Source organism: Mixophyes fleayi, chromosome 5 (assembly GCF_038048845.1).
Source record: "Mixophyes fleayi isolate aMixFle1 chromosome 5, aMixFle1.hap1, whole genome shotgun sequence".
NCBI lineage: Eukaryota > Metazoa > Chordata > Amphibia > Anura > Limnodynastidae > Mixophyes > Mixophyes fleayi.
In genome coordinates this window covers 145,190,441-145,334,619 of record NC_134406.1, presented here as the reverse complement: position 1 = coordinate 145,334,619, position 144,179 = coordinate 145,190,441, and the positions used below count along the sequence as shown (strand labels likewise).

Genomic DNA, 144,179 nt, shown 5'->3' with positions numbered 1-144,179 from the left:
AGCCACTAATACTGCTGTGTTCACTGCAAAGAAAATTGTACAAGACTTTGTGTGTAGGTTCGGTATCCCTAGAATCATTGAAAGTGATAGGGGTACCCATTTTACTGGTGATATCTTCCAAAATATGTGTAAACTCATGGGAATCAGTAGCAGACTTCACACCCCTTACCGACCACAAGCCAGTGGTAAGGTGGAGAGAGTAAACGGTACTATAAAGAACAAGCTGGGTAAGGTAATGGCTGAAACTGGGTTGGCATGGCCTGAGGCTTTGTCGTTGGTCCTCCATAGCATTCGAACCACTCCTAGACCTCCTCTTAATCTGTCCCCCTTTGAGATACTCTTCGGACGACAACCTCATTTGATCGTGAGTCCACAAGACGGCTTGAAGTGTAATAATGAAGTGACTGTACAATATCTTATAAGAATGAGTAGACAGCTAAAACAACAACAACAAAAACTAAAAATGCTGTCACCTGGTATGCCAGAAACGAACTGTCATGATGTTGAACCTGGAGACTATGTTATGATCCGCAATTTCTTACGTTCAGGTTGTTTAACAGACCATTGGGAAGGCCCGTACCAAGTGCTGCTGACCAGTACTACATCACTGAAGGTTGCAGAGAGAGACACTTGGGTCCATTCCACCCACTGCAGGAGAGTCCATAATCCGGAGAAAGTGCAAGATAAAACTAAGACCGACGACACAGAGCTGTCACTTGTGAGCCTGTTCCGGGAGACCTAAAGCCTGCAGTCGAGACACCTGAACCAGAGACGTTGCCTCAGAATTATCTTTCCAGCGATGGAGTGGCGGTTTTTGTCTTTCTTTTGTTCCAGGATTTTCCTTGTTTTTACTCTTTCTAGGACATTCTATTTTTGTGAAGGAGGATGGAGGACGGAGGAGAGTTCTGGGAGTGATATGGATGAAATGGAGGCCGAAGAAAAGTTAATAGGATACTCAGAGCAGCCCATTATCAAACTTGGTCCAGGGGTTATGAAAAGGTCTGCTAGCTCAGGAACTCGGAGGCAGTGTGAGGGGCTATTGTCTGATGAGTATTGTATCTGCAAGTTCTGCGACTCCCTAGTTGAAGAGAGATGCATCCAACGATGCCAGTCCCCCAGTACTCTGAATATAGGCGGGCATCCTTTGGAGGATTATCACTCCCTGGTGGGTAAGTTGCTAAACCAAACCGAGTGTTGGGTGTGCTCTCACGTGCCTCAAGGGCAGCATAATATAGGACTAGGGCCATTCCCTCTAAACATATCTGAAGTACTCGAATTGAGGGGTGGGAGGCCCATAGACGGGAGGTACAATAACACTATGTCCCCTAGTCTGACGCTTTGACAATACTCCATAGGCAGATCTTTGCTGTGCCTAAACATATCTCATGCAAAGCGCCTGGAGAATTGGGAGGCTGACCTATCAGATCAGACAATGGCTCGTCACAACCATTTTAGAGGGAGACTCACAAGGTCACTACTAGGCAGGAATGTTGATGGAGGTCACAAATTAGGGCGTATAACCAAACATAAGAAGATATTCATCGGAAAAGTTTTTACAGATAAATGTAAAAATTTCATTAATGCCGACACGTGTCTAGAACAAATGGAGACACTGGGCATGGGTAATTTTATCAAAACTCTGTGTGATTTAATTCATGGGCATACTGCTCCTTATGTTCTCCCTGATGATGTGTATTTTGTTTGTGGGAGGAAAGCTTATTCCTGGGTGACTCCGAGTTCCAAGGGCTTGTGTTTCTTAGGTAAACTGGTTCCGGAAATCATGACTATTACTCATGAAGAAATGGTTGGTATTCACAAGACTACATCACCACCATACATACACACACAGTATAAACACCGTGGCAAGAGAAATATGATTCCTGGTGAGGAACCCATAGCTACAAAATTGTTTAGTGAAACTGCTGGTTTTCAAGTTATGGTTGCTCTAGACCTCACTAGGACCGCTCGGGGAACATTAAACTTTAAATATATCCAAGAACTAGCTAAATTAATAGATAATATCACCGAGATGTATGATGACACTTTCAGATATACTGGAAGGGAGCTACAAGCGTACAAGAAGGAGTTGGTGCAACATAGACTGGTACTAAATTATCTCACCTCTATTACTGGTGGGTACTGTGTGACACTGGCCACCCAGTTCGGTGTCAAATGTTGCACGTACATTACTAATAATACGGATGACCCTAAAGAGGTTATAGACCGGAGATGGACGAAATTTTGCAGCTGAAATGGGAATTTCGAAAGAGTCACAATTCTTCGTTATATGAGGTCGGGGAAAAGGTGGCGGGTTGGTTCTCGTGGTTGAACCCTGTGAAATGGTTCTCCGGTCTGGGGGAGTGGGTACAGGAAATGGTTGCTAGTGTAGGTAAGCTCCTTCTCCTTATACTGGGTGTCATCTTAGCAATTGGTTTAGTTGTCGAATGTGTTCCTACTGTGTTGAAGTGTGGAAAATGGTCTCATAGGAGTAACACTGAGAAAGAGACTGAAAGAGTGGTACCAGATACCGAGATCATGGTCTGTGAAGAAGTATTGTATAATCCTGAACTTGAAACGGTGATTGGGTGATAGTTTATTACACTATCAAAGGGTGGAGCTGTCGAAGTCAGCAAATTGGATAAAGTCATTTCAATTAAAGTCGAGCAAACTTGGTTGTCTTTGTCTGAAAAGATGAGTACGGTACGCTACGACGTACATGGGCACGCTACGACGTGAAAGGGCATACGCATCCACTACACGTGGCAGCAACAGTAATTGGTCTTTTACCATACATTCGCACAAACACGCATACTTAGAAAATAGTACACATTAATGGTAGTTGCAACACATAGTCAGTTATGTCGAAATATAGTAGTATTTATATGTTATATTAGAGTTACATGCATATTAGTGAAATACACGGAACAGGTTGAAGGAATCATATCATGAGTGGTATCATAATAAACCTCTTTACATATCCTACTGTTTGGTTCACTCTGCGAGGGAATCGCAGAGTGCATACACAAGTTATGAATGATAGGGAATTATGAACTACTTAAGACTAAGGAATCTTGGCGGGAAGAGCTGAGCATACCCCCTGGAGAGGTGACCCCCTCCTTTGGATTCCTTAGGATAACCTAGCCAATGATTGACAACCCCTTGGACCTTCCTGAGACCTGGACTAATAGATGCAAGCTATACCATCTTCATTGTATTACTGTATTTCATTGTGTATATAAGCAGCAGCTTCACATCCAGTGTTCAGACATCTTGTCCCCAGACTTCAGGATTGAATGACTGCACTGGATCCAGAGCGCCTGCGATAAGTAACGGTTGTATTTATTATTACTTCGCTTGAGCATATTATTCTACTTATTGCGAATAAATCTTTGTGCGTTGGAAACACAAATCGAGGTTCGACAATCGTTATTGGTTAGCGACAATACGCACATAACAGGTCCAGCATCCGATATCCGACACGTTGGAGAATTTGATGCAACTCGTTATAAAAATTGATCGTCGGATCAGAATGAGGAAGGCTGAACGGGAGTCCTCTTCTCCTATGGACGTTTTCGCTAAACTTGATAACACTTTGCCCGATTCCTCTGAACCCATGCAGTTGGGCCCTTATCGTTTGCCTCCGGAGGAACGTTTCAGAAGACGCTCACTAGGCTTGTGTATGTATTGTGGTCAACCAGGCCACTTAGTTCGTTCATGTCCCAGCAAGCCGGGAAACTCCAAAGCCTAAGTGCAGGTGAAGAGGTGCGCTTGGGTCTTCAGATTACCTCTTCAGACAATTCTTTATCAGTCCCTGGACGTCTAACTTTCCGTGAGAGATCCATGGACCTGAAAGCTTTTCTTGACAGTGGTGCGACTGGTAATTTTCTGGATATACATTTGGCTCAGACACTTGATATTCCACATATCAGGTTAGGATCAAGCATCACCACATGTGGTTTGGATGGTAACCCCTTGCCTGGAGGAAGGATTCTCGCCAGGACTCCAATGGTTCGGTTGTCTGTAGGAGTCCTTCATACGGAGGAGCTCTCCTTCTATCTTATCTCTTGTCCCTCTGCTCCTTTGATATTGGGGTATCCCTGGCTTCCCAGTCATAACCCCCTTATTGATTGGAAAACAGGGGAAATTGTACGTTGGAGTCCCGGGTGCTCTACGTCCTGCTTGACCCTGCCTGTTAGAGTTATACAGCCTAGTCCAGAATTGTTGCCGGTACCCTACCAAGACTTCAGTGATGTCTTTTGCAAGAAGAAAGCTGATTCACTTCCACCACACCGGGAATACGACTGCGCAATTGAATTGGTAACTGGTTCTAAGTTGCCCAAAGGGCGTTTATATTCACTATCCCTTCCTGAAACACAGGCCATGGAATTATACGTAAAATAAAACCTGGAGAAAGGGTTCATCAGCCCTTCTAAGTCTCCGGTAGGCGCAGGTTGTTTTATCGTTTCTAAAAAAGATGGCAGCCTGAGGCCTTGCATCGATTTCCGTGGACTAAATAGCATCACGATTAAGAACATGTATCCTTTACCCTTGATCTCTGTTCTGTTCGATCAATTAAAAACAGCTACTGTATTCTCTAAGATTGACCTCCGAGGGGCCTACAATCTTATCTGAATCAAGAAAGGGGATAAGTGGAAGACTGCCTTTAATACCCAGTCGGGACATTACGAATATCTTGTAATGCCATTTGGTTTGTGCAACGCTCCGGCAGTCTTTCAGGACCTGATTAACGATGTATTACGTGAGTTCTTGGGAAAAACAGTTGTTGGTTATTTGGATGACATCTTAATTTATTCCGAATCCTTATCTCAGCATCGTCAGCACATCCGCCAGGTTTTATTGAGATTATGAGAACATCATCTGTACGCAAAACGGAAGAAATGCGAATTTGAGGTGTCCACAGTGGCATTCCTGGGTTATATCATCTCCTCATCAGGATTCGCTATGGATCCCGCCAAGGTGCAGGCAATTCAAGATTGGGTCCTACCTACTAACTTGAAGGCGATCCAAAGATTCCTTGGCTTCGCCAATTATTACCGAAGGTTTATTGGCTCATTCTCCTCGTTAGTGGCTCCTAACACTGCCCTCACTCGTAAAGGAGCTAACCCAGTGGAGTGGTCCGCAGAAGCACTGGCAAGTTTCTCAGCTCTCAAAGCTGCCTTCATTTCCGCTCCAGTCCTTAGACACCCTGACCCAGGACTTCCGTTTATTGTGGAATTGGACGCTTCGGATGTCGGTGCTGGTGTCATTCTCTCTCAGAAAGACCCACAGAGTAAAAAGTTACATCCTTGTGCATTTTTCTCGAGAAAGTTTCTGCCTGCGGAATCCGTGAATTATTGGCCATTAAGTTGGCATTGGAGGAATGGCGACATTGGTTGGAGGGAGCTGCACATACCATTACCATCTTCACAGACCATAAAAACCTCCAATATATTCAGACCGCAAAAACTCTGAATCCCAGGCAGGCTCGCTGGGCCCTATTCTTCACCAGATTTAGGTTCATCATCACATTTCGTCCAGGTTCCAAAAATTCTAAAGCCGATTCGTTGTCCCAAAGTTTTTTGGCCCATCATCCTCAGTCACCTGACCCGTTGCCTATTGTTCCTTCAACCACGATTCATCTCGGACTCACCCAGGATTTAGGAGCCACTATCCGTCACTTCCAGAAAATCGCTCCGGTGCAGACACCTGCCAACAAATTATTTGTTCCGGTGCACCTTAGGAAATCAGTTCTCATAGAAGGTCACAATAACCGCTCTGCTGGTCATCTAGGAATTCGTAGGACTATCGAAATTCTTTCTCGCTGGCTGGCACTCACCGGACCGTGAGTGCCTCTTCCCGGACATTTAGGAACCGTGGCCGTCCACCATCCTGAGGGTCTGCGCATGCGCAGCCCTTTTCTATACTTCAGTGTATACCCCTTTAACTTAATTGGCAGATCAGGCAACCTCCCTATATTAAGCACCTGTGGTCACCACCACGTTGCCTGATCTTGGAGTCTCATTCCTCATGAGTCTCTGAAGGTGTTCCTGTATTACTTGTGTATTCAGTGCTGCTGATTCCTGTGGTTTCCAAACCACTTCTACTACTGTGGTTCCATACCACTTCTACCATCAACTGTATCATCATGACTGTTTGCTGATTCCTATCCGCTGCCTCCGTGCACTACAGTCTTCTACACCACTTCAACGTTATTTTATATCAATGTGACTGTTTGCTCATTGCTATCCGCTGCCTCCGTGCACTCCAGCTTTTACCTCACTCACCTGCTTCTCATCAAGTCTGTTTGCTGATTTCTATCCGCTGCCTCCGTGCACTACAGTCTCCTGCTTGCAACTCGCCTGTGTTCAACATCGTGACTGCCAGCTGACTACTATCCGCTGCCTCTGTGCACTACAGTCTCCTGCTTGCAACTCGCCTGTGTTCAACATCGTGACTGCCAGCTGACTACTATCCGCTGCCTCTGTGCACTACAGTCTCCTGCTTGCAACTCGCCTGTGTTCAACATCGTGACTGCCAGCTGACTACTATCCGCTGCCTCTGTGCACTACAGTCTCCTGCTTGCAACTCGCCTGTGTTCAACATCGTGACTGCCAGCTGATTACTATCCGCTGCCTCCGTGCACTACACTCTCATCTCATCTTTGCTGTGACTTCCTCGAGACTGCCGCTTTTCATTACCATCTGCTACACTTCGTGATCTACAGCTCCTGCCCTGCGCTGCACTCCTGTTTCCCATCGCTGTTGGTTCCTGTGGTTGCTACTGGTTACCTCCGTGTGCCGCTGAGTCCTGCCGCTGTGGTCAGCGCTATCGTCCATCTCCTGCTGATCCACTCTCCACGCCTTCACGTGTTCCACTGGCCTCTACCCTCCTGTCAGCATTGGATTTGTATCTCTTCTACTACCCTCTGCTGGATCATCTCCATTCTCCTGGGTTTCCTATGAGTCCAGTTCCACGTGTTGCTGACTCCTGTGGATTCGTGTCCCTGTCGGTCTACTCACCTGTGCGCTGCACCTGCTAGACCGCTGCTTCTCCTATCCAGGGACTTCCTATCCAGTCGGTCTCCAGCCGCTCAGGTACCGCTGCAATCCCATCTGACTGCTACTGCTGAACCACGGTATGCATACTTCTCATTGACTGTGCTGTGTATTGCATATCTTGCTGGACTGTGTTTGGTTCTCTCTGGAGTCTGCTATCCGCTGAGTCTATTGCCATCATTGACTGTGTTATCATCGTGCTGGACTACTTCAAGAGACTTTCTAGATTGCAGACCTGATCAGTCATTTACATATATATATACCTATATTGTGCATATTACTGTGGATCGTGTATAAGGTGCCTGTGTATATCCTGTGTTGCAGTCTTCCCCCGTGCACCTCCTCACATATATATGCAGTGGTACAACTTGCTGATGTCAGACCACTGATCCCTGTTTCCGGTATCACCTGTTCCATTATCCTCTCACATAGCAGTGGTACAACTTGCTACCGCAGACCACTGACTACCTGGATACCTCCACTTGGATTCCATTCCTTCACTCAGACAGCGGTACAACTTGCTACCCGCAGACCGCTGACTCTCATCACCTCCTTGTTTCTGTTGGACATTCCTCCTCACTATAGCAGTGGTACAACTTGCTATCGCAGACCACTGACTACCTTCACGTGTCCTTGTCCATACAGTTCCTTGTGTATCATTACCTCATTATTACCAGTGTTGCTAGTCATAGACTTTCCTGAGCATCTCATCGGCCATCAATTCATGTTCCGTGATCACCCAGCTACCAGAGTACCCTATTACCATCTACATTGCTCTGGTAAGCCTACCATCTGGTGATCCCTGGGTAAAGACTCCTAGTGCCCGTGACAGTAAGATCAGGCCATGACAGACCCAGATGTGGAACCTACCGCCAAAGAGATGCTGCAACATCTGGTTAGCCGTGTGGAGCAACAGGATGCCCGCCAACAGCTGTTACTTCAGTGTTATCAGTCATTAACCTCCCAAGGAACATCTGGACAGACTGTGACAGCTACTACTGAAGCTCCTGTGCTTTCCTCCGTTTCCCCATTGCCATCCCAGGTGTCTATAGCTTCCACGCTTCACCTGCCTACTCCGTCAAAGTACGATGGAGACCCCAAAACTTGTAGGGGTTTCCTTAACCAATGTTCAGTCCATTTTGAGCTCCAACCTCAAAATTTTTCTACCCATCGTTCCAGAGTGGCCTATCTTATCTCTTTGTTTTCAGGACAAGCCCTGGCTTGGGCCTCCCCTCTGTGGGAGAGGAACGATCCAATATTACAAGATAGTGCCAAATTCATTTCTACATTCCGAAGTGTGTTCGATGAACCAGGTCGTGTGACCTCCGCTGCTTCCAGCATCCTCCGTCTGCGACAAGGATCTCATACTGTAGGCCAGTACGTCATTCAATTTAGGATCTTAGCCTCTGAACTTCAGTGGAACACTGAAGCCCTAGTTGCCGCCTTCTGGCAGGGGCTTTCCGATAAAATTAAAGATGCACTGACTACCCAAGAGCTTCCTTCGTCACTTGAAGATTTGATCTCTCTATGCCATCGTGTTGATATGAGATTTCGTGAAAGAGAGGCTGAGAAAACGACTTCTGCTAAAGCACCTTTTCGCTCTAACCCTCAATTTCGTCCAGTGTCACCCGCTGTGATTCCCATGGAGATTGGACGTTCCAAGTTATCTTCTGAGGAGAGGAAACGAAGAGTCAAGAATAGACTCTGTATCTATTGTGCTGATTCCACTCATGTCCTCAGCTCCTGCCCTAAGAGATCGGGAAATGCCAGGCCCTAACTAGTTCTGGAGAGGTGAAGTTAGGGTCCCTGGAGTCCTCTCCATCGTCTATGAAATCTAAAGTCTGCGCTTTTGATGTGACTATTTCCTTTGCTACCAAGACCTTTGAGTCACAGGCATTGATTGATTCCGGAGCAGCAGGAAATTTTATTTCCAAATTGTTAGTTAATCAATGGTCTCTACCAATGATTACCTTAAAAACTCCCATTACTGTGACGGCTATCGATGGATCACGTCTCATCAACGGTCTCATCACCCAGAGTACGTCTCCAGTAACCCTTCAGATTGGTGCGCTGCATCATGAAGAGATATCGTTTTTAATTCTTCCTGTTACGACAAGTCCGATTGTCCTAGGCCTTCCATGGCTTCAGTGTCACTCTCCCCAGATTGACTGGCGCACCCCTCAAGTCACGTCTTGGGGGCCTGAATGTCACCATCATTGCCTTTCCCAAGTCATTCCTCTCAAGGTACAGCAAGCTTCCATTTCAGCTATTTCTCCTCAATATGCTTCATTTACCGATGTTTTTGATAAAGCTCAGTCTGAACGTCTTCCTCCTCATCGTTCTTGGGATTGTCCGATTGATCTTCTTCCTGGCAAGACTCCTCCCAGAGGCCGGGTCTATCCACTCTCGTTACCTGAAACTCAAGCTACATCTGAATATATACGGGAGAACCTCCAGCGTGGGTTCATTCGACCTTCCACCTCGCCCGCTGGAGCTGGGTTCTTCTTTGTCAAAAAGAAGGATGGATCATTACGCCCTTGTATAGATTTTCGTGGACTCAATGCCATTACTATCAAGAACCGGTATCCCATTCCGTTGATCACTGAGCTATTTGACCGCATCAAGGGAGCCCGTATTTTTACTAAGTTGGATCTTCGTGGTGCTTACAATTTAATCAGAATCCGTTCCGGTGACGAATGGAAGACGGCGTTTAACACCAGAGACGGGCATTACGAATATCTGGTAATGCCTTTCGGGCTATGTAATGCCCCCGCTGTTTTTCAGGGCTTCATTAATGAGATTTTTCGGGACTTATTATATGTATGTGTCGTCGTCTACCTGGACGACATATTGATTTTTTCACAGGACCTGCCTTCTCACCACCAACATGTGGCAGAAGTCCTCTCCAGGCTACGGAAAAATTCATTGTTCTGTAAATTAGAAAAATGTTCATTCGAATTACCCCAGATTCCATTCTTGGGGTATATTGTTTCCGGAGTAAGTCTGAAGATGGATCCTGACAAAGTAAATGCTGTACTACATTGGCCCCAGCCAACTACTCTTCGTGCCATCCAGCGTTTTTTAGGTTTTGCCAATTACTATAGACGCTTCATTCAAGACTTTTCTTCCATTGCATCTCCTATTGTGGCCCTGACTCGTAAAGGGGCTAATCCTAAGCAATGGTCTACTGAGGCTATTCAAGCCTTTCAAACATTAAAAGAGTCCTTCTCTTCGGCTCCAATCCTTCGTCAGCCTGATGTGACACTCCCTTTTTTCCTAGAAGTAGATGCCTCTAATGTGGGCTTAGGAGCTATTCTCTCCCAACGCTCGGAACAGCAAAAATTCCACCCTTGTGCCTTCTATTCTCGGGGTCTCCTACCCGCAGAGAGGAATTATACCATCGGAGACAAGGAATTACTGGCTATCAAAGCCGCATTAGAGGAATGGAGATACTTGTTGGAGGGAGCTCGCCATCCGGTGACGATCTTCACGGATCATAAGAACTTGTCATATCTCCAGTCTGCCCAATGCTTGAACCCTCGTCAAGCAAGATGGTCTCTTTTCTTTTCCCGTTTTGAATTAATAATTACCTTCAAACCAGCTGCCAAGAACAAAAAAGCTGATGCCTTATCTAGAGCCTTTGCTACGTCCTCTGATGTAGAAGAGGTTTCCAACCATACCATTCTAGACCCCAAATGTATCTCACTGGCTGCTTCATCCACCAAAACGCTACCATTTGGGAAGACCCTCGTGCCTTCTACTCTAAGGAGGAAAATCCTTTCGTGGTTCCATGCCTCTCGTTTTTCTGGACACGCCGGTGAACACAAGACTTTTGAGATCCTTTCTCGAAGTTACTGGTGGCCTTCAATGAGGAGAGACGTCAAAGAGTTCATTGCTTCCTGTGAATTATGTTCGCAATTCAAATCCTCCCGCAGAACCCCAGCAGGGTTGCTGCGACCACTACCCATTCCGTCCAAACCATGGACCCATATTAGTATGGATTTCGTTACTGACTTACCACCTAGTAAGAACCATAACACTATTTGGGTGGTAGTGGACAGATTTTCGAAGATGGCTCATTTCATCCCTCTGTCTGGTTTGCCTTCCTCGTCTATCCTGGCTGAACATTTCATTAAAGAGATCTTCCGTATCCATGGATGTCCATCTGAGATTGTGTCTGATAGAGGAGTACAATTCGTGTCCAGATTCTGGCGAGCCCTTTGTAAAACCTTGGGCATACGATTAGCACTCTCATCTTCTTACCATCCACAATCCAATGGACAAACCGAACGTGTCAATCAAGATCTTGAGACTTTTATAAGGATATTTTCATCAGCCAATCAAGACAACTGGGTAGAGTTACTCCCTTGGGCTGAGTTCGCCCATAACAACATGTACCATGAGTCATCATCCAAAACTCCATTCTTTGTGGTCTACGGTCACCATCCGTCTTTTCCGGAATTTCCTGCCCTCCCGCCCACCCAAGTTCCTGCGGTGGAGACTGTTTGTCAGACCTTTAAAAATATCTGGTCTCAGGTTAGAACCTGTTTAAAGAAGACATCTGTCAAATATAAATCTTTCGCTGATAAGAAGAGGCGGGCTATTCCACCACTAAAAATTGGAGATCGTGTCTGGTTATCCACAAAAAATATTCGTTTGAAGGTTCCATCCATGAAATTCGCCCCTCGTTTTATTGGTCCATATAGGATCATTCAAGTTATCAATCCAGTATGTGTGAAACTCCTTCTTCCTAAGAGTCTTCGGATTTCTAATGCCTTCCATGTATCTTTGCTCAAACCTCTTATTATCAACCGTTTTTCAACTCCTCCCTCAGCTCCGCAGCCAGTTCAAGTCCATCAGGAGGAGGATTTTGAGATTACCGAGGTACTAGATGCAAAAATTTCGCGAGGAGTCCTCCACTTCCTCGTTCATTGGAAGGGCTTTGGTCCTGAGGAGCGCTCTTGGATCAAAGCTGAAGATCTTAATGCTCCTGCCCTTTTGAAGAAGTTTTACTCCAAAAGTCCGGACAAGCCCGGTTCCAGGCGTTCTGTGCCCACCTTTAAAAGGGGGGGTACTGTCACTCACCGGACCGTGAGTGCCTCTTCCCGGACATTTAGGAACCGTGGCCGTCCACCATCCTGAGGGTCTGCGCATGCGCAGCCCTTTTCTATACTTCAGTGTATACCCCTTTAACTTAATTGGCAGATCAGGCAACCTCCCTATATTAAGCACCTGTGGTCACCACCACGTTGCCTGATCTTGGAGTCTCATTCCTCATGAGTCTCTGAAGGTGTTCCTGTATTACTTGTGTATTCAGTGCTGCTGATTCCTGTGGTTTCCAAACCACTTCTACTACTGTGGTTCCATACCACTTCTACCATCAACTGTATCATCATGACTGTTTGCTGATTCCTATCCGCTGCCTCCGTGCACTACAGTCTTCTACACCACTTCAACGTTATTTTATATCAATGTGACTGTTTGCTCATTGCTATCCGCTGCCTCCGTGCACTCCAGCTTTTACCTCACTCACCTGCTTCTCATCAAGTCTGTTTGCTGATTTCTATCCGCTGCCTCCGTGCACTACAGTCTCCTGCTTGCAACTCGCCTGTGTTCAACATCGTGACTGCCAGCTGACTACTATCCGCTGCCTCTGTGCACTACAGTCTCCTGCTTGCAACTCGCCTGTGTTCAACATCGTGACTGCCAGCTGACTACTATCCGCTGCCTCTGTGCACTACAGTCTCCTGCTTGCAACTCGCCTGTGTTCAACATCGTGACTGCCAGCTGACTACTATCCGCTGCCTCTGTGCACTACAGTCTCCTGCTTGCAACTCGCCTGTGTTCAACATCGTGACTGCCAGCTGATTACTATCCGCTGCCTCCGTGCACTACACTCTCATCTCATCTTTGCTGTGACTTCCTCGAGACTGCCGCTTTTCATTACCATCTGCTACACTTCGTGATCTACAGCTCCTGCCCTGCGCTGCACTCCTGTTTCCCATCGCTGTTGGTTCCTGTGGTTGCTACTGGTTACCTCCGTGTGCCGCTGAGTCCTGCCGCTGTGGTCAGCGCTATCGTCCATCTCCTGCTGATCCACTCTCCACGCCTTCACGTGTTCCACTGGCCTCTACCCTCCTGTCAGCATTGGATTTGTATCTCTTCTACTACCCTCTGCTGGATCATCTCCATTCTCCTGGGTTTCCTATGAGTCCAGTTCCACGTGTTGCTGACTCCTGTGGATTCGTGTCCCTGTCGGTCTACTCACCTGTGCGCTGCACCTGCTAGACCGCTGCTTCTCCTATCCAGGGACTTCCTATCCAGTCGGTCTCCAGCCGCTCAGGTACCGCTGCAATCCCATCTGACTGCTACTGCTGAACCACGGTATGCATACTTCTCATTGACTGTGCTGTGTATTGCATATCTTGCTGGACTGTGTTTGGTTCTCTCTGGAGTCTGCTATCCGCTGAGTCTATTGCCATCATTGACTGTGTTATCATCGTGCTGGACTACTTCAAGAGACTTTCTAGATTGCAGACCTGATCAGTCATTTACATATATATATACCTATATTGTGCATATTACTGTGGATCGTGTATAAGGTGCCTGTGTATATCCTGTGTTGCAGTCTTCCCCCGTGCACCTCCTCACATATATATGCAGTGGTACAACTTGCTGATGTCAGACCACTGATCCCTGTTTCCGGTATCACCTGTTCCATTATCCTCTCACATAGCAGTGGTACAACTTGCTACCGCAGACCACTGACTACCTGGATACCTCCACTTGGATTCCATTCCTTCACTCAGACAGCGGTACAACTTGCTACCCGCAGACCGCTGACTCTCATCACCTCCTTGTTTCTGTTGGACATTCCTCCTCACTATAGCAGTGGTACAACTTGCTATCGCAGACCACTGACTACCTTCACGTGTCCTTGTCCATACAGTTCCTTGTGTATCATTACCTCATTATTACCAGTGTTGCTAGTCATAGACTTTCCTGAGCATCTCATCGGCCATCAATTCATGTTCCGTGATCACCCAGCTACCAGAGTACCCTATTACCATCTACATTGCTCTGGTAAGCCTACCATCTGGTGATCCCTGGGTAAAGACTCCTAGTGCCCGTGACACTGGCTTTGGTGGCCTACCTTATCGGATGATGTGGAGACTTATGTCCGTGCCTGCCCTGAATGTGCCAGAAATAAATCTGCTAGAAATCGTCCTTCTGGTCTACTGTTACCCTTACCTGCTCCAACCAGGCCTTGGACTCATCTTTCGATGGATTTTATTGTTGACCTGCCAGTATCTACAGGTCATAACACCATTTGGGTAGTGGTGGAATGATTCAGTAAAATGGCACATTTTATATCCTTACCCAAATTACCTGATGCCAGGACCTTAGCCACCTTGTTTCTCACACATATCTTTCGTCTCCATGGGCTCCCCGAAGACATTGTATCGGACCGAGGATCCCAGTTTATTGCACACTTTTGGAGATCTTTTTGTAAATCCATTGGGATCACTATCAGTCTGTCCTCGGCATATCACCCTCAGTCGAATGGTCAGACAGAAAGAACCAAACAGGCCTTGGAACAGTTCTTACGCATGTATGTGTCTAAATTCCACGATAACTGGTCCTCTCTCTTACCCTGGGCGGAATTCACGTATAATAATTCTTGCCATTCCACTATACACACATCCCCGTTCTTCTGCATTGTTCTCTTCTAAAGAAAGCTGCGGCTCCCAGCAAATTCAGTCAGCCTTCCTCTAACAGGCCCCGGCCTTTGATTGTGAATGGAGACCAGGAATACATCATCGAAAGGATCCTCGACTCTAGGACGGTTCAAGGCCAAGTTCAATTCCTAGTCCATTGGAAGGGTTACGGCCCAGAAGAGAGATGTTGGATACCACAAAGGCGTCTCCATGCTGAAAGGCTCATTAAAGAGTTTTTTAATAAGTTTACCACAAAACCTGGATGTCGGGGTACCTTGACCCCTCTTCAAGGGGGGGTACTGTTAGCAGTCGCTGCGGCCGCGGGCACCGCTGCGACTCTCACCTAGTTCCTGCAGGCGTCCCGGTCGTCGCTATGGCAACCGGGATGTCACTTCCTGCCTTTACCCGACCGTTGCCAGGGCAACGGTCGGACGCTAATTACAGGGGCGCTGCGTCCCGGCAGCTGGGAACAGCCGGGCGCATGCGCAGAAGCGCCCACAAGCCTGTGGGCTGAAATATGGCAATTCTAGAGCAATATATTATTGCAGTCCTGAAATATTAGTACTGCAATACCTACATTCACTGTTTCTGGAGTCCAAAAAATAGGAACTGCAATCTATATTACATTTAATACGTTCAATTTTTAAGCAGTGCAAGAGAATAGGTACTGCAATCTATATTACATTTAATACGTTCAATTTTTAAGCAGTGCAAGAGAATAGGTACTGCAATCTATATTACATTTAATACGTTAAATTTTTAAGCAGTGCAAGAGAATAGGTACTGCAATCTATATTACATTTAATACGTTAAATTTTTAAGCAGTGCAAGAGAATAGGTACTGCAATCTATATTACATTACTACGTTCATTCTTTAAGCAGTTCCAGAGAATAGGTACTGCAATCTATATTACAAGAGAAAGTGAGGGAGGAGCTGGTAAACCATTGCGATTCCACCAAGCATGTAGCTCTTGTGGATGAAGCCCTTCGTACACTTTGCCAGGATCCGAGGGTGGTCACTCTTTTAAAGTCAGAGGAATACATTCTGGCCACCGTGCTCGATCCTCGGTTTAAAGCGTATGTTGTGTCTCTGTTTCCGGCGGACACAAGTCTACAGAGGTGCAAAGACCTGCTGGTCAGGAAATTGTCCTCTGAAGAGGACCGTGACATGCCAACAGCTCCACCTTCATTTTCTTCCACACCTAAGGCTGCAAGGAAAAAGCTCAGTTTTGCTAAAAGACCTACTAGCGGGGATGCAGACAATATCTGGTCCGGACTGAAGGACCTGCCAACCATTGCAGACATGTCTACTGTCGCTGCATTGGATGCTGTATATAGAAAAAATGGTGGAGGATTATTTTTCTGACACCATCCAAATAGACATGTCAGACAGTCCATATTGTTACTGGCAGGAAAAAAAGGCAGTTTGGAAGCCCCTGTACAAACTGGCTCTCATTTACCTGAGTTGTCCCCCCCTTCAGTGTGTACTCGAAAAGAGTTTTTAGTGCAGCGGGGAACCTGGTCAGTGAGCGGCGAAGGAGGTTGCTTCCTCAGAACGTTGAAAAAATGATGTTTATAAAAATGAATTATCAATTCCTCAATCAAGTACAGCACTGCCCTCCAGATAATACAGAGGGACCTGTGGTTGTGGAGTCTAGCGGGGACGAATTGATAATGTGTGAGGATGAGGAAGTACACACTGAAGGGGGCCAGGAATCAGAGGATGAGGATGAGGACGACATCTTGCCTCAGTAGAGACAGTTTAGTTTGTACAGGGAGAGATGAACAGCTTTTTTTGTGTGGGGGCCCAAACAAACCAATCATTTCAGCCACAGTAGTTTGGTAGGCCCTGTCGCTGAAATGATTGGTTTGTTAAAGTGTGCATGTCCTATTTCAGCAACATCAGGGTGGGTGGGAGGACCCAAGGACAATTCCATCTTGCAACTCTTTTTTTGGCATTATGTGCTCTTTGGGGCCTAGTTCTATCTCCATCAGAGATATTCCTGCAGGCCATGTCACCGGCACAGCTATGTTGGTGTTAGACGTGTGCTGCATACTCTGTCTGATTTAGCAGAAGCTAGGCATTGCCCTTGATAAGCAAATAGGCTTTCCATGATATTACATTGTCAGGGATTAGGCTAAACAGAGTGTCATGGTATTTGAGATCCCTACCTTACCTACACACAGCGTATACAGCGCTGCAATTTGTTCTATCATATTAATGTTTAAATAGGGTCTCTCCATATTAACACACTCCGCTTGTTCACATCACCCAGTGAAGCAAGCGCTATATAAGTGCCAACTTTTAGACACGTTAGGAAGCGTCTTTAATGAGAATACAGTCTCTATATAATTGTGAGTGCTTTAAGATCTTACATGACCTTTAATCAGGCCACTTTAATCGCTGCTGTATTACAGATCTCTGTTCAGTGATCATCATGCATATTTTTGCAGAACCAAGTTAAATATATAAACAGGGTCTCCTAGAATACGTACTATTTTATTTAAAGGAGTTTTAAGGGGCATTACACTCTAATAGAGAGACTCATCATTTCTGAATAAACAAAATTATATAATTCTTGTTAAGTTCCAAAAAAGAGGAACTGCCATTTCTATTACTACGTTCTTTGTTTTTGTAGTTCCAAAAAGGAGTAACTGCCGATTCTATTAATACTTTCGTTATTTCAGTAGTTCCAAAAAATAGTAACTTCCATTTATATTACTACGTTCTTTGTTTTTGTAGTTACAAAAAAGAGGAACTGCCATTTTTATTACTACGTTCTTTCTTTCTGTAGTTCCAAAAAAGAGTAACTGCCATTTTTATTACTACGTTCTTTCTTTCTGTAGTTCAAAAAAGGAGTAACTGCCGATTCTATTAATACTTTCTTTATTTCAGTAGTTCCAAAAAATAGTAACTTCCATTTATATTACTACGTTCTTTGTTTTTGTAGTTACAAAAAAGAGGAACTGCCATTTTTATTACTACGTTCTTTCTTTCTGTAGTTCCAAAAAAGAGTAGCTGCCATTTTTATTACTACGTTCTTTCTTTCTGTAGTTCAAAAAAATAGTAACTTCCATTTATATTACTATGTTAATTGTTTGTACAGTCCCAAAAAAGAGGAACTGCGGTCTTAACATCTATGTTGGTTTTAGACGTCCATCCGGTGTCCGCCATCTGTGCAGTGGAATTCAGACCTGTTGAGTGTGATATATTGTGGCCCCGGTACCAAATTGGGTACCAGGGCCACTCCACTACGCAGTCCAGATAGATGCATATCAGATATTAAACTACATTCAGTGTTGGCGGCAAATCCAAAAATAATTAAAATGCACTGTCATGATCGAAAACAAGAGGTATTGACACGCTAGAACTCCACCCTCTATATGCTGCAGAGGATGGAGGAGCAGCCATATGTGCAGTGGAATTGAGACCAGTTGGAGGAGGTATTGTGGCCCCGGTACCAAATTGGGTACCGGGGCCACTCCACTACGCAGTCCAGAAAGCTACCGCGGTGCAACGTTTTGGACTAAAAAGAATGGTGTGAGGTGTTCAGAATAGACTGGAAATTAGTGGAAATGATTGTTATTGAATGTTATTGAGGTTAATAATAGCGTAGGAGTGTAAAAAACCCAAAATAATGTATTTTAGCGTTTTTTATGCTTTTTTAAAAATAAATCAGAACCCAAAACCCTAAATCAGAACCAAAACCTTTTGTCAGGTGTTTTGGCAAAACAAATCAGAACCCAAAACCTCAAGCTAATCAAAACCCAAAACACTAAAAGTGCCCGGTGCACACCCCTACTTTTAATGCGATTTATGACTGTTAATACGGGGGATTCATATTAAGAGGACTCAGCATCCTTTTGACTCATAAAGAGGAGTTATTGTGAAAATTTTCAGATTTATTGACCTCCTAGTGTTGAGCGCCATTCCTGTATATATTTGTTTTGGTATGTCATCTATTTGATCTGCTCTGGTGGATTGAAACAATTTATATAGGAAGCTGCTGTACATCTATCTGCGCTGTATATCACTGTATATTATTGTATTCCAAAGAAAAAAATATGAATGCTCCGTTCTTGCTTAGGAACATACTCATGAATATTAATAGGGCACCAGGAACATTGAGTAAAACAAGATTTTTATTTGACATGACATTTCATTTAAAATGACAGTATTTTATTACTTTACATTTTAACAATATTAAATTTATTTGAACATACATATATGAATTCAATTTGTAAATGTATGCATACATATCACTTTTAGGAAGATAAATTATAAAATGTCACCTTTTAATATGCAGATAAGCTGATTCGTCTACATTTTGGTCTAATTCATTGTACATTTTATTTTGAATGGATTAGTGGTAGCTTCTTCACTGATTTTTCAAAATGAAGATACACACATTTACCAAATTCAAATATACTTCACTTTGCTTATATCAAACAGTGAATGGTAAGTATTACCTTGATGTCTTCCATTCATATTGTGATTACCAGCAGGCCACAACTACAAGTCTACTAGTTATGGCAAGTGGAATCACTAGAATTATAATGTACTGCAAAATGTTTGCTGTTAACCGTCATTTTTCTTATTGGCTTGTTGACTGGAAGTACCTAGGATCCAATGGAGAGCCTTATTGTGCCATTTAACAAATCTAATACATGCAAACATGAAGAAACTGAATTCAGTGCATCAATTATATAACCCAATTATATATATATTAGTCTAACACATATAACTCCGTCCGAAACCTGTAGCTTCACAAAACTATACTGTCCAGATGACAAATTGCAGTAAGTCTTGTTTTATTATGGTTCATCCGCAGATATCCTTTATAGGAACTGAGCTTTGCCACATATTAAAAAGGACATACATGTTATCCATACATACATCACTATATCAAATATAGACAAATGCATTAATTGATCACATAACATTACATTTGCACAGATAAGTAAAGAACACAACAGAACATTAAGCTTACATTTTATATATTTATTCACAAAAATGTTAACAGTCAGCTATGCAACAGTTTAAAATGAACGTATGTTTTCAGACTCTGCAGTGTGAAACAGCATGTTCAACGTCAGCTTACACTTCAGCAGCTCTTATACCCTTCATATAATTGTTGCATTGTATTGTATTTTTTACTTTCTTAAATTCGGCCTTATACACTTTTATTATTTTATATAATATAATATATAAAGATAGACCTTTTATGTAATATATACAAACATTCCAGGTGTTCGTAACAAATATGTATGGTGCAATATTTTTGACTTCTGCTAATGGCATTTCTTTCTCCCTAGCACTGTGTCTGTTCCTCCCAACGTTTAAAAACTAAAAAAGGGACAAAATGAGACCTACCCATGCTCCACCAAAGACCTAATATGCCAAATCCACAACTGGATCCATTCAAGCAAGTCTACATTATTATGAAACTTTGCCTATTTTCTGACAGATCACACAAAAAATTAAGACTACTGGGAGATATGGTGTTACTGCCATCAGTCAAGCCTTAAATACCCTTCTTATGTAGGTTGTTCATGCATTCACATAAGTACTATATTGTACTTTTGTTATTCTCAGCAGAGCTGTGTTTGGGGGGGGGGGGTGATTGTATAACAAACTTAAAATCTTTTCTTGTTCTAATGATCATAAACATGCATATTTCTTTATATGACAGGGTCATGTGCATCTACATACCAAAGGACTTAATAGGACATAATATTAAGATTTCTTCATGGAAATGTAGTATGGTAATTAGATTAAAAAAAATGGGAATTTGGGGAGTTTTACCTACCATCAGAAATTTCACTCGTTTGGACAAACTTCACCTTAAATATTCACAAATCTCTACAAAGTAAAATGAGCAACAGAGTACCAAAATACCTCAACCATTTCACCATATAACCCTGAAAACAACATCTTCAGTCACTTTTTGTGGATATTTGTGCATTTAATAATTCAAGCATCCCAACAACAATTTTCGATTCTGGTCCACCTAATGAGCCACCTGAAAATTACAGATTATCTCAGACTACCCTTAAATAACACAACTTAAGTTTTATTTTTAAATCAATTGATTGTAAACTTGTTTATGTTCGAAATTAATGTGTGAGTGATAATCAGGAGCATTTTTCCAGAGACTGTAAGGGTTGAAGAGTGAGGTGTATGGGAGAAAGCGAGATGGAAGCGGTGTCACCTGATGTGTGAGATGAGCGGAGCACTCACAGAACCTGACGAGGGATGTGAGCAACCAATAGGCAAGTATAATAAATGAATAGCATTCATTATATCGTTTGAGAGCAGAAGGGACTGGGGGAGAGGTGGGTGGACGCAACCCCAACCTCAAAGCTTCTAATACCTGGAACCTGGGCAAGACTGTAGCAAAATAGCCTGCAGCTTCACTGCTAAAACAAAGAGTATAGGTAATAATACTCTCCTGAAGAATGTGAAGAATGTATAGAGTGCCTTCAAGATATACATATGTATATTACCACCCTCTAATGTACTAGATGCCTTATTAAGGTCTAAGAATAATAACATGGCCTATCTAGTGGTCCCCCTGTCCCAGGTTATAGATCTTTAATTTTCCTGGTGTGGTCTAAAGCCTGATACAGAACTAAGCTGACTTAATCTTCCGTGAATATACTTATTCAAGAAGATATTCATTAATAATATTAATGATTATATTAATTATAATAGCTGTTATCAAAGTTTAAGATAATTATTTATGAATGTGGGCCTGGCGTCTTGGATGATTTTGTTTCCTTTATGGTGTTGTTTTATTTTTACTTTAAGTTGGATAATATCATGATACTTAATAGTATATATTGTATAAATTCAGAAAATACTACTTGAAATATCAGCCATACCTATTGTCAGGAGCAAAACTGGAGAAGGGGAAGGACAGAAGATACAATGTCTTGGGGATGATACTCATTTCCTTTGGCCACAGGTCTCCCAGTCTTAACCATGCACAGTGAAGCTTAGATCCATAAAGCATTGTGCCTGCTGCCCAGATATAGGTCTCTAGTATTTTACCATGTCCAAAATTCCATTTGTTTATTTACCAATTTGGCCTCTTACTTAATTCTGGTTGTCTAACATCCATCCTGACCTACTGCCTGTACCTTTACACAGTCTTTACCTAACAAATTTGTGTTGTATGCCCTTGATTATTTTGACCTGCCTGGTTTGACTATGTTATTCTACAGCCTTTTATTTCCCCCTTGGCAGCCAACAGCCTCATAATCTCCTTGCTACTGCCCTATTATTATCACTGTTTCCATGGTTGGCTGCAAAGTACCTAAAGGTTTCTCTAGCAGGAAAAATGGGCATTATAGGAACAATACCACCTTAAAGTGGATTTTACTGATTATATGCAGTTAGAAGAAGAGAAAAATAAAGTTGATTTCTTCCGTTAAGAAAATACACATATTTCTTCATTCTCAAAACTATTGGGCATCCTGTTTTGAAGCGAGTTGGCCATTTCAAATAAAATATATAAAATATGTTGCTTAAATATATCTAGCATGGCAAGAACAATGCAATAATGAAATAATAGGCAAGCCGCTGGTGACTGATACTTAGAAATTCAGTAACGATATACAAATATGTTTTTGATAGAGCTGATTATGCGGCATTGGTCCAATAGGATTGTTTCTTTGCCATAATTAAAAAACAAAGCTAAAATAAAAGCAACAATCACTGGAGGAGGACTCTTAGCTGGTAATTTAGAGCATATGCATTAGAGAAGGGTAGGAGGCACTCAATATTCTTTTTCACCTTTAAAAAACAAAAGTCCACAACATTTCCTTGAGAAATGTAATACTTACCACTATTTATATATTTCTTTTATACTTCTATAACTATAAAATAGTTTATATAATTACAACATTTAAATAACATATACAATAGAACTGTAAACCTTCATTTCAAATTGTTTCTGTAACATTACAAGTACTTATAACCTCAAGTTTATATCAGAAAAAATATTTAAGTAAACATTATGTTTCAGCACTTAGCCTTACTAGAGCCACATTTACTTATTTCAGTTTTATCTGAGAAAAAAATAGATTTCACAAAAATATAGTTAGGAAGAAATCTTAGCTGAGATGAATTTGATGGCTGCATGTCTCACTGTTATCACTTAATGGTTATGTATTGCGAAATGTATCTCTTTGTGTTGTGTTATACCGCACCCTACATAAACATATAAGCCTGAATACTTGGATTAACAATTTTATACTTAAAAGAAAACATAGCAAAGGATGATTACCAAAAACATGACAGTCATAATACTGATATGTTTCCCCACATACACTGTGCAAATATTCTGAAGAGGGAAACCTTTCTGGGCAAGAAAAATAATACCACTCATCAGATATTGTATAATAATGGTTATTTTTCTTTTCACTGGACTTGTGAATCTTTTGTTAGACCTCCTTTGCCAGACATCCTTTATTTTGTTTCTTATACGCTTAGCCAATGATGAAGCTGGAATAAAAAATATAGAGATAATTTAAAATAATTTAAAAATAAAATAGCAACAAAAAGATCTGCAGTGCACATGCTATGTATATAATATTTTACTATCATGTGGTTTTTTTTGTGGGTTTCCTTTAATGTGTGCTTACAGGCTAAATTACGGAATGTGGAATATATTGCTCACACAGACAAAAATATGATTTTGTGTCGCTGGATGTGATATTTAAATGAGCTTCAGAGGGTGGGAGGGTTTTTTCCTGGTTGATTTAGCGACTACACAGGCTCCCCACACTCTCAACAAAACAACTTAATTTTCAGAGAGATAGAGTTTGGGTATTGCTCTATACTTTCAGTGGGCACATTAAAAGCTCAGTTCTACAAATGTAATAAAAAAAAGCATTAAAAATTGTAACCCAATGGTGCATTTTGTTTCAGTCATTTGTTGGGTACAAAATGTTGTTTTCGCATAGTGCTTTAGTACGAATATGTAATTAATAATGCTATAGTATAGGAAAGAAAATTGTGTGGTCAATAGGAAAAAAGAAAATGGATAGGTAAATACTGCATGTAATACGTGGAGGACAGCTGGAGCAAGGTAACATGTTGCATATCTATAGATACATTAAAAGTACTAAGTTGCAAAGTAGCATATAATAAGTGGCAAAAAGAACATAACAAAACCTGGGGATAAATGTATTAAATAGCGATTTTTGCAAATCAACGATATCCAGTGACTTTGCATGGTAAATTTAAAACGATAATGGATTTAAAGGCAAAACTGTAAATCTCTTAAAAGTAAACCATATGAAGTTTGTGGGCTAACATGCAAACGCCAAAATGCATCTGTACACTTATATTTCTATGCTGTGTTTTAAGCTGCATGTATATTTATAACAGACTTTAATGTCTTTTACTGTAAGGTACTGGTAAGAAAGTACCAGGGTAAGCATGGATAAGTGTATTTTTAATTATTACTCATAAGTAATATGTGCCAAGATTACACATGTCTGCATTGTTGCTTCTAATTGATAGAAAATAGAATTATCTGTTCCACCCTCTACACTGTTTGTTAATCACTTTTGGATTGCAGCCATTAATATTACAGTATTCACTGGTTATCTTTTGATGCACACATTTGCATTCAATCTCATGACATTTTTGGTGCTACTTTATTTGCAGTGGACACTAAACACATATAAAGTAATACAGTGTTTATTCTCTATAGCTGGAAGAGATACTGCAAGCATCTATTTATCTCTTATATTGAGGTTAACAAATATACTTTACATATGCTGAGTAGCTCTGCATGTGACATTATTTAAGCTATCAAATGTGGCATTAAAATAAAGGCAATGATAGGGTGAATGTCCAGATTAAGCATGTGGCCGGCAGTAGCATACTTTCCTAATTATATTGTTAAACCTATCATTAGCATGCTCCACTGCATCACTAAATAGCACAGCAGTAATGACAGAACAAACAAAAGTGACTCTTATTTTGCCATTTCCTCTTCAATAAACATAGTGTAATATTAATTTGTACCAGGTAAAACATTGCATAATGTTAAAATGAACACATCATAAATGTGTTAGTAATTACAGTTTTATTAGAGCTCAGCTGTAATGCCATTTTGGCTAAGCTATATTTTATTGTCAATTTATGGGGGAAAATATACCAGTAAGTATAAATAATTAGTTTTCTTCTCTATATATGTGACTGAGCAGATTATGTTAAATGTTGCTTCTGCCTGAAGATACATTTAAAGCATATGATGCACATTAAGTATATTATGATGCGGTAGAGACACCCAGTCAGTTCCAGCTCGTTCTGTCCTGAGTTTCCTTGATAGTGGGTTCCAGTCCCGTGTGCCGGGATTGTGTTCCCACGAACAGATCCAGAGTGTTATTACAGCGGATTCCAGTTCCATACTCTGGTACAGACTCTGGCTCTAGACTCCCATACTGCAAGTGCTACTCAGAGTACTCTAGAAGAACAGAGAGCTCTTCAAGGCCTCCAGGTCATGTTTCACTCCTGCTTCATCCAGAAACAAGGGTGACACCTTGGATGTGAGAAAAGTGTTACAATATCAACATCTATCTGAGGGCTCTGAAGAATGCTGGAGTGAGATCCAGCAATGTACTAACTAGACTGTAGGATATATGTGAACTGTAATATTACTTTAAGAATTGTGTTGGTGGAGGCAAAGAGCTGAACAAATTTGTTTTAGTATTATTTGTAACCATTTAAGAATGTGCTGGAATGAAGACAGAGTGTAAATAAAGATGTTCTATTTTGTGATAGAGATGGTCTAGAGCCCAGCTTATTGTGACCTTTAGTGCACTGCCCACACAAAGTTACATCACCTGTGTCCCACCACCTTCAAAGAGACTTTGTTCAACAAAAAAACTGCATAATTTACACCTATGGCCATGAGCTAGCTAGCTAGAGCTAGAGAAGCTGGTGCACTGCTTAATGGGCTGGTTACCGCTACTGGGGGGCACAAACAGTATGGGCACCTCCTGCAAAAGCTGCAACCAGCATCAGGCTATGCTAGGTTGGGCTGCTAACATCATGACACCGGCCGCATGTGGTCCCTCTGTCAACATGTGACACAGGCTCAGCTTGTTCAGCCTGGGTCTATATTCACTAGGGGAATTAGGCCAGAAAAATACACTCAGCCTTCCTCTAGGAAAAAACAGCACCATGCTTAAAGCACAGGGACCACTCCAAAAAACCCTAGCCGGTGGGTCTTGGGATAACAGTGTTAATTAGAAAAATTAATTACAGGTTGGATGGATTGGCATGCTTTAGATTATATAATAATAATTAGCTGAAGTACCCGGCATTGCCTGGGTTTACGTTATTAAAGTTATCAATGAGTTGGATGTAACTGTCAACATTTTAAAAATAATTAGCAGCTTTTCCAACACACCCATGAGGTGACTGCCCAGAGTCATTTTTATTTTTATATTAAATGTCATCCAAATCCAACCAGTGGAAGGCCCAGGACAGGCTCCCCGGGTCAAAGTTCTGGACAGCATAAACCCACATTAGGACTGACCAGGACCTCAACCCCCAGTATGTCTTCTGGGATCCAATGTTACCAGTCTGTGAATTTTTCGTCCAAATACATTAATTGTAATGCTCAGAACAGGCTCCCTCAGTCAAAGTTCTGGGCCACTTTGCGTTGGTTTCATTACAATAGGTGCAGGGGTGTCTGAATGAATAACCGAAAAGACAAACAATCCCAATCCATTCAGTGGAAGGTCCATGCTCCCCAGATCAAAGTCCTGTCCAGCATACACCAACGGGATGTTCGCCCGGGACCCTAACCCTCCTAAAACCTGGCCAGAATCCAACTGGACAACCTCCCATTGGGTTCATCCAGGGCCGGATTTACCACTATGCAACCTAGGCACCTGCCTAGGGCCTAGCGGCTCTCGGGGGGCACAGCTGGGGGGGACAGGAGCAATTTTTTAAAAAATGAAAAAAAATAAAAAAAATTGGCCCCTCCCCCGACTCGCGGCACCGAGGGGGGGGGGTCGGGTGCCGTGAATCGGGGGAGGGGGGTCGGGTGCTGCGAATCGGGTCCCGGCAGCCTCTTCTCCTCTCAGTGTCTCAGTGATAGAGAGAGGAGGAGAGGCTGCCGGGACCAGACGAGCGATCACGTGACTCTTTCTTTTCTTTTTCTTTTTTTTTACATCTGGACTGACGGAGGAGGAGCAGCGCGCAATAGAAAGGTAAGTAAAACAAGGGACAGAAGTGGTGATGGTGAAGGGGCACAGAAGTGGTGATGGTGAAGGGGCACAGAAGTGGTGATGGTGATGGGCACAGAGGTGGTGAAGGGCACAGAGATGGTGATTGGCACAGAAGTGGTGATGGTGATTGGCACAGAAGTGGTGATGGTGAAGGGCACAGAGGTGGTGATGGTGAAGGGCACAGAGGTGGTGATGATGAAGGGCACAGAGATGGTGATTGGCACAGAAGTGGTGATGGTGATTGGCACAGAAGTGGTGATGGGCACAGAGGTGGTGATGGTGAAGGGGCACAGAATTGGTGATGGTGATTGGCACAGAGGTGGTGATGGTGATTGGCACAGAGGTGGTGATGGTGAAGGGCACAGAGGTGGTGATGGTGATTGGCACAGAGGTGGTGATGGTGAAGGGCACAGAGGTGGTGATGGTGAAGAGGCACAGAGGTGGTGATGGGCACAGAGGTGGTGATGGTGAAGAGGCACAGAGGTGGTGATGGTGATTGGCACAGAAGTGGTGATGGTGAAGGGCACAGAGGTGGTGATGGTGAAGAGGCACAGAGGTGGTGATGGTGAAGGGCACAGAGGTGGTAATGGGCACAGAGGTGGTGATGGTGATTGTCACAGTGGTGGTGATGGTGATTGGCACAGAGGTGGTTATGGTGATGGGCACAGAGGTGATGGTAAAAGGGCACATGTGATATTGTGAAGGGGCAAAAGTGACAAAGAAGGGGCACAGTGTGATGATAGAGGGACAAAAGTGACAAGAGCACATACTTGGATTTATGCGTATTATTTTTGCAAACAACTTAAGTAAGTATTTCTGCTCTGACTTCAATATTTATTATGTTGTTTTGACCCAACTACTTAAAAAAACGGGACTGCTTGGTAATTATTTAGGGGTGCCTTTTTCTGCAGCAGGGTGGCCTTGCTCTTTTCACATGTTAGGTACGCCCCCAAAGATGCAAGCCACGCCCTCACCTCCTTTGGTGGCGTGCCGCCGCTGCGCGCCGGCACATGCTTTCATACTTTCATATCTACTTAACTATAGGGGTATATGGTAGGCATGCGGCGGCACATGCTTTCATATCTACTTAACTATAAGGGTATATGGTAGGCATGCGGCGGCACATGCTTTTACTTCTACGTAACTATAGGGGTATATGGTAGGCTGCAAAAATATAGTGCTATGGATTGTTTCAGGGAGGGGGCCCAAAAACAGTATACTGCCTAGGACCCTATGAGGTCTAAATCCGGCTCTGGGTTCATCCCAATCGGTGTAGAGGTATCAAACATATTTGCCAGCAAACAAACTTCTTATTTTATATACATATAGATAATAACTCTACAAGAGCCTGCATTTTCAAGCAGTTTATGGCTGCCAGGGACCAATAGTACCACATACAGAAATGCTATTATTCTAATACTATTATCTCAACATACACCAGCTAAGGTGTTGGGAGAGAAGCACAATTTCCCTAGGGAATTCAGCTCCTTGCTGGACTGGGGCAATGTCACAGTATGATAGGGGGGTGCCATGCTGCAATTTTAATGTGGCCAGCCAAGCCTATCAAAGCCTGGTGCTGTTTTTGACTCTTGCAGGGGAACTCCCGCTTTTCATACATCTGCAATTGCCACAACCAACCCAAGCTATGAGCGCTAATGATTAGATCACTTTTGGTGCACACTGTTTTATTAAAAAAACGTTTCCATATTTTCTCTTTATTTTTTAACACTGCAAAGGAGCGTGTTGATGATCATCATCAGCATGAATCCTGCACAAGGGGTTGAGCAGCTGCAACTAATACGCCTCCTAACAGACCTATCTGCTGCTACTACCACCTCTGATTGTGCCGCAATTAAGTGAACATGCCATATTTGTACTTGCCATATGCTTGCCCATCAAATCCCTCCTCCTTTCTGCCTGTCTAATTGTAAGGACTTGTAAGTGTAAAATGAATCTGCATACATATGCAAATGTTTTTCTTACCTCAAAAAACAGGTATGTACAATTCTACAGGAGCCCCCATGTGACTATGAAACAGGCATCTGTTGCTCACATAGGTAGATTGGACAGGATCTGTCTAGGTATGGAGTATTTAAAGAGGCTGTCAAATGTTTTTTTCTTCATATACCCCACTTGATCATTATAAGACTTGTCTGAGCTAGTGAAGAAGCAGGTAGTTAAACAAGATGAGATAATCCATTTTTCTGTCTACCCATATAATGTGCTCCAGGATTCACTAGCCACAAGCATTGCAGTTTCCATCACTACTTCACTTCTTTCAACTGTCATTCCTATGCTTGTACAGTCCAGGGCTTAATTTGTGCTGGAATCCACAGGAATGCAGTTCTGGCACTTATTTCTGTCCCTTAGTCTTTAATGTTAAAAGTTGATTTTTATTACCCCCTTTATTTTATCCAGTTCCAGAAGTTTTACTCCAGTTCCAGAAGTTCCACTTCTTTTTATTTATTTACTTTGATAACAGGGGTCTTAATTTATTTAATTAGAGGGTGAACCTTTGAAGAACACATTTACCAGCTATATATTGCAGAAAAATACTCCCTTTGCAAGCCACATACTGCAGTCTATGACTAGTAATTGGTGTGTACCTTCACAAAATATATCAGGTAGCTGGCATATAGCCTACAACTTATAGCTGGTAATGGAGATATTTCTCTGCAATGTATGGTATATCTCTGCAACATGTGGTTTACAATAGGTTGTATTTCTCTGCAGTATGTGGCTTGCAAAGGGAGTATTTTTCTGCAATATATAGCTGGTAAATGTGTTCTTCAAAGGTATCCCCCATTTTATATGTTGTACCAAAAGCCATCTTATCAACCAGTATCCACAAAAAATGGGATACTTGAAGGCCTAGATGATTCAGGAGAGACCATCATAGGCAACATTAAAAGCTCTACATTCTAAAAGATTCTTCTATAATGACAATTCCTGCCCAGATCTTGTACGTCGATTGTTTTTTTAGGAAACTCTTTGAATCTTACAGAGTTCAATTAGCGTGTGACTCCGGATGAGTCTACCATTTTAGCACAAATTTTCTTCTTTATCATCTTAAAAAGCCTTAAAGCCTGTTAGCATGTTTTTCTTGAGCTTCAACAACTCCCCATCATTGACTAGAAGTCCAGACAAATTCCTTCTTAAACTCCACACTGCTAAAGTCAAGTCAGACCTTTTTTTCCATTCGTTTAGCAGCCTCAGAACTACAACCTTCCCTATCTCTAATGTATTCTCAATTTGCTTATGTGGTCTCTGTGTAAATCCAAGGCAGAAAGCTCGCCATCACATAGACCTTATGTTGATATTTTGCAATAGAAGTAAAAGATTTTCAACATTTTTTTAAATCACATTTTCTGGGACCATCCTTATCAATTCATTATCATCTACTTAGACATTATTCTAATTTATTTTCCATATGTAGTCTCTCATCACACCCATATGAATGGACTATATGCCAAGCTTGATTAATATATATTTGAATAGCCTAAAGTCCCATTGCTCGAATACATTATCTCACCATCTGGTTTCAAAAAGGGCCTTCAGAAGGTGTCCTCAGAATTTGTCTGACCACAACACATAGTTCTAAAAGGCTCACAAAGATTTTAGGAATTCAAAAAATATTATCACTAATTCATTAAAAAATATTATCCATTATGGTTCGTCCTAAAATCTCTTCTGCCAAAAAATAAATATATATGCTGGCCAAGAGCATTTGACAGTGAAGCTTTCTTTGCAGAAAAGAGCCATCTTTTGCAAGAAGTTCTTCAGTTTACTATTTACCAGAATTACACATATACTTACAGAATCTCCAAATGGCTCATAGGTTGAATATTCAACAAGCCTGCTGAAAACTTCTTCTATATTCTGTTTTAGTTTATCCTCACCTCTAGCCCTGGTTCTCTCTCCTTCCATCTCCTGTTAAACTAGACAGTACCTTCCTATTTCTTTGATCCTTACCGAATTGTAACTGTTACATCAATTTCTTCCTCTAAAATAATTTCAGAATTGTTTTTGTAGCTGATGTTCTTTGTCCTAGGCTACCTTCATGGGCTCATTTTACTAAGATAATAGGACAGTCTTGTGTCAAGAAAACCCTCGAGTGTATTAAATGAAGTTAATAGTGGCTTGACTTAAATTAAGATGTGATGTTTCCATCTTCCCTGTATGTGCTTCAATTAAAGTTTCTAATCAGTCACCCGCTGATCATTTCATTCCACTTATTTCAGAAAAACCATGGACCCAAATTTTTATGGGTGTATTACTGATCCCCAACCATCAAGAAGTTCCATTGTCCTATGGGTCATTGTAGAGCAGTTCATAAAAATGTCCCACTTTGTCCCACTTCATCTACATTTTTCTTGTGAACTATTAAATCAAGGAACTATCTCATCTTTAAAGTCCGCCCCTCCATATACACTGATCAGCCACAACACTAAAACCACTGACCAGTGAAATGAATATAATTGATTATCTTGTTGTAATGTCACCTGATAAGGGGTGGGATATATTAGGCATCAAGTGAACAGTCAGTTCTTGAATTTTATGTGCTGGACCAGGAAAAATGGAAAAGCGTATAAATCTGAACGACATTATCAAGGTCCAAATTGTGAGGGCTATACGAATGGGTCAAAGCATCTCCAAAACAGCAGGTCTTTTGAGGTGTTCCCGGTATGCAGTGGTTAATAACTACCAAAAATGGTCCAAAGATAGGACAACTGGTGAACCTGCGACAGGGCCATGGGGGTCCAATCCTCATTGATGTGCTTGGGGAGTAAAGGCTAACCTATATGTTCTGATCCCATAGAAGACCTCCTGTAGCACAAATTGCTGAGAAATGTAATGCTGGCTATGATAAAAAGCAGTTAGAACATGCAGAGCTGCATAGCCGCAGACTGGTCAGAGTGCCCATGCTGACCCCTGTCCACCACCGAAAGTGCCTAAAAGCACCAGAACTGAACCATGGAACAATAGAAAAAGGTGAATCCCGTTTTCTTTTACAACATGTGGATGGATGGGTGCATGTGCGTAATTTACCTGATGAAGAGATGGTACCAGGTTGCACTATGAGAAGAAGGGAAGCCAGGGGAGGCAGTGTAATACTCTGGGCAATGTTCTACTGGCAGGCCTTAGGTCCTGGTATTCATGTGGATGTTACTTTCACATGTTTCACCTATCTAAACATTTCTGCAGACCAGTACATACCTTCATGGCAACGGTACTGCCTGATGGTAGTAGCCAATTTCAGCAGGATAATGCGCCCTGCCACACTGCAAACATTGTTCAGGAATGGTATGAGGAATTCCCCAGATCTCAATCTGATTGAGCATCTGTGAGATGTAGACTTAGAAAGGTAGAGCACTCTCCATAGGTACAAAATGCTCCTCCTAATAAGATAGAGTAACACATTGTGACAGGACAGGGCCACACCACCAAGATAACATTTCCAATTGGTCCATCAATTCGCAGGCTTAAATGGACTGTCACCTCAAGACCAGTTCTTAAAGTTTGCTCGGAGGATAGGGGGAGGGCTTATTGCAGACACATTGGGGACTAAGAAGGAAGCGACAGGAGGTGAGGTACAGCCAGAAGCCCTGGTATTTGCCAAAAGCATGGAAGTAGTTAATTGCAGGAGGGACTGGGTGCTATCTAATATCTGGAGGTGGAGAAAGCCAAGGATTACCCATTGTCTTCCACAGGACTGACTCAGACATTGTGGTAGGGACACAGCAGGGGAGCCACTGTGTAAGGCTGACTCATCTCCAATCCCACTCCAACCTCCTGGTCCAATACCCTCCAATGTTTAAGAAGGAGAGACCCAGGGGTTTGCCTGGGGAAGGGAAAAACACATGAGAATTTGACCATGGATATAAGGAGCCCTGTTGTCAGACAGCGTGATCATCGCTGTCCTGTATTTTGTGTAGGAGACTGTTGCTCCATCTGGGTACTTGTCACCCCTCCATCGGGAAATACTCATCAGATTCTGGGTAAATTGGTGTGCCCTTAGAAGTGGGGAGAAAAAAGAAGCCAGGAACAGCCAGATACTAGGCCTTCCTGAACCGTCTGTTGACAGACTCTTTTGCCTGTGGAACTGCTGCATGACTAAGGTGGGTGGGGAACTTTGCTGGGACTCCTATTGACACTGTTGATCCACTAACCTATTGTTTAATGTGTGCAGTCTAAAGTGTGTACATAGGGCAGGGGGATGGTAGCCATATTGAACTTTTTATGAATGAAACGCATTAGAGCACACCACAAACAATCAAGAATTTTGACCCCATACAGCTGCCATCCCCCTGCTGTCCGTACGCACTTCAGCATTCCACGTGGCTGCTAATATGGTCAAATGCGGGTACTATAACTACAACGGACGCTGCCAGGAGTGAAAAGGACCAGCGTTCAGACTGAGAAACAACTATTAACTGGAACGTAACTCTTAGGGCTGTTAAGATCCATTCCTAAAGGTATTTTTCACGTTCTCCTGTTGCTCAATATGCCATTCATTCAGAATCAGAGCTATAAACATTATCTGTGGAATGTGCTGGAAAAAGAAGTCAGAGCCATGGAGGCCCCACTTCACAACTTACAAGACTTAATGGATCTACTGTTAACGTCTTGGTGTCAGATACCATAGGACACCTTCAGAGGTCTTGTGGAGTCCATGACTTGACAAGTCAGAGCTGTTTTGTTGGCATAAGCAGGGGCAGGCTGGGAAAGACAGTAAAATTGTATTTTGGGCCACCTGGTGGTCCAGTGATAATGCGATGGAGACAGCCTTTGCGGTCTGTGCAGGGGCTGTCACATCTCATAGTACTCACTGCAGCCGCATCATTCATTCATAGAATATTGTACTACAAGCTGTAGTACAATAATCTGTGAATGGATACCCCCATAGTGAGTACTATGCGATGTGACAGCCCCTGCACAGACCGCAAAGGCTGTCTCCATCGTATCTCGGTAGAGGCTAAATCCCCTTTGGCTTTACATCACCGAGTCATGTGACTGCAGTGGTCACATGGTACACAGTGTAGGCGGGCTGATGGAGTTCTGTGGTAGTCAGTGCAGGAGCTGCAGCATTTCTTTTTGTTCCTGGAGTCACTCCTGTAGAAAAAGGTAAGAGGAAGGGGAACTGTGATGGGAGAGCTAGCGTGTGTGAAGGGAGGGGCATGTGCGATTGAAGCTGCAGGGTATAGAGGGACATGTATGGCTAAAGGTGCTGAGGGCAGAGGGGGAGCATAAGTGGGTAAATGTGCTGGGGGCAGAGGGGGGGCATGTTGGCTAAAGGTGCTGGGTAGAGTGGAGGCATGTGTGGCTAAAGGTGCTGGGCAAAGGGGGGGCATGTGTGACTAAAGCATGTGGGCAGAAGGGAAAGGCATGTGTGTCTAAAGCATGTGGGCATAAGGGGGGCCTAATTATAAAATGTGGGTGATATATTGATGTAATGCCGGGGATTGCTGAAGTTTTCTAAATTTCATGTACCCATTTTTTTTTTTAACAAATAGGGCCTCCAAAGATCCAGACAAGCAGCAACTGAACTAAAGACACCAGCAGCCACAGGTGGTGAAAGTGACAAGAACAGGTAGGCGAGAGCAGGACATTCTGCCAACTGTCCCAAATCTGGTGGGGCAGACCAGAATTTTGATGACTATCTCGCTTAGTAAGGATTTGGTCTGAATTGAAGGACAGTTGGGAGATATGTCCCGCTTCACACTGTGCTGCTTGTGAAGGCAGATCTGCGTGCATCTAACAGTAGTACACACAGTATTGCCTGTGTACTTGTCTAAAATGATAGCCATCTTACATCATAGGAGCCCCCCTGATTATAATCCCCAGGGCCCCCAAGAGCTTTAATCCAAATCTGGGCCAGGATGTCAGATTGAAACCTAGTGCTCTGCTCCTCCTACCAGTTGCACTGCTCATATTATTTGTTTTAGGTTACCCTAAGACAAATAATAACCTTATTAGTATATAGGGCGAAGCAAAAACAAGCCTTTTGCTGGCAATAACTTCTGTTTTTTAAAGTAAAAGGCCTTTTTGCATTTTGATAAATCAGCTCATGTGTTCAATACTGTAATAGAACATTATTATATAATCTATTGATATAATATTATATATACACCATTCTGCCAGGTATGAAAAATAATAAGTGCGGTAGGAAGAATTAATATATAAAATAAAATGTAATATAAAGTGAGGTTTGTTTTTCGTTGCATTATTTGTTTGCATTATTTAAGATTTATCATTTAAATGAATAAAGTATCGTTGGTTTAAGCACCACTAAAATAGCCTATTGTTGTATTGATAAATATATATTGTACCAAAAATCACCCTTTAAGGACCGGTCGCTACTTATGGGCCACTGCTGTGGGTTTGCCCCCCGGACTAAAGTCTGCCAGCCAGCCCCTGGGCATGAAATGAATCTACACAATATTAGGTGGGTGGTTTTAATGCTGTGGTCGATCTGTGTAGTTTATGATTAAGGATTTCAATTTTATTTTACATTTGGTGGGCCTTTAATTAGAAATTGGATATTAAACTGGACTTGTCTTCTATGTACCACCACCAATATAACAGACAAACAGAGAGGGTTTACCGTTTCTTCAAGACAATTGAAGCTTTACAAGATGATTGAATCAATTTGCTCTCCTGTGCAAAGTTATCACATAATGACAATGTTCAAAATATATAAATAAAGTAAATTTTTTGTTGTCTTTTGTCACTTAATAAAAAAATCAAAAAATTTAAATGAAACAAGAACTGGATTCACAAATCAATTATAATTTTTAGATAATCGGAAAAGCTACATGGCTAAAGAAAGATCTTAGATCTGTAACAAATTTATATTCACCTAATTTTGAGGGTATCGTATGCAAAATCACACTGCGCATGCCCAGAACCGGAACATACGGGAGTAAACAAAGCCCTGTCCACTTTCATGTTCGAGTGCAAAGGATTCTTACTACAGCCTACAATTTTGGGGGCGGTTTGCCGCAGTAAATTTACAGTAAGTGTCAAACTCAAGCGCACAAAGCCACATTGAAATCAAGCTTTGGGCATCGCAAAGTTATTTGTTTTTCTGCCCTATCTCTTGCTCCAGCAACAGGGCTAGTCTAAGTCCTGAGTACTAGTGATGACAGACCTGTATGTATACTATAACATGTGTTTTCAGTAGACATTAAGAACATCCTAGTAAATGTATTTTCATGGGAAAAAAATATTTTTATTTTTTTCTATTTTATGAGTAATGTCTTTATTACTAACTGGCTAATGATTAATTATATATACATATTATATTTATTATATATATATATATATATATATATATATATATATATATATATATATATATATATATATATTTTATTATTTTTCTTCTGTGCATTTTTTTGCAAATTTATAGTCCACATAGGTATTGGATGTAGCCTGCAGTGTCTTGTGTAGTAGAGCTCAGCAGACCTATGCGTGCCCTGATGAGTGCTTTATTGACAGTAGATGCTTGCTTTATTGTTGCTCCCAATTAGTCACATCACTTGTCATCTGTGTTCAGTCCTCTGTGTCTGTAAAAGTCACTACTATTGAGTACTCGTTACTTACTTCAGCTGTGTTTCATGTTCTGAACATTTACCCTGAGTTTGTTTTGTGTCCTGATTTTACTATCACCTTGCCCTCTTGTCAGCTGCTGTGCAGTGAAAGTTTCCCTCAGAAATTCCCATCAATTTCTTGCGGGGGTCCCTAGTGAATACCAGGGCACTCGCTAGACTTTTTGGGCACAGGTAAGCAGATGACGGCACTAGGGGTAAATACAATTACAAAAACATTTTGTGTTCAAGTTTAAGATACTGAAAAAAACTTACAGTAAACTGACGCACTTCTCCACTTTCTATCAGCTCATATTCTTTTTCAGGTGTTATTGCATAGGCAATTTTCTAAAATGCAGAAAATATACATTTTTCACTAAATGATTTAATAGCCATAAGTACACAAACATCTAACTTACTTAAGAAAATAAGTATGAAAATGGTAACATTATATACACACCTGTCGAAAGGATCCAGGAATAGTACAAAATTTATATATGGCATAAATAGGTACCATAGCCATGGATGATATTGCAACCAACCAGCCAGTCACATTTGCCCATTCTGGGAATGTGTAGTTTCCATATTTTGGTGACCTATAGGTTACAATGCTAACAACAACCACAAACTGAAAAAAGCAAGACAAATGTAAATTAATATATTTTTTAATAGTAAATTGAATAAATACAATTAGTAGAAGCAATACCTTGAAGACTCAAAACGAGAGCACAAATCAATTTTAGCATAATTTGTCATTACTGTAAAAAAATGTAGATAATCTGAGAAATCACAGAAAATGTAAAAAAACTAATTATTGGCATATGTTTATTAACTCACAAACTGACATTGACAAAAGTTACTTTGGAAGACTTCTACAATTTTATTACACTTTTCTTTCCAATATTTTTTGCCGAAGGACTATAGGCCTGTGGACAAGTTGGAATAGGGTAATGGCGTAATGGATGGAAAGTCTGGCAGGACTCCAACTATAAGGCCCATAAATCAGGTCTTCTGAGTTACCAGTGATTCTCCTGGTAATCAGGAGTTGCACCTGAGTGGTGCTAGCAAAAGGATGCAAAGCAGCTCAGTCAGTCTCTTACTTCCTGGGGACAGGGGCTGCAGAGTTTGTGTGAGAGAAATCTGATATCTGCCTATAAGTACCTGTGCTGATTTGCTTTGTCTTAATTTGTTAGTCATGAGTGACCAATGTTTAGTTTGAGCTGGAGGGCAATGTGTTTATTTTGGAGTTTTCTTTTGTTTTCTTACTGAATAAAACTGGACTTGTGTGAAATCGCTCAGCTGCTATAAACATCATCTACCCCAGGAGATGTTACCGCCCCCCCTATATATATATATATATATATATATATATATATATATATATATATATATATATATAAATATATTTTTTTTATAGTAAATGATTTCAATGTACATGTAACCATTTTACCTGCTTTAGTCTGGATATTGATTGGTCATAACAGAACATAATTCAGTGTTATGAGGGGCCTGGGATCTTAGCCTCCTCACCCTATTTTCTATGTGCCATTTTCCTTGGAGAGGAGATGGCAACATCTATTTTCATTTCAGTTGTTATGTGGAATTAGAGTGACACCATTGCTCATACTCCTCTTGACTATTCTTGAGTGCTTAGAGATGACAGATCTACACATCCCTCCACCATTACACTGCTTGTATTCTGTGCTACTGACAGCATCCTCCAGGATAGAGAAACTGAGACATTACTCGGTCTACTGTCATAGGTTGTGCTGCCATAAGTTAGTATAATTAGGTATAGTTCAAAACATCTGTTTTTATTCCATAACTATTGACAACTACACTATAACACTCTCTTTGTGTGAATGCTGGATAGTGATGGAGATGGGGCTTTGGGAAAGAACCCTTCACAATGTAGCTATGGAGCTTAGAAATCTCAAGGTATAAATCCAGGTCATGTGATACAGTAGACATAATCTGTTTCCTAAATTTAATGTGACTGATTCACATGAATACCAAAAGAGGTTTTTGTACATGGGAAAATACTACATACAAATCTGCTTGTGCATGATGTTTAGATTTTCATATGTGCAATCATAAACACATATAACGTTTTACAGGAGTAGCTGAGATGGCCACAGTGACGAAGACTGCAGGTTACAATATTCACAAGTACATTTAGTTGTATTTCTTTTTCTAGCACTAGAGGTGTTCATCAATGCAAAAATAATAATTACTCCCAAGTCTCATCACCACAATAAGACTCAAATATGGATTAGAAAAACAAATCAGGCAAATGTTCATGTATAATTATAAAAATAAGGGGTAATAAAGGATGACATTAATTCAACAGAACACCTATTCAAAAAATATTTGGAGAAAAGAGGAAAATAACCAAATAAGTCATTGACATGAAATACAGAAACAACCCATTATTTATCAGCACCATAATTATACAAGGTTAGTTACTACATGTTGTATAAGTTTATTTATTATGGGGAGCACAGTGGCTAAGTGGTTAGCACTTCTGCCTTACAGCACTGGGGTCATGAGTTCAATTCCCGACCATGGCCTTATCTGTGAGGAGTTTGTATGTTCTCCCTGTGTTTGCGTGGGTTTCCTCCGGGTGCTCCAGTTTCCTCCCACACTCCAAAAACATACTGGTAGGTTAATTGGCTGCTATCAAAATCGACCCTAGTCTGTGTGTCTTTCTGTGTGTGTGTGTGTGTGTGTGTGTGTGTGTATGTGTGTGTGTAATTTAGATTGTAAGCCCCAATGGGACAGGGACTGATGTGAGTGAGTGCTCTGTACAGCGCTGCGGAATTAGTGACGCTTTCTAAATAAATGGTGATGATGATGATTAAAAAAAATAGTTAATATTTATTTGCATATGGTAATTTACAATATTATATAGTGCTGTTACACATTACTACCTCCACTGATGTCTCACAGTATTATATTGTTATAAATAATATAATACCAAGAAAAGAGATTTTAGCTAATTAAATGTAATAATATGCAGAGGAATGGGGCATTTCAATAATAAATGTAATAATAAATGTTTGCTATTTAGGTTTACTAGTCTGATAAAAAATAAAATAATATTTTTATTTATTATTAGAACATTTCTGTACATTTTATTAATTTATTTAGAAACATAATTTTGTTTCAGTACAGATAACAGTGACAAGAGCACTTAGCCTGAGTATGTCTCAAAATATTTACCAGGAGAAAGCAAGGACTGACAAACTTCCAGCAAAGTCTCCAGTATAATCCTGGTCGTTTTCCAATCATTTCTTCAATGTCATCACTGAACCGTCCAACACCTGGTGAAAACATAGAATACATATGCAACTTGTAAAGCTAGAAAAAAACCAATATAAAATATATCAACTTCTGTGCACTTATAAGGATCGCAACATTGTTGCAACAAAGTAAGGGGAAAAAGAATAGCAGCAATTATCAATGCCTACAACATTCTATTGTGAGTAGGCAGTTGAGGAGAAAATGGGACCTCAATATATTAACTTTTTAAGAGTACTTGACAGATATCAATGTCTCTTACACAATTAATAAGCTTAATATGTAATTTTTTTGTCACCAGAAGAAAATGTGTAATTTTTATTGATTTCTTATTTTTTTGAGTGGCATTCTATTTTAAATGTTGTTAACTTTTTAGTTAATTAAGTTTATTATTTTCCAAATTAAAGTAACGTTTTTAACTTACTAAATTAGGGGTGTATTTTTAGCTACCAAACTTATATTAAAATTTAAACTATCCCAACATGTCCACACACTAACAAACCAAATACATGAGGCTGTATCCTTTGGCAGGAAAAATGTATGTGCTTTTCTCTTTGTCTATATATGTGTATTGCATTATGGATTGTGTTCTTCATTTGTATTATTGAATTGTAGGTTGTTGCTTGTTGAGACCCAATGAATCAATAGTCCCCCCTACTTGTGATATTTTTACACTCAATTGACCTAAATCATGCTTAATATAAAAAAATAAAATAAAATCATAATGATAGGTAGCACATAGATGATATTACAGAATGTGCTATATGCACAAATAGGTCTTACCATAAAACCATGCAATTCCGATTGTTTCAATGAGTACACCAAACAGAATTGAAGTACCTGCAGCAAAATGGTCAAGTAAAGTGAAAACATAGATTCCACCCTGTAAGGAAAGATAGGCAATAATGACTGTTGTTTCTTGACAAAAATAGACATTTGAGCTTCATATATTAAATCAGTTACAGAACCATTTACTGTAGTGCAAAGGTTTAATTAGAGTACATAAGGAATATGGCAGAGACTGGTTTTAATAAATTAGCCAGCACAGCACATGGACTCATTTGAATTAATTACAAGAGAATATCTGACTCAGAACCCAGTATAGCAATGTCCATATGTTTCCTGTTGGGATTGTAATGTATGTAATCTGAGGTTGGATTTGCATAAACCACTTTATCAAACACAAACTAAGAAATTGAGATGAAATACGGAAACAATCAATTATTTATCAACACCATAATTATACTATGTTAGATAATGTATGTTGTATAAGTTTATTTTAAAACATAATTATAGTTTAATTGCATATGGCAATTTAAAATATAATGTAATAGTGATATCACACATTACTACACCCACTGATGGTATACAGTATTGTATTGTAATAAATAATAGCATACTAAGCCAAAGGAGATTTTAGCTAAGAAAACTTAATGATATGCAAGGAAAATGGGCATATCAATAAAAAATATTTTATATTTAGGTTTTATAGTCTGACAAACATATAATATTCTTTTAACTCTTTGGATATTTGAATTAAAGGTTAGACAATAACCACTGTAGTTTCTTATTGACAATAATAAACATTTGTGCTTCATACATGAAATCTGTTCCATACCCATTTGCATTTGCTGAAGTGCAAGGGGGTTAATTATAGTGCATAATGGATATGGCACAGACTGGTTGCAATACATTAGCCAGCTCAACACATGTGATTTGATTTGATCTGACTCTGAAACCAGTAAGGCCATTATATTCATGTTGAGAATTATGAATGCACTTGCATGAACCACTTTGCCAAACTGAATTATTGGTATATTAAGATTTCTGCCTCAGATATGGCTCTCTTCCCTTTAAACTAATTTTTTTTGGACACGTCATTTCTTTTATGTTTTGTGGCCAATAAAAAATTTGCATTAGATGACATCAGCATATTTTATCATAGCTGATTAAGTACTGATATATAGAATACAATATATTCTGACTTTAAATTATGGTATAATAAAGTTATATAATGTGTACCATATGGAGGCAATTGTCCCTTAGTTTGATCCACCACCTGAAAGAGTCATCAAAATCAGATGAGCTGATCCTGGGCTGTTCATACATAAAAGTAATTGCAGGGCAGGTGCCTGCCCATTGAAAGAAACAACGAGAGTAAAGTGATAGGATGTTGATCATCCTATCTTGTTACTCTTAGTATAGCTCCTTATAATAAGCAGCAATAGATGTAGACATGGGTGAGTTACACCCAATAAGGAGCATCCACTCTCTAATCTGCTCCTCTCAGTTCCAGAAAATTCACATATTTTCACAGTGTTACAAGATGTAGCTGCCAGAATTGGGAGCATTGTACAGTATGGAGGAACTTTATGGGATATATTCACCTTACTCCTAGAAACTCCAATTTCTAGGAGTAAGCCAAGGTTCAATGGACAAGTCTAAGCAGACAGATATGGGTCACATAGTGGTAAGCAACTAGGAAGGGGGATGACAACAGTTGTGGGGCAGAAAATGAAATGACAGACTAGGTAACAGGCAATGAAGTATATGGAGTAAGTCAAAAAGAGAAAGAGAAAAATGGTAGGCAAGGCCAATATTGGCCAATCAATCATGAGCTATAAGGCAAGGGAGAGGTGACAAGAGGAATGGGGGCCAGCAAATGACAGACAATGAAATAAGGGAGCGGACAAGAAACATGAGCAAAGGGAAATAGATATGAGACGGGATAGTCAGGCAATATGGAGAAATAGTGGAAAGAGATCAGTCAAGGGGCAGCATATTTCCTTTGTTTTTAAAATAATATTTTGGGTGGCAAAGCAATGGCACAGTGGCCAAAAGAGACATGGAAGAGTAAAAGAGGACTGTATTAAGGCACGAGGTGGGAGAAACAGGGGTAGAGGTAATTGAGCAGAAAAGTATGGAGGAGACAAACGGCATGGTTGTTGGCAAAAAGCAAAATTGAAACAAGCAGACAGAAGAAACATGGGGGAGACAAACTGATCGGATATTAGGCAAGGGAGACAAGAAGTCCTACCACTATGGAAAATAAATGCATTGTTAGATAAAAGGCTAGTTTTAAAGTAGGTGTTATATTTGTATGTTTTATATGTTTTGTGTTGCTTGCAGTGGTTATTATTGCAAGTGTGCAAATATTTGGCCCTGCACTGCTGCTAAAAATGATGACATTCAGAAGCTCTTAGTAACCTCCTCTATCATAGGTCATTAGTGATTGGCTCACTTTCTGTGAACTTTAGCAGATAACTGGAGTTCAGTGAATGAAAAGCAGCCAGAGCACAGTATGACAGTAATAATTAATAGCAGCTCAATGTTGCACTTGACCCTTTTAGTGGCAGCACAATGAGTGTGTGAGTGATACTAATGACATGGTAGCTGTACTGTATACATAGGGCATAGGAGTTCTACTGTACACTGGGGCATGTGACCATGAACATGAATGTTGCACTGTATATGTGCCTGGGAGTGTGCGTTATACTGAGTGTATGGAAGTAGTGCTGTATACTGAATGTGGATTATATACTGAGAAATTGGAGCGCCAATGTACTGTATACTATGGGCATATGAAAGCTTTTTTGTATAATGAAGCGATGGCAGCAGTACTGCACACTATAGAGTACAGGAACAACTACGTAAGTAAAGCAAGGAAGCTCTATAGATAAGGAAGGCTTTGGAGCCAAACAAGGAAAAATTGTGGACATAGGAGTGTTACATTATAGTGACTTCATGGCTCATTCCCACTTGCATTTCTCATACTTTCCTTTCAAAGCATGAGAAATGCATCCAATAATGTGTTGTATTGTGATGAGCTTTTCGCTTTCTTTTTATGCTCTGATTTCTTTACCATTTAATCACTTAATGTGAATGGATACACATGCAACATTACAATAGGGTAATACAATATTCTGTCAACGCAGAGAAGATAGTTGTGCCATAAAAGTCAATTCACTATATTTTACAGTATTCTTCATCTAGTGTTCATTGAAATTACATAGGTACGACTTCTGACTTTTCAGTGGGCCACTTAATGGTGTTTGGCCCTCATGCAAAATGTTGCCAACCTTCCACTGGCATCATATATGGAGAGACAGTTATGAAAACTGTTTCACAGTTAGAAAAGTGTTACTCATACCAACCAATCAGATTCAAACTGTCAATTTACTAGTATAGTTCAGCAGTCAATTGGTTGCTATCGGCAAAACAACTTTAATCCCAGTCCATAGAACAGTAGATATAAATGTCGCCCACAGGTTTTTTTGTGTGCTTGTATCTAGGTTTTATGCCTTTTTATCTGTCCAATATGTATAAAAAGACTAATGTTTATGAATATTGTGAATAAAGCTGACAAAACTTTTCAGCAAATTCATGTTTCTTGAAATATCAATGTTTCACAGATGGAAAAATCAACAAGGTCCAGTTGAAGAAAGGACTGGAATCGGGGAGATAAATCTTGAAAAAGTTTTTTTTCTGTTTCAATAAAAGTTCTGACCATAAAAACATATTTGACATGATAAATTACTTTTTATACCATTAAAACAAATTTTCATAGAATTTTTTCTGTTTAATAAAACATTTGTGGATCGATTCAATGAAACTGTGGCTGTTGGCACAGTATGACAAATTATTCCACAAACTGAACCACAGGACATTTACTAAAGTCTATACAAGAATAAGCATAAATAACTTGTTTTAAAATGTTTTCCACTTCCTCGCCCTTATTGAAATGGTTCAGTTGGGAAAAATATGTCATAGATGGTGAGGGATGACAAACCCATTCTTACCAACTCGCTAGCCCTATATCTATGTGTCAGAATCATCACAACCTTCGCAAGCTTAAATCCCTAATAGAATTAGCAAGGCTATAAATTGTTATAGATGCGTTACCTGCTATACAGGCAATGTTTTGGCTGATATGATTATTTGATATTGTGTTCATTCCCCACTATGCACCCTTCCTTCCTTCTGTATCTCTTATGTTCTCCCTATTCCCCCATTATGTTTTCTGTACCCCTCAAGTTTGATAAAATTTCAATGAAAATATTGATGTTAAAATATTGTAACACTATAGCACTGATGTTTCTTTCATTTGATATTTTACAACATTTTAGACCACAAAGGCATTAGCGCTAGGGTTAGAATCACCTGACATATAAATAACATACATTGGTTACACAGGAGAGGGATATAAAGAACGTGCAAAGAACGATGAATAGTGTAAAGAGTTCTCGATGTCTATGTAGGAACTTGAATTCATCAATAAGACCTGTGATTACTGACTCCATTCCCCCCATCTGCAATGAAAGAAAAAATACTTTTAGTCCACTTATAGGTAGATTATAAAACCTTTCTCATACTGAGGTTAGTACTAACATATAAAAATGTACAAAAACATACATGTGAAAGAAACTTCTGTGACTTATACCCATGAACTGCTAAGTGAGTGGATTATGCTTTAACGAAGACACTCAAGTAAATATGGTGGATATACCCTCTAATGCCAGGTTTGAAGCTACAAACCTCCATCCTGGGACTAATTGCCATCCTTCTTTGAAGTTCACATCACAGCATGTGGCCCTATGTGGAAAGGAACTTTATTATATGTCTTCACCAATGGCCAAATTTGGTAGGCGGCCAATACCTGGTATTGGAGAAGTCATATTATTTTAATATTTTATGTGTAACAATTGGTTGTTAAATAAAAGTGGCAATGAAGGTAATATACCATTGCACTATCCTTCTTTTTTTCCCACATATAGCCACCCTAAAAATGTGAGTGTCTTCAAGGCAGATTGCATATTGACACTACAAAGGAATAACTTTTACTACCTGTGGTATGAAAAACAAGGACTTTCCAAGAACTTGACTTTAGGAACAAATGTTTTACCAATTTTAAACAGACCACAACTTAAAATGAATCAAACCACTGTATGCAGAAATCATAGTCTTTTATCTATTGTTGTCCTTTTTCACAAATACCTATCACAGATCCATTTATACGTTATCACTATCATGAAAAAAAAATGATTTGGTATCCCATACCTTTAATTATTGTATGGAGTCCTGCAGTCAATGCTATAAAAATAAAGGACCTGATTCATGTTCAAACGCAACTTGCACGTAAGTTGCATTTTTTAGAAAAAGAGCACAGAAGTGCATAGTTCCTAACGTATTCAAATCAAGCGTATCTCAACATACATTTCGATTTGAATCTGGCTGTAACTACGCTCTGTCTAAACAGTACTTGCCTTAGCTAGAGACACAGAACAGACTGCAGTATACGCACATATGTATGTACAATAGAAGGACGCATACATTTTTTATTATCATAAAACAAAAAACAACTCTTAACAGTATTATTTATATAATTTTTTTAAAATATATATATTTATATAATAAATATACTTTCAATTCGTACTGTATATACAATGCATTTTGATAGTATATATTAGTTGCATATAGTTGTTCCGTGATAGCTACTGGCATGCATAAATGTAATTTTTCATTCAAAGAATATGCCATGTCAGTCATCACTGTCAGTTGGAATTTACACCTGGCCTGTAGTGGGTGCAAAAGATAAGGGTAAAACCAGACATACTTATAACAAACACAGGACTTGAATCGGCCACATCAGCGTCAGAACGCCCGTACTGTACATGGCCTACATAAGTCCACCCCGTCTCTCCCTCTTTCTGCCTCTCATGTCATAGACAGTCGTAAGTGTCATTTGCATTTTGGCATGAATTGCAGGCAAATTTCGTTTATTGGCGTAATGTCTGTTTCTGCCCATTTGCAGCGCTATTTCACACAAGTTATGCTATGCAAATGGACAAGTCTGAACATGAATTAGGCCAAAATGTTTAGTTAATCATTTTTTTCTTTGTTTTACTGATTCATAATTGCAGTTCGTACAGGTCCACAATGTCTATATGATATCTCCAATCACTCAGTTTGGCCCATAGATGATGTGATTTTCATGGCTGATTGGGATGTTGCAAACCACAGCATGTGCACTAACTGCTAAACTCAAACATGATTGCTATTTCATGGCACATGTGTTTATCTTCTGTCCACACTCGCTGTGTCCCATAGGATCTGGCATGGGCACCGAAAGGACAGATTTATCTCATTTGACCCCGTGTATTTTCATCCTGTTCTATTCAAACTGCTGCGCTGTTCCCATAGTTATATGGTAGGTGTCTGCCCCTTATCCTTCTGTCAGCGCTGGCTCCTATTGCACCATTCTGCTTTATCATCTACATCAATATGTATTTATATTGCGCCAGCAAAATCTGTAGCACTTTACAATTGGAGAAATAGCACAGTAATAAAATAATACAGAAAGAAAGAGAGGTAAGTGGGCCCTGCTCACAAATTTACAATCTATGGGACAATGGGAGTTTGATACATGAGGTTAAGTGCTACATATTGCATATTAGCCCAGCCAGATTACAATGGTAAAAAGTGCACAGTGGGCTATGTGATCCAGTCACATAGCAAAGGTACCAAACATTTGTTGTCTTTTGTTAACTGTGTAAAGGGTGGTTATAGGGTAGCCTGGTAGGTTAAGAGAGTGGTTGAGAAATATTATAAGTTTACCTGAAGAGGTGGGTTTTTTAGAGAATGCTTTAAGGTTTGAACAGTAGCGGAAAGTCTTATTGTGCAAGGGAGGGAATTCCATAAAGTGCATGCATCTCAAAAAAAGTCCTGTAGTCCCTAGAGCATGTAATTAGTGTGGATGAGAGACACAGATCTAGAGCAGAATGGAGATGTCGAGTTGAGAGATATTTTGAGACAAGTCAGGAGATGTAAGTTGTTGCAGCTCTGTTGGTGTTCTTGTATGTTATTAGAAGTATTTTATATTGGATTTGGTGGAAAACAGGCAATCACTATAGAGACTGACAGAGTGGCTTAGCAGAGGAAGAACAATTTGCAAGGACAATCAATCTAGCTGCAAAATAAACTGTAAGGGGCGAGAGTCTGATCTAGACCACTAAACAGGGAATTGCAATAGCCAATATGGGAGATGATAAGTGCATGAATTAAGGTTTTTGCAGTGTCTTGTGTAAAATGTGTGTGTATTCTGGAAATGTTTTTAAATGTATTTATCAAGATTTAGATATGAGTTGATGTTGGAAACAAAGGTTAGTTCTGAGTTAAGGATCACCCCAAGGCAGCGAGCTTGCATGGTGGAGTTTATGGTCATGGTGTCAACAGAAATAGCAATGTCAGGTATGCTTCTGTTGGTGGGTGGGAATATTAACTCTGTGGGCCAACACAGAGATCAGGACAGGACAAATAAATTTGGGTATCATCCACAGAGAGATGAAAAACGTTCTCATTTGTTTTCCAAGAGAAGTGGTATATATAGATAGAGAACAAGAGAGTACCTATAACTGAGCCTTGTGATACTTCAACTAATAAAGTTAGCGGAGCAGAGGTGGATCCAGAGAAATTAACACTGAAAGAGTGATTATATTGGTAGGATGAGAACCAGGATAGGATCTTGAAGACCTAGGGATTGTAGCATTTGTATGAGAATAGAGTGGTCAACAGTGTCAAATGCAGCTGAGAGATTCACGAGAATTAGAAGCAAGAAATGGCTTTTAGATTTAGCTGTGATAAAATCATTGAAAAACCTTAGTCAATGCAGTCTCTGTGGAGTGTTGAAAATGAAAGCCTGACTGAAGAGGATCCAATAGGCTGTGTACGGCAATTGTAGGCAATTCTCTCGAGCAGCATGGGAGCCGAGAGATGGGATGGTACTTTGACAGTTTGGATCAGAATTTTGTTTTTTCAGAATAGGAGTAACCACTGCATGCATGAATAATGATGGAAAGATACCAGTAGAGAGAAAGAGGTTACAGATTTTAGTAAGATGTGGGATGTGCACAGGAGACAGGGATCCTTCGATTTGTGAGGGTATTGGATCAAGAAGACAGGAGTTAGAGTTGGAAGACAAACATAGAGTAGATACTTTATCTTCATTTGTGGGATCAAATCAAAAGCAGGTGTCAGAGGGTGCTGGGATGGAATTGAGCTGGTTGCTTGTCAAGGAAGATGATACAATTTTAAGTCGGGTCTCAATCATGGTTGCTATCTCACTTTACATGTGCTATCTTCTGACTACACTAACTGTGTTCCATGGGATCTGGCAAACTATAACAATTAGATTTGAAAATCCCAATAACTACTACATTAAAACTTTCAATTTAAGTTAGTGAAATGACATGGTGGGATGTCACAATGAAGGCCAGGGCTGATAGAATGCACTACAGCAGCCAACTCTCCATAATGTGCCGTCATTTGAAGAATGCCTTTACAAACTTGCCTTTACAAGCCAACGCCGCTTTAAATTTTAGCTGTAAACTCACCGATTTCCAGCAAGGTTGAAAAAACCGGACCATGATACATTTACCACCGGGTATGCACTGACATTTGATGTGCATTGATTTTTGTTTGACATGTGGTTGTTTTACATGAATTAGGGAGGTCATTGGAGGTTATAATGAAGGTAGGCAGTATTTGGTGAACCTCAAGGCAACAGAAATGTTCACAAACGCCAATGCCAGCACCCTAACTTGTAAATGAAATATTCAAGTGATGGCATCCTGCCATTGGTGCTTTAAATACAAACATATCACTGCAGCTATGAGCAGTGACGTGAGTTTGAAGTTCCAGAATTTACAGCACTCTGGATGTAGCGTAAGGAGGTCCACTATCGGCCGGCTATGTAAACTATCATTTTTCTTGTAAGTCATTATTTTATTTTCCTAGGCATTTTAACAATCTGATTTTTTTTAAGGATTAGTAGTTGTCGGTGTAGTGGTAGTCATTAATATGACTACCACTGGATAGAAGACAGTTACACTTTTTTTATAGAGATCAGTAATCTCTGTCTGATTAATTATCTCTCATCTATTCAACCTGTCAAGAACAGAATAGAGGATAGATGAATGTAAAAGTGTCTGAGTACACATATGCTTATAGTAATTTCAAGTCACAGAATGCATTTTTTTTCCAAAAAAAAGTAGCATCTTAGAAATAGAAATATTTGGCAGTGTCACTCACAGCGCTGTCAATTCCAAGAGTAAGTAGCATAATAAAAAATATGACAGCCCACACAGAAGAAAGTGGAAGTGTAGCAATAGCTTCAGGATATATGATAAATATCAGACCAGGTCCTAAAATAAAAAAAACAATTATTAAATACAATATTAAATATTTAGAACCACACAGCTTCTCACAGTAATATTTATTCAAATGCTAATGTCCAGTAATAGGGATAGTCAACTAATGTATATACAGTATCTTAGTTTTGTTGTGGTTTTTTTGTTTTTTTTCAACCTATAATTGTGGACCTTAATACTGTAACTGTGTATCTTTGTGATGTCACTGCATTTTTCAACAGGACAGAGTATAAATTGTTCCCCTCTGGCTTTGGAAACCAGAGCGTGCCTATAGAAGCTGGTGTTGGTGCCAACTGTGCAAGCTATGCATGCAATAGTTTGCCCTGTAATCTATTATGCTAATAAAACCTATGGTGTTTGGAACCACAGCGATCGCATTGGAGAATCTTTATTGCATATGATCATACTTACCAACTTTGAATAGTTGGTTTCCGGGAGCCTGTCATGTGAGGTGGGCATGACGGGGGCGTGACTCCAAAATGCGCATCATTTTGGACCCGCCCCCGTGATGGCATGATGCAAAAAGCGTCATTTGACAGCGGGGGGGGGGGGGAACGCCAAGATACCCCGGGAATCGCAGCGTTTGGAAGCTAATTCTGCCCACTCTGCCCATTCTGGGGCACTTCCTAGTGAAGTGGGCAGAATTCGGGGGATTGCCACACTCACCTGGGAGCCCGGGAGACTCTCGCAAAATGCGGGAGTCTCCCGGACATTCTGAGAGAGTTGGCAAGTATGCATATCATACATAAAGATGCAACAGAGCATAACAGTGACATGAAGGAGCAGCGGCCAGTAGCTTTACATGTAAGAAGCTGCTGGCTGTTTTCTTTCATGTCAGCAACCAGAGCTCTGTTTTACAGGCAATTAGGCATAGGGCACAGAATTGAAAAAGTGGATTATAGGTGGGGACATACAGAAGTAAAAACAAGATAGGATAAACATACATTCAAGTCATGAGAATACAAAAATCCTTATGGCGTCTGGTAGTTTGTGCTGTCACTATTACTCCAGTAATTCCTATAGAGCCTAATCGGGTGAAACAATACTACTAGGTGCATATAGAGAACCATTACAGTGGACTCTAATGCTGAACTCCAGGGACTGGATAGCCCTGATTGACTTGGGTAATGGTGTTTCCTATGAAGGGACTAGGTTATGTATCTGATCCAGATTTAAATATGGTTCTTAATATTTTTCCCTCTGATGGAATAACTATAGCTAATATTGTGTTTTATCTACAGTAAGTTTGTGTTACTAAGTAAATCTCTAATTGATTGACCCAGAAAGCTCCATCATTAGAACAAAAAGGGTAAAAAAGAGGCAGCCCTGTCTTACATGTTAGCAATACAATAGAGAAGTGAAACCTGAATTAATTTTTTTTTGAGAGTTTGAGATAAAGTAATATAATTGTATCCTATAAGATACCAGGGAAACCAAATTTAAAGACTGACAATTTGTTCTGTCAAAAGCTTTGTCTGCATCCAGTGTGAAGAGCAGTAAAGGCCTTTTCTTTCCCCACAAAACTTGTACTGTAATGTCAGGACAGGCTAATGGAGGGAGTCCATGCTTCTCCCTTAGAGCTGAACACATGCGTGTCTGCTCTGCTGCATAGGAGAGGCATGAACACCGGGCCAGTGCTACCACTAAGCGGACTAAGTCAGTCACCTGGGGTGCCAAAATACCCCAGTGTTTTTAATGTTCGCAAGGTGCCCCTATTCTGTGAAGCTGCTTGCTACTCCATATCAGTGATGGACTCTAGGCAATATAATGTCACAACCCAGTGCCACACTCCCAGTCTGTCACAGAAGCAAAGGATACTGGAAGTACCACCTCCCCGTTTGCTCCATTCAAGGCACAAAGCGAAAAAGCAGAAAGCTGGGGATTGAGCACCCAAGGTACCTAGAGCACTTCCTCCAGCCCTGCATAGACAGACTCCCTCCACCCTGCTAATAATTCATACAGTGATCGACTCGTGGTGGCACTGGGCTTCAGTTAGTAGGGCCCCCTAGTTCCTGCATGTGGAGTACAGGAAAGATGGGCAACATTTTCAAAAAAGTGGGCATTTTCTTTAATTTATTCTTTCACTTCAGCTACCAATAGCTTTACGTTGTTTAAAATATTTTGTAGGGACTACAAAGAATCTTTTTGACTTTACTAATACCTGCATGCATATCATCAAACACACATATGAGGCTGACTTGCTATTTTCAGTCCCTCATAACCTATGGTCTTGCAGAGGTTAGAAAGCTGTCAATTTAAGTAGAAATTACTTCTTATAGTTTGCCTATCGTGGATATGTAAGTTGCTTAATGTGCCTACCAGGGCGTGAAAGTGTGGTTGTGCGTTAATGTCATTTTAGCTTTCTGGCCAGGAAGTTCCTATTCTGAACATATGCGAAGGACATGCACCAAGCCACCCCCTCCCCACCTAGTTAAATCATCTTTTTAATTGTGGAGCGTAAATAAGAAAGACTTTGGCTTTAAAGAAGCGGAATTGTCTTTCAACATGCAAATCTACATAAACAGTGAGACATTTTATAGGAGAAGAAGTAAAGCTCAAATGTAGTCAAAATTAATGTTCATAATGATTATATATTGAAGACATATAAAATACATTGATTTTTGTTGTAGCTGCATGAAATATTCAAATGTATTGTTGATTTTCCTCAAAATATATTAAATTTTTTTAAGAATATGAAGAGTAACAAGGTAACATGCTAAGATTTTTAAATGTAAATAAATATCTATCTATAACGATAAACTTACTGTGAACCCATATTAGAATTTGAGGCTCTGTGTTTCATATCACAAAATTAGACTCAATGTAAATGAAATATAAGCACATACATTATAGCTTGATAAAGCAACATAAAGGAACTATCACTCTCTTTTTAAAACCAATACATTTGGGGAAATTCAATTGGCCGCTTTACTGCCAAAAGTAACGCAGCCTGCACATTATTACTGATAGTACGCTAATATTGTGCATTATTACCGTTAATATGGTAATCTTTAACACTGGATTTTGCTCGCACAGAAATCAGAGTTAACTTACCGTATTATCGGTAATAGATTTAGCGCCGCGTTACTCACTGCAGAATTGAATTAGGATGAAGTTTCCCTATTGTTGATTAAAATTAGTACAGTGAATAGTTTGCATATTACGTCTGCTCTGTATGGAAAGTTTTGCATATCATAAAACATAAATCTATGCATCTTTTTTCCATTTCAATAAATGTTTTAGCTATAAATATCTATAAACACAACATAATGACATGATTTAAATGGCATATCTGGTGTATGCTTGTGACATTATTACAAACATAATTTCAGATACTAAAGTTAATAGAAGGAATTTTATATAGCATTGCAGGAGGCCTGAAGTATCAGTAGTACAGCACATCACTGTTGTGCATTAGGAACATCTATATATACTTACCATCCTTGGCTACATCACCAATAGCCACATTGTGCTTTTGTGACATATATCCAAGAAAGGAGAAGATGACAAAACCGGAGAAAAAGCTGGTCAGAGAATTGACTGAGGTGGTAATAATGGCATCTCTGTGAAAAGAAAACAACAGATTGGATACATTTACTTTCTTAGCCATGAAACGTACAAAAGTATTGGTGTAAGTTCAGAGATGTCCACAGTTAGCATTGCCTGTGAGAAATGATTAAATAGGGTTTCCACACTTATTTCTGTGTTCTGTGGTACTGTATTGATTGGGAGCAAGGGCACAATTATATCTAGATTTATATAATTAAAAACAATAAAAAGAACTATATAATTTTAGAGGAAAGGGTGTGGTGAATGGTGAATTACATATAGGTTGCCCCGCTCCCACAACCAACACAATGGTGTGAAATCATCATTTTGATGTGGGGCATGGACAAAATGTGTTGCTATACACCGCAAAACGCGTCATGGAGGCTCACTAGGAAGTGGGCAGGATGCGGGAAAATGCCCTGCTCTCCCGGGAGTCTGAGAGACCTACCTGGAATTTGGGAGGCTCCCGGAGTGGGTAAGTATGAACTACATACACTGCTACCTTTAACACAAGCTATAGTATTTCAACCTGTAGCAAAGCTCAGAGACTTTAGCTCTAAATGGCTCCTTCACATAAGAACTCTAAGACATCATGTCAGTCCAATCAGTTAAAACAGATAAAATTAAGCAAAATGAATGTCTGAACAAAAAATAAATCAAAATCACCACACCATAATCCTTACTGTACTCTAAATATATAGAAAAAATGAAGCTTGGATTTAAATGACTATTTTATCTATGATATCCCATATACCCCATGACTCTAACATCCAATGTTAGCAATAATACAAGCCTATGTAGACCAAGATTAAGTGTTTACAATATGTGAATAATGAAGTATAAGCATGGCTATAACTACCGAGTTAGCAGCTGCTAAGGGTGTTTTGGAAAGTGTGGAATAGTCCCTTGATCTTGCGTAATCAACAATTCAGGATTATGCTTAAAGTACTGTACATGAGATTTTTTTCCCTATATGTGCACTATTGGTGATTTTTTATACAATATTGTGATGAAGCGAGGTATTATTATCCCCTCAACCTGTCTGCACCTCATTTCTCACAAAGTATGGACTATAAAAAAACATATACTTTTTCTAGCCGTCTGGTTCCCCATATTTGTCAATCGTATTTAAACTTGTATATATTGTATTTGTAAGAAGTTACTATGTCTGGCAGCATGGTTTTCTTATCTTGTGTATACATGCAGACAAGTCCATTGTTTCTGCCTAGGCGAAAGGATTATTGTCCACTAAATTCTTGTATTACTATAAAATCACACCAGGGGGTCTCTTGTCTTTGTTTAGCTGTGTGTTTTAGCATAGAGAAAAGGTCATCAGATAGATGACTATATTATATATTTGAATGTAATATCTCTGAATTGTAACCTTAATTGTTTAAACAACTTCTGCTGTATGGCCACAAAACAATACCTGTCCCTAATTATATGAAGAATGGCTCATCTGCTATCCCTTTGTCTACATGTTTACCTGTGAAAAGGTAAACACAGAAAAGGACCAATCAGGCAGGTCCCGAAAATCCTGAGAAGGTCATTTATGTCTTTAAAAGAGAGCTCCAGAGAAGAGCAAAGGGGCATTCACTACTGAGTGATAGCTGAAGTCGGGCTGGCGTTGAGATCCAGATCTCCGCCTGGACAGGAAAGGGACAATCGCTCCCTGGAGTACTGCCTTTGCCCTGATCTACATCTCCAGGTCTTGGGGAACTGTGTGTCTGCCAAAAGCAGAGTGACAGTGACTCAGGACCACTGACTTGCTGGTAGCCTCAAAGGAGAGAGGGGAAGAAGCTTGGATGGATAGACAGCAGTCCATGAAAGTGACTAGGATACTGGTGAGGTATTTTATACCCTGTATGTTCTCTATCATAGACTGTAGTGTTATTTGTTGCAGGTTATTATTTAAATATTATTATTGCTGTTTGCTGCTACCATTTTGTTAAATAAACCTATTTTTTTTATTTCGGATATTTGCCTGGGTGATTTTGAATAGGTACTGGGTAGGCCAGCTGTGTGGCACAGATGGTTACATTAAACCGGGTATCATCACAAATATATTATTAGAACTGGTCCAAAAAAATAGTTTTATGGAGTATGTTTAATTAGCATTTTTTATTTATTGTATTTATGTTGCATTTATTTATATATTGACTGTTCTTTGAGATTAAAATACATTTTTAATAATTTTTTTCTGTTCGCTATTTTCACAAATTTAAGGTGATATACAAAAGAGCAATTTAGTCCTCTCCTAAGTGTATTAATTGTGTTATAAAAATTTTTTCTTGTTTAATGTTTCTTAACATAAAAGGTATAGTTTATTATTAGTCAGCGCCAGGTTTCTTCCCTTATTTAGGTCTGTGTTGTAATATTCAAAAGGCGAGAAGGAGGATAATATATATTAAATGGGGGATAATAATAAAAAAAAGTCTTGTATGCATTGAAGTAGCCTGCATAGTCCATCAAACAGGTGTCTCATATTAGATTAAAAACTGAAGTGAAAAACAATTGCTATCTGGTCACTAATAAAATATCATCCTTACTAAGCAGCCATTGGCAGAATTACCTGAACTATGAAGTGTTCTTTGGAGAGAAAGGTTTACAATGAAAACAAAATATCATGATGCAAGTATTGTTAATCCTTTTGTATACAATCTAAAGTCATCTACATGAGAATCACCTTTCATACCTTTGAAGAAATATGGTATACACTGTAATAAATAGAAAAAGTTACAATGATTTATTTTAAAATACAGTAATTTTGTAACTTTTTTTTTTTACCATAATATACTTAATTTTCTTTTAAATTCTAAAATGACATCTTGCCTCTTTGAGCAGGAATCAGTAGTACGGAGATAGGAGAAATAGGACCAAGAGCCACGTACCACAGCTGCCTGTCACTAGCTGGGACGCAGCGGCAGTCTGAGGTGTGCCGGTTGCCCTGATGTCAGAGTATGTACACCCCTTCTTGGGGACCACCTCTGCTGAAAGTCTCTGGCAGTCCCCAGGAAAGCCCTGCTCTTGGCTACCAATGAATGCTCTGGTAATATATTGCGTGCCTAATCTTTGCAGTTTTGTAGTGTGGGTGCAGGGCACCTATGACTTTTTACTTTCCAAAATATCTAACTCTATTCATTCATACCACTGTCCAATCAATTACCTCTGCCTGTTCATTTAATTACAGCCATGCACCCCAGCTGCCTGTCATTAGCCGGGGCACAACGGCAATATGAGGCGTCAAAGTTGTCCTGACGTCAGAGTGAGTACACCCCTTCTTGGGGACCTCCTCTGCTGCAAGTCTCGGGCAGTCCCCGTTACCACGGGGTTAGACAAAGCTTACCCTGGGACAATGATTTTTCAACCCTCCCTTCCACATAAATTTTTGCAAGTCCCAGAGCCTGTAAGTAACACAATCCATGCTCTTGGCAACCGATGAATAATCTGGCAATATATTGTGTGCCTAACCTTTGAGCTTTTGTAGTAGTGGTGTAGGCCACATTCATCTTTCAGCATCCTCATTTATTTATATAGCAACAGCAAATTAGTTAGAATTGAAAAGATTGAAAAACAGAAAGGATTACAATATATAGCAGGTTTTTTTGGGGGGGAGGGGGAGATTCAGTTGTGTGCTGACCCTCACAAACAGCCTTCTTTAAATATAGATTGCACTGAATGACCCTTCCAAAATATAAAAGTATTTAAAAGTTTAAAAGATTACAATATATAGCATTTTTGGGCGGGTCCAGCTGTGTACTGATCCTCACAAACAGCCTTCTTTAAATAAAAATTAATATAGATAAATAAAGATTTCACTGAATGACCCTTCCAAAATAAAGCAGTATTGAAAAATAGAAAAGATTAGAAAATATTAATATATAGCCTTTAATGGGGGGGGGGGGGGTCAACTGCTGCTGAGTCTCAAACGCAAACACACAGTTTTTTTTTTTATTATTTCAGTTATCACTGACCCATACAAGATTACTTTCATTAGAAAAACTTTCAACTTTAAAATAAAGGAATCTGTTTGTTTTTTGGATTCTGCTGCCAATAGTCTGATAGCAAAAGCACACTATTTTTATCAAAGAAATAAATATGCTAGTTAGTTAATAATTATATCTATCTAATTCAATCTGTATATATTATATTATATATTACTATTATAAATATAATGCATTAATAGCAACCAGTAGCCACTAGTCTGTGTAAAGTGTCTTTAAGATTGAAATTAAAAGCAATTGATCAGTAAACTATTCTCTACAGACCTGTTTTACAATAATAACAGGATTCTTTTGCTTTCCTATGTCCCTGATTCACCCTGAACACTATTTTATGAGCAAAGCACCGCAGCTAACCTTATCCTTACACACTGTCTGTTCTAAAATGGCACTGAAGAAAGCGAGGGACAACTTGCTCATCTCTACTAAATATACAGGATGATGTTACAGTGTTTTGCCTGGATATTTATACACCTATATAGTTAATGACACCAATGATGACTACAAAAATAAATTGTACTTTTTGTTTGTGCGTTTTAACAAATACACCAATTAAGACCATAATGAACGGCTTGTATATTTATATAAATATGTAGGTAATGGCTCTATTTACAAAAAACAAAAAATATTTTGCACCAGTCAGCACTTTTTACCAAAAACACGGCTTGAGATCACAATCTATATTTGTATTACTACACCAGCATTGCCAATGGTGCTAATGACAAGTACATATAAAAATATTAGTTTGCTCTAGCACGCTTTAAAAAGATCAAAGAATGACAAATTACCTTTGTATTTCTACACCTAGATAGGTAATGGTGCTACTGACAAGTACAGAAAACAATTAAGTTTTGTATCTGTCATTGTGTCATAGTAAGTGTGTAAATGTGTAAACAAAAGGGAAATAATGAATTAGGTAAGCCAGGGTTTCCCAAACCCAGTCCTCAGGGCTCCCTTACAGTGCAGGTTATCTGGAACACATGTGACATAATTAGGACCACCTCTGGATCTGTTACAATATGTCAGTCAGTAATTAATACACCTGTGCTCCAGCAAGGAGATATGGAAAACCTGCACTGTTAGGGAGCCCTGAGGACTGGGTTTGTGAAACCCTGAGGTAAGCAACGTTATAATTCTGTTTACACAGTTCTATAGTAAATGCAGTGCACCCATGAGTGTACAGTATCCTAGGGCTACAAATAGTCACACTCACAGAGAGCATCTACAAATGTTTCCCCATAAAACAATCCAGGAAAAATGAGTGTGTAAGGAACTGTAAACTCCTTACATCAGGCTATAAACGTATGACGTGTTAATGGTTGCTGGTTGGCTTCTTTCTGTTTAATATTCAACTGCGGCCCCCTGGAACGTGGGAAGGCGACTTCTGCGTCATGTGACCTTCTCTGCACAGTAAAAGGAGGTTACTCGCCATAACTGGAGAGGAGAGTGCACTGTATTCTCCATTCTTTCTCTGTGCGACCCCTTTGAAGGCTGGAGGGCCACACATGAAGCTCTTCACTTCTTTCACATTGCCCTTCACTGAGTTATGGGCATAGGAGTTACTCTATTTTTGTAATATCAGAAGCTGAGTATTATTTACATTATAAAATCATTTCTAGTGACACTTTGCTGCTGAGACAGCTTCACTTAAGCTTACCATATATGCCACATTTAGACGCATGTTGTTGCACTTCCCTAATACCCTTCATGGTATATTTACTGAGCACAGTTACAAGAAATTGTTTTGTATTTTAATAACTTCTTTTCAGTAACTATGCTTATACATCCAGATAATAAGACTGCATGGTGAGAATTAAATTCACTATATTATTATTATTATTTTTATTATTATTATTATTATTATTATTATTAGAATTGTCCTGTATAGCAGAAGGAATACATTTACAGGGCCTGATTCATTAAAGAAAGGAAAGCAAAAAAAAGTGTAACTCTGAAACTTGGCAAAACCATGTTGCATTGGAGGGGGAGTTAAATTTAAAATGTGGGGACAGATTTGTAGTTGGGGTAGGGCATGTCCTAGATCAACTTTAAATTTCAGTATAACAATAAAGCAATAATGTATTTGTGTGCTACATAAAAAGACAGTCAGTATTTAACTTAGGTACATTATAAAAAACTGATTTGCATCCCTTGCATTGTCACATGGTTTTGTCCAGGAGAAAATTTACATATTTTTTCCGTTACTTTCCTTATTGAATCAGGCCCATAGTTTGTAACTATGTTATTAGCAAAATCTATTAGAAATTATTGGGGCTGTAAAGAATACATTAGTAAAACCAGCTGCAGCCTAGCATGTGTACAAACATTGGAGTTATGTTAAATCAATGAGAGATGTCATTTATTACATAAAGATAGGGTATATTTGATGTTTAAAACAATGACAACTTATTTGTTGACAAGCCTTGTGAACTACGTTTCGTATATTGAAAAACACAGTAACATGAACTTGTGTTTATTGCTTACCTATAGCAGTTGTTTGTAAACTTATTGTAGCTTGAAAAAGCGATTAGCACACCAAACCCAACACCGAGTGAGAAGCATATTTGAGTGGCAGCATCAATCCAAACCTTAAACAATCCGCAGAACCAACCAGACAAAGAATGGTGGAAGGAGGAGGGTGAGAGAGAGAAGAGCTGTTATTAGAGATAATTGCAGGAAACTCATTCAGCATAAAGATGAAAGATACTGTTGAATGCAAGGTAATTTCACCAATTACTGAGCCCAATTCCAATTTCTCAGATTATTGCTTTGAGTTGTTAAGTTTACAGCTCACGGAGAGGGAAATTATGTCCCTCTGCTGCTCTTTCTTATGGAAAATAAAATGTTGGTTCAAATTGATTGCAAATTAAAGAATGGACTCAGTAACATCATTGTTTTTCTTTCCTATCATATTAATTTTATGTCAGGAATCTTTAAAGGTGCGTTTAACATAATCAAATGATTGTTTTGTTCATTTAAAGTGTGCACTGAATAGAGCTTTATAGCAACAAATCTGCAGTTTAAGTAGACTTGTCATTAAACAATTGTACCAGAAAAGGGTTTAATATATTTCTTATAGCAATCGTTATTAAATAGTATTCAGACGAAACCGGGCAGACCTTACAATTGAAGACAGTAAAGCAACAGGCTTGCTCAATGTGCAGATGTTTGTGTATGAACATATTGCCAGGTACGAAACCATGCGGAAGCTCAAGTTTAAAACATTGCATAGAACACATGGACCACAAAAACCCTTATCACCATAACCACTCATACAATGGACTCCCTCCCAAATTTAATTGACACTGATCGTGCTGGAGCCAACACATGAAGCCCCAAGTAAGAAACGAGCATGATTATGTTGTTGCAAACCTGAAAAAAGAAATTCAGTAAAAGTCACTAAAACATTACACACTCGCTGCCTTTTCCCATCTCGGTGGTGGGAATGGGGGGTGGGCATTTGTGAAATCTTGTGAAAGGTGGTTTTGGCCAATTCTAACAATTTTTTTTACAAGTAGAGTTTAGAAAATAAAAGTAAATATCTAACTGGCTGCTATGGAAAATACAACGATTTGGACAATTGTCTGTAGAACAGTTTTGATAAATGTTTCTCATTATTGGAATCTACCTGTTGTTCATTCCACTTGAATTCAATAGGAGGTAAAATATCACGATGGGATGTATATACATTTGCATTGGTTTAAGAGCAGAAAGCTTATATTCAAACTTACCGAAGCCTCACAGAGTCTGCGAAAATCAACACTTAAATATGCTTTTATTCCATCAATAGCTCCTGGAAGAGTAATACCACGAACTAAAAGTGCTGTCAAGACAACATAAGGCATAGTGGCTGTAATCCAAACCACCTGAAAACAAAGTCAGATATAAAGCCAAAAAAAAATATGGTGTGAGCAAAATAAGGAATGACTGTGTTCAAACTCTAGTGCTTTTACACTTTTTACTGGTTTTCCAATAAGACAATTTAAATCTGTGTTTGATGTAATCCATACACCTATCATTTACACAATGGCTTTATAACAAGTCTGTGGTGAATGTATTATAAAAACTTAGTTTTTAATAAATATAAAACTAACATACATCTATGAAAAGACATTTTAAAGCATTCACAAAATAAAATATAACATTTTCACGAAATATAAGACAAATATTTCACAGAATATATAAGACAAATTAAATAGTGCTGAAAGCAAGCCTTAGTATTAGCTGGTCATAGTTTTGGGCTTACAATGGGATGCAATATATGTTTTATATATATATATATATATATATATATACACACATGTAGACACACACTGAGCAGCCACAACATTAAGACCACCACTGACAAGTGAAGCGAATAACATTGATTATCTTGTTACAATGGCACCTGTCAAGGGGTGGGATATTTTAGGCAAGAAGTGAACAGTCAGTTCTTGAAGTTGACGTGTTGGAGGCAGGAAAAATGTGCAAACGTAAGGATCTGAGCAACTTCGACAAAGGCTAAATTGTGATGGCTAGATGACTGTGTTAGAGCATTTCCAAAACAGCAGGTCTTGTGGGGTATTCCCGGTATGCAGTGATTAGTACCTATCAAAAGTGATCCAAGGAAGGACAACCAGTCAGGGTCACAGGTGCCCAAGGCTCATTGATGCACAAGGGGAGCGAAGGCTAGCCCATCTGGTCCATTCCCACAGAAGAGCTACTGTAGCACAAATTGCTGAAATCGTAATGCTGGGTAAGATAGAAAGGTGTCAGAACACACAGTGCATCGCAGCTTGCTTTGTATGGGACTGCGTAGTGGCAGACCGGTCAGAGTATCTATGCTTACCCCTGTCCACTACCGAAAGCGCCTACAATGGGCACGTAAGCGCTAGAACTAGACCATGGAGCAATTGAAGTGCTCCATGGTCCAGTGTCCTGGTTTGGTCTGATGAATCACATTTTCTTTTTCATCATGTAGATGAGTGGCTGTGTGTGCTTAGTTATCCTGTGGAAGAGATGTCACCAGGATGCACTATGGGTAGAAGGGAAGGCAATATAATGATCTGGGTAATGTTCTGCTGGGAAGCCTTGCGTCTTTACATTCATGTGCATGTTACTTTGACATGTACCACCTACCAAAACATTGTTACAGACCAACATGGCAACGGTATTCCCTAACGGAAGTGGCCTCTTTCAGCAGGATAGTGCGCCCGGCCACACTGCAAAAATTGTTCAGGAATGGTTTGAGGAACATGACAAAAAGATCAAGGTGTTGACTTGGCCTTCAAATTTCCCAGATCTCAACCGAATTGAGCATTTGTGTGATGTGCTGGAAAAACACGTCAGAGCCATGGAGGCCCCACCATCCAACTTACAGGATTTAAAGGATCTGCTGCTAATGTCTTGGTGCCAGATACCACAGGACACCTTCAGAGGTCTGAAGTTAATGTCTCGACAAGTCAGAGCTGTTTTGGCAGCATAAGGGGGGGCCTACACAATATTTGGCAGGTGGTTTTAATGTTGTGGCTGATCAGTATATCAATTTCTATATGTAACCCGATTTGTAACTCTTTTTGACCTTCTTATTCACCTTCATAATGAATGATTTATAAAGATGAATACTGGCTACTGTTATATGTGCACTTGTGATGAACTTTACTTTACTGTTGTTTCATATTTTTAAATATAAATCAAAAGTACAATTTGACATTTTATTTTACCTTGTACACCATATGAAAGCACATGCTATAAACAATGAAATGTAAATATAAAACAAATTAACTTGTGTGTATATTGATTGCAAGCATTTGTTTTCTATATTCATCCCTGGGCTGTAGATGTAGGAAATATTTGTAAATTTAAATCTGTTAGGCATAGAACATCTTTAGTCCACATTCTAAAACATTATTATTATTATTTTACAACAGTTGCAGATTGGAGTAAGAAGGTGGCAAGACATTGTGCAGGTTCCGCATTTCCCCCAGCTCCCTATGGTGCTCTTATGTGAGTGTGCCAATCAGCTTGCTTTTTACAGATCCTCAGAGGTGGTGGGAATAGGGCATCATCCTTAACTTTTGCACCATCCGAGTACCGGTGGTATTACTCCTATGATATTTACTGCGACAACTAATATACCGACCTAATAATTCCGAAATGTATAAGTCCTATATGAATGAAATGTAGACTTACTATAAAACAGACACATAAGATCTGCGACCCGCCTGCTATCAATTCCAAATACAGTAGATGCTGTTACTTCACATTTATGTCACATAATATAGCGACATTGGGGTTTCCTTATTTAAAGCGACAATGACAGGTCACGGCCCCTAACCCTTAGATTAGATTGTACAGTTGCCAGGACCTGGCATTATGAAATGCCGGCATTTATTCTATTTGACAGGCAGGTCGCAGATCTTGTGTGTCTGTTTTATAGTAAGTGTACCTTTCATTCATATCACACTCATACATTTTGGAATTATTTTGTCGGTATATTAGTTGTCACAATGACTATCATAGGAATAAGTTACCCCACCCCCTGGTACACTTCCTATAGATATGTGCATTTATAGGTGCCATTCTACCACTGTAATTAAAACATTAAAAAATACAAATTAGACATACGACATAAATATGTACTCTTAATTTAATGACTTATTATACATGTAAATTTCGCCAATAATCAGAAATTCAGAATATCAATAAGTTAAAGTTAAAGGGGGTACTATTATAGTGATGATAGGCATGAATTTTAAGTGACAATTTTACTTTTGTGGCCATGCACGTGTCGTGCAAATCTTTTTACATGACTAAATTACCTTTTATTGTACGTTTAATGGCTTAAAACAGCAAAGGTAGGATCTACAGAGAATAATGACTTTGTTATATATTTGTTTGCTAGATGAAGGATTTCATTACGTCAGCAAAGTAATCAATAGATTAATAATAAAAATTAGCTTGGAACAGAAAAATTGTTACCTTGCCAGAAGTCTTTACCCCTTTCCATAAGCTGAAGTAAAGGAATACAATTACAACAATAAGACAGGATGTAAGTTCCCAGCGTGGTAGGCCTAAATCTTGGATTCCTTTACTTTCATGAAGATGCAGAACACCCCGTCTAAAAAGAAAAAAAGTATAATTCCTAAGTGATAATAACCTTTATTAAAAATATAAACTTAAAAAATATCTGCCACTCGGATGAAAAAAAAAAATATTTCTACGGTTTAATTTCAATTCAAACATTCACTTGGTTGCTGTTTTCTAATAATGTATTAATTTACAGTTTCCAATGGCAGAAATGTTCTAATTCTCCTTACTTCTTACGAAGATCTCCGTTTTACATTTGGCATGACTGAGGTAACCATACATCCATATAGAAGTATGGTCATTAGTAAACAAAGATTACTGTATTCGTTAGCAGCAATGTAACCCTCTTCACGCAATGTAGTTGCCATCATTCCAAGGCAACCTGCTTACTCAACATAATCCATCTCATTTAAAGTTAGGAGCAAAATAAAAAGAAGCAAATGTGCACCTTGCCAAAACTATTCTGCACTGCAGGAGAGCAAATTTATGCAGACAGATTTAGAGTTGCCAGGATGTCCTAGCTGGACTCTAAATTGTACAGCAAAAATAAAGTTGTGCAGTATTTATGTGCTACATGCAAAGCAGCCACTATTTCCCTGCATACATGCAATAAATAAATACATTTGCACCACTCGCTTTGCAACATGGTTTGTCCAGCAGCAAATGTGCTTCTTTTTTATTTTGCTTTGTTCCTAACTATAAATAAGACACAATTTTGACATGTGGATGAATGAGAAACAAATCTTTTATTATTGCTACTTGGATGTCTCACAAGTATTTTAATGGAGTCTAGCTAAACCAGAGATCATGTTCACATTTATCCACTGGCATCATTGACACGTTGACATTTTCAGAAAAGAACAATTGCTGCAAGAGTAATATCCCACATTTCCCAATCTGCACAATATTTATGGCATTTTACAGCCTTCCAGTGAGCTCTTAAGACCAACCATGTTAGTTAGGTTTATTATTTTATGTAATTTTCTGCAATGTTACAGCACTGTGGAGTAGGATTGCATTTAGCAAATAATAATAAATGTATTTGAAATTTGGGTGGAAACAAATGAGGGGATGAAAATAGACCCATACGGCCACCTTCAGCATTAGGGCTTACTATAGATGAAATATTTTCTAGTGCCAACTAATGTTAGTGATCCACTCTTATTTTTTGCATCCATGTATTTTCGCCACAAGAACTCTACATTTATCTTCTGTTTGATTGCACATAGCGGATAATGTAAATGGTGAGTTCCTGTCACATAAACACAGATATATTCTATGAATGAGAGATAAATACCAGTTTCCTGTGGCTAATATATATGGATGCACAAAGCGCTAGAGTGCCGCTGCTCACACTAGGAATCTGTCCATCACCGCAAAAAACACTATGATTCTTTGACTCTTGTGGTTTTATAACATAAAATCTCAGTGATTCAAGGGTTGAAATCATGGTGTTTGCAGATGAAGTTTTATATTGATGGCAGAAAAAGGAAAATTTTGTGCTTATGCTTTTAGCAGTAAGAGTATCTGTTTAATTCTGGCATTTGATGGCTCTAGGCAAGTTTTTCATTGCTACAGATACAACCACTGTAGCACAAATAAAAGTTATAATCCGTAAGTGAAGCTATTATATGTATAAACTCTAGAGATGCTCAAGCTCGGTTCTTGGGGAACCAAGCACACCCGGACTTCGCTGAGTACTGAACTGAGCTGGCTCGGTACTTTTGCACGCCCTCGGAATTGAAAACGAGTCAAAATGTCATTGTTATTTCATCGGATCTCGCGAGTTTGGATTCTATAAGTACCGCCCTTCACGGCGATCTAGCGCCATTTCACAGAGGGACACAGAAGGGGTAGCACAGTTCTTGGCAGTCTTTAGTGCAGTGAGGCAGCATCATAGCTACAAAAGAAAGAGGGGTAGCAGTGTTCTTCAAAGTCTCCAGTGACATTCAGGAGAGCTCCATTGCTAATTGGGAGGGCCCAAGGACAATTCCATCTTGCACAACTTTTGTTTTTCTGCCACTGCTGTGTGACAATGTTTCCTAGATGTGCTATTAACTGCCGTGTGTTTGTGTCATTGCTCTGTCGCTTAGCATACAGCCAGGTCGCTGCAGTCTTTGTTTGAAAGTGTATGAAAATAATATTGTGACCTGTGATGTGGTCAAAATTGACTGCAATTCACTTGAAATTAGTGTTATTGAGGTCAATAATAATGTATGGAAATAAAAGAGCACAATAATGTGATTTTAAAAGAAAAAAAAAAGGGATTTTAGAAAAAAAATAGGGATCCAAAACCAAAACCAAAACACGCAAGGGCGGTTTTGCCAAAACCAAAACACAAAATGAATCCAGATCCAAAACCAAAACCAGAACACAGTGAAATTTTGCCTAGGGCGCCGTGAACCCTAGCACCGGCGCTGCATATAACTTGGCCCTCCTCTTGTTCTGTTTTACATTATCTCACATATATTACCTTTCATAATATTTCCACAGTAGGGTCGGTGGTAGTCATTATTTCGAATGACTACCTTCCAACAAGACTAGGAGCGATATAAACATCGCACCCCATAGGGTTATGAAGGAAAATCAGCGTTTTTGTGGTGCCGCGTATTACCCTTCGCACCCCATTCTGGTGCGTTACAGCGATCCCGGGACTAATTGAATATGCCCCATTGTATTTGTCTGTGTGAGTGCTGCATTGTTGTGTGGTTCTGTAGCATGTGCATGTTTAACACAATATTGGTGGATCATTTTTTCAGGAAGGGTTAAGCATTTGTGCAGCCCAAAGTCTCTCTCTTCATTATGGGAGTCAACTATCTACGTACTACAAGTGGTTGAAGTGGACTGATATGCAGTGGTATGTTATACTGCCACTTCTTCAACTGCATTCATTTAAAACTATCAAATTCCATTCACTTACATTTTCCATACCGCTACTTCTAAATTTCTACTTCGACCACTGTGTACTATTATTTGCAAGTACTGCAGTTCACCTGTAACAAAGCTTTCCCTCATTTACGTGCCCCAACGGTACCCAGTTATTATAGAACTGTGATAATACTGTTTAGCATTTATCTAGCTTGTTAGGGGAGTGTGGCATGAGTCTGGCCACTTGTGTCAGGGTAATCCACACTGACAGAGACACTTGTAGTTACAATATGTGCAGTTTTCCTCGTGAATTTGTTATACCTTGTTTGTTCTGTTAATGTTGGCAACCTGTACTTGATTTATCTCCCGTCATTACCCAAATTGTCCCCTCTAAGAAATTAAAAAATATACAGTAGTGTTTTTATAGGAAACTGTATGTGTGTTGTGCTGTCCATGGAGTGCCAAGATAAGGGGTGTGTGTGGATATATATATATACATATATATATATATATATATATAATGTGTGGCGGCCAACAATGAATCTATTCATGACACAAATCACTTGCAAAAGTTATTCCCCTTTACAAGGCATGGGTGAAAAACCTTCTGAACCCCGTGCTGTATGTTATTTGTGTATTTATTATGACCCTAAGATGTAACTACTTTACAATTAAAGTACATGGCGATACCCTAGAAAGAGTAACTCACTACAGAACTGAGTAATCTGAAAGATTCTGAAAGCTGAGTAATAAGTTCAGTTGATGCCTCTTCTAGAAAAAGCCGCCCAGGGCCGGGCTTAGAAATGTAGCATCTTTTGACAGATAATAAACTAAAGCAATAATTTAGCCAGCATGGTGAAACATTAGTTAGAACTTCTACATCACAGAACTGGGGTCATGAGTTCAATTCCCAGCCATGACTTTATCTATGTGGAGTGTGTATGTTCTCCCCGTGTTTGCATGGGTTTCCTCCCACACTCCAAAAATATACTAATAGGTTAATTGGCTGCTATTAAATTGCCCTTAGTCTCTCTCGCTCAGTGTGTGTATATATTAGAGAATTTAGACTATAAGCTCCAATGGGGCAGGGACTGATGTGAGTTCTCTGTACAGTGCTGTGGAATTAATGGTGCTATATAAATAGCTGATGATGACGATGAATAATCTAAGACAATTAGAACTTTCATTACTAGAAATAATCTGAAATTCTCACATGATCAAATAAATTAAAACTACTCTGCACAAAATGTAATTTAGACTAAAGTTTACATTTTAATGACCCTACAACTGCACCCCTAACATATAATTACACTCCTGCTATACATTTTAAAGTGCCCTTTTTCCAGCCAACAAAAAATATTTCTCTACAAATGTCAAATGCAATATATCAGTACCAACTTGAGTGTTTCTAAAAGATTTTTACCACACTTGTTTGTCCCCCATATATATCAATCTTAAAGAAATAAAGATATCATATGCAGGCTCTTGGTAGCTGATAAGGAGATATTTTTCCATCTGTTCTATCTTCCTTCAAATGTGTTTTTATGCACTTAACATTGTTTTCCGCACATTTGTTTGCTCACTTTTAGTTGTGCACCTTTTTGTAGATATGGTCACAAAGCTAACATATTTAGCGGCTATCAAAGCCAAACAGCTTCCAGCAAAAAGAAGGAAAAAAACATTAATACCTCAAAAGAACTTCTCCACCTCTCTAAATCAGACATGATGGTAAACAAGTAGCAGCCACACATCAAAACCTCATGACAGCTGCAACATCTGCTGCGGGAGAGGATTAGCACAACAAAAGCACATCTTTCTGGGCATAAAAGACCAGATGTCAAAAGTAACCATCATAGTTTAGATATAAGACTAATGTTTTCCATTCATACCAAAGTTTTACAAATAATTTAACTAATAAAATATAGTAATATAAGTCATACCATGCATGTGTGTATACATATGGAAAGGCTTGTCCATCATATTTACCACCGTAACAGTAGACGAGATTTGCTCATTTCAATAGTTTGGTAGTGATCCAAAATAGCATAACTAAACACATGATAAAGAGACTCTTCAGCTCTATAGAGCAAAGTAAAGAATACGAGTGTGGGACATGCCAAGTTTACTATGGCCATCTCATCATTTGGAGATAACAATCCAACTTTAGGGAAAAGGACAGCAGCTCGGGTGTAGTGACATATTAGATCAGTAGAGTACTGTGCTAAACAGGGATGCCATAGTGCCACTGTGTTCCCACGAAGACAGACAGGAGCACCGAGAGTGGGAGAGCAGGCACAAAGTATCGGGCCTGGACCTTCCTGGGGGCCCTGACCTGCCTGTGTAGTGAGAGTGAGTCACAATCATGGTTTGGTCCCACCCCCTTCAATGGCTATTTTAGGGACCCCAAAAAAAGGGGTCAAGAAATTGCTGTCCCAGGGCCCTAAATTTCTCTTGTCGGATCTGGAGACAGGTAGCCATCTTGTCTCTGAATGTCTGTTACTAAGAGAGTCAAATATCTTCAAAATTATTTTTGGATATTGGAGGATTTTCCTATAGTTTTCATGTCATTAATGCCCATGTTTTCCCACTTTTCAATGTGCATGCACAGGAATGTAAGTTCTCATTTATTGCGCAAGTCTGAAATCAATGTAATCAATAAAGTTCTGTTCAGTGAATTGCAAATGCTTCAAAATGCTATAATATAGAATGTCACATCAAACCCGAAAGTGTGTGTGTATGGGGGTGGGGGGGATCGCAATGTATTGCCGCTACAGCAGGATGAAATTGCAGTAGGTTAAGCCGTTATATAATGCTTAGCAATAATATATATGAGTGTCAGAATGTATGTAGTCTGTCTGACTGCTACTTTTTGGGACACAGTGGAGAAATAACATATACGAGTGAAAGCATGTATGTGCACTCCAACCTCTACGATGATTATCTGCATTATCAAGGAACATTAACTATAATTACGAAAGTGGCAGTTTTATAATCTAGTCTGCTCATGGCGTACAGCTGTAAGAACAAATATCTCCATGTTATTAACACAGTACTTAGACAGTAATATCTATCAGTTCCACTATAGAAACACAGGCACCCTATTTAGTCTGATATAGAGGTACAAATATAAACGGAAAAGCATTATTCTACTCCCTAGCTTTTAGGATACTGGTCATTTCTAAGAGTTTAGGGACATATCAAAAACATATCAAAACCTACTTTATTACAGGATTTATATACCATATATGCTTCAAAGTATGGTACTAATAACAAGTTATTAATAATGAGAGATGGTCACTGACCCCCGAGTTTTGGTTTTGTATTCGGCTTTGGATCTGGATTACCGTCGTGTTTTGGTTTTGGTTTTGCAAAACCGCCATTGCGTGTTTTGGTTTTGGTTTTGTTTGGTTTTGTTTTGCTATTTAGTTGGATCAAATCAATGTTTTTGGGCCTAAAATAACCCAATTTAGTGCTCCACCTGTTTCATAGATTAGTAATCTAATTGTAAAGGTAATAAATTATCAAAAAACAGTTTAATTCCTATAAGGTAGGCATTCATTTATTCTACACACAAAACAGATTGTCTTCTTCTCCATCTATGCATATTGGCAATGCAGCCATCATCTTTGGATGTATATTACACCCTACACTTATAGTTAAATATGTAAATAAATGGAAAAAGGTAGTTTGCTTTCTGTCTCTATACGCCCCCCTCCATTTGTTGAAAAAAACAAAAAATTCAGCCGTCATAGACTGTACAATATTAATTGAAATGGACAAAGCCAGTTTGGCTTCTGGCTCTCTAGGCCCCCCTGTCGAAAATACAAAAAAATTCAGCCGTTATAGACTGTACAAAATTAAGAGAAATGGACAAAGCCAGTTTGGGGTCACTGTGTGTATGACACCCTACCCTTAAGGAGAAATTGCCCAAACAGCAGCCTTTCAAGACGGTACGTGATATGGAAATGCCACAAGTCCCTTTCCTCTTTTGGGTTAGATTGCACCCTACACTTACATAGAAAGTTTTAAAAAGATGTTATCGTTATCATCTTCAGCTTCATCCTCACCCTCATCAGTGTGTACATCATCAATGTACTATCAATTCATCGCCGCTTGAATCCGCCATTAGAGAACAGTCAGTGCTTGGATGTCTTGGATGGTGAAGGCCTTCCTCGTGGAAGATGTAGTTCATTTTTATAAACATCATTTTCTCCACATTTTTGGGAAATAACCTTCTACGGCGATCACTGACTAAGTTCCCTGCTGTACTGAATACTCGTTCAGAGTACACACTGGAGGGTGGGCAGCTTAAGTATTGCAAAGCAAGTTTGTACATGGGTTTCCAAATGGCCTGCTTTTCTTCCCAGTAAGGAAAGGGACTGTCTGACATTTCCATATCAACTACCTCTTGAAAGTAATCCTCCACCATCCTTTGCATGTTTATACTCGTATTGGATGGAGTTATGGGCAAAGTGACACATTTTTTTGAAAAATCCTTCAAACCAGCCCAGATGTTAAATTTTTCTGGTCTGCCCCCTGCGTCTTTCCTGCATCTTTTTTGGAAATTTAATTTTTTACGAGCAGCAGTAGCTTGAGAAAGTGAAGGAAGACACGTCGTCAAGCCGAGGCCCAGTTCAGCGGCCAACTCGCTGAGCAATAGCTCCTTGCAAAAGTTCACATCTTGCTCATTTACAAGTAAAGACTCAATGTAGGTCTTAAACCTTGGATCAAGCACAGTGGCCAAAACCTACTGATCTGAGTTCAAGACCTTAATAACTCGAGGATCATTGTGAAGTGAATGAAGTACTTGATCGACAAGGCCAACATACTTTGCTGAATTGCTTGCTTTCAGCTCCTCCTTCATTTTCTCAAGCTGCTTTTTCAATAGTCTAATTAAAAGAACTTGGCTCAAACTAGCAGAGTCTGCACTGACCTCACACGTCACAACTTCAAATGGTTTCAGCACCTTGAACAGCACTGAAAGGATTCCCCACTGTGCAAGAGTGAAATACATCCCCCCTACTTTCCCAATGTCATGGCTTGTGCAATATGCTTGGATGGCTTTGCGCTGTTCCTCAATCCTCTGAAGCATGTACAGGGTGGAATTCCACCTAGTTACCACCTCTTGCTTAAGTTGGGGCAGGGCAAGTTAAACTGCTCTTGGAGCTGCTGTAATCTCCTACATGCTGTGGCTGAATGCCTGAAATGGCCTGAAATTTTACGGGCCACCGAAAGCATCTCCTGCACCTCATGGTTATTTTGTAGGAAGCTCTGCACCACCAAGTTGATGGTGTGCGCAAAACAGGGAATGTGTTGGAAATCACCCAGCTGTAATGCTCGCACTATTTTGTTGGCGTTATCAGAAATGACATACCCTGGGGAGAGTCCAAGTGGTATAAGCCATGTATCAATCACATCTCTGAGTTTGCGTAACAAAATGTCAGCTGTATGCCTGTTAGTGAAGCCGGTGATACAAAGAGTGGCCTGCCTGTGACAAATGTTACGTAGTGGTGTACATGCTGCTGCTGTTCCTGCTGGTGAAGGTGAATGACCAACCCAGTGGGCTGTCACAGTCATATAGTCTCTGGTTTGCCCACTTCCACTTGTCCACATATCTGTGGTTAAGTGGACAGTGGGCAGAATGGCATTTTTCAGCGCAATCTCTACATTTTTACACACTTTTTGGTATAGTTGTGGAATTGCTTTACGGGAGAAATGGTGTCGTGATGGAATTCTGTAACGCGGACACAATCCTCAATTAACTGTGAAAAACCAGCTGCATTTATTGTGGAGATTGGACGCAGATCTAACACTAACATTGCAGCCATGGCGTCTATGATTCGCTTGCCGACTGGGTGACTGCTGTCATATTTGCTTCCCCTAGCAAATGATTGTTTCACAGTTAATTGAAATGTAGGACTGCTCATTTTCTTGAGCTGCCTCTGGGCTGACGATTCACCCCCAGCAGCAGCAACAGCAGCAGCAGCAGTGGGACTAACTTTTCAGAGGAATCAATAATAGTGCAGGAGTCATCCAACCTTAATAAGTGGGATGCCGGGCTAACTCCGAGCGCTGCTGAGGATATTGATGAGGATGGTGTGGTGGGTGTATTTTGTAGCCGTCGGGATGTCGGTGAGCGGAGGGTCTTAGCTGATGATGGAGTGCTTGTAATTTTTTGGGAAGAACTTTCAGCTTTTCCCAACACTTTGCCATGAACTCTCGTTAAATGGCGTAACATAGACGAGGTTCCAAGATGGTTAAGGTCCCTCCCTCGACTGACTGTGGCTTGACATACACTACAAATGGCTATACAATTGTTGTCTGGATTTGGGTAGAAAAAATTCCACACATAAGAAGTGGATTTTTTTGTTTTATGCCCAGGCATGGCAATGGCCTTTTTCTTGTCACATGCCAGAACTGATGCCACTGGTGCAGGACTTACACAAACAACCTCATCCTCATCAACATCCACATTAGCGCCCTCATCGCCTACACAAATCTCCCCCTCATTCTCTTCTAATTCCAAAGTGGCATCCTCAATTTGTGTATCACCGGCTACACTCGGGCTATTAAGGTACACATCAGCAGAATGCTCACAATTAGACATCCCACTGTTGGATGGACTCTCCACAGGGATTGGTGTCATTTGTGAATCAGAGCAAACATTATCCTCTAATGCCTTACTGTTATCTTGCAGCTCGGCTTTGACGCGTAACAGTAGTTGTGCACCAATTGTAGGCTCGGTAACTTTTTGGGATCTGCCACTAATAGCCAAAGGTGAAGGCCCTTATTCTCTCTTTGCCACTGCCTGTGTAGAATGGCATGTTGGCAATTTTTTTTTCTATCGGCACTTAACTTTTGCTCAGTAACACTTCTTTTTCGCTTTAACACAGTAAAAAAAAAAATTGTTTTGGTTTTTTGAACTGATTTCGAAACACTGTGTAGTTTGACATCGCCTTGCCCAGATGACGTACTGGGAACACTAACATCAGGACTGGTGACAGAACCTGGTTGCTCATTCTGCTCATATGTGGACTTCTTTGAAACTATTCTGAGCCCAAAGCACTGGGGAGTGCTAAAAATTATTTGGTAGATACTGCTGACAGATAGTAATCTTGTCAGCCAGAAATATTTATGCACAATTTTGGGGGACACCCCAAAAGCACTGTGGAGTGCTAAAAATTATTTGGTAAGATACTGCTGACAGATAGTAATTTTGACAGCCAGAAATATTTATGCACAATTTTGGGGGACACCCCAAAAGCACTGTGGAGTGCTAAAAATTATTTGGTAAGATACTGCTGACAGATAGTAATTTTGACAGCCAGAAATATTTATGCACAATTTTGGGGGACACCCCAAAAGCACTGTGGAGTGCTAAAAATTATTTGGTAAGTTACTGCTGACAGATAGTAATTTTGACAGCCAGAAATATTTTTGCACAATTTTGGTGGATACCCCAAAAGCACCGTGGAGTGCTAAAAATTATTTAGTAAGATACTGCTGACAGATAGTAATTTTGACAGCCAGAAATATTTATGCACAATTTTGGGGGACACCCCAAAAGCACTGTGGAGTGCTAAAAATTATTTGGTAAGATACTGCAGACAGATAGTAATTTTGACAGCCAGAAATATTTATGCACAATTATGGGGGACACCCCAAAAGCACTGTGGAGTGCTAAAAATTATTTGGTAGATACTGCTGACAGATAGTAATTTTGACAGCCAGAAATATTTATGCACAATTATGGGGGACACCCCAAAAGCACTGTGGAGTGCTAAAAATTATTTGGTAGATACTGCTGACAGATAGTAATTTTGACAGCCAGAAATATTTAGGCAAAATAATGGGGGACACCCAGAAAGCACTCTGAGTGCCAAATATTGGAAAAAAAAAAAAAACTCCTCTATCCTCCTCTCTTCTCTGGCGATTTTTGTTAGCACAATTGGAATCAGAATATTGTATTCTCTGTCCCTGCTCTAATCAACCTGTGACTACACCCTGCTCTCTCCCTCTGTCAAATGGCGATGGATTGCTGTGGAGGCGTGTATTTATAATCTTCATGTATCGCGAGAACCGAGCCCCGCGATCCGACGACGTCACGATGACGTTCGGCCTCGATTTGGATTCCGAGCGGGCGGGAGAGTACTCGGCTCGGTGCTCGCATACCCAAAGTTCGGGTGGGTTCGGTTCTCGGGGAACCGAGCCCGCCCATCTCTAGTACTAAGTGACTTTGTGTCAGCAGGTAGTGGTAAACACATTCTTCTTTCTGGGACTGTTACAATTGAAAGTAGGTGAGAACCTTACTTCACTATTCCCAGAAATAGTTTTTTTCTCATGTAAAGGAGTGAAGGAATGCTGTGCTCTAGATTGCACAGCTTCTATCTGTGTCATTCACCTGCTTTATCTGTTCTCATATTATATAAGTGAAATATTTAAAAACACAATACCACACTAATGTTTCCCTTTTACAGGACAAAGCAGCGAAAACCACAACTAAATAAATATATGTTGCAAATTGAAAGGCACAATTTTACAACTGAAGCAACTTCAAACAGTAGAGGCCTTTATAAATTATCAGTACTTACTCAAAGTATTCTGCTGCAGGTGTGACCTTGTAAGAATCATCGATGTCAGAAAATCCAGAGCCATTGAAATTGTTGTATCTTGTCTCAGAACAGTTAAGACTGTTCCATGAATTATTGCAGTGAATCCATGGCAGTTCTGATGTGAATGAGGAGAACAGGTAATGTATGGCCCATGCAATAATAACATTGTAGAAAAATCCCACATATAATGATATGAGAATGACTGTATAGCCAACACCTAGAAAGAAAGACAAACCCTATTTTAATTCAAAATTGAAACATTTGTTGCTTCATCTTTCATTTACCCTGATGAAGACAGCATTACATTCATACAACATGCTTAATTTACAGGGTGGGGTACGGTTTTTCGGTATTGAAAAACCCGACACCCACTTGCCCTTTTATTGTAGGGTAAGAGGGTGTTGGAGCGGTGGTAATCGTTAATACGATTGTTAATACGATTACCACTGAATTCACATGTTAATATGTATTTCACATTATATAGATTATGACTTTTCAATATAACTTATGATTTTACTTGACACTATGCTGCACAGACATTCAGACTCATAAGTCAGATCTCTATGCAGCCCTCCTTACTTATTCCTGCACCCCCCCTTCATATACAGTCATGGCCAAAAGTTTAGAGAATGACACAAGTATTGGTTTTCACAAAGATTCCTGCTTCATTGTTCTTAGACCTTTTTGTCAGATGTTGCTATGGTATACTGGAGTAAAAAATTCAAGTATTTCATAATCGTCAAAGTCTTTTATTGATAATTACATTAAGTTAAGATCCTTCTTTTTGAAGACCTCTGCAATTCACCCTGGCATGCTGTTAATCAACTTCTGGGCCACATACTGACTGATGGCTGCCCATTCTTGCCTAATCAATGCTTGGAGTTTGTCAGCATTTCTGGGTTTTTGTTTGTCCGCCCGTCTCTTGAGGATTGACCACAAGTTCTCAAAGGGATTAAAGTCTGGGGAGTTTCCTGGCCATGGACTCAAAATTGCAATGTTTTGATCCCCGAGCCACTTAGTTATCACTTTTGCTTATGGCAAGGTGCTCCATCATGCTGGAAAAGGCATTGTTCGTTACTAAACTGTTCTTGGATGGTTGTGAGAAGTTGCTCTTGGAGGATATTTTGGTACCATTCTTTATTCATGGCTGAGTTCTTAGGCAAAATTGTGAGTGAACCCACTCCCTTGGCTGAGAAGCAACCCCACACATGAATGGTCTCAGGATGCTTTACTGTTGGCATGACACAGGACTGATGGTAGCGCTCACCTTTCCTTCTCCGGACAAGCTTTTTTCCAGATGCCCCAACCAATCTAAAAGGGGATTCATCAGAAAATGACTTTACCCCAGTCCTCAGCAGACCAATCCCTGTACCTTTTGCAGAATATCAGTCTATCTCTGATGTTTTTACTGGAGAAAAGAGGCTTATTTGCTGGCCATCTTGACACAAGGCCATCCTCCAAAAGTCTTCGCCTCACTGTGCATACAGATGCACTCACACCTGCCTGCTGTCATTCCTGAGCAAGCTCTGCACTGGTGGTGCCCTGATCCCGCAGCTGGATCAATTTTAGGAGATGGTCCTGGCACTTGCTGGACGTTGTTGGGCACCCTGAAGCCTTCTTCACAACTATTGAACATCTTTTCTTGAAGTTCTTGATGATCTGATAAATGGTTAATTTAGGTGCAATCTTACTAGCATCAATATCCTTGCCTGTGAAGCCCTTTTGTGCAAAGCAATGATGGCTGCACGTGTTTCCTTGCAGATAACCATCGTTAACAGATGAAGAACAATGATTTCAAGCCCCACCCTCCTTTAAAGCTTCCAGTCTTTATTCTAACTCGATCAACATTACAGAATGATCTCCAGCCTTGTCCTCGTCAACACTCTCACCTGTGTTAACAAGAGAATCACTGACCTGATGTCAGCTGGTCCTTTTGTGCAATGGCTGAAATGTAGTGTAAATGTTGTTTTTGGGATAAAGTTCATTGTCATGGCAAAGAGGGACCCTGAAATGAATTGCAATTCATCTGATCACTCTTCATGACATTCTGGAGTATATGCAAATTGCCATCATAAAAACTGAGACAGCAGACTTTGTGAAAAATAATATTAGTGTCATTCTCCAAACTTTTGACCATGACTGTATGTCTGATGAACATGAGGTCAGTAGAAGGGAGCATGAATAATGTATATGGTAATGCTAAATTATTCATAAAAAATATATATTATACTAATGACAATGTCCATTGTGTAAATCCGTATTATTCAAAATGGCCAACAATTCAATCATTCATTAGTCGTCCTAAGCCATGACATAGAACAAGGTTTTTTTTCCTCAGCAATGGCCTTATCTGTATAGTGTTTTACATAAGTTTGGTCTAGTTGGACACTTATATATATATATATATATATACACACATATGAGCAATGTAAAACTGTCCATTGGGTGTGTTTGGAAGTCATTGATTGCTTTCAAAAAGGTGGCAGGTCCTTTTTTGTAAAGAAGTTTTGAATAGCATGTAGCAAAAAAAATCATTATTCATTCAAAGGTGATGTATGGGTCATTCTTGATAGAGGTAACATGCAGAGAGCTAGACTTCAGGATAGTCTGACTGAACCGCAAAAAGTACACAGTTGTCATTGTTAGAAAGCGCAACGAGTACAGATATCTTCAAGCTTCTTGGAAACCTTGGGGGGCCTCCTGTCCACCCAGAATAGGCTCCATAGCTCAGTGGTTAGTATGCTAACCGGAATATTTAGCCTGCTAATTGGCACTGCTAGCATGTTAAACAGACCGATCAGCATGCTAAGTGCGGACACTTCCACTCCCCCTACTCCACATAGGTGCTCTACAACAGTGACTGGTGGGGGAAGCACAGAGAGCTGCTCAATACATCATTAGCATATTGACTTTAAATTCTGCTTGTCCTTCTGGAAAAACCAGGGGAGGGAGATGAATGTTTTTCTTCCTCCAGGCTTTAAAAAACAGAAGTACCGGTAGATCTATTACAGGTGACAGACTCTCTTTAACTGGCTTTCTAGATCTGAGTAAGAAACTAACCACCTGGTTATAGAATACATTGCTAGCTTGACACGATATTTATATCTAATGGATGGTACAAGAAGAACAGCCAAGTCTTTTTCAAGGAGAAATCTCTGATGTACATGTGATCTCATATTGTGATTTTTTTGTTCACCACACTGTTTTTGGGAATGTGTTAACTTTACATTTATATTTAGTTACAGTTTTTAAGAAGCTTACTGAATGCTTAAATTAAAAGCAAAGTTTAAACCCTGTATGTATATAATGTTTTAGCCCTGGCACTACACTAATTTGGTGCCAGTAACAACAAAGGTTTGTAATAGGGGAATCACATAAATATAAATATCTACAGGTTTGAAATGACATACAATCAGGCATATAAATATGTACTGAAGGGATGTCCAAATAATATTTTATGGAGTTTAATCTGCCTCAGTTGTATCACCATTGTGATGTTTTACAATACATGTTACCTTTTAATATAGGACATATCTTCCACACTCCTGCAGCTCCCTCTCGGTTAAATTGTCCTAGAGCAAGTTCCATGTAGAAGAGGGGCATGCCAGCAATAATCATGAAAAATAAATAAGGTACCAGGAATGCACCTGAAAAGATAAGAAATAACATCACTGTTTAAAGTCTGGTGGTAAGGAGTCTTCATGCAAAGAGGAAAGATATATTATGTATGCATTAACCTTACTTAAGAGAACAGAATGAGCTTAAGGTGGAAACATGGCTGTTGTTGAGGTCCAATTATCATAAGCCCTTGCTGACTACCACCATCCACTGCTCCCTCCTCCCATCAGGTCCCAAATTGCTATCAGTTCAGTGCAGGAAGATATTGCTAATATATATATATAGTTAGGGAGGTTGGAGAGCGATAAACTGTACATGCTGTAGAATTTGGGAAGTTGTAAATTACATTAGAAAAAATTAATGCTTTCAGGCTCATATAAATGGTATTGTTACAGCTGAGTGTAGAACCTGTCATAAATGGCACTGTGCACACAGAAAGTAACAACTGTGTGAGATTTACATTAAACTGTAAAACCGGGTTCTTCGCACCCAACTCAGACATAATATGAGTCCAACTAACAAATTCTTGGTCATCTCTGCATATAGGGTCGAGTAAACCACCCTTGTCTATAATGGCATTCATTTCAATACCAATAGACACAACACAGTAACAAGAACCATATAGTGTAAGTGAAAACATGCAAGTTGAGTTTCTCATGGCTGGTAGTGGCCCCATCCTAGGACAAAACTATCGCTAATAAGGAATACACCATGCACCATTACTTTCAGTGATAATATAAGCAACAAATATCATTTACATAACACATTTTCCAGGTAATAAAAATATAGCCAATCAAACCATTAGTAGAAAGTGAACACTGTCAACTATACTCTAAAATATCAAACAAAATTTAAGCCAACATCAGGGTTAAGGGCCAATAGGGTATATAGTTTGACTTAGTATAGATTATTTTATAAAAAAATCAATAACTCAGTGCAATGTATGGCTGATATGTAGCAATCAGTTGTAAATATCACCTTAACAACCAGGTACCTCATACTCCAATCAGACAGTCCCTCACTCCAAAAGACTGTATCTTGAAACACATTTTGTGCCATATTACGTAAATCTTAGTATGTTCCAGTGGGAGGAGGACATAAAGGCTGGGGTGTAGATACATCAACAATGTTTTCTTTACATGGGGAGGTAACATCAAATTTTAAAAGTATTTCTTGTGTATATCAACAATAATAATAAGAACTTGAAATTTACTGCTGGTGTAAGCAGCCAGAAGGTGACATTTTGGGACATGGAGATTTCTATAGAAGATGATGAATTGAAAACTTGCACATATGTCAAACCTGTTGACTGCAATATATATCCCGTATCATACATACATACAAATCATCATATTATGTTAAATGCATCTTCTGCAAGAAGATATATTTAAAGTGTATCAATTCAAGCTGATGATGTCAACTGTAGTATTAATGTTGAAAAATATATAAAACAATAATTAAAAGTTAAAAATGTGTGCTCCCCCCTCCCCCCCCAAAGTGCTACCAGCACTACTGCTCATAGCCTAAACATGTAGCAGCAATTCAGGGGGGTGAATAACATGAGCTGGTGACATTATAACAGGGACCAACACCCTTACTGGATCAGAGACATAACATGGGTCAGTTCTAATGAATAAGAAGGAAATATACACAGGTGGAAGTCTATAATAAACAAAAAAGATCAATGGCAGTAACTTCCTGGAAAGGAATTATAATAAGGAATTAGTAGAAAAATCTTATGAGAAATTTCTGACAATGGACAGAAATAACCTCCTAAATCACTAACCAAAAATTTAGACAATGTTCATTACCCAGTACAGCAGCAGATCCAGATTAATTAGATCAATAATGGAAAAAAACTGGCATGTTCTAACAACAGACCTCAAACAAATCCTCCATGCCAAAGCAAAAATAATCTTTAAGAAAGCACAAAACCTGAGGAATATTTTAGCAAACAAGTTTTTATCTACAACTTCAACGAGGAAATTGGGAAACTTTCAGGCTATCATTACTGTACCAAATGCATGGGATGCAGAAATAATACAAAAACCTTGACACAGGCAATTACATTTTACATGTCCAACTCCAATGGAAAGAATTTCAGAATTAGAGACCAGATAAACTGTAATACAGAAGGGGCCATTTAGATGTTGGAGTGCCCAAGTTGCCTCCAATATGTTGGACACACAAAGAAAAAGTGGAAGACCTGAATCTCAGAACATGTCCATAATATTAAGAAGACACTACCCATAGTGTCTCAAATCACTTTCTGGAGAAACACAAAAAAGATCCAACTGCCCTAATCTTTCTTAGTATCCAATATGTCCCTATAAATTGGAGAGGCGACTATTTAACTCCTATTAGTAGACTAGAGGCTAAATAGATATATGAACTTACACCAACGGGCCTTCTATTATGGGGGATGCGGTACAGCTAGGGGAAATAGGTTTCTGAGCACGCAAAAAGACCATTACATGTCCCAATTAGTTGAGGAACCAACTAGGAACCGGACTATACTGGACCTAGTAATAACAAACAATGTAGACGTAATATCAAATATTCAAGTAAAGGAGCACTTGGGAAACAGTGATCATAATATGGTCTCATTTGAAATTAGTTTCCAGAAACAACAGTATAAGGGATCAACTAGGACTTTAAACTTTAAAAAGGCAAATTTTAATATGCTAAAGGAGTCTATAAAGAGCATAGACTGGGACAAAGCCTTTGAAGGAAAAAATACGGAAGAAATGTGGGCTGTCTTTAAAATGTTGTTGGAAACATACACGTATAAGTTCATTCCTATGGGAAATAAATGTAAAAGAATTAAGTCTAAACCAATGTGGCTAAATAAAAAGGTAAGGGAAGAAATGCAAAGGAAGAAGCGTGCATTTAAATTGTTTAAGTCTGAAGGGTCAGAGGAGTCCTTCCATAGGTACAAGGAATGTAATAAAACATGCAAAAAGGAAATTAGATTGGCTAAATTAGAAAATGAAAGGCACGTTGCAAAAGAAAGTAAGACAAACCCCAAAAAGTTTTTTACGTATATAAATGGCAAAAGGATTAAAAAAGATAATATAGGACCCCTAAGAAGTGAGATGGGTGAATTGATAAATAATACTAAGGAAAAAGCAGAGATATTAAACACGTTCTTTTCTTCAGTATTTACCAGAGAGGAACAAATGGCAGGAGTAATACATAAAAATGGAAATGAAACCATGCCATTAATTAATACTTGGTTGTCAGAGGAAGAAGTCCAAAGGCGACTGAAGAATATTAAGATAAATAAAGCTCCAGGTCCAGATGGCATACACCCAAGGGTCCTTATGGAGTTAAACTCGGAAATAGCTAGACCGCTATTCTTAATTTTCAGAGATTCAATCTCATCAGGCTCAGTACCAAGGGATTGGCGAATAGCAGATGTGGTGCCGTTGTTTAAAAAGGGGACGAGATCACAACCAGAGAATTATAGACCTGTAAGCCTGACATCAATAGTGGGGAAACTACTGGAAGGTATTTTAAGGGACAGTATTCAGGATTACTTGGTACGCAATAAAATTATTAGTGGGAATCAACATGGATTTGTGAGGGATAGGTCATGTCAAACTAATCTAATTAGTTTCTACGAGGAAGTTAGTGGGAACTTAGACCAGGGCAGGACAGTAGATGTGGTCTACTTAGATTTTGCAAAGGCCTTTGATACAGTGCCACACAAGAGGTTGGTTTACAAAATAAGGGAACTGGGTCTAGGAATCAAAATTTGTACTTGGATCGAAAACTGGTTAGAGAATAGGGAACAGAGAGTTGTGATAAATGGAACATTTTCTAATTGGTCAAAGGTCTTAAGTGGAGTACCTCCACTTAATGGTGTCATGAATTTACAATGCAGTTTATTTAAGTCTAATGCTAAGTTACTAGACAAAATACACTTTGACACAGTGATAGTGAAAAAGAAAGTTGAAGAGTTAAAGAGACACACATAATACCAAAGCAGAAGTATAATTTTAGTACAAATAGAAAATATAATCATAAAATAGCTGTACATGCACCAAGTTCATATTTTAGTGATGCTTTTACTGCTTGGTTCATGCTGTCAGAGTCATTGAAGTGATGGACTATGTGAATAGATACTTCAGACCCTCTTCTATGATCTAAAATAATATCCAAGAAGATTAAAAACAGTGCAAAAGATGTTTATGCCTCTCCAGTTATGAAAGACTAAAAAAACAAAACACCTACAAGTAGAATTATTCCCCCAAAGCTACATAGAAATTAACTTTTATAATTTGAGTTTGCAAAATTAAGATTGAGGCCATCTTTATATTGGAATAATTAAACATTTGAGCAGAATAGATGTTTGGTATCATTGTAAAATTAATAACACCTCTCACTTTTCTGACTCTATAGTCCTTCCTACTAGAAGAACTAATAGATGAAGATGCCACAGCAGTATATGCTGTTTTCCCCCTCCTGATATGTACCACTGCACTGCCCATGCTACTGCAGGTGTTACATAAACCTGTTCTTGCCAACAACCACCTCCCTCCTCCAAACCCCTGCAGTACTAAACTTAGGGCTCCGATGCACTCCTCTTCATTGTCTTTGCATTCGGGATGACTCTTCCCAGCTCCTTTACCGATGACAGCGTCACAACGTCATAAGTTGATGTCCGTAACATTTAAAGGGGCAAGGAGTGGCGCCTGTCAAGATTACACAGTGTTGGCCCCACCACACAGAGGTACGGTAAACATCATCAGGCAGTGCGGCCCCCCCAGGGATTTCCCTGGTACCTTGGTGGGCCAGCTCCATAAGAAAAACATAAAAAGCCATCACGCCGATACAGACCATGCCTGATTGTTGATCTTGCATTCCTGAAATCTTTCCTGACTGATCAACTGTATATCGAATCTCTGGTTTTATCTTTGGTGACAGCTCCAGATCATCCCACATCTGTTGTCTATTGTATTCATAACTGCTTACCTGTGTACAAAATCTCTCACCTTATCTTTGACCATGGCTCCAGATCATTTTACTGTTTTTGCTGATCGTTTCCTGACCACTCCTGTGTGTATAACTTCTGATCCTTTAGCCTAACTTAGGCTTTAGACTAGCTCTTGGCTACCATCCATTGGAATCCATGCCTCCCTACTTATCAACAGCCTGAAAGCTGCATTGTCTGTGACAAAAGAATGAGGCCCCACTATAGATCCTGCAGGGGCCATTGTTTCTCCCACGGAATTCACTCTGGTTCAAGTAATTCAATCTCTTAGGGAGCAGCTTACCATAATGCAGGCTCACCTAAATGAGCTGCAATCCGCACAAGCCATACTATTGGCTATTCTGGCATCGCCTGCTGTTGATCGGCTTATGACTATTAAAATAGATCTAGAATCTAAGGTGAAGTTGCCTAAAGAATTTGGAGTTGACCATACTCAGTATCTTGAGTTTGCAGCTCAATGCTGCTCAAATTTCCAGAAGCATGCTAGAACATATGCTACGTACTGTCTAAAAGTTGTCATGAATCTTACAGCTCCCCTTGTATGCCTTACTAAACATTCTAAAGAGAAAGGCAGACAATAATGTCAAAGGTATCCTGCAACTCCTCTTGCTTCCTTTGACAGAGCCTTGGTTACAATGAAGGAAGAACCATAAACAGAATCCAAACTGGGGATTTAAGGTGCCGATTATTTACATTAGAAAAAGCATGGAGAAGAGAACAAACTCTCTGTCATTATTGTGCAAGCCCAAAATATTTTCTGGCAAAATGCTAGCTCCAAGAAAGAAATTCTAAACTGTCAGGAAAGTCCTGACCAAGGAACCTTAGAGAGATGGGACAGTCCCACTTTGGATAAAACATCTAAATCCCTTTGACTGCATTCTACGCTGCTGCGTTTCTATGCAAATTTAATTAGGCTATGCTAATTCAAATTCCTACTAATCATATACCTGTTCCAACATCTTCAAGAAAGAATAATCCGAAACTTTGCCCACACACTCTACTTATGACTGTCCTATGGATCTCATGTCAGGGACATGAATTCCCTTTGGATGGAGGACTTCATCCATGTGTGGACTACTGCTCATTATCTGCCATTACTATATGTGATAGTTACCCTTGCCATCAATTCCAAAGTTATTCAAGAGGCTATGCTCCACCTGGAATTTGACAAATGAAATCTAAGAGGAGCCTATAATCTGGTCTGCATATGGCTTGTAGATGGATGGAAAATTGCATTCTGTACTCGCTACGGACACATTAAGTATTTGGTCATGTCATTTGGCCAAATATTTTCAGCATATTGTGAAGAAAATATTTCAAAATATTCTTTTAGTTTTGGGGCATCTTAGAACCCAATGATTTTTAAGCTCAAAAGGTGCACCTTTGAAGCTGATGCAATAGAATTTCAACTGTTACACCCAGTGCATACATTTTAAAAAAGCTGTATCCAGCAGATCAGAATTATTCTGAGGGTTATAGTAAACTGCTATCTATTCGTCTCGCTTTAAGAAATGGCGACACCGCCTCGAAGATACTAGTACATCGATTACTATATACACAGATCATAGAAATCTAGAATATTTGAAATCTTTGAAAAGACTGAACTCCAGCCAAGCCATATGGGATTTGTTTTTTACAAGTTACCATTTTATAGTAATGAATAGGACTAGTTCTCATAACATATAGACAGATGCCTTATCAAGGCAGTTTGCAAGTCCACAAGAAAACTTTAAGAAGGATAAGTCTATACTACAGGCGAATAAGATTCTTACAATGCTTACAAAGTAGAAAGCTATGGCAGCTAAAAAGATGCATAGTCCTTCTAAAATCCGAGTTACAAAAATAAGATTTTTTACTTCACTTTCTTGCATATTCATTCCAATCCCAGCTTTATGGGAAAAGATCCTACAACAACATCATAATTCTAAGGTGGCAAGAGATCTTGGTGTACTCAAAGCCTTGTGTCTTATTTACAGATACTATTGGTGGCCATAATTATCCAAGGACATCCACTAATATGTATCTGCCTGGCTTGTTTGTGTCAGAACCAAGACACTTCATCTGCTTCCAGCTGGAGTCCTTCAGTCACTGCCTATACCTTCAGGCTCATGGCAAGATATGTGCATGGATTTCTGAGCTGCCTTCCTCACAAAGCTATACTACCACCTTTGTGGTAATGTTTAATTTTTTAAAAATGGCACATTTTGTACCCTTTCAGATATTGCCACCCACACTCCAAATGGTTCACTTGTTTCTAAGGCATATCTATAGACTGCTTTGCTGTCCAGGATTTATAGTTTCTGATAGGAGAACACTATTCACAGTAATATTCTGTAAAGTTTTTGCAAATCTTTACACTTACATCTAGAGATATCTTCAGCATATCACCCCCAATCTAATGGCCAAACAGAAACACTGATAAACTGCCAAAGAGTTTTTAATAAGAACAATAGATTCACTGGACCTTTTGACATTACTGCCAGACCATCGCCTCCATACAAAAGCTTCATTTACCACCTTCTATGCATTTTGTTCATCCCATATTTTATGTATTAGAGATCAAGCCTGCAGTACCTGCATCTTCATGGAACCCAGCTTCTCCACCCATTAGGATTTGTGGGCACTATGACTTCATATTTGACAAAATATTGGACTCTTGTATCTTCCGCGGCCAACTTCAGTACATTGAAAAGTTAAAGGCTATAGCCTAGTGAAGCATTCATGGGAACCCGTCAACCTCATATAGGACTGAGTCATTAAGGAGAGATTGCATAAAAAAGGAGTAACTTTGCAGCTGGGAACACGCAGATCGCAGCCCTCTGAACAGTCACTTGGCATAACATAGCAGAGAGAAATGGAAATCTGAAAGCAGGTCAGCTAGCTGAGGACTGGTACACTGGTGGTAGTGAGGTACAAAATCAATATGCAGAAGGGAAGTCCAATAGCAGGCCGGATCTGGTACACAGGCAATAGTGTAGAACAAAATCAGTATCCGAGAAAGAGAGGTCAAAACAAGCAATGGGGAATACCAATGACAGTGTGGGAAATCCCCATAGAGTATAAATAGACCTTGCGGCTGGATTCTATCCAGTAGTGTCAGTCTGCTTGTACACTGTACAAGAAGAGGTTGCGTCATTTGTCAATCAGGTTTCTTATTTTATTCAAGCATGTTCCGGATTTGGATTTACAAATATGGGGGCCCTTGTTTCCTGAAGATAATAAGGCTGCAAGCAAATATGGGGTCTTGATGACCAGAAGAACAGAAGATATTTACAAGCATGGACATTTGGATCTACAATTATTTGGGACATGGTTTCAAACATGGACATTTGGATATTTAAATATTTATGGACATGGTTTTTAAACACATTTGGATTAAAAGCTGCTGACAAAAGAAGAAGAATTCAGATTTGTGAGTATTTGGGGTTTTATTATTTTTATTAAATTTATGTGGTTAAAAAGAGGCTGTGTAATGTTTTTACTGATTATTTTATTATTTTTATTAAAAGTATGTTGTGGTTTTTAAATATTTTGTTTTGTGGAATTACAGGTCTCAGCCAGCCATGGGTGTCAGACCATGTTGGCACTTGTGATTCTCCAAGTGTTAGCATGACCTGGCTGTCATGGCTATGCTGGTGCTTGAAGTTATAGAAGCATCAGCATGCCCACGCTGTTTATGGAACCCTAGCATGGCTAGGACTTGTAGTTCCACAAAGCAAAATGACATCCATTTGTTTTTCTTTACATTATGATCTCCAATATTACCCTACACCCACCGCCCAGGTTGTAAGAAGAGCCTTGTGCTTACAGCACTGGGCTGGTTATTCCTAGAGGGGGGGGGGGGGGCGCACGTTTTGTTTTTGTGTGGAACCCACTTCCTAGGAATGCAGGCCAGCGCTGAATAGCCTGGGGTTGGTATGTCATTATGGCAGGGGGACCCATGCCGCGTGTCCCCCTGCTATAGTGCCAACTACCCCAGATGGCTTGCCTTGTGCTGGTTATGTGAAAATCAGGGGTACCCCATGCAATTTTTTTTCCAGATTTTCACGTAACCAGCAGTAGGATGGCAGCACTAGGGTTAATAATGCACGGACGGGGAAACCCCAAGCATTTTTTTTTTTGAACATTTATCTATTTTTAAACTTTTGATAGCCGCTCGGACCTTCAGCTCTATAGATAGACAGTGTAACAGTGATGTGCTTACTAATCACGCAGCTAGGACACACAGGGGAGTTTGCTAAACACGGGAGAGTTAACTAAACACAGGAGTGTTTGAAATCCCAGCAAATCGCTAGAGATGACCAGCGATTTTGAAGAACAGTGTAAAAATCTCAACTTAATACATCTGCAGACTTGGGGACTAAAATCGCAGGTTATCACCCACGATTTTCCGCGATCTTTAAACAGCGAAAAAAATCAGACCGTGATACATTTACCCCCTGGAGTGAACCATAAAAATAAAGACTGGGTACAGGACCCACTAGATCCAGGGCCAAAAATAAGGTCAAAAGGTCAAGAATCACTGAAATAGAGAATCCAGACTCTCCTAGCTGTATCTAGAGGACATGCGCCAATCTTGTAAAAAATTTGTTAGCATGCAGAGAGAAACTGCAGCAAATAGTTCATAAGAGTATAGATAATACAGATGACTGTCCCACCTGGTAGCCGCTGATTAATCGGAGAGATAATTAGGATGTGTTCCAGTATTGATCCAGAGGTGATTACAGTCCACTTGTTAGTATACTAACCCCGGGATTATGAAACTGATCAATCAAGAAATCCTCAGTGCCATTCAAATATTAAAGACCATATTTATCTTTTATATAACAATCATTGATAAGTATAAGATTGGTGTACCATGGATATAAAAAGTATACACACCATTATTGAAATTGCAGGTGTTTGTGATGTAAAATCTGAAAACAAGATAAATCATATAGAATTTTTTCCACCTTTAATGTGACCTTGCAACTAAGAAAATTCAAGTGGAGAAACAAATAGACAATTTTTAAGAAAGCACACCTCTAAACTAATACTTTGCGTCTTTTTGAGTAAGTCTCTATCACTTTACATAACCAGGAGAAAATGTATCAATTTACGGTTTTGCCTTTGAAGACATTGCCATTTTAAAATTGCCTTGCAAAGTAGCAGAATATCAGTGACTTGCAAAAACCGCAGATTGATACATTTACCCCCTGGACTTTGCAGTTTTATCCCATTGTTAGTGACACTGTCCACCAGGTACTCTGCCCCCTCTAGACCTCCTTGCTGAATTTTCATTAGGAGTGCATCAGCAAAATCAATTACAGACTACTGGACTTTATATACTAATTCTACCTCCTACATTACATGCTGTGGGATGCATTTAAAACGATCACAAGATGAAAATGATTTTGCATTTGATATTGACACCCTAATGAAAGCCTTGACTGAGGCTGACAAAATTTGTAATGCAGACCTCACTGATGCTAACAAGAAGGCCATCTATACAGTTCAAAGGGACCTCTTTCTCCTGGAAACTGAAAAATCCAAAAGAAATTCCTCTATATTTCTCAAAGGTTTTTCACTTTGGTGACTGATCTTGTGGTTTGGCAATTTTTATGGCTTATGTGTCAAAAGTGAGAAGCCCATAGGATTCCAAATGGACCTTGCGTATCGTGCAAAGGCAGAACCCTCTTTGCCATTGCAGTGGGACGATACATTTTTTTTATTCAAGTATTAATAGGCAGCAATCATTGAATCAATTGTTCCCTTTAAATATTATACAGATGCTAGATTCATTGGATATTACATTGTTCTGTTGGTAAAAATTATTATCTTACCTATTGTCTATTAAGATGATTTAGAAATTCAACAATTTGATTTATGTCTGATTTATCTATTCATCTATCAGTTGTGTCTTTTAATCCCCTGTTACTACTTGTTACTGCTCTTCTCACTTTGGGGCAGTGAGAAGAGCATCCTTGCAAAGAATCCTTGCAAGACCCTCTTTAGAAGTGGCTTGGCACTTCCAGACTTCATGGCCCTCATATTGGAGTCATTCATAGCCACTTCATATGATGTATCAGCCAATGCGTCATAGAGAGGACATGCCCGCAATGTCACTATGACCTGCTCAATTCTCTGGGCATGGAAGTCCCCTCTAGTAGTGTTTCAAAGAACTGAGCTCTTGATTCCAGCAGATAGGGCTGAGAGAAGGTGTGTCACAATATCACTGTAATAACTTTTTTACTATACGTATCTGGTCTAATTACAAAGCGCAATTCATAACTTCACAAGTATGGGAATGGATATCCCAGCTAATTCTTTCTGCTTCCTAAATATGGTCATGTTTAAACAACTCCTCAAATAACATTAATATACTGAATTTTACAATTTGTTATGCTCTATTTTTTTTAAACTTCACTAAATAAATGTTTCAAATTCCAGCAGATTCCAAATGCAATCATATTATTTTTTAAGTTCACCAAATAACCATTAGTTATTAGTATATGTTAAACATAGTATTACTTACTTATTGATGTGGCATTCAGAGAATATTAGCTATTTATTGATCGCATTGATATAAACTACTATTAGTGGATTGGTTTAAAACTCAATTCACTAATAGTACTTAATAATGTACAGATCATGCATACTATAGTTGTTGTTGTTATTATTATTATTATATTTTATTTATTAGACACCACAAAGAGTCCACAGAGCCATACACAGGAGTAAGAACAGAGTACATATTTACAAAATTACACAATGTGCAAACAGCTATGAGACATATATCATTGCATGATACATAATTATACAATTCACAAACAGCTATGAATTAACAGAGTACATAGTAATGAGGAGCAACTACTGAACAGACAGTAATCTTAAGTGATAATTAATAATGTGTGAAGTATGCCTTTGTCCAGGAGCATGGGCTCAAGAAACAGGGCTGGGAAAACAGGAGGAGGGATAGTATGCTTGAATGAGGAGATGAGATTTTAGAAGGGAGGAATGCAAAGAGGTAATCAGTGTGATGGTGAGATGGAAGGGGCGGGAGTGGGGGTAGAAAAAAAGTTGGAGATGTAGGGTGGAGAGGTGTGGCTGAGGGTTTTGTAGATGAGGGTGAGGAATTGAACTGGATTTTGTAGTAGATGGGGAGCCACTGTATTGACTGAAAATGGGACAGTTGAGGTAGAGCAGTGAGAGAGGAAAATAGATCAGACAGCAGCACTGAGGACAGACTGAAGTGGGGAAAGGTGGGAGGTAGGTAGGCCAGAGAAGAGCAGGTTACAGTAGTCTAAGCGAGAAATATTAAGGGAGTGAATGAGAGTTTTGGTTGCTTCCATGGTAAGAAACTGTCTGGTCCTGGCGATGTTCCGAAGTTGGAAGCGTCAATATTGAGAGAGGGACTGAATGTGAGGAGTAAAGGAAAAGAAAGGATCAAGGCAGCTGACTTAAGAGACACTTGAGAGAATAGCGATGCCAATGGATAGGGAGAGGATTGGAGAAGAGCTGACTGTACAGGGGGCCGATTCAAGCATATTACATTTCAAAAAGTGCTGGGATATCCAAGAGGAGATGGACAAAAGTCAACTGGAGACAAGAGAGAGGAGGAAAGGGGAGAGGTCAGGGCAGGAGAGGTACATTTGGGTATTATTGGTGACACTGGAGGCCAAAAAAGTTGATAAGGGAAGAAGTGTAGATGGAGAAGAGCAGGGGGGCAGAATGGACCCATAGGGAACACCAACAGGCAGAGGAAGAGGAAGGCAGATGGAGTCAATTCTAGAAACAGAAAACTATCGGTTGGTAAGGTAGGAGGTAAATCAGGAGAAGACAGAGTTACGTAGAGTGATGGAGTGGAGGGTGACGAGCAGAGGGTAGCCAATGGTATTGAAGGCAGCAGAGAGGTTGAGAAGGATAAGAAGGGAGAATGGACCCTTAAATTTGGCAGTTAGAAGACAGTTAGTGACCTTGGTGAGGACACTTTCTGTGGAATGGAGTGAGGAAATGCCAGATGTGGGCTGAGGAGGGAGTGAGGAGGCAGTGGAAGGAGAGGAGTAAGAAGGGATGGATTTGATCCTCACGGGTGGGGGGAAGGGGGCAATGTGGGTAAACTGGAGTGAAAGCATAGAGATGTGGCTTCACAGTGTTAGTGGTGAATGTGCAAGTCACGCTTACATCCTAAAATGAGGGAAACAGACAGGAGGCACAATGGGGAGTCAGATGGAAGGAGCGAGTAGCGGGAAAGGGGAGAGAGGTGAGGAGATTTAGCATGGAGAGCAGGTTAGGTGGATGGCTGGTATGCTTTGAGGAAAAAAAGAGTTTTAAGTGCCTGTTTGAAGGTACACAGATTAGGGGACAGTCGGATGGAGCATGGGAGGTCATTCCAGTGGAAGGGGCAGCCTGAGAAGAAATGTTGGATTCTGGAGTGGGATGAGGTGATCAATAATAATAATGTTATTAAGTGCAATATACACAAGAGAGAATAGTGTCTGGAGTCATTAATAAATGCAAAGTGACATTTAGAATGTAAAATATAATTACATACAAACATAAATTTCAATTAAGTAAAATTAAATTAAATACAAACAGCAGCTATTTTCCCATTCAAAAAATCTCTTCTCCATAGCCTAAATTGAAATATCAGTTAAATATTGCAAATAGACAGCTGTAACTTTATATTATATAAAACGAGAGAAAAAATAGGCCAGCACTTAGTATATCCCATATTATATATGGTACCAGCTGCATGGCAATATAAATGAAAACTACATTTTAATGGTGTTTTAAAGCCTAGAGGTCAGTGTAGGAGCTGCATATAATGAGATACCCTTGATGCTGGGATGCAGGCTTAAAAGTTTTGATCAAAATATGAACTAATGCTTCATGTTTTCATTTTGATAGAAACACACAAATATGCAGTGTTAAGGATAAGTGTCCAGGTCTACCCAATCACAAGAACATACTCTCGCTGTACTCAGCCCCATCCCCATTCCGTCTCTCTAGTCGTATCACGTCACAAATTTAAAATGTAATTCAGTCTGCATGTGTACGATCTTTTGGTGCACAGGCACAGTATAGAAATACGTATTATACGATAATAATACTGCTTACATCCAACTGGGCATCAAACCATGAGCTCTCTCTCCTACACATGTAATCCAACATAAAAATAAGCTGACTGGGGGATGGGGGTGTCATGTGCAAGCTAATTTTTAGGCATAAATCTGCAAATATATGTTTGTGATTTACTACCTAGAAATAGTGTGCCATGGTTCTCTTAGAAGCTGTTAGATCAATGGGTTTTGTGTATGTTAAACTACCCAGAGGGGGCTGGTAGATAAGGGTAGCACCTTATACCAGGTTTGTAAGTCATATGGGTGAGAAGTTAGGATAGAGTGACAAAAACCTGTCTCTACAGCATAATCATAAAACCCTAATTTGCATTCTACAGTCCTGTTGGTTCTGACCTCACAGGAAGGGGGGCTGTGGGCCCTATAGCTTGGTTTTAAAACTGTAGTGAAAATGTAACTCGTGGTTCTCTCTGAGGGAGTCATTTGATTGAAGAGGTCCCATTTTTTCTGCTTCTCCCAGCACCAGAAACTTGATTCTAAGTGAGGTATCAATTCTGTGTGTTATCCTTTTTATTTTATAAGAAACAATTGCTTTATATTTGTATGCCTTTTATTATCTTTTTATCTTAAGCATTGTGGATGTATTTTCCATATTAAATTACACTTAATAAGTTCAAGTCTCTGTGTTCTTAGGAATTCACGCGACAGTTTGGTCAAGACGCTACCTAATTGAAACAATTGAGGTTTTATGTGAACTCTGATTAAAGTAAATTGTGTTAGATTAATGCTGGGGAGAACCGAAGGCTTCCTAAATAAGAGTGTCTTGTCAGAAAAAACCTTGGTGGTGGCATAATTAGTATCGCAAAGCTAGTGTGTGGCATAGATAGGGAAGGATTTAATCATTTTAGACAGACCAGGTGGTTGTGTTTTGTTTAACCCTGTGTCACACATGCATCACGCAAACTCAGGTGAGTGCTGTTCGTGACAGGGGGGGTTAGTGATTGAGAGACTAGTGAGAATAACTTGGCTGCACAGAGAAGCAGTTACTATATAGCAGCAAGTATATAGTATGGGGAAAAGTGAATGTCTAAAGAAAATGAAACATTGTAACTAAGGGAAAGTATAAATGGAGTTGGAAGGCAGCAGAATGTAACAGATGAAAAGAAGATTTTGAAATATGATATTAGAGAGAAATGAGGGAAGGAGAAAATCTTGTGAAATCTGGGTTCTGAAGTGTAGGTGGGTTAAGTTGAAATTGTGTGGGTACCTCAGCTAAATAAATTAATTACTGAAACTTAGTAAGACTGGGGGTAAATGTTTTAAGCTGCTAGTTTTCCGGTGGGTTTTAACAATCAATTAGATTTTAGCTATAATTTATTTAGTACATTCTACAAAATGATAGCTAGAATCAGATTGGTTGCTATAGGCAAAATCTCCATTTTTCAAACCTGCTGAAAAACTCAGCTTGTTACATTTACCCCTGTGAGTATAATCTCAATTTGTATAGCACACATGCAAATTTAAATAGTACATCCCAAGCATACTGAAATGTATCCATATCTGGATTTGAGCATATCTTAGACTTCCAGCCACTTATGTCTGGAGAGGTGGGATGGAGGCAGACAAACGTTAGTTGAGTACAGTAAAATGTGACCTAAAAAACATGGATGCATCCCCAGATATGCTTCTTAGGAGGTGTATCATTTGGGTTGTTTTTGTTTTTTCATTTTATAATTCTTTATTTTGGTTGATCAATCATATAACAAGAACACATAATAGTGTATCTAAATTGTAAATAGCAAACCATATAAATATGACCAAGAGTACCAAAGTCTAACATGAAATATCTAAAGGGTCAGCAGAGAATAAAGGTACAGGAAATATTACTAGTGTTTAAGGATAAGAAAAAACATGAGATTTTGGTAGATAGGGAGTGAGCAGGGGAAGAAAGGGTTTTTGGGGGAGGGTGGTATCAGTACAGGTCTAATGGAAGGAGAAGGGCATTGACCTTGTCAGTTCATCTTAATGTAATTAAAGGGTAGTTACCAAGTGTTGGGTATGTATCACTGGAAGGACCACACAGTTATGGGGGATTATTAGTAGTTTTCAAGAGGTAGAGGAGGAGGGTTTACATCTGGTCTCAGTGAAAAGTCATGGAGCCCATACCTGACTAAACGCATGACCTCTATCATGCGGGTAGCAAATTATTTTCTCTATGGTCACTATATGCCAAATGTGCTTCTTACGTGCTGAAAAGGATAATGGGAGCAAGTTTTTCCAAATTCTAGCTATTAGACATTTAGCTGCTGCTAAAATGTGTGTTGTTATTTTTCTAGAAGTTTGTTAAGATCTTTGGAAGGATAACATAGCATGAAAATCCAGGGATCCTTTCTAGAAACTACAGGTTCTTCAGAAGTCTATGTACTTTTTCCCAAAAGGAAGTTATTATAGGACATGATGGCCACAATGTTTCCAACAGTCAGGTAGAGCAATTAAAACATTTGTTTAAGCCTTGTTGGAGTATAATACCATTGGTAGTAAATTTTATAAGAAGTTTCCTTGACTGTAGTGGCGATAGAGCTTTTAGCGATACCCAGTCTAATCTCTTCCCAGGTCTCCTCGTCCAGTGGGGGGGCCCAAGATCCCTCTACCACTCTGCTTTATGATAGTACTATGGTGGTAGGGCAGAATCAAGAATAATACCATACATTTGGGAAATTAAATTTCTGCTCGCTGGCTGATATCTGCAGATACTTTGTTATGCATCAGACCCGCTGTCACTTACCTTTTCTTTGGCAGCTGTACTCCTCTGGGATGGATGCCACCAAAGAATAATGTATTCTAGTGCCAGGTCCACCCATTGTCCCCTTAAAAGCACCAATTGCACTTTGACCCCTGTAAATGACAAGCTTAGCAGTCACCGGATTTTCTCTATTCACAATTTCCAGGTGACGGATATACCAGGTTATAACTGGGAGATACAATATATCTAAATAATGGTATGTAGATATTTATTCACTGTTGCACTGATGGTCATCGTGATTTTTATGTCGGTGTCATTCTTGTCGTTATTGCTATCATCACCAGTACGTATCCCACTCAACTACTCATCATCGCCAAGTGGCTGAAATACTTACCCGATTGCAAAGGAACCGATTATTTTGCAAGCTCAAGAAATGTTCTTTTGAGACCGGCCAGACAACTTTTCTGGGATACATCGTTTCTGGCTCCGGCCTGCAGATGGACCCAGAAAAGGTCTGTGCTATCCTGGATTGGCCCATTCCAACTGGACTCAAGGCCATCCAACGCTTTCTGGCTTTTGCCAACTATTACAGACAGCTTATACAAGGATATTCCACTCTTCCCCCACCTACAGACCCCCCCTGGACATCTTCCACACCCAAATACTTATTCCCTTCCCCACCTCACTGAAGCACAACTGTCAATCCTAAACACTGAGATCATGACAAAGGAGATTAAAATGACCTTAGAAGCTCAGCAGCCCCGAGCCCAGAAGGCCTTACTGCATTGTACTATAAAAAAAAATCGCCTCTGACCTTGCACCTATGTTCCTTTCCCTCTTTAATGCAATTTTAAATGGTAAAAAATTTGAAAGAGACACCACCAGAGTGGATGTTATTGCCAAGGAAGAACGGAAACCTAGTCGCTTTGAGAGCTATCGACCTATTTCACTATTTAATGTAGACTTAAAGCTATTTGCTAGACTACTTGCAAACAGACTGGCTCGAGGTGGGCTTCATCCCAGCTCATCTAGGAGCAGACAACACAAGACAATCAATTGCTCTGGTGGTGTTTTTTTTATGCAGGGTCTCTTGGCCCTTTCTGAGAGCTGCCCTCACTGCAGTGGGATTTAGAGGCCAATTTATTTGCAGATTACAACCCCTTTATTACAACCCCTTAGCTACTGTTTGGTCTAATAGTGCTGCATTGCCTCCATTACATATTACAACTGGTACCCGACAAGGCTCCTCTCTCTACCCTTAGTTATTCGCTCTAACATTGGAGCTGCTGGTGTCTTGTGTTTGCAACATTTTGACGATCACAGGGATCCATGCAGGTATGACGGACTAAGAACTATGTACGCGGATGATATTCTGCTCACAATTACCAACCCCCTCACCTCCCTCCCTTACCTACAGAGTGAACTCATTGAGTATGGTTTAATATCTAACTTTTAAATTAATATGGACAAATCTGAAATCCTCCCTCTCAATTTGCCTTCCCACCACCTAGACTCTCTGAGGCACCAATCAAATTTCCGATGGCAACTAGACAAGTTCAAATACCTGGGGATCTTCTTAACGGGTCACTATAACCAATTATATGCTGCTAACTTTCGACGACTCTTGGACTCACTTAACCGTGACCTTGAAAGTGGGATAGATTGTACATCTCCTGGCTTGGCCGCATAACGGCGGTGAAAATGAATCTGTTCCCATGGATTCTTTATTTGTTTCAGCCAATACCTATTTGAGTACCCTCACTCGCACTTCAGACCCTTCAGAAGCAAATCGCCCGGTTTGTCTGGACAGGTAGATGACCCGAGTACAAGCTGGTACTGTACATTGCCAAACTTCAGAGGGAGGGCTGGGCCTTCCAAATATCTCTAAATGCTGCATTGCCACGCACCTGACCCAACTAGTCCTATTTCACTTTCCATCCTCTATGAGGTTATGGGTCGACATTTAAGCTAATCTCCTGCACCTGCTCTTAACTTACATCCTACTATGGATATCAATCAAGCACCGTCTGCCACTCTCTCTACTCCTACAAATTACTGACTTCTCTCTCCAGATATGGGACTACAGTACCCGTACATTTCATTTGCTGAAAAATCCCAAAATCATGTTTTCACTGTGGAATAACCCAACTATTCCCCCTGACAACAAAAATCCTTCTTCCAACATGGGCTCAGATTTCTGATGGACATAGCTCCTATGCGTATATATTCCCCGAATTTGCGGACCTCCAATGGCGCTATGACATTCCTCATGATCGCTTCTACCAGTTTCTCCAAGATATCTATATCACTCAATCCCAGACTACTTGCTACCTCACACCTATAGAATCCTTTTGTAGAGGTAAATTCCTCCCCACTGGCTTAATCTCTACATTTTACAATCTTTGGTGGCATTTTGTCAACCTGTCAAAGATCGCTATGAACTACAGTGGGAAGAAGACCTCTGTGTGATAATAGAACTGGATGAATGGTCCAAAATCAGGACACGGGTTGCCAAGAGCTCTATCTGCATGGGAACCAAGGAGAACTCATATAAGCTTATATAGATGGTATTTGGTCCCCACTCGCCTAAAAGCCATATATCCTGATTCATCTAGTTTATGCTGGAGATCCTGTGGACATGAGGGCTCATTCCATCCTGTTTGGTGGTCATGCACTAAGATAGTGATGATCTGGCAAAAGGTTCATAATCTAATTTATAGAGTCACCTCACTACAACTTCCCCACTGTCCTTCCTATTCTCTCCTACACAGACCTGTACCTGATGTTGATAAATGTACAATAGCACTTGTAGGCCATATACTTAATGCCGCCAAATGTGCAGTAGCAGTGAGCTGGAAACACTCCGAGCCCCCTGTGCTGACTGAAGTGATGAATAGAATTTGGCAGGCTTACAGCTGTGAACATATCACAAGCATCATTAATGATCGACCCATTAAATTTCGAAACATCTGGCAACCCTGGCTTGCCACTTATGGATCAGACCATCCAGGACTCTCTTAATGCTGAAACTGTCACTATGTGTCGCAGTTATAAATCAGATACTGAGTACTTTTCAATCACCAAGATGCCAGGCCAGGCTCCCTCCCCATTCCTCCTTTTTCCTTGCTATCACCCTTCTCCGTTCTCCTCCCCATACACTTTTCCCCTTCCTCTCTTATCTTACTAAGACCCCCCTTCTCCCCCTCTTGCCCCCCTCTTTTTTCTCTTTACCTCCACCTTCAATGCTGTTTTGCTTCACAACAATGTTCTCAATAATTTTTGTATTGACTAATTGTTTTTTGTAACCTAATCTCAACACTGTTAAAATTCTGGAAAAACTCCCTAATAAAATATGTTGAAAAAAAAAATAAACTAGCACTTTCGGAATGGAGGTAACTTTTGGAAGGATCACACTTCCCGGTTAACATTATCACCGACCACAAAAATTTGCTTTACCTCTAATCGGTCCAGTGCTTAAATCTTCGTCAGGCACACTGGTCCCTCTTTTTCTCCTGCTTCAACCTGCACATCACTTTCAAACCAGGCTCTAAAAATAAGAAGGCTGACGCCCTTTTGTGAAGACACGAGTTTGATAACACTTTAACCAGCCTGTCCCTCTTTTCTCACATAATCTGGATTATAGTAAGTACTTTTATAGCCCTTGCTTTTGTTTCCCAGCTCAACGAGTACAACTGCAGTGTCTAATTACATGGGGATAAGGGGACATTGTAGCTCATTGTACATATGTATATTGTTTATTGTATATCGTTGATGTGGCAGTGAGGTTGTTATTCATTGTCCTTAAAGTGAAGCCAGGTGGGTAATGGGTAATGATAATTGATGATTGCCGTATACATGGGAGGAGGATGGCTAATTAGTATCCATTGTTCTCAACAAGACTACTCCAGACGTTTGGTCTACAATCTGGCAGGGGAGTTTTTGTGGAATTACAGCTCATCTCCACTCACATCTCCAACCCCCTAGCCCAGGACTCACCAATGTTTGACAGGGAGACACCCAGGTGTTTGCCCAGGGAGGGGAAAGCACTGTGGAAATTTGACCCTATATATAAGGAGCCACTCCAGGGGAGGAGGTGAGATTCATTCTGGGATTTGATGGCTGGAAGCTGCAGGGTGGCTGGTGGCTCTACCAGTGATATACATCGGTAAATCCATGGTTTGTCAAGTCTGGACAGCAAGGTGACTGTAACTAAGCTAGTATTGTAAGGGACAGATAGTAGGTGAACCTGTCTGGCATTTATTTACTGTGTGTACTTAATATTCTAGTGATTGTTTTTGTTACAATAAATGTACTGTTGTACTTTTCTAACTGCATTTGCCTGAGTGACTTAATAAGACCCTTAGAAGGTACTGGGTAGGCTTCTCTGGCCTAGGAAGGCACTCGTGGATGGCCAGCCAGAGTGAAGTGGGTAGAACTGGGCCAGAAAACCTGATATCTTCACACCTTTCTCAAGATTTTCTCCATGAACCAGAACCAACTGAACTCCTTTCATGTCCTATTCTGGATCATAACTCACTGTTGGACACTGTGTCCTCTTTTCCTACACCTCCGCCAGAGAAAATCTTTGTGCCTATGAGTCTTCGGAAGAAATTACTTCAATGGTGTCATGCCTCATGTTTTGCTGGTCATGCTGTGATCCGGAGAACCACTGAACTCATCTCCAGAAGTTATTGGTGGCCTACCCTTTGTACTGATATGAAACAGTTTGTGGCAGCCTGTAATGTCTGTGCACAGCATAAGACTCACCGTGTAAGCCCTTCGGGTCTATTTGTTCCATTGCCTCTTCCAACCAGACCCTGATTATACATTTCCATGGATTTTATTACTAACCTTCCTTCAAGTAAAGGTTTTAACACTGTCTGGGTGGTCCTAGACCACTTCTCTAAACTGGCCCACTTTGTGCCTCTTTCTGGTCAACCTTCTGCTGCTCATGTTGCCTATTTATTTGTGAAGGAGAATTTCCGGCTACACGGTTGTCTCTTAGAGATTGTATCAGACTGAGGAGTTCAGTTTACATCTAAATTCTGCAGATCCCTATGCAAACTTCTCAACATTGAACAAAATTCTCATCGTCCTATCACCCACAGTCTAACGGACAAACAGAGAGAGTGAATCGGGAACTGGAAACTTTCATTCTGATTTATTCTCCGGGCCTCTCAAGACAACTGGTCCGACCTCCTGCCCTGGGAAGAATTAGCCCACAATAACCTCGTCTACTCCATTCTTTATTGTTCATGGTCAAAATCCAAACCTTCCTGGGTTTTCTACTCTCCACCCATCCAGATGGTTGCAGTCGACAGTCTTCATCTGGACTTTGTTTCGATTTGGACCCAAACCCTTAAATGGCTCAAGAAGTCCTCCTCTCGTTACAAACATTTTGCAGATAAAAAACATTGTGCTATTTCCCCATTGAAAGTTGGCGATAAAGTATGGGGGTCGACAAAGAAATTTCGACTTAGAGTACCATGTACGAAGTTTGCGCTTTGATTTATTGGTCCCTTCAGAGTGCTCCAGATCAACAATCCTGTTTCTGTAAAATTGAAGTTGCCTGCTTCTATCCGTATCTCCAACACCTTCATGTGTCATTACTCAAACCTCTTATCATTAATTGCTTTTCATCCACCAGGGTACCTCCTCCACCTCTGCCTGCTATGCATGGTGAAGAATTCAAAATTAGTCAAATTCTGGACTCTAAGATCTCTCATGGTAAGCTCAAATATCTTGTGGATTGGATACGCTTTAGTCCTGAGGAATGCACTTGGATTGATTCTTCTGCAGTCCATGCTCCTCTCCTGGTGAAGAAGTTTCAATCTAGAAACCCTAAGAAACCTAGTTTTAGGTGTCCAGTGCCCACCTTTAAAGGGGGGGGTACTGTCACGCATAAGACCGACTGATCGATGGGCTCCCCGCTGTCACTTACCTTTTCTCTGGCGGCTGTACTCCTCCGGGACGGACACAGCGGCTCTGTTGACAGGGCGCCATATTGCCAAAAGAACTGTGCATGCACGAACACGCATTTTTCCTAATCATTCTTTCCAGTCAATCAGCTGGCTGCTTCCGCTATTTAAACACACCTCTTGCCATAGTATTTTTCCAGACCTTTAGGTTTCCTCTCCTATTTAGACGTTCTGAACCCAGGCTCCTGTTTACATTCCTGCCCCTTGGAAAATATGACTTTCACATTTATTAATAACATTATCAATATACTATTCTCTCTTGTGTATATGACACTTCATCACAATATAAACAATATAGTCATGCAACTCATAGTGCGTAAGCATATACATAAGTATGCTAGATGCAAAAATACTTTTCTGCTTTGAGTTAGACATATCTTGACATACATGTAACTCAACATACTCATGTAACTCATGTAACATGTAACTACTCATTTTTTTGAACAGAATATTTAAACATTTATTTAAATAACCCCCTAAAACTACAATTAAAGGGTAGTCGCTATGAATGTTGGGACAGCAGTGGTTTATGCCCACACATAATGTGCGGGATTATAGAGATTATCCTGTATTACATCAATGTGAGTTTATTGCATTTAACATTTCAGCAAAAGTTTTGGGACATTTTGCTGCTGGATACAGAGAACTTTGCGCATAAATATAACAAATTGACATCATTATAATTTTATTTAGTGTTTTAATCCTTTGACTGCCCTATACTGTAGTTTTCATGTTGCTACATGCCTGATTTCTATCAGATGGAAGAAATGTTTCTCCTTCATTTTTGGGACTCCTTGGGGTGTCTAATTGGCTTGCAGGACTGCAAAATCATTTAATTTGGAATATTTTGGACATCTTAGAAACAACTTGCATTTGCATGTTGCAATTGCTTCACAACCAGATATATGAATACTGTTATTTGAGCATTTCTGTAATGTATGCAATAAAATGTGTCAATATAAACGGATAATCCTTGTCAGCTCACATACTGTGAGCAGGCACCGCCTCTGTCATTAAAAAATGAACTGGTGGAGTAATGTTTGTTGGAGTGCAACTATTTTTCACTCTATAGCAAATAGCACTTCCTGCTGCAGACATGTTAAAATGGCATTCATACGGGTTGTATGACACACATAATACTGTAAAAAACAGTGAATAACAACAAATATCTTACCATGTACAAAATGAAAAACTCTTCTAAGCATATTAGAATATTAATGAGTATTAATCTTACCTCCTCCATTTTTATAACACAGGTATGGAAACCTCCAAACATTGGCTAAGTCCACTGCAAACCCAATAACAGAGAGGAGAAAATCAATCTTCTTACTCCAAGTCTCTCTCTCTTCAATCTCAACATTAGTCTGGGATGGATTAACCAATGTCGAATTCGTAAACTGGACTCCATTTTGTTCCTTTACAAGTATAAGCTCCACCTCCTTAGGTCCCGTTGCATTGGATTCTTTAGCAGGAGCAACCACCGAAGACATCTGCCCTACTGGTGGTCTAGTTTTGATCATTAGGTGCTTTTGACACTATAGATAGTCTACACGTAGTGTTAGAAGAAGCAGTTGTTTTATACCTGTAGTAAACAAAAATTGTAGTTACCAGTAGCATGGTATAAATGTGAAAATGTAAATGTAAAAGTAGATTTTAACATGTTAAATAAAAACCTGCCATACTCAAGTTTGCTGAAATACTTATTACCACTGATGTAATACAAAAACTGTAGTATTTTATACAGATATTTATCTAGTTTAGTTTTGTTAGTCCCAACATAGGTTTTTACAGAAGGATAGAAAAAAGCAACATAAAATGATCTATACCAGAGATCATGTAATATAAGAAAACATTCTGAAACATTCAAAAATGAATTTGTAAACTTTTTTTTAACATGATATTTATATTTTTAACAAAATATGAAACATTTTACAGCAAGCTATAGTCCTCTGTAACAAACAGTTTTTGGCACAGAAACATCGAAAAGTACATTTAACTATGTTTACAGACAGGAAGTCTGATGTCAGACAAACAAGAGGGAACAGAATTGTAGATATCTGGAATCTACCCTCTAGATCAGTGTTTCTTAATCCAGTCATTGTTCACCCCCAAAAGCTCATGTTTTGAAGATTTTCATTTATGGAAACAGAAAGGGTAATTACTGACCCAGCCAAGTAGACTGTCCAGTGCATGATCAAAGAAATCCTGAAAACATGAGCTGTTGGAGGTGCATGTGGACTGGAGAGCATAACATTTGGAGAAAAGCTCTTACAATGGCATTTTTGCACTGCCCATGCTTTTGCATTGGTGCTTATTTCTAGGGCAATGCACATTGAATATTATTCTGGAGCAAAAATGTATCAAATATAATGCTTACCTGGAAATACCATGGTAAGCTTTACCATACAGTGTACTATAAAGTGCTAGGGACAAAGCTTCCATGAGACAAAGTAAGAACTTCATCTTGTGTAGCACAAAATTAGGGGAGACAGAGTTGAAGTTCCTACCTCACCTCCCAGTCATCAATTTTCATTCAAACTCATGTAAAATGGATCAAGAACACCTTTGCATACTTTATATATATTATGAATATACATGTAATATGAAATATGCATTTAGAAAAATATTCCCTGTGGTAAAACCTTCTTCTCAAATTTATTTAGCACCTGAAAAGTTTACACATATATATTTTAATGTTACCAGTAGCTGTGTCATACAAAGCAACTTGCATTTTAAGTTCAGTGGTCCTATAGACCACAAAGCCTAACATGATCAGGGCCAGATTAAGGGAAGGGAGGCCCCCGGGCTAAGAATACTGTGAGCCCCCCCCCCCCATGAGCCCCCCTTTTCCCTGTGAAATTACCTCCCTCCGTTGTTCCACTCCCTGTAGCAATTACGCGGTAAGTCCTACAGTGACAGCAGGCAGTTAACAGCATAACATTTGCTGTTAGCTGCCTACCATTTTCCTTGAACAGGTGACAGTATGAACAGATGACAGTAAGAGACCCAATAAATGTCGGCGGCCCCCCAGCTGCCCGAGGCCCCTGGGCTGTAGCCCCTTTAGCCCTATTGTTAATCCGGCTCTGAACATGATAATACTTCAATTACACATCTTAGCGAAGAGAAGAATAGTTGAACATACATAGGGTCATCAATGTTCAGGAGATACTTTCCACTTGTATTAGAAGACAAGTCACAAGTGAGGAAAAAGCTCAGGAAAAGAAACTGATAGCACTGACCAACTATGTATCTCGATAAGTGCTAGAAGACAGGCGATCCCACAGCTGCAGAGGACCTGCTTGTCCTCTAAAGTGTATAGAAACAAAAAGGAAAAAAAAGCAGCGTTGAGAGCCGGATGACCTGATTCTAATGAATGGATCAGGGTAATCACATGTACAACACAAGTTTATTAAAAATAGCTAAAAAGATAAAAAGCCACACAGCAAATATATACCAATGATCAGTGCAATGATCTATGAAAAACAATGTAAAGCACAGTAAAGTTACATAATAAGCCGATGATCCAATTAAATACTAATCGGTTTTAAGTATCACCATAGGCATATACTAATACATGTCTTCCACTGTGAACATAGATTCCATCAATACTGATAAGTCCCAGAGCAATCCACATGTACTTAAAGGAAACTGAAGTCCGCTCCAAATAGACCTCAAACCACAAACAAGACTTGATGAATCCTGAATAAAAAGTCACTCAAATGAGATATATAGATCGAATATTACATGCACCCTTTGAAGTTCCTCAATAAAGAATCGGCAAGGCAGAAGGCAAACAATGAATTGAATAAATGCATGCAGTGGTCTGTCAGACCATTAGACTGTCATCAGAGTAAAAAATATTTAGTTAGAAATAATGTGCTCAATAAACCTCCGCACAATCTTATATACAAAGGTGCTTAGTTAAACTTGGCAAATGGCAAGTGCAAATTAAGGTCGTTCCAACGAGGTATCGATTTTTTAAAGAGTCAGGCACTATGTCCAGGTTAGCAAATGAATACCGTTTAAACAAAACTTCGGTCTTCCCCTGGTCTCATACAGCCTTCATAGTTCTTTCCATCTCAGAATGATCATAGATTACATTACATTCCATGATGGTAAGTAAATTGTATGGGTGGAGACATATCCCTTTAAGAGAAACAACGAATAAATGAATCATAATATCATCGTTGTTTTTTATTTAATATATGTTTTAGTTTGTAGATTTTTGATTGCATCGATTGCATGTGGGAAATGATATTCAATAAGAATGTTGTAAGGTATTAATACTGTGGATCCAATGAATTAACAATATGGCATAGATAAATAAATGTATTATTTTTATTTAATGTGATAAGATTATGATCTATGGATGCTTATTATATTATTTATCTAAACATGAAAAACTTTGTATTTTCGATTAAATTTATTGTTGGAAATGTTAATGGTTAAATACAGCTGACAGCTAATAAATTAATTGACATAGCAGGTGGAGACCCATAAAACATTTGGAATTTGGATAGATACTAACATACAGACTATTCCTCTGAGGATATCACCTCTATGTGTTTGATGTTGAATACTTTGTGTCGAAAAAGGCAAAAGTATTATAGGAATGATACCTTTATTGGCTAACCAACAGAAATGTTTGTATTTGCTAGCTATCAGAGCACAAAGGCCCCTTCATCAGGCAGGTTTACAAATATATGACTGAGAAAATGGCCCAATATTTAAGAGCTGTTACATCAAGCAATTTGTATAGGAGGTGGGGAATACATCATAAAGATATGCTAAATTAATAAAACGGAGGTTTTCGTTACGGATGGAAGAGTTAAAGTCCTAAGAGTTCAGAGATCTGGGGATAAATGTATCAAGCTGAGAGTTTTCTGGCAGGTTTGAAAAAACAATCAGATTCTAGCTATCATTTATTTAGTACATTCTTCAAAATGATAGCTAGAATATGATTGGTTGCTATTGGAAACATCTTCACTTTTCAAACCGGCCAGGGACAACTCTCAGCTTGATACATTTACCCCCTGGAGTCACTCTGCTGTGGGGTGTGAAGTGTGTCAATGTAGTGGGTCATAAAACCAGGTGTTTGGTTGAGTCCTTGAGTCAATGACTGGAATGATCTTATCAGCTTGCATTCCCAGACTTTTCTCTCCCTGTCATTTTTTTTAAAAAACATTAACCTTATTAAGACTTTTAAATCTGTCATACTGTGTCCTGGTCCAGAGAAGTGTTTGGGAATTCAAGCTGATAAGATCATTCCAGTCATTGACTCAAGGACTCAACCAAACACCTGGATTTATGACCCACTACATGGACACACTTCACATCCCACAATAGAGTGACTCCAGGGGATAAATGTATCAAGCTGAGAGTTTTCTGGCGGGTTTTAAAAACCAATCAGATTTTAGCTATCATTTATTTAGTACATTCTACAAACTGATAGCTAGAATCTAATTGGTTGCTATAGGCAACATCTCCACTTTTCAAACCCGCAGGAAAACTCTCAGCTTGATACATTTACCCCCAGATCTCTGAACTCTTAGGACTTTCACTCTTCCATCCATAACGAAAACCTCCATTTTATTACTTTAGCTTATCTTTATGTTGTGCCCATGTCTCAGTCATTCATTTGTAAACTTGCCTGATGAAGGAGCCTCTGTGCTCTGAAAGCTAGCAAAAATATTTTGTTTAGCCAATAAAGGTATCACTCCTATAATACTTTTGTTTTTTTTACATGAAAGTATTCAACATTACATAGATTTTTCTGGCTAACATGGTACTGCAATAAAAAGGAAAAAAAATTGTTACATACCTCTATATATTGAAACACAGGTGAGAGATCATGGCAATAACTTACTTGATCAGGCTGAGATGAAATGAACTATAAAGGCTGTATGAGACCAGGGGATGACCGAAGTATTATCTAAATAGAATCCAGCCGCGAGATCTATTTTTAGTCTATGGGGAATAGACATGACAGTGTGGAAAATCCCCATAGACTATAAATAGACTTTGCGGCTGGATTCTATTCATTAGCGTCGGTCTGTTTGTACACTGTACAAGCAGAAGTTGCATTGTTTGTAAATTGGGTTTCTTATTATATTCAAACATGTTCCAGATTTGGATTTACAAATATGTGGGCCCTTGTTGCCTGAAGATAAGAAGATTGCAATCAACTAGGGGGTCTTGATGACCAGAATAACAGAAGATATTTACAAGCATTATTTATCTATAATTATTTAGGAAGTTTCAAGCATGGACATTTGGAATTACAAATTATTTGGAAAATGGTTTTCAAACACATTTGGATTAAAAACTGCTGACAAAAGAGTAAGAATTCAGATTGGTAAGTATATTGGGGTTTTATTATTTTTAATAAATGTATGTGGTATGAATGAGGGTGCTTAGTGTATTTATTGGGGCTTTATTATTTTTATTAAAATGTTGTGACTTTAGTACTGTGGAATGGTTTTTGAGTTAAGTTGGGTACTTGGGCTAGACCCACTGGTACACTTTCTATAACCTGATAGTCTCTTGTCTTGTCTTGTCCCCCCCCCCCTTTATCCATCTGTTTTTCTTCTCTGTTCTCTTTGCCGTTTTCGGCTTATGTATACTGGGTCATAAGATGTGTTGTTGTCTGTACCAATGTTTTTTCTTATTTTTATTTACTTGTTTGATTGTTTATCTAAGCAGTGTGGATTGTTCAATATAACTGATCTGCTGTATGTACTCTGCAACCACTGCTATGTTTGTAATATCCTTTTCTAAAAAATTCAATAAAAATCTTTTGAGTTAAAAAAAAAAAAATGTTGTGACTTTAAATAGGGAGTTGTGGCTTATTTAACATTTTGTCTTGTGGTACTACAGGGCTTAGCTAGGCATGGGTGTCAGGGCATGTTGGCACTTGTGGTTCTCCAAGTACCAGCATGCCCTGGCTGCTATGGTTATGCTGGTGCTTGTAGTTATACAAACATCAGCATGTCCACACTGTCTAGGTCAGCCCTGGCTGGCTGGGACTTGAAGTTACACAAAACAAAATGGTGTCCATTTGTTTTTGTTCCTTTATTATCGCCGATATTACCCTACTACCCGCCTCCCAGGGGTGTAGAAGAGCCCTAGTGCTTTCAGCACTGGGCTGGTTATTCCTAGGAGGGGGCCGTCTGTTTTTTTCGTCAGGTCCGATTCCCTATGGAATCCAGCCCAGCAGTGAACAGCCTGGGCTTGGTTGTCATTATGGCAGGGGGACTCCTGTTGCATGTCCCCCTGCTATAGTGCCACCCACCCTGGCTGATTTGCCAAGTGCTGGTTGCATGAAAATCAGGGGGACCCCACGCCAAATTTTCCCTGATTTTCACATAACCAGCAGTAGCCTGGCAGCAGGTTAATAGTATGTTAATAGTGGTCGGAAGGGGGGACCCCATGCCTTTTTTTTTTTGGGAACATTTATATATTTTTAAACTTTTGACAGCCGCGGGCCCTGCAGCTCTATAGACATGGGCAGTGTAACAGTGATGTGTTTACTAATCACACAGCTAGGAAGCAGCGTGTTGTCTATGGGATTTTTAACCTAAACACAAGAGGTTTTACTAAACTTGGGAGAGTTACCTAAACATGGGAGTGTTTGAAATCGCAGCAAATCGCCAGAGATGACCAGCGATTTTGAAGATCAGAGTAAAAATGGCAGTTTAATACATCTGCAGACTTGGGTACTAAAATCGCCCATGATTTGCCACGATTTTAAATCGCTGAAAAAAATCGGGCCTTGATACATTTACCCCCTAGTCTGGTTTGTGGTTCGAGGTCTATTTGGCACAGACTTCAGTATCATTTAAGTACCGGTGGATTGACATGGGACTTATCAGTATTGATGGAATCTATGTTCACAGTTAAAGACAAGTCATAGTATATGCCTATGGTGATACTCAAAACCGAGTTGTATCTAATTGGATCATCGGCTTGTCTAACTCTACTGTATTTTACATTGTTTTTCATAGATCAGTGCACTGATCATTGGTATATATTTGCTGTGTGGTTTTTATCTTTTTAGCTATCTTTAATAAACTTGTGTTGTACATATGATTCCGCTGAACCATTCATTAGAAAGCAGGTGATCCGCCTCTCAGCGCTGCTTTTTTCCTTTAGGGAAAAGCTCAGTACTAATGTAAAACTTCACAGAAAGACAAGAATATCCCATATTTCCAAAACAATTTGTGCTGATATAAAAAAACTACAATAAATTAATCTAAATAGAAAAAAAAAACATTAATAAATACAGACTAGATATTCCAAATGGTCTTTTTCGGTCATCAGCGTTCTATGGTTTGTACTATCATCATCATCATTTATTTATATATATATAGTACCAACATATTCCGTAGCGCTTTACAAATATTATGATGTAAGGCTAATAAAACTTATTGTACATTATTTAGTGCATATATGTCAGTACTGATGGATACAACAAGCGGGGGTTGTTTTAAACAGAAAAAAGCAAAGCATAGGGTTTTATGTGTATATGCAGCTATTTTTCCATTCAACACCTATATACACGCATGCTCCGTGCCATATTACACTTTGCACAACATTTTGTGAATACGTGGACTAAAAATGAAATGCGCATGTGTGCAAAAGTAAAGTTAACTCAAAGACCTGCTTACTATCACACTAAATCCTATTCCCATACATTATTACATATTTTGGTTTTACTCCCTTTCTTTCCTTCTCCTAAATTAATGTTCATGTGGCCTTAATTTATATATTTTATTTTTTTTTAAATTCTTTATTTTCATTGCGAGTGAGCAAGCATTATAACAAACTTAACTAAAAGAATGGTCCATTAGGAAGAGATATTGTCAGTACATAACATTTGTAACACATGAACCATCAATAGCTCGTAACATTGGCGTAACTCACTACGCAAAAGTTTTAAATTGGCAATAGAACACAGACTTAAAAGGAAAAAAAAGAACACTCCCCGAAGAAAGGAGAGACAAAGACTAACAGCAAGAGAGGAAAGGGGAAATAAAGTGGAGGGGGGAGCAGAAGACACATATGGAAAGAGGAGAGATGGGAGGGGAGCTAACAAGCGCAGGCAGGTAAGGAACAAACTATCTTGAAATCTTCTGAGTTTTTAAATTCAATCCAGGAAAACCATGTGGCTAAGAATTCTGTGGATTTGTCATTAGCTGAAAGGATAATGTCTTCCATGGACATGTAATAATCAATTCTATTGAACCAGTCCATAATCAGGGGGGGTGTTCGGGATTTCCAGCGTGTAGGTAGGACTGCCCTGGCTGCGTTGTTGAGGTGTTTCAGTAGAGATTTTTTGTATTTTGAGGATTGAATAGGGGAGTATGAGAGTAGCCAGAAGCCAGGATCCTTGGGAACCTCGTGTCCCACAATAGCCCTGGATAATCTAATGACCTCGTTCCAAAATGGGGTAATGAGTGGGCATTCCCACCAAATATGGAATAAAGAACCCAGGGAACTGGAGCATCTCCAGCAAGAAGAAGATAACTGGGGATTAAATTTATGTAACAGAGTAGGGCATCTGTACCACCTGGTCAGGAGTTTATAGTGAGTTTCTATTACTGAGATGCTTAGTGAACAGGAGTGTGTATTTGTGAAAATTTTTTGCCAGGATGCCGAGGTTATATGTGGCGCTAGGTCCCGTTCCCATAATCTGGCAAAAGGAGGCGGGGAACTGAACTGGTCCTCCAACAAAATTTTGTAAATTTCAGAGATAATATGGACTGGAGCAGATTTGGATAAGCATAAGTTTTCGAATGGAGTTGGAGATCTGTTAAGAGTTCCGGTTCCTCTAATAGAATTAATGTAATGGAAGATTTGAACATATTTCCAATGTTCAGAGGAGGGAAGCGAGAAAGCTGACTGTAGGTCTGCAAAAGAGAGGGGTCTACCATTCGTCACCAGCTGGCCGAGGCCCTTGATTCCCGCCCGAGACCACCTTCTGAAGTCAGAACCCGATTGGCCCGGTGGAAAGTCTGGATTGAACACAAAGGGGGTGATAGGTGAAGGAAAGGTTGAGATGCTTTTTCCAAAACGGATTTTCTTCCAAACCTTTAAGGTTGGGCCGATGGTTGGGTGAAGGATTCTGGGTATCTTAGATAACCAAGGTACCACATTTAGCGGGGTTGTGATAAATTCATTCTCAATAACCACCCATTGTTTGAGGTCACCCCCTCTGGTCCAGTCCACTATCCTGCTAAGGAAAACTGCCTGAAGATAACCCTGGAGCATTGGCAATTGTGCCCCTCCTTGATGTTTTCGCCTATAAAGGAGAGCATGCTTAAATCGGGGTCTCCTACCTCCCCAGACAAACTCGCATATCAGACGCTGGAGACTATCAAGGAATCTTTGAGGGATTATGATCGGAAGTGCTTGCATCAGGTAGAGTACTTTGGGAAGAACATTCATTTTTATAATGTTCATTTTACCAAACCAAGAGAATTTGGAGGACGACCAGGCTGCCAAGTCTTTTTTAATTTTATTTATGAGAGGGGGGAAATTCAGATGGAATAGCTGATCATTGGACCTTGAGATAGAAACCCCAAGATAACGAAAATGTGAGGGCTGCCATTTAAATGGGAATGCTGATTTGAGGCCCTTTATTGATTGTTCTGGGGCTGAGATGTTAAGGGCATTTGACTTAGAGAAATTTATTTTGAAGTTGGAGAGAGTGCCAAATTTAGAGAATTCTAACATCAGGTTAGGTAATGATGTGATAGGGTTTGTGATGATCGCAAGCAAGTCATCTGCAAATAGGGCCAATCGGTAGTTTTCTTTACCGATCTGCAGACCCGTGATGTTTGGGTTAGATCGAATCGCCCTGGCCAGGGCTTCCATACAGAGTACAAATATCAGAGGGGATAATGGGCAGCCTTGACGAGTGCCGTTATAGATGGTAAAGGAGTCAGATAAGATGCCGTTTGCTCTAACTTTAGCAGAAGGGAATTTGTACAGGGCTAAAATTTTATGTAAACAAGAGGGGCCAAGTCCCATATGGAGAAGTACCCCCTTCATGAAGCCCCAGTCCACTCTATCGAATGCCTTTTCAGCGTCGGTTGACAAGAGAATTGTGGGCAGGTTAACAGAAGAGGCGTAATGTATTAGATTAATAATTTTAGTAGTATTCTCCTTTGCTTCCCTGCCTAGTACAAATCCTACTTGGTCGTTTGTAATTAATTCCGGGAGGAGATTCTTTAACCTGTTTGAAAGAATTTTCGCATAAAGTTTAATGTCTACGTTTAGAAGGGAGATTGGGCGGTAGCTAGGGCATAAAGCTGGGTCTTTACCCTCTTTAGGGATGACTGTAATATGCGCTTCCAGCGACTGTGGTGAAAAACCTTTTGTGTCCGACACTTCATTGAAAGCATCTAGCAGAATGGGACATAGCTTATCTAAAAATGTTTTGTAATATGATATGGAGAACCCATCGGGGCCAGGGCTTTTTCCAAGGGGGGAAGATTTTATAGCTCCCCTTAGTTCTGTAAGAGAAAAGGGAGAGTCTAAAAGATCTTTTGCCTCTTGGGAGATTTTTGGAAAATCAATACCTCGAAGATATTCTCCTATAGCTTCCTCAGCCCGGGCATTATCGCTATCAGATACCTGGGATCTAATGTGATATAGTTTTGCATAATAGGAGCGGAAGGCTTCAGCGATGGACTTATCTGTGTGCTTAGTGGTGCCTCCAGAGTCTTGTATGCTATGTATGTAGGAGCGGTTACGTTGGGCTCGAAGGGCTCTAGCAAGAAAGCGGCTCGGCTTATCCCCCCATTGATAGTATTTGTTTCTACAGCACCGCCAGGCCTTTTTCATGCGGTCATTTAGTAGAGAATTTAAAGTTGACCGCTTATTATGGAGTTCAACTAAGGTCTCAGGGGACAAAGTGTTTTTGTGTTTAGTTTCTAAATCCCTGATATCTGACAGGAGTGCTTTGCGAACCTCGTCCTTCTGCTTCTTGAGAAATGAACCTAATTGAATACACTTCCCCCTCAGAACACATTTGTGAGCTTCCCAGACTGACAACTTGGACGTCTCTCCATTATCGTTAATATCCAAATACTCCCCGATAGCATCATTCAATTGTGATTTACAGTATGGGTCCTGCATTAGCAATTCGTTGAGTCTCCAAGACCACTGTCTGGGGAGAGGAGAGGCCAATTTGATAGACAAATATATCGGGGCATGGTCAGAGTCCGTTATTTGTCCTATCCAGGAGTCGACTACCAGGTCTAGACTTCTGTGGTCTATAAATAGGTAATCTATGCGAGAGTAAGAGGAGTGAGGGTATGAGAAAAAAGTGTAGTCTCTATCTGCAGGGTGAAATATTCTCCACGCGTCGGCCAGCTGGTGATCGTGAAACTCCCTCCTAACCTTACGGGCATCTCGAAGAGAGGTCCTGGGAGCACCAGACGAGGAGTCAACTTGGGGGAGAAAGGACCAATTCAGATCCCCGCCTAGGACCACCACACCTTCTAAATGGTCTTCAATCTTTGCCAGAATTTTAGTAAAGAACGCAACCTGGGAAGTATTGGGAGCGTATATATTTACTAGAGAAAATAGCTGGTCAAAGATCTTTACTTTAACAAGCAGGACTCTACCTTCTACTATCTCCATAATGGATATATCGGAGAGGCGTAGGTGTTTCGCGAAAAGAATTGCGACACCTCTAGATTTGGATAACGAATAATTGTTAAAAAAACCTGTAGGGTAGTGGTGGTTGGTGAGTGTGGGGGCATGGCTTTTTTTGAAGTGAGTTTCCTGGACAAATGCGACATCTACTTTATCTATATGTAATGTGTGCAAAAGGCGTGAACGTTTCTGGGGTATATTCAGACCTCTAACATTAGTAGAAATAAATTTCAACTTATCCATTGAAGAGGAGGTCGGCAGTCGAGATCCCGACTATGACATCTGGAAATCCAGGTATACACCATGAGGAAGGATTCGCCCCAGCAAATTTGTAGACACTAGAGAAGCTCCCAGAGGGGGGAAGGAAGGGAAAGCACAAAGGGGAGGGGAAGAAGAACAAGAGAGAAAAAAAACAGAATACATACAAAAAACATATCATTAGTAATCGAAACATATAAGAAGACATTGTAAACAACCGTCACATAGACCAGGGGGCAATAAGACCCCTGTACAAATCTAACAGGACGGAAAAATCAGGGGTTAGCAGGGGACATCAGGAGTCTACCGACCAGAAATGAGAAATGAGACTATATTTGTAATTATGGGTTAATATCAAGATATCAAAATAAACTCAAGGGGGATGTATGTGGAATGGTTCGCCTGGGATAACCCCGGTTCAGACCATTCAGATTTCAATAGTATTATTGGTACTAGTGTAAATAATTGTAACTAAGATCAATGGGGGGAGAACGATAAACAGAAAACTTATTATTGAACATTGCTAATAATATAGAGGCAACTAACAACCTATGTGGGAGGTATGCAACTATAGAATCCCAGTCAGGATCAATGATCCAAGACTGGGACCAGTAGAAGTGGTAAATAGACAAGGTAACTTAAACAAACACAACTTCGATGTCAAGTCCCCCTCCGAGAACCAACTGGAACCATTGGGTGAGATCTTCTGTTATTCCTTGAGACCTTCTGCCAGCCTCCTCCATTGGAGGCATGGAGGAGGATTTGCGCCATCCCTAGATTGTCCCAATCAGGAATCTGGATTTTAGGCAGATTCAGGTTTTCACAGAAAGATCCAACATCCGAGTGGCTATGGAGGGTCACCGTTTTCCCCTCGTGGTTAACCTGGATACTCAACGGGAATCCCCATCGGAACCGGATGGAACGTTGTTTAAGTTCATCAGTAAGGGGTTTTAAAGCCCGTCTTTGTTGCAATGTATACCAGGACAAGTCCTGAAATATTTGGATTTCGTGACCGTTGAAGTCTATACTAGACACACCTCTTGCTTTCCTGAGGATAGCTTCTTTGACTGAAAAGTAGTGCAACCTGCAAATGATATCACGTGGGTTGTCAACCTGAGAACTCTTAGGGCGTAACGCTCTGTGAGCTCTATCAAAGATAATTTGATTGTCTGGGTCTGCTTCCAAAAGCTCATTAAATATTTTGGTGAGAGCATCCGTAATCCCAAGAGGGGGGATATCTTCTGGGACGCCTCTTATTCTCAAATTGTTGCGACGGCCTCTATTGTCGAGGTCATCTAATCTTCTACGAAATTCACCGAATTGTTGAGTGACCATACTCTGGAGGTTGTCAATTCGTGTATCAACCGTTTCTGAGTGGTCCTCTATGGAAACAATCTTTTCAGCCATCTGAGAGAGATCCGACTTGATTGAAGCAATTTGTGATTGCAGGGCCTCTTGAATCCGGGACTCTAGGGCTTGAAAGTCTGTTTTAGTTGGAAGAGATTTCAGATGGGTTAAAATCTCCCCTAAGTCTCCTTTCTCTGACATGATGGTAGAAGATACCGACGAAGTAGATTGAGGAGAATCTGCAGGATCCCATGAGGGTGTTTGAGGTGTTGTTTGTGGGGGTGTTGAAGAGGCGTTGGAAGTGAAGAGTTGTTGAAAAGCACCACGAGGTGTAGAATCTCTAGTTTTCTTCGGTGCTTTTTGAGCAGGAGTTTTTTTGTCTCTCCCCATTTATACAAAGACTATATATACATCGACATCCCCGAGTACAGGTGGATACCCATGTGGGTGGTACTGATCAGGAGACAGCCGAGTCCCCTCCCCAGGGGGGCGCTCGCTAGTCGGCCATAGTCAGGGCTACATTGGCATGAGGGAGCTTGTAGAGAAAGATGAGTTCCTGGTTGACCTCAACGAGATGGGATATCAGGAGGTTCAGAAATAGGAAAGGACCAAGGGTTTCCAGCAGGGTGTACTGCTTGAAATGATGGGAAACCAGGTTGCCTTCAGTGATGCTGGTTCAACTAGAAGTGAAATCTCAGGGATTTGCTGAATAATAATAATAATAACACTTGTAGTTTGGGCTTTTCACCACAAGATGGCGCCTAAGATTCACTGAAAACGAGCTTCATATATATGATCCTCCTTACCTTCACCTCCCAGAAGGCTCTGCTCCAAGCTAGTCGGAAGAGAAGGAGATAATGGTGGCCTTAACTTCCGGTCTGTCGCTGCTGAAGGAGGACTCGAGGGGGGGGTCGCCCACGAGGGCGCATCCACCAGGGATCTCTCAGGGGATGATCAGCTGGGCTCCCACCCCAGTACACAGCAGGCTGGCGTCAGGGCTGCGTGGGAACACAGCGCGGCTCAAGGCAGAGTTCCTCCACCCACGGAGATCAGCGGGAGAGTCGGCGGCACGGCAGATGGGCAACGGAGGATGCTGACAAGGTAATCGCTGATCCGGGGGGGGTGCAGGGACCCCAGGAGTTGCGGCAAGCTGGTACTGGCTAGCGATTCCGCCTCTAGCTGCTGCTCGCGGACGTCCGTGGCCAGAAGATGGCACAGAAGTGTCCCGGGAGTATGGGGACCAGGTGGAAGTCACCAAGAGGGTGATTAAAGCAGGGGGAAGCCCGGGGAGTATGAATTTGGCCACCGGTTTGCGGGAGCTCACATACCATGCGACTGCACGAGATGGCGTCCAAGCCACGCCCCCCGCCTTAATTTATATATTAACTAACTCTAATCTGTCAATTTCAAGTGTTAAGCCTGTGTCAATCTGAAGGGTAAAAAGGAAAGAAGAAAGAGTCACAAAGAAATTATATAAGGTCCGCTAATCCATTCCACAAGTTTTTTTCCTATCAAAGCTGAAGATAGGTCCCTAACTAGGTTATTTCCCTGTAACTTCTGTTCCATCCAAAAGTCTCCTCATGGATACCTGTCTGGATATATGGTGCAGTTTCTCCTCAAGTGTGCTTATAGCCACACAGCCCTGGATGAGCATGGGTAAGGGTAAGGCTGAAGACTTGGATGCCACATCCATCAGGTAGCAGATGCCCCAAAATAGGCAGCAGGCACAGACATGATGATATGTCAGCACACTGGCAGTAAGATTCTAAATCAGAAAATATGTGGATGCTGCAGGACGCAGGAGCGGACTACTGCACACACAAGCAACTTTGAAAGTGACACAGGTGCTACACCCAAAAAAGCAATGCACCACTCCAGTAAGGTTAGCTAGCAGACAGATACTATTTATCGAACTAATTAGGCTTAGGATTATTTTGCTCTTGTCTTTCTGTTAAGCTGGGTACACACTACAGGGTTTTTGTCCAATAATCGGCTCAACCAGCCGACATACGACCACTCGTTCGAAAGTCGGGTCAGTGTGTGTAGTGACACGATGGTCGAAAGTCTGCCCAAATAGAGGATTATCGCCTCATATGGTTGGTTGTACCGTTCAATTTTTTCCGACCAATCACCCAACGATCATGCAGTGTGTATGCACTCATGCTGACGATCTCCATAGAGTTTACAGAGTCAGGCTCTTTTCAGCCAATGTTAGCACTGAATGTCAGAGTGAATAAATGTAGAGAGCGCTGTAGAAGGAATAATTCATTTGTTCGTTCTGAGACAGAATATTTCGTTTCAGAGCCACAGAAGCTAACGAAATTCGTTAGGACATGTGGATAGCTATAACAAGGCAGTTTTAATCAGTGTGACAATGTGACAGTAGTGAATGAATGAATATTGTGCTGTCATTCTCCGGACTAGAGAACCAGACAAAGGACCAGATGAAGAGCACAAAAGGTAAGGTAAATTAAGGTATTTACTGAAGGTAAATCGTGTCAGTGTGTATGGATGAATCGTCAGACTGATCAGACCTTCAGTCGTAGGTACAATAGTTTGAGATAGCACGTCGGTCTGAACAATTCTTCAGTGTGTACCCAGCTTTAGTTCCATGTGAGAACCTGTAACATTGGAAATGAAGAGATAAAAACAGTGCCTCAGGCATTTGTGATTGATTGCTCCCTTTGGAATTTAAAGTGATCATCTGCAACAATTGCAAGCAGAACTATAAAAGGGTATACATCTCACCACCAGATCAGTATACAGTTCTTGTCAAGTGGATGTAAAATAGTGTTAACAAAAGATTACTTGTTAAAGCACTCTAGGGGTTAAATGTACAAAACTGCGATTTATTTTCAGTGATTTCAAATCGCTGCAAACTGCTTGAGATCACTGTCGATTTTATGTGCAAAGCCGTCATATGTATTAACCTGGCATTTTGACATTCCAAAATCCATATAATAAAATAAAAAAACCTATGCCCTCTGGTCAGGAGTTTTTGGCTACAAGTCTGAACTATAGCATTAAGAGATTTGGATCATTATATCCCGTTCACTCCCGAGTGGGCTATATTTGGTATCCTCCCCAAGAATCAGAAAATTACTATGGGTAGCAGAAAATTGTTAGTAATTATTAGTGCAGCAGCACGTAAAACTATATTACACACCTGGATACACAGAACTTCTCCCCCTGTAAAATTGTTTAAAGAAAAGCTTTTTTTTCTTCTTTAGAATGGAATGGGTGGAAGTGTCACTAAGGAGGTAAAAGTGGAAAGCTTTTTCTCAACATGGGAAAGTTATATTCAAGTTATATCCATTAAACACAAGGAAACAGCTTCATGAGTGTCTTAAGTCTACTTCTTGGTATAGCCTGAGTGAACTAGCAGAAGACCCGTCTATTCTTTTATAATAGATCCTTTGTTAAGGGGATCATGTGTGTAGAAATCTGCCATTTGCCTCCAGCTGTGGGAGATGTAGGAGTGATAACATGTAGATTGAGGAGTATTGTTTATTGGATTATTTTATGATCACATTGATATCTATAATACGTGGGCTATTGGACTCACTTTTCCATGAAAGTTTGACTCAACTGTGACAATAATTTTCAATCTTTCATGATAGCTTAACTTATCTATGTAAATAAGTTTCCTATGCTTAAATTGATATTTTTCATTCCTTTACACCATTGTAAATCATAAAATTGATACTGTGATTTTTGTATGTACTACATGCATCTAATAAACATATAGTTCAAAAAGAATAAAAAAAATATCCATACATATAATCCTTACCGAAATTTAGCCCACTAATTTATTCATAAAATAATTTGGCCCCCGTAAGATAATTAGAAATAATTTTTGCCCCTCTAAACAAGAAATCATGATTACCCTCATATTTAATACTTGTATTGTGCCTCCTGTATGTTAACATTGGCCAGCAGTGGAAAGCTGATTTTTTTGCTAATCTCGCCTATCCAAAGCAGCATGTTGACTTTGGTGATTTTCACAGCAATCTCGGGAGAGGTTGCAAAATCACAGCTTTATACAAAGTTCCACTTATTCTGCAGCACTGTACAGAGATATTACTCACAACAGTCTCTGCTCCATAGGAGCTTACAGTCTAAATTCCCTAACATACATACACACAAATAGACCGTATGAGACTAAGGTCAATTTATTAGCAGCCAATTAACCTACTTGTATGTTATTTATGGAGTGTGGTACCCAGAGGAAACCCATGCAGACACAGGGAGATACATTTACCCCCAGATCTCAATTGAACATAGACCTGGAGGATCCTGGTGAATGGAGCTTCAGGTAAAAACACTCCACTGCCTCTCTGAGGGAACAATTGGGCTAGTGGGAAGTCAGAAGAAAGGTGTTTTAAGACGGACATGGTTGATGGAATCATTAAAATAATAAACACGACTCTAAGAATTAGAAGGTATGGCGATTAAAAGGTTGACACTCTGTAATAAAAAAAAAAAAAGATTTTCTGAAAAGGTCATTAATACAGAGGCCCCGAAGTAAAGCATCTCAGTATGCAACAACAGAATTTTGAAGAAATTCTTATTCTGGTGCATTCAAAAGTGTGAAGATCCAAACACTGCCCATAATTCCGAAATGATGGCTGGATGGCTTAGATGAAGGACTGGCCATGGGAACCCTTACAGTACAGTACACTAAATTCCTTGCTGGAAGTTTAACTGGCAGAGGATACATTCAAAGCAAGTCTCTTACAGGAATTCAAAGCATCAAACCCCAGATTAAAGCTGTGTGTTGACCCTCGTGTTTCGGTTTCGAAACCGGTGTCAGTTCTATACTGTGTTTGGGTTTCAGCTTTGCTACCAGTTTTGCGGAAAAAAAAAAAGCACAAAAGATTTTGGTTTTTGTTTTAGTTTTGGATCTGGATTAAATTAAAAATTGTGAAAAATAGATAAGAAAATGTCATTTTGAGGTGTTTTTGATCTTATATAACCATGTATTGCACTAACATTTATTTCCAGTCATTTCCAGTCTATTTTCCAATGATCCCTTGCAATTTTCACAAAGTCAGCTGCGAACTGTCTTAATGAAGGATTTTGTAACTTTGCCATCATTGCATTTGCTTTCTTTGATTCAATTAAAAAAATAATATAATGCATAGTGTTGATATCTCCCTCTCATTGCACAAAAACCTCCTTTGCATTTTCAGACTTACTATTACTGTAATTGAATGAATAAATAACCACACAGACACCAGTGTAAATTTGTCAAAGGGTCACAGTTTTTATTTAAACAAAAATGGTGGCAGAGAGAGCAATGAGAGTAAGCTAACAACTAATAGTAAGACTAAATAGTGGAAAATCAAATTGTCATTACAACACTGGTCCCAGGATATAATCCGTTACGATGTTACAGCTTCCTATTAACTTTTGTGCTTATAAGCAAAACCGTTAGCATGGAGATAGGAGAAATGGGGCCAAGAGCACACCCCCTATGTCCACTCAGAAGGCAGCAATAGATTAATTACAGCTGCATGCCCCTGCTGGCTGTTACTAGCTGGGATGCAGCAGCAGTATGAGGCATCCCGGTTGCCCTGGTGTCAGAGTGAGTACACCCCTTCTTGGGGACCGCCTCTGTTGCAAGTCTTGGGCAGTCCTCTTTACCCTGGGGTTGGAAGAAACTTACCTCTGGGAATTATTTTCAGGAAAACCCTGCTCTTGGCACCCGATGAATACTCTGGCAATGTATTGTATTGTATGAGTAGTCTTAGAAGGATTTTTGTATGGCTGCAGGCCACCTTCATCTCTAAGCATCTTCATTGATCTTTTACAGATAGCTTGAGCAGTGGCTGAATGAGATATTTACCGTATAACTAAAATCTGCTCAATTGATCTTTTACAGATAGCTTGAGCAGTGGCTGAATGAGATATTTACCATATAACTAAAATCTGCACAATTGATCTTTTACAGATAGCTTGAGCAGTGGCTGAATGAGATATTTACCCTATAACTAAAATCTGCAGAATTGATCTTTTACAGATACCTTGAGCAGTGGCTGAATGAGATATTTACTGTATAACTAAAATCTGCTCAATTGATCTTTTACAGATAGTTTGAGCAGTGGCTGAATAAGATATTTACCGTATAACTAAAATCTGCACAATTGATCTTTTAGAGATAGCTTAAGTAGTGGCTGAATGAGATATTTACCATATAACTAAAATCTGCACAATTGATCTTTTACAGATAGCTTGAGCAGTGGCTGAATGTGATATTTACCATATAACTAAAATCTGCACAATTGATCTTTTACAGATAGCTTGAGCAGTGGTTGAATGAGATAATTACCTGTTGATGAGAGAGTGGAGAGATTAGAATACTCTAATATTCAGATGTAGAATATCTCTTGTATATCTCTTACTGTACTAACTAAATTAGTTAATACACTTATAAGAATCCTCATTTAGAAGACTTCTCACTAGCTAACAGCCTCCTCCAAACTTCTTTAACGGGTTCTTTGTTCTATGAACATATGAACAATCTGGGAGAAATAAGAATTGGAGGATTACCATCATATGATTTAAGTATTCTTCCATTCTACACTTTATAAAGAATATGTATTAGCGCCTGTAGGTTTTCTATATATTATTGTTGACATTATTACTTGTTGGGAATTTTGTGTATATTCCCTTTGAATTCCAGCGGGCAGCTGATAAAAGTGAAGCGCTGTTTGGGATCTCACTAAACTTTAAACTATATACTTCTTGAACGGGTTGTCTACAACCGTCTCACCTCATTTCTCTCCTCTCACTCACTCCTTGACCCGCTACAATCCGGTTTTCGCCCCCTGCACTGCACTGAAACTGCCCTCACTAAGGTCACTAATGACCTACTCTTCGCTAAATCCCAAAAAACTACTCCCTTCTTATCCTTCTTGACCTCTCTGCTGCCTTCGATACTATTGACCACGCATTCCTTTTGCAAACTCTCAAATCTATAGGCCTATGTAACACTGTCCTCTCCTGGTTTTCCTCTTACCTCACCAATTGTTCCTTCTCAGTCTCTACACATGATTCTACACCCCCTCTTCCCCTACCTGTTGACGTTCCTCAAGGCTCTGTTCTTGGCCCCCTGCTTTTCTCCCTCTACACCTCCTCCCTTGGTGTCCTCATCCGCTCCTTTGACCTTTAGTACCACCTCTATGCTGATGATACCCAAATTTATCTTTCATCCCCTGACCTCTCCCCTTCTATTCTGTCTCGTATCTCCTGCTGTCTCTCGACCATCTCATCTTGGATGTCCCGATGTTTCTTTAAACTCAATATTTCCAAGACTGAGCTTATAGTCTTCCCCCCTTCCAGGACTCTCCCACCTCCCTCCCTCTCTATTTCTGTTAATAACACTACCCTCGTGTCTGTCCCTCAAGTCCGATCCTTGATTCCTCCCTCTCTTTCAAGCCTCACATTCTGTCCCTCTCAAAATCCTGCTGCTTCCACCTTCGGAATATATCCAAGATACGCCCCTTTCTCACCACAGAAGCTACGAAAACCCTTGTTCACTGCTTGTAATCTCTCGCATTGACTACTGTAACCTCCTTCTCTCTGGCCTACCTCACTCTCACCTTGACCGTCTTAAGTCAATCCTCAATGCTGCTCCCCGCCTCATTTTTCTCTCCCGCCGCTGTCTCTGCAGTCTCCCTCCAACAGTCACTACATTGGCTCCCCATGCCCTACAGAAATAAATTTAAACTCCTCACCCTCACCTTTAAAGCTCTTAAACAATCTTCCCCTCCTTGCATCTCCAATCTCATCTCTACCTACACTCCTACCCGCCCCTTCCGCTCTGCCTGTGACCACTGCCTCACTACTTCACTGATCACCTCTTCTCACTCTCGTCTTCAGGACTTTGCCTGGGCTGCTCCCCTGCTGTGGAACGATCTTCCACGTTCCATCAGGTTAGCATCTACTGTCAAAGGTTTCAAGTGTGCCCTTAAGATTCATTTCTATGTTCAAGTCTATCAGCTCTCCTCCTAACTCCCGTGTTCTGGATCTCTCCCCCAGTTAGTACCCCCCTATTTGTGTCTCCCCCTTTCCTTTAGGGTGTAAGCTCTCAGGAGCAGGGCCCTCTTTCCTTGTGTGCTCGTTCTACTATTCCATCACCCTCTGTACCTCTTGGCCGGCTTCGCTAGCCCTGTTTTTTTTTAGCTTCGGCCTACTTATCACTGATTTCTACCATCCCTTTCACTAACTGTCCAGGAAATAAATTGATTTGCTTTACCTTGTTACCTGTGTTTGTATATATTTTTGTTCTTTCTGTATTGTGTTCTGTCTTGGGTCTCTGTTTTCTGTATATGTAATGTATGGCGCTGTGGACCCTTTGTTGTGCCTTATAAGTTAAGGATAATAATAATAATATAGTGGCAAGGTAAGGAAAGCCCTGCTCTTGGTTACTGATGAATGTTCTGGCAATATATTGTGTGCCTAATCTTTGAATTTTGTAGTGTCGGTGCAGGCCAGTTCATCTCTCATCATCTTCATTTATTTATATGACAAGAGCAAATTAGGTAGGTCTTTACAATTGGGTTCTACTTGTTTAAATATCTACTGATACTTCTGTTCGACTAATGACATCTGAATCTTACTGCCTCTTCACTCTTCATGATGTATGCTGTGTAATGTTCTAAATTTAGTGCGTGCATAGTGCTTCACCATTTTTATCTCTTGCACCTTACACTATTTTTTTTTTGCTGTTTCATTTATCTAATGGGCTTGCTTCAGTTGGTGGAATGGCAGATGATATATTTTTTTGCAGCACTGCATTGTTCTACATGTGGTCGCTGAATGTCGAACATGCCCAGAAAAAACCCTCACACACAAACACCCTTTTTTAAATATAGATTTCACATAATGACCCTTTCAAAATGAACAAGTATTGAAAAATAGAAAAGATTACAATAAAATAATATATTGCCTTTTTTTGGGGTGTGCAACTGAATATCACACGCAAACACCCTGTTAATAGTAATGCTAATAGTCAGACAGCAGAAGCACACAGTTTTTGTCCAACAAGAAATATATTAGTTAGTTCAGAATAATATCCATCTAACTCAGTGTGTATATAATGTCTAGTATTATTTTATATATATATATATATATATATATATATATATATATATATGCAATGCATAAACAACAACCAGTAGTCACTAGTCAGTTTAAAGTCTATTTCAGATTGAAATTAAAAGCAATTGATCAGCAAAAATTGTAGCTGGCTATTCTCTACAGAACTGCTTTACAATAATGACAAGATTCTATTGCTTTCATCTGTCCCTCGTTCACCCTGAATGCTATTTTGTGAGCCGAGCACGGCAGCTAACCTCCACCCTACACCCTGTCTGTTCTAAAATGGCACTGAAGAAAACGAGAGAGGACTAAATATACAAAAGGATCAAGTTTCATCTCATTTTGAGATACAAGTTTGGCAGGAGAAACCAAGTCATGACTTGGTTTCACTCGGATCCCCAATGTCGATTTTCATCAGGTGTCACATAAACCTAACCGCTCATCTCTACCTCAGCTAAAGCATTTCATAGCTCTATGGGGCTTAAATTTAATCCTTCAGGCCTTAATAGAAGAGAGCTTTGTTCCTCTTCAGGAAATTCCTAAGCTGGGCAACTCTGAAAGTATTTTTCTGGTAACAATTATGTCTTACAGAAGTATAGGTGAACTGTGCATATTATGGTCAGAAACCCTACATGAACATTTTTCAGGACTGTGTGTTCCTAAGAACCAAACCTCAATTGCTTCCTAATTTCTAAATTCCAAAACAATCAGTAGATGATCCTTCCTTCTTTTTGACCCAATTCCAAGAAACAGATCTTACACTCTCTGGACTTAGAAGGAGCCCTTACTATATAACTGGACAGGACTAAAACAATTAGAAAAATTAAAAGACTATTTCGATTGCCAGAGAGATAGCTCTAACCTATGCATTAGCAATGTATAGTGAGAAAAATGGAAGTAAGCTAATTAACTGCTTGGGTACTAGCCCATTAGTGATGGCTACAATGGAGTTCCTTGCACTTTGTATTGTATTACTAGGTGATGCACTCTGTGTTTCTCCCAATATGTTGTTTGTTTTGCTTGGGAATGGTCAGTAAACTCCAGAGACAGTGAGGATCTGAGTTTATATACTTCCGGTGTGTGAATCTTTTTCTTATGTGTACCCTTCAGACTGACCCAAGATTACCCATTAGTGATGGCAGCTATGGGTGGCATCTAGGAAATTAAATCAACAGGTAATAAGTATCATGTTTTGTTCCATTCAGTTGGGTGATCTGCACATATTCGCATGCTTCTTTTATAGATTGCACTTAGAAAGAATAAAAGACATGCTTGAAAGTATTAGTACTAATCACTGCCACCTCTTTATTTATGATATGTTATTAGACTCAGGAGAAATGAGAAATGCAAACACTCACTCGCTTTTAGGCCATTAAAATAGAATCTTGAGCAAAACAGTAACAAAAAAACATAACATTTTTGCATGCCAATCAATGTAAAACAGGCACAGCACTGCATAAATAGTTAATGTTTTCATTATTTAGCACCTACTGGATGCTGGGGAACATAATCGTCAAAGAACTGGAAGGAAACAGAACTTAAAGGATCACTAAACTTAAATATTTCAAAACATAAGTTTTCTTACATGAGAAAGCTACTAATATTACTCAGATATATTTATTACATTTTACATACGTATTTGTAACAGTTATTGGTCACTCTTTTAATTAAGTTAGTTTTAGGTTTCTAGGTCCTTAAAAATGAATTAGTAGTGAAACTGTTATTCCAGACCAACCTAAACAAATCTGCTTATCAGAATATATTGTACATTGTAAATATAGAGATGATTTTCTGCCTTGAAGCAAAGTGAGCACCTTAAGCTCTGCAGAAGGGGGCAGAGAAAGAATTATTTTTAAGTGTTTATAGTTTATTTATTTTTTGCAGTGTTGATCAATGATATTCCCTCCCAAACTGGTTCAAATGTGAGCCCCAAATCTCTCTCGCTCTCTCTCTTTCTTTCTTTCTCTCTCTCTCTCTATATAAATACTGTCAAAGAGAGGGTTAGGCTGCCATATTTCAAGAGGAATTGTAAGGGTTTGATTTATAATCTGCAGGAAAAGGTGGCAGATAGGATTACATTCTCACAGAGTGAGACTCCTAGGTGGAACATGCACAGGTGGAAGACAAGGGTCTAATGGGGTAATTAGACTAAGGGGAGGGGTTGATCGTATTTAAACTTGTACTGTTTGTATTGTGTTGTGCGACCAATGCCGAGCTAGTTGTGATTAGACAGGAGATCTATGTCTTGCCAGAGCCAGAATCTCCTGGTGTCATCCTGACGAGTGTGTGCTGTGTATTATTGGTGATGTGTACAATAAAGGCACCGTCATTCATGTCTGTCATCTGACAAGTGCCTGTGTCGCTATATATATATATATATATCTTCTGTTATACAAAAATAAGTTGGGTTTATGCATATATGAAAACCAGTAATGCCCATCTTGTTGGCATTAGGACTCAACTATTTCACTTTTTTTATTTATTTCAAAAGTGTAACCATACCCAAAAAAGCAGCTAAAAAATCCTAACCCGATAACGATATGGTGAGACCCCCCCCCCCCCAAAATAGAGCTTTTGTGGGAGACTGCCATCATTACATGATCACAGCCAGCGGTAATGGTGTTGCTTAAATGTTTGATTGTAGCACATTAACATTAGTTGCACACCTCTATTACAAGCAAACCAAGTCACTAGTGTGTAGTGAATTTGGCAACTGATTGTATGTGACATATCTTTGGGGTGCAGAATTCACCGCACCCCAAAGTCTAGACAGGTTTAAATGACCTGCTTAGATTTGGTTGTGCAACAAAGTCTCTGTTCTTCCTCTCAAACAAATGGCAACAACCAGATATAGTACATGGCAAAGGGACAAGCTCTTAAATTAATTTACACATGATTTGATTTTTATTCTAGTACAAACCCTTGAGCTGTAGGGTTTGGACATAGTTTATTGAAATCTTTCTCCAAACCGCTGTGGATATATATAGTTTTTCCCTCAGCAAATAATGTCACTAGCTTTTACATTCATGGCAGTCAATTTCTTTTTGAGGGCCTGGAAAGTGAATTTGAGATTTATTGATCCCTCATGTTGCTGCCTGCTATGTCTTGTACAAAGTGTATTTGGTAAATGTTAAGGCCATATGATCTCATTTCAAGAAAATGGGAAGGGAAATAATTATTATTATTATCATAATTATTATTATTTTTATTATCATAATTTTTATTAGCTGGGATATACTGGTTTAACTATTATGTATTATTACATTTAGCACATGTTCAGGGCAGGTTTCACCATCCCTGATAGCACTTAAATTGAAGTCTTTATTTCTGTGATTCTATTGCCCAGCCCACAAAGGACATCATTTATGAAGCACATAATGAAAGGGGTGCATTGCAAAATCCCCTTTCATGGCACCATTCATCTCAATTCGCCCTGGTTCTCCTAGATTTACAATGGTGCATGGTTGTGCAGAACAAGATTGTGATGTTTGTGTATGAATTTTTCATTGACAGTGGGAGTTATTGGGTGAAGCAAGGGCATTCCTTGCAATGTATGAAGTAGGTGCACAGGCATTGCCTAGTTTTGCAAAGCGGTGAAAAATGTTTTATTTTGCAGAGTGAGGTTAATAAAATTAGATATAAGGTGAGGAAGGTGCATTTTGGGGGCATTTCTTGGTTTGTGAAAAGGTGGACAACGAGAGAGTCACAAATTTATGTGAAATGCATCCCAACCTGGTTGATGTACAGTTTATTATGATATAATGGTGTTAACATTTACCTAAGTATCATATACTACATGTTTACACTATTTATATAATTAGCTTACAAAAGCAAAATAACAATGTAAACAGAAAATCGTTATTAATGATGATAACATAGGGGAGTTTGTGGGCAAATAAAGTTGAATCCATTCGATTCAAATTTATTTGTGTGAGGTATTTTTCTGTACCATACTGGAGTGAATGAGTTCATGTTCAAGGTTCTATTACCGGTCTCTTCTACAAAACACAGGGAACGTGTTAATCTAACAGTGACTGTGGCTGTACCAACAGAATGTACACCGTTGTGGTATAATCACAATCGGAAAACTGTCTAGCGGAACTAGGACCGTGGCCAACAGGACAATTATATGCCTGTACAAAAAAAAAAAGTTTCATTGCTAATATTGTGTAGTGTAGACTGGTTCCCGATTGCTATTTAACTATTAACCCTGAATGAAAAGAAGCTTCAGCACCATCCATGAATGAACAGCGACCAGCAGCACCTCCCGGCTGACAGAGGATGACTCTGTCCTCACGGCAGCAATGGGATTGTTAGAAACTATCCACCATCATCCGGAGTGCGTATCGATGTAAGTACAATTCATAAATGGGATTAGGTAACAATTGAACATGTCCTTTTACACCATGCTCCCAAAATAATTACATAATAATGTAGTGATTGATCTGTTATGCAATTACATAAAATAAAAAATATATATTTTGAGTAGCGATAATATTGATAACTATTTATTCCAATTTATCTGTCTATGTGCATTATTAAAGAGTAACGTTTTAAAGCCACAAACATTCATATTTCACTATAAGCAGAAAATAGAAATTAAAAGATAGAAGAAACAATTGAGTATAAAAATGTAAATGCCAGGCTGACATTTTGTAAATCAATCAGGTTAAAAGTTGGAGTCTATAACTGTTATTAGTGCTATCGGGCACAAGCTTGCAATCGCTCGCTGCTCACTGTGATAACATGGGATTGAAGAAACCCCGGCCCGTAGCAATAACCACCTGCAGTGATTAGTCGGACTTGAACAATAGCTACTGTAGATAAATAGATCTGTCTGTATGACTGTTAATATATTTATCACATTAATAGTAAGTCTACTTGTTATATAAAATATTAAAATTCAATGTTTCACTCATTGTCTCTATAAAATAACTCATTTTTGACAATTAACCAAGAATAAAAAGTTTTACATAGTGAAATCATAATGCTATAGTGCTAAGATACCTTTTAGAACTGGTCTTTTGAATGCGTATTGTTTTGTTGTGATTCAATTGATGCAATCGACATATGTGACAAGTTTAGATCTATTTAATGCCACTTTCTTTTACTTTTGTAACAAAAAAAGTAAATTTGTCAAAGTGCCTTATGAGACACAGGATATAATCGAAAATATGGTACTGTAGTTCACACTAAACACATATTAGTTTACTCTGTTATTACAACCCCAATATTAGCTTTGAAAATAGATAGATACAAATCGCCCTCTGCTCTATTGCAATACACACAGACACACACACACACACAGATTATATATATATATATATATATATATATATATATATATACACATATATGTGTGTGTGTGTGTGTGTGTGTGTCTGTGTGTGTGTGTCTGTGTGTATTGTAATAGAGCAAGGGGCAGTTTGTGTATAATTTTATATATATATATATATATATATATATATATATATATATATATTATATATACACACACATACATATACACACACACACACACACAGACCTTTGTTCTTATTGCATATTCTATACATGTACATATTTTTAATATGAGATACTTGTAAAAAATAAATCAGAGTAAAAATGGTAGCAATAATGTAGTGATGACAACTGCTACTTTACCGTATTATATCATCATGCATCATTTTAACATTAGCAAACAAAAGCGTCAAGAAAAAGCGTTACTTACTTTGCATAAATTTATAACATTGAGTGTGATTAAAATGTAAAATACTTCTCTGTAGGCCAACTCTCAGACATAAAAGTTAGGTAAGAATTGTTCTCTGTTTATGGTCTTCTTATATTCTGAGTCCCCAATTCTCCTTGTTAGTTGTTGAGGTTCAGGATGTGCCTTGATCTCTACAGGAGTCAGACTGAATGGTGTGAGGATCTGCTGCATAGGCAGTTGCCCGTGATGAGCTGCTAGAAGATAATAGGCAATAGCCCTCCCTCATCTGCTCATCTTTTCAATGACTCTTCAGCTCAACCCTGTATTAACAACAACCAACCTATGCCCTCTCTGTTTTATTCCTTCCCACAAATAGGAAACTGCTAAATATTCCCCCTTAAGGTTGTTAGCGCCATTTACCATTTCCCTCCAATAAAAACATAAAAAAATAATAGTTTGTAATGCTGTACTATAATGTTATTCAAGACATTACATATTTTGCTATTGTCATTGGTTGGATATAGCTAGTTTATTATTTTTCTCAAAGCATTATTAAGTGCTAGGGAAAATCCTACTGTCAAATGTAAAATGAGATGGCCCGTAAGTGTTTGCTTGCATGTTATACATGTAGTTTAGCTGCTTATTGACTGTATTTTTGCATACCCTACAGATGTCTTTATTGTAATGCTTGCCTGTTGAGGTGATTTGGGAAATGACAAGACTACATCATAGGCAGCAAAATCACAAGTGACATATTCAGGCTAAAGGAAGGTACAAAGTATTTTAATCATTAGGATCCCCTCTAAGATGTTACTTAAGCTCACGTCTTGTGTATGCATATACACACACAGAATAAAATACATATACCTACTATATTTATATAGCAAAACAATAGACGGGTACATGGTCCCCTTTCATTAAAAAGGTAACATGTTTTCTTTCTACCAACTGGCTAGTGTGTTTGAGGAGAAAACATGTATCTGTAGTACCAACATGTCATGTTGAGGATGCTGAAAATAGTAAAACTAAAACAGTCACTCTTTATGTAAAGTGCATATTTACAAAACAATGTAGTGTGCAGTTACATTAGGGCAAGATCCATGAGCATAACTAGGGTTGCAGGTATATCAAAATGAAATTCTGCTGAGAAGGGAGCTCTGATGATGCTGGGGATGTTCCCTTCATCTCATCTCTGAGCAAGAAGATCAGAATGACGCAGAGAGGAGGCTGGTGGATAGCTTGGCAAGGTATGGTAGATAGCTTCCCCTTAGAGACCTTGTGAGCCTCTTCAAACTTTTGTAGTGGGCCCCACAAATTTCTAGTTATGTTCTTGGAAGGTTCCATACATATAATACTTGTATACTATAGGTGTGTAGGTAATATATAACAATTTTGATAGGGCAATAGAAAAACATAAGTATGGAATTGCTCCTTTAAAGTTCCATTGTTCACCCATGACATTTTGACATTTGGTAATTAGAGAGCATCAAGATGACTGTATGGTTGGTATATGTATTCACCGTTGATTGAATATATGTAGGCAGCCATAGTAATTGATGCTCTTTATCCTTGAGATGATAATATAATATTTTGCTATTTAATGGATTGGGGACATTGGAAAAGGACTGAAATTATTTTGTGGATTCTTTGGGTGATCAGATTATGGTTCAATGTAAAGGGAGTAAGATTAATGCGAGAACAAGTGAAACGGGCACGTATACTGATAAATTAATTTAGCAACTTTTGCCATTTTCATAGTACAGCGAAGCAGAGTACTCTATACTACAATAGATTTGTATACAGTGGGAGTTGCCCAGCTCATCACATTGTTAGCATACATTATTCTATAGATTTTATATATCTTCATATAGTGTGCCAATAGGAGGCTGTATGTTTGTTGTGTGTGTATACAATAGTTATCTATTACAACTTCAAATGAACATTTAAATCAGGCTTTTCATTCTGATAACTTGCAACTTTGAGTACAAGGTGAAGGACAAGCTGGCAGAGGTTAGGATAGGAGTGGATGTCTTTTATTTCTGTGTCATCATTACTGTTCTTACAGCCTGCTGGTTGTCAACACGTTCAAATAGTCTTCAGATACACAACTATGTGGTGCTTGGAAGCGTGTTATAGCGTATTTTGGAGCAGTACACTTTCCATAATATCACATTTACTGAATTTGACTACATAATACATGTTTGGATTTTAAAAACTCCTGCCAAAAAATATTAACTTATAAAGTCAGAGAATAATTTGTAGATGGTAAGAATTGAATCTCACAGGCAGAAAAAGAAAAATTTTATTTTGTCATAGGTCAATATAAAAATAGCCACATTTTTAGGGAAAGAAATTTCCATGGACAAATAGAGAAAGAGATATAATGAATGCAACCGTGGTTTCCTCGAAAGGAAATGATCCTGGGCTACATATAAACTGAATCGCACATTCATTCAGAAATCCCCGGCACTACTTAGGATATCCGTCAAATTTCTGTGGTGGAGGAATATTAAGCTGTTTAGTTGTGTAGACTACAGCGGGAGCCGAAGCGGGTAGAATCATCCCGGAGGTGGTGACAGTCACAGACCGAGAGACGGTCAAGGAGGCTTGAAGAGGGTCCAAGCGGGAGACAACTCCCAGAATGCATTGAAGTAGTTGGGCCTGTTTGGACTCCTGTTGTTCAATATGGTGAGTCAGGTGAAGTAATAGCTCTTGAGCCGAGGGTTCAAATGTACCTTCAGATGTCATGAACAGAGTATACTATTACAGATCTGCTTGAACTGAAGGCTACTTGCTGGATTTAACACGGCTAAACTAGGAGGCCTTTGCCTCATGCCTCTGGGCTTCACAAGGGATCCCCAGGAGGAGGTTTGGAGCTTGCTGCAGGAGACGCGCAGGTCATGGCCCCCCAAGTTAGCCACTAGTGAAGCAGTAGGTGAACAGGGATAGTCGTGCCATCCAGAATCAGGCGGTGCGAAGTCAGGAAGCCAGGAGTCAAACCAGAGAATATGCACAAGCCAAAGGGGAATCCAAAAGCAGGGTCAGGTAATGCCAGGTCAGTAGCCCATAGATCAGACAGGATGCAGGGAAACAGGTAGAAGCGCATAAGAAGACTTTGATACTCTGACACCCTAAAGGTGCCAGAGTGTCCCTTAAATAGCATGTAAGGCCTTCTGATTGGTGGCAGTGGAAATCGGCAGTTATGAAACAGCTGACTGCCGACAGGAGGAGGCAATACTGTCCTGTTGCCTAGCACCGGAGACACGCATGTTCTGCACATGCGTTCGCTGGGCCAGAACAGGAAGAAGTGTCCCATTGCTAGGCAACCAGATGCGACAATGCAGCAGGGAAAGGTGGCCATCCCTGGCACCAAATGGACGTGCGGAGACGGCACCTGACACATTTGTTAAGAGGGGAATGCATCTGAGACAAAAACTCTGAGGACCATTCAAAACTCACTGTCTAAAAGTCATTATATAAATATAAAACCTAAAAAAGCAGGTAATACACATTTTGTGTGAGATAAAAAAAAAAATAATATTAATAATTTAAAAACATATGTAGAATTATATGTGAAAATTAATAAGGTAAAGTGGACAGTAGAACGGAATCATTTATTGATAGATATATACAACTGTAAATTAAATAACTGTTAGGACTGCGGCTATTAGATAAGCTTTTAGAACTAATAGTGGTCTTCACTTTTAGCAGCCACCTTTCCTGTAGAACTGATGTTTTTCGGAGGTACTCAGATGTTCCCAGGACTTAGGCTCTTAGGTAGTAAAAACTCATCAATGCTTATCTATACTACAGCGCCGGGTGGAGGTAACTAGAATACTGGAGACAGGTATCAGAAACAGGCCAGAGGCTGTGGGTCAGTATCGAGCAGGGAAGGTCGAGAAACAGGCCAAAAGATTGTGGCAGGTTGCAGACAAGGATAATCCAGAAAACAGGCAGAGGTCAGGGGCATCAATGTACAAGCAAGGCCAGAGTCAAAGCCAAAGGTTACAACAGAAATCAGGTCAAGCAGTGCATTCACAGAACAGGAACAGGATAGTGCTGGTCAACACATGTGTAGCACATGGACGCTATAACAGGCAGGGAGGCTAAGCCCTTATATACTCACTGCATTCAATCAGCAATCAAGGTCAGGCATGTCTGGATTAGCCCCAGGGGCTGCTTTATTAATATTAGATAAGTGCGCACGTGCCCGACTGCACACCTGGTTAAACGCACAATGTTAAATGAAGAGCATCTCGACCATTGCCTAGGTAACTGCTTGTTACAAATCTTAGCTTTCCACGCTCCAACGCCGACTTCACTGTGCCGCACATGACACTTCCGGGTAGTGAGGGTCAGACCGTGCTGATTGGGCACTCATCTGTCACTCTCTCAAACGCTGGTCTCTGAGTGCTGCGATCGGCTTTCCTGATGCAGGTCACATGACTTTGTCACTGGGGGGGGCGTTTCAAAACTTCCCCTATATAACCCTACACTGACACTTGCTCGATGTCAGTGCAACTAGTTTGCTGTGCCTCTGACACCCCTGTCATTCTCTATTGCTGCATTATCCTTGGATCTCCTAGTGTACCAATTTAGCCTGTCTGACCAAGTCTGTGGAATCTCCTAGTGTATCTATTTGCTAGAACTGTGTACCAGTTCTTCTGCTTGTCTGACTACTCTCTGCCTGATATCCGTGTACCAGTTCCCGGCCTGTCTGACTATTCTCTGCCTGATATCCGTGCACCAGTTCCCAGCTTGCCTGACTATACTCTACCCGCCTCTAGGGTATCTGCACCACGTTGGTACTGCCGCTTATCCTGCAGCCACCTTCCTTCTCCCAGTCTTGCAGTGGTTTCTTCATTTTACTCAAGACCTCCTCCTTTGACTCGGACCTTGTGTTACATCCTGAGGTAGTACTGAGCGCTGCAACCTGCGGGTTCCCGGCAGCTAAGTCCATCCTGCCTTGCAGCGGTTCTTGATGAACACCGAGGAATCCGTTAGACTTCCTGCCTCTGGTCTGCCAGCGCAAATCAGGATAGATACAGGTACTCCAGAAGTTGTAACACGACTGGGATGACAAAACCAGAAGTTTACTGTTTACAAATTGTTTATTTAATGTGAGTTTGAGTTTAAAAAATAAAAAAATTAAACTGAAATAGTTGTGGGATGTTTATTGTTTAAAAAGTAAGGTCCCCACCTTAATGGATAACATTTTTTTAGAGGAAGTTCCATTATCTTGTGGGAAGAGAAAGTTGGTTTAAAATTTCCTCTTCCTCCCTATACAAAAAACAGCGATAATTCAAAATATTGCTTTGCCTAGTAGGTACTTTACAAGTTTTTACTTTTGATAAAATTGTAAAGAAAACTATTTACTGATTAATTTATAGAAATTACGAGAAAGCCAATTGTTGTTTTATGTTAGCCAATCTAGGGCTTGTTTTTTTTATGTGCATGTGTTTTGTTTCATTATGAGTTATGGGGTTTTATTTATAAGTCCTCACAATAAATTTATATTTGTCTCTAGCACTTTTGGATCCTATGCTTGTATGCCTCCCACTACTTCCGAGTCAGTGGCAGAGTACTGATAGGGCTTTATCACATTTGTACAGATAAGAACCAGATAAGGCTCTGTATATTGCACAGGACATCAGATAAGGCTCTGCACATTACACTGGGAACCATATAAGGCTCTGAACATTATACTGGGCATTAAATAATGCTCTGCATATTACACTGGGCACTAGATTAGGCTCTGCACATTACAATGGGCACTAGATAATGCTCTGCACATTATAATGGGCACTAGATAATGCTCTGCACATTATATTGGGCACTAGATAATGCTCTGCACTCTACACTGGGCAGTAGATAAGGCTCTGCACATTACACTGGGCACTAGATAAGGCTCTGCACATTATAATGGGCACTAGATAATGCTCTGCACAGTATAATGGGCACTAGATAATTCTCTGCACTCTACACTGGGCAGTAGATAAGGCTCTGCACATTATAGTGGGCACTAGATAATGCTCTGCACATTATACTGGGCACTAGATAATGCTCTGCACTCTACAGTGGGCAGTAGATAAGGCGCTGCACATTATAGTAGGCACTAGATAATGCTATACACATTAGATTTGGCATCCGTGAAGGTTCTGAAAATTAGGCAAGGCATCAAACAAGTCTCCACATATTAAAGTGGGCACAATGCATGTATCAGCATTTTAAATTGGACACCCCATAAGGCTCTGCATATTAAATTGGGCATCAGATAAGGCTTTGTGTATCAGACTGCACATCAGATAAGGCTATCAGATAATGCTCTCCATATTATGCTGGGCATCATGTAAGGCTCTGTAAATTAGACTGGGCACGATATTATGTTCTGAATATTTGATTGAACACTAAAGAAGGTAATGAATTTTAGGTTTAGTTGAGTACCAGAGATGGCTTTATATATTAGTTTGGGCTCTAGATTCAACTCTGCAAATTAGACTGCACACCAATGAAAGCTCTGAATATTAGACTAGGAACCAGATAAGGGTTTTAATTAGACTAGGGATCAGGAAAACAGAACAAAAGTGATTACAGCATTCACCATTCTTGTTTTTTTTAAAAATCGCCCTGCCTGACACCACCCTAAGCATTTACGTTTCATGCTGTTATGCACAGTGGCCTAATGGGCTCTTTCAGAAGTGACAATTTGATTTTTTGCATAAGATATACATTTTCCCACTGCGTTGAGAGATGGCACAGAGGAGAGTAGGGGCAAGCAAGTGTAGACTGAGTACAGTGACAGCGTGTTCTGAATTGTGACTCAATCAGACATGAACGTATATGCAGATATGCCGTTTAGTAGGCATATTTCTTGTGAATAATGGAGAGTTAGTTTAAGTATGATGATGAAGATGATGACTATCAGGAGTACTATGTAGCTACTTCAGATTGGCTGATTTCAGAATGACCTTTCTAGCACTAAAAAAAGTAGCATTGCGACTATATTACACTAATTATATGTACGTTTACTTATTTTAACACTGACTGCTTCAGGAAAGACAACTCCCACTTAATTTTAAAGGGATGTGGAGATGATGTTTTTTATATTTTTTAATATGATGAATGCGACTTAACAAGAAGACATTATTCTCCCTTATGTATCTGACCTGATTATGGAATTTGCACCCCATATAATAATGTATTAAACAATTTTTATATTAAATTATTATATTGTGGTCAAATAGGATAATGCCATTTTTGCAATGAGTACTTGCACATACTCCCAAAGTTTGCATCTTCTAAGCTTGTTTCAAGTACTATTCTTTTTGAATGCGCTTTTTATTGCATACGTCTTTTCCTAAGTTCACCAAAGGCGCATACGTGTCTCCCTCCAAATGAGCCTGCAATTTGCCAAACCATGTCTATTAATTATTTAAATATTCAAATAAGCCTCTCCAAAAAGAATAGGAACTTTTGGAACAGGACTTTGCGGTGACCTAATTTATTTGTTCAGAAATGTGCATTTGTCAGCTGAAATAGAACATGAAAATAAGGAACAGTGTTGCGTAGATAGATGTACATGATGTGCAGCAAAATATGCACAATTTTGTCTGAAAAATATATATGCTACACTTCCACATTGTTTCCACTATATAAATGACTCCCTGTTATCTATTGGTAAACTGTGAGTGAGGTAGAGAATCCAGGGAACCAGACAGTCATACACACACAGAACACAGAGATAAGGGGCTACACATCAAGAAACAAGTTCAATTATTTATTGTTTAACTAGATGGGTGTGCAAAATGACCAGACACCATACACATAAAATATCAAATGCATGTATAGGTAATATATATCATACTTGCCATCTCTCCCGGAATGTCTGGGAGACTCCCGCATTTCAGGTGAGTCTCAGGGACTCCCGGGAGAGTATGGCAATCTCCCACATCTGTGAAGTGGGCAGAATTACTTCCAAAATGCTGCGATTCACCGGGAATCGCAGCATTTGGCCTGCCCCCCGCTGTAAAATGACGCGTTTGCGTCATGACGTCATGGGGACGGGTCTCCAAAAAATAGCGTCATCTTGGCCTCACCCCCGTGACGCCCACTTGCCCCAGGCAGCTCCAAGATTGTACTTGCCATAAGTTAATTGTATATATATATTATATATATATATATATATATATATATATATATATACACACACACACACACATACATACATATACACACACACAGTATATACAGTGCAGGTTATTCTCATCTACAATTCTACCTTGGAACATAGCGTAATATACAGTAGATATGTACTTTAACTTGAATTGGAAAGTTCACTGGTTTCCCTTCTTCACACTATGGATTATATGACATTGTCCACGTAGGATTTGACTGAACGCTTGCGGATAATCGCAAGGTGTGGATGATACATGTATTTCTGTGTAAGCATACAGTTTTAATGCACATTTTTCAGCTATACTGTAGTGTTTTGATCTAAGTGTTTGTTGCCTGTTGACCCATGATACAGGGGCATTATACATGCTTTCTCTTGCATGCAGAAAGAACAGACAGCTGCATAAGCTATGTAGTGCCATCTGCTGGTCTTGTTCTTCCCAGTTTAATATAAATCAGGAGTATATTCCAGCTTTTCTCTTACATCTAAAAATCCCTGTTAAAACTGCTCCAAGTTTTAAATATTTTTTTTGGCTGACGATGTTATTGCAATCACACATTTGTTAAGCTGTGTTTTAAGAAAATGCTCTTGTGTTTTTACAGTAAGTTATGTTAGAATTTCATGCAGAATCAGAGGCATCCAAACTACTAATAACACAGGCTGCTGGAAGCCACTCAGGTTCTGCACCACTAATTCAATTTGAGGGAGTAGAGAAGGGGTGGCATATTCTGCTCCACTCTGACAGACTGGTAGTCTGAGCTTGGCTGTGATGTTATAACCGAGCATCACAGAGCATGGAGGAGTGGCAGCCGGCAGTTCCCAAGTAAGATATTGCCGATTGGTGCGACACTGGGCAATTGAAAAAAAAAAAAAAAATTGTGACATTATCTAATTTTGTTTTAGACTCCCCAAACCTCACTTTGGTAGCAATAATGCCTGTCCTGTCAATCACATTGCACTAGACATGTATCAAATGTACATTTTCAGGGGCAAACGCAGGATTTGTAGAGGGGGGTTTCCACACCACACCGCAAGTAGGCGTGACCAGCATGCATGGGGCCGTGGCTATAATTTTAGACAGTGCTTGGCTGCTCTCCAACTCTTCCTATTACCATAATATACATGGGCAATGCTGCGTGCACTACTCCCTTTTCAAGCAGAGCTGTGTGAAGCCGGAGCAGGGTCCAGCCACCTCAATTATACAGTGCCCCAGGCTTGGAGGGGAGTTTCCACCCACTTGGTTTGCCTATGATTTTAGTGCTCTGCCAAAAAACGAAATTCTCAGAATTTATTTGGCTGAATCCCAAGTGGAATATGAATCCTATTAAAGGCTTACAAAGTAGACTAACATTATTAGAAAACGATGGGAACAGACTAAAAGTAAGGAATATAGAAGTTATAGTCACTAGTTGTTCATACACTTTGGGGCCAATTTATGAAACACAAAAGGGTTGTAAACCCTGCAAAATGGACTCATTTCATAGGATTATGGCAAAAATTAGTTTTGGACCAATTTATTAATACTGTAATGCCGGATATTCCTGCATTATCTCAAGCATCCACTACACTTTTTATTGCAACAGACTTACTTATCAAGCCCTGAAATACTTAGCATTTCGGAGCTTGGACCCTACTGTTAATGACATCTGAGGATGGAGTTAGCAACAGTGGCACAAGCTAAAAGCCCTGCTGGAGAGGAGAAAGCATTGTGCTGCAGGATCTTTTCTCATCCGCTGTCAGCCTGCACACTCTTACTCTCACACAGAGACCATCATAACTTCAAATTGTCACAGGACTAGTGCCAGTTAAACTTATAACTGGATCATGAATCTTTTTTTCATATGTGGACATGAATATATGTGTAGATATGTTGTAACACAATTATATCCAGCAGACGCTTCATATCTAAAAGCACATTGTTATGTAGCCACTGGACCAGAAAAAGTTGTTACTGTTGTCATATTTAATTACTGTTGATCAAATGTATATGACTGGGGAGAGATCAAGTGGCGGAAGCTATCTCTTCTTCGCTGTTATAGCTGCTTATTGGAGGAGCTATCCCAGCATGATTATAAGGGTAAATCGTTCCGAATCTACATGCCTTATCACTGCGAAAAGTAGCAATAAGAGATGTTACTTAATGGCAGAAAATAATAATAAATATACCCGTAAGTTTGTAACCAAGATGAGTTCTTTCTTGCCTAAACTTATAAGTGTATGTCAGAAGTAAAAACATTTTTACACATAAGCAAATTCTACCTGACACATAACAAATAGTGTACTTGTAGGGCAAGATATTTTATTGCAAATTTTCTGTTTTTTAATACAAAGTCTGGGTTAAATTACACTGTAATTTTACTGAAAATATTTCCCGCGGTCTAAAACAGAAAAGGTGCTGGCATAGTTATATACTAATCCAGCGGTGTCCTTATGATTATATACTAGCCCAGCAGAATGCCTTTACAATTATAACCAGGCCTATAAAAGGATATACAAGTCTAGCTGCATGCCCATACAATTATATACAATCCCAGATGATTTCCATTACGATTATATTCCAGTCCTCTAGTGTCCATAGTATTATATGAAAGAGAAGCAGAGTGCCATATGATTTTATAGCACCCCATTCAAATACCTACATTATATTTAGTGAGTAGTAATGTTTTCACTTTGGAGAATAAAGATGCCCTTTGATATTTTTTAATACTATTATGGAACAATTTCAAAATGGATTATGTGAATCAGTTATGGCAAAACACACCTAGATACAAGTATCACCAAATACTAGCAACGTTTTTTGCTCCAAGCTGAAATTTGTAGTTTATGAGAAATAATTCTTTTAATGTTATATTGCACATATATTATCCCATATATATTCTACAAGAGGATATAAATATAAGCAGCAAATGTACCATCTTACCTTTCCCCAGATGTCACAAAACCCAACTGCTTATAAAGAAGTTTGTGCTTGTAGTCCAGCTCTGGCTCCCAGCTTGATGCTGCCAGTGAAAATGGGCGTCTGATTTCAGTGTGTCCAGGACATTGGCCAATACACAGCAAAGCTGTATAAGCATTCTTTTGTCATACAGCATAACAGTCTTTCTCCCACTATCCTGTACAGTCATCACCACAGACAGTCACACTCTTCCACATGAAGGCTCAAAGTAGATAACGCTCAATACGAGACTGTAGTAGGAGTATTGATAGATGTTATTCTTTTTACAACATATTAATTTTACACAAATAATTTATGTTTATTCTCATTCAATGATATGCTATTAAAACCCCCCCAAAAAAACTAGCAACAGCGCCCAATATGAGATCTTAAAAACACGTGTAGATCGCTTTGTGTCTTTCTCATTATGTGCATACTAGTTAAAAGCCCGTCAAAATGACGGAAAAAAATGAGTGTTTTTTGAATGTTCATGCTGTTCTTTCATTAAGTGCTCAATAACAGGAGTAGACCATATTACACGCAATTTGACTTTACCTTTGTGGCAGCATGGATTGAATAGTTTGTCAGGGGGCTGCTTAGCGTGGCAAAATTCACAAATACCGTTCATGGGACCCACTGGGACCTGTAGTGCACCTGTAAAAATCACATTAAAATAAACACACAACATACTGTAATAAAATATGGTATTAAACACACACCTTTTTTCCAATTTATTGCTCACATAAATCCCAGGAATATTCTCTTCTTACTTCTTCCATTGATGACAATTGAACGAGCACAGCCGCAATGCAAATGACAGGCCGCAACTGACAGTTATGAGCATTAATATTTGTTTCATTAAAGATACCAACATCAACAATGGCGTGGCATCTTGTTCACTGATTTTGTAGGCGTTGACGTGATATTACCTCTGTCCTGTTCGCTCAATTGTTTTCTCTGTGATGGTCAATTTGCTGAGGAGTCATATTTGCATGGTGATGACGATAAGTCATAGTCTTTTGACGGGCTTCATTCCCCTCCGTCTTTTTGCTGCTTCTTGCTGTGCAGTTACCCCCACAGCAGACATTTGACTTTTATGTGGCCTTGCTTAAATTAATAAGTATATTCCTATTAATTTAACACTAAGTGCAAATAAAACGGATGGATAGAAAATCTAGTCAATCTGGAATGGCAAAGATCATTATAAATGGTAAATGCCACCCAAAAACCTAAATAAACCAAACCAAAAAAGCCCAAGAAACGAGAAAATCTAGTCAGTAGGAATAGTCAAATACACAAAAGTGTCATTTGCAAACATTTTACAAAATTTGTTTGTGTGTTTATTTATAAAGGTGAGAAGCAGCGTTAGCATATATATATATATATATATA

The 144,179-nt window shown here is 39.6% G+C and overlaps 1 protein-coding gene across 1 annotated transcript; it reads right to left on the bottom strand.

Annotated features, from left to right (window-relative positions):
- Positions 1 to 23,103: 23,103 nt before the first annotated feature.
- SLC6A3 (solute carrier family 6 member 3) lies at positions 23,104 to 131,874 on the bottom strand. The gene is made up of 15 exons (XM_075211306.1): positions 131,702 to 131,874; positions 103,853 to 104,200; positions 79,740 to 79,871; positions 76,204 to 76,441; positions 64,637 to 64,775; positions 61,408 to 61,542; positions 60,161 to 60,264; positions 53,565 to 53,689; positions 50,008 to 50,120; positions 45,102 to 45,230; positions 40,705 to 40,804; positions 39,844 to 39,944; positions 37,082 to 37,249; positions 36,898 to 36,969; positions 23,104 to 23,282 (listed from the first exon to the last, which is right to left on the bottom strand). The coding sequence occupies exons 2-15, from the start codon at positions 104,136 to 104,138 to the stop codon at positions 23,259 to 23,261; spliced, it is 1,866 nt and encodes a 621-aa protein (XP_075067407.1). The 5' UTR covers positions 104,139 to 104,200; positions 131,702 to 131,874; the 3' UTR covers positions 23,104 to 23,258.
- Positions 131,875 to 144,179: the final 12,305 nt, after the last annotated feature.

Coding starts and splice junctions, on each gene's coding strand:
- SLC6A3 (XM_075211306.1), bottom strand. CDS start 104,138: ATGATCAAAACTAGACCACCAGTAGGGCAGATGTCTTCGGTGGTTGCT. Junction 79,872..103,852: donor GTGTTATAAAAATGGAGGAG/GTAAGATTAATA, acceptor TTATCTTTTCAG/GTGCATTCCTGGTACCTTAT. Junction 64,776..76,203: donor CCTGCAGCAGAATACTTTGA/GTAAGTACTGAT, acceptor TTTTCTTTTTAG/ACGGGGTGTTCTGCATCTTC.